We start from the raw sequence: 109,415 nt of genomic DNA on the forward strand, positions 1-109,415 counted from the left end.
AGTCAATTCCAAAAATTCAAAAGTCATAGAGTCACTAAGAAAGCCATATTACAAGATATATACATATAGTTGTGGAGGAATAAAAATAACTTTCTTTTCTGTGTGTTCGAGTTAATTTTTATAAGCACTTCATTCGAAATATCGTATATTTCAGATTTTGCTTACCGACAGAATACAGTTTTAACTCTGGATGCGACACACACATATGTGCATACATATGTCAAATAAATACGTATATTTCAATTATATTAGCAGATCATTAGCATTAAGCTTTTAATTTTCAAAACCTTAAGGTTTTAATTAAGGTATAGAGTGAGTCGCATGGCACATGTCAATAATATCCATTACATTGTAGATCACGAAGAAAACTTATTTCCTAAATAATGTTTTAGTAATAAGAATTTTGTTCATTTTAAAAACTCAGGCACCAAGTTAGATACAATACTAGTTTTGTTTAACTCAATCTTTAAAAAACACATACACAAAACAGAACGAAAACAGGAAGCGTCGTAATACTCTACTAGCCGCTCAAAATAAATTTTTACATTTTGTTGCTGTTGTTATTGCTTATAGAGGGCGCTCATTTGTCATTTGAGGAGCTATTTTTTCAGTGTTAGGAATCTTGTGATAATTGTTTTCCAGTCTGAGCGTTAAAACAGTTAAATACGTGATAATCCAAGAAAATTAATGAAATGTTTGGGAAAAAGAAACCCCAAGAAATCCAGAAACGAAGGCCTGTAGGACATTCTTCTTTAGCCCAGGTACAAAAATGAAGTTAAATAAGAGAAAAGGCATAAAAATTATTCATTCATTCACTGAATTTGCAGTGATAACAGTAAATAAATAATGATTCTGTTGATTGTGTGATTTACTAAATGCGTTTGTGGAAATTCAAATTTAATTATCGTGCTACTTACAGTTATTGTTGAAATTTTAGTCAGATTTATGTCTTAAATAATGTGTAGTGTGTTGTTAACTGTTTATCAAAGATATTATGTTTTACTTGGCTGATAATCGGGATTGGTGCATATAAACCTAAGAAAGCCGCATTGGTGAGTGGCAAATAAAGATTACTAAATTGGTATTGTACAATAGATTAGTTGGATGAGAGAGAGCAAAAAGTGGCTAATAAGAAAGCTCAGCCAAAAATTGAATACTTCCTTCTTTTACTAGTGATGCACCTTAGGCCCATGTGCTAACGCTAATGCTTTGTATTTGTTGTTGTTATTAATGATATTGATAGTATAATAGGGTATAATTAGTTGGTTATTAAAGTTTGCTACTGACACTCAATTCTTTGGTATTTTGAATCATATTGAAGGTGTTGTACTAAAAATTGACTTGAATCAATTCAAGTTAAATAGGTAGTTGGTCAATGATCAGCAGTTATATTAAGTACAATATAATACATTTAATTTTTCATAATTTGGATTATACGTTTCATACAGAGGAGAGTTTACATAATATGAACTTGATGTAGTGGTTGATTGGTCTTAAATCGTCTGATTGATGTACTGTTGTTAGTGAAAAGCAAATAGGTTTGAGGTTGTTTCTACTGAAATACTGAATGCAAAACCAAAGAGGTTATAATTTTATTGTACAGGATACTAGTTAGGCCATGTTTGAATTACTGTGTTCTGTCTTGGATTCCTCATCTTAGGTAGGATATTAAATTGTTGGAAAGGGATCAGAGGCAGGTAAATAGGATGATATCCATGATAGAAATGTTGTCATGTGAGAACAAGCTACATTCACTTATTTTATTCTCTTGAAATAAGGAATTTTACAGGGGAGCTGATCAATGTATATCAGATTGTTCAAGAAATTGATAGTATGACTCATCATCATTATTATTATTTTTGTTAGAATGATAGGATTGTAGGGGACACGTAGATTTTGTTAAGATTAGAGTCACCATAAGCTAAGACATTAACTTTTTTTAACCAGTCTTTGGAATGGATTGACGTCAAATGTGATGGATGAAGTACATTGAAGGGAGTTTAAGAAAATACTTACTAAATATTTGAGGGATAAGAGCTAGCTTTGAGTGTTTTATTTTTATTTTGAAGTTGAGTTACTGAATGAAGTAGTCTAGATGGACCAACAGGTTCCATGTTGTTGTTAAATTTTATCATGTGAATGTCACAGCTGACCAAAAGAATTTTGGTAGAATGATACATAACTTGAGCTATGAAGGTAGTACTCTGCTGCTAGTTGTAAAGCTAATATTTTAAAGTGTATATAGGCATGAATTACAAGTCAAAGGAGATTGTTACTTCTATAGAAATCACTAGTTAATCTCACTTGAAATAATCTGTACAGTTTTAGTCTCCTTATCTAAGAAAGTATATTAAAATACCCTAGATCTATAAAACCAGTAGTATGAAGGCAACCTATTCCAAAGGTCAATGGACTTCTAATAAAATTGCCTAAGCTGAAAATGACTTACCTGACAAAATGTATATTTGTATCACATGTTCCTCTATCAGCTCCCTTAACAGTTTTAAACATCTCGATTAGATTCCATCAAACTCTTCTCTTTTCAAGATAAAACAAGTTTTAGATAACTTGTTCTTCTATGGTAACATTTCTATCCAAGGCATCCTAGTAAGTAGTCCACCTCTGAGCTCTTTCAAACAATTCCTTTTTAAGGTAAGGAACCCAAAACTGAACACACTATTCCATGTGAGTCCTAACCAGTGAGTTGTGCTGTAAAATTATAATCCCTTTAGACTTAATTTCATTATTACTGTAAATACAATTCAAAATCCTATTTGCTGTAAAACTAGCATCAGTGCACTACATAGACATTTTGATAGACAAATCAACCAGAACACCAAGAGCATGTTTCAAATGTTGTTGAGGTTATTCCCACAATGATTATACCTATAATTTGGAGTAGATAATGTATTTGCAATACCCTGCACTTATTGTATAAAAATCATCTATCATTTGTTTACCCAACTTCACGAATAGTTGAAATTGTTTTATAAAACAGCAGCTTCCTCAAGTAATGCTCAAGACCTTAACATCATCAGGAGATCTGTAACTTAACTAAAGGATGCTTAATTTAGGTGTTTATAGTTATTACATGCTTGAATGATATACCTATGAGTGATAATAGGGAACCATCAATAGCCTTGGCACATGAAATTCTTTTAGGTAAGGTTACAGTAAATTAATCTGAGACTCCTCTTCTTTTTTTTTTTTTTACTTTTTATTAGCTATATTTTTGTGCACCAGCAATACCAAGTACAGAGGCAGACATATAAGCATTCAATATTTATTTTAAATTTAGTTAATAATAATAATAATATACAGGGTGGCCTGTAAGTCCCTACCCATCCATATATCTTATGTATCCAGTGTATCTGTGTGCTGTCCCTCATTCTCACTGCATAATATTATGCAACACCATGTTCTGTGAGACATTTTCCTCAACAAAGCAGGGGTTATTGTTCCAAATGCTGCAGTAACAGCTGCCTTCAACTCATCATTAGTATTATAACGTTGTTTAGACACAATGTGGATGGGTAGGGACTTATGGGCCACCCTGTACATTATATTTTAGGTCATAACAGTTTGAATTAAGCACTGACTATGTAAGGATGACCTGAATTATTCTTCAAAATATTTTAAATATATTCGCTCAGTATGTCATGAGAACTTTACAGTACTATACAGTGTTTTCTTTTGTAACAAAATCTATGAGTCATAAGTTCTGCCAAAATTTTGTAAATGTAATAGCAAAAAGTTAGGATTTGTGTATTTATTATGCATGTGTAACTACAGTGACCAGAAATTCAGTTACTTTTATATTATACATAAACTAATGTTTTTTGTTTTTTCATTTTCAAGGAAGTATTGACATTTCACTGCTTGCCACTCTGAGATAAGTTAGGCCAGTAATGAGCTGATAACTTTCATTTGTTCTTTATAATTTGTAAGTTTAGTGAACAGGTGTGAAAACACAATCTTTGCAATTCAAATGAATATCTGTATTGTTGAAACAACACAACTTTAAAAATAAGCTCAGAGTTGATTTTAGTTTGTTTTGCTACAATAAACACAACTACTATAGTGCAACTTACTGTTCACAATGATACTGCTGAATACATTACCTAAACTGACTTTTACACAACTTCACTATTGTTATGCTACTGATCTCGCATTCATTGATGGACTGATGATAGGCTTAACTCAGAAATATTTGGACAGTTTTACTGATAAACAATGCATAAAGTTCTTCCACAAATTTCTATACAGCACACAATACAATAGAAATGTCTAAAACTCTGTTGTGTAGTATTTAGAAACTTGTAGAACATTTTATATAGGTTGACTCACAACATATAATAAATTTTTAGAACTTTACAGAAACGATGAGAAAACAGGTTTACTCGGGACTATTTGAAACATGAATAAAATAATAATTGCAAGTAATATCCAAAATAACATTAAAACTCTTTGAACTTTAACAGAAGGAATCTGTGACATCAAATAAGGGTAGACAATATCCTGCCATATAAATACAAGCACCTCCAAAACTAGTAATTCTAAAAAAACCCACAATACCTATATGCCTGTGCTATACATAACTGCACTAAATAGGAACAATTTTGAACATGAAAAGACAAAGCTCCAAGGTGCTAATGAGTCTGTTTCTACCTAATTTTGTGTCTGTTTTATTGTAGATTGATATTATGACAAGACTGTTAATTTTTTTTGTAGAACATTACACAATCCTGTAGATATATTTCATGGTCTAAGTTAGGCTCATTCTCAGATCTCATTTCCTGTATAAGATGATTCAAGTGAAATGACTGTTGTTTGTTGCTGTGTCCAAAGGTATTCTAGTAAAATGAGTATCAATGAATTGAAGGCCAGTATTCATTATTCAGCTGGCCTGCTTTTCTCTCTCCTGTGGTAATAATGATTTTTTGAATTATCATTTTTGAACATTTTTTTTAAATATTGGTATTTTTATCAATATTGGCAATTTTATCAGGACATCCTTACTTACAGAGATGCTAACCATTATGATTTGAGCATAATCATTACGACTATATGCTCATACAGACAAATATTACCACTTGTTGCAACTCCCAAATTATTATATATTATATAGGCCTATACAATAAAGTGGTAAATTGTTCCCCCAGGGCTTTAAAGGAGTGAAAAGAAAATTTCTAGTGAGATACAAATAAATTTTGATAATAAATAAAAGACATAGTCCAAATGGCTACTTGCGATAATCATGTTTGTGCTTGAAACAATAAAAAATATTTGTATCTCCGACATCTACCAATAGTTTGAGTATGGTGCTTTTCCATACTGGGTACATGGGGGAATCCACTGTTACATCATCCATGCTTGTCAGCCAATGAGCGCTCGCGTAGATGGGTATTTCTCGTTTTCTAAGTGGCATAGAAATCACCAATGCAATCGTTCACAAGATGGAAAAAAAGAGGCCTCATTCACCAGATTGTCTTGTTTCTGGCAAATCTAAAAGGACTAAAACTGTGAATAAAAAATTTAGGAAAGAGTATAGTGCAAAATATCTGGTCATTGCATCAAAAGTCAGTGGCAGTCATGCATTTTGTACAGTTTGTCACATCGATTTTTCTGTGACGCATGGGGGATAAACAATTGTTCCAGACATACAAAATTGGCATCTCACCAACAAAACACTAAGGCGAAGACAAAAATGATGCAGATAACGACATTTATGAGTAAGAATTCAGAATTTGAAACTATAAATGCAGAAGTGATGTTTACGCAATTCATCATTGCTTATAATTTACCCCTAGCTGTAGCTGATCATGCAGGACATCTGTTCAGAAAAATGTTCCCAGACTCTGATATAGCAAAAAAATATGGCTGTGCTAGAACCAAAACTACAGCCATTGTACAACTGTTGGGTTGTGAAGATGACAAAATGATTACAAGCATACTCATTAACAGTGTTTACAGTTTTGCCACAGATGGATCCACAGACATGGATGACTCAAAACTGTATCCAGTCATAAATGAACAGTCTATAGCAGTAATAAATAATAATAGTTATAAAAATAATATATAATAAACAGCTTAGAGACATTGGTCAGGCCTAGTAGCTGCAAATGATAAAGGGCTCTGTCTACAATCATTACGCTCAGTCATTTGAAATAGTTGGCATCTCTGTACTTATATCAGACTAGCAGTGGCATTGTCATTAATGTGTTTTGTGTTTTGCATAATTTCAGGTAATTTGTATTTCTTTTATCATTTGGTAATTTTTATTTTACACTTTATTTATGAAAAATTTCCATTTGTTTTTGTAAAGTTTGGTCTCTTGGATATACCTGACATTAATGACATCAGTGAAATGAATAAAGAAGGAAGTGATGAAGATGATGAGAGTCTTGAAGCAGAGCTAGCAGCTATTGTCTCGGGAAGTGCCCCAGCCAGGCAGACTAGGCAACCAAAGACAGGTACATTGGAAAACAGTCGTACATTATCCAATAGGTATTTTTGTAGTAGTGTATTTCATTCTTGTGTCTTTTATTTCTGAAAGGTTATCACTTTTCTGTGAAGGGTGTCTAGAATGACTTCCATAATGATGTACTTGATTTAAATAATTTGAGCGAGTTGCAAAGCTTCATAAGTAGTACTGTCTTTTACTGGAGTGTGATAAATTTGAAAAGATTCAACTGAGGTTTTCAACAATTTTTTAGGATCAGTTTCAGTTACCCATATTGAGGATAATAAGGCTGATTATGATTTTAGTATTTTGCCTGTCAGAAAGGAATCACTATTTCTGAATGCAACAAAATTTAATAACTGGTTTAAGAGTAATGAACACTACTAGCAGCAAGGGTATCCAATTGATAAACAATGGAAGAGTATTATCAGTAGAAGTTATCTTGTAATTTCCTTGTTATTGATAACTATATTATTATTAATTGTAAGTATTATTGTAAACTTTTGTCAGCTTTTTTTAGTAGAAGTTATTACTAAATTCTACTTTTAGGTAATTTAAAAAAGAGTAAGATTTTTAGCATTGATTAATCTAGACTTGGGTTCATACATTTCACATCAACTATGGTCAACAAAGATTCAGTTGGTCCATCAAGGCTATTTTTGCATACCCTACTTTTAAAACATTTGAAATTTAAATGCACCCTTTACTTTTTCAGAAAATTATCAGTACATATTTTAAACTTATACAAGTGCTGTTCTCCACTACTACCTACAGCAACTCACTCCGTAAGTCGATCACCTCATTGGAAAATGTATCTCAGAATGGTTAACCAGAAGATGACCTAGGTTATTCTGGTGATAGAGCACTGCCTTAGTAGCTTGTGTGATTTATTTGTCACTATGCCAAGGTCCTTTTTGTCTTTAAACTATTGACTTGTTTTCAGTCAGTATTAAATATCTGATAAAAATTATGTTAACCCAAACGTATTATCTTGCACTTGCAATAATTAAGGGTAATTTGCAAAAATATTTTTCTAACTTACTAATTGGTTGAAATAAAACTTCAATATTATTAAAATGGCTAAAATTACTCAAGAGTTTAAAGTTATCAGCAAAGTTTACTAATTTACTATTTATGTTTTTATCAAAAGTATTAATGTAAGTAAGAAAAATTAAAGGCACCTGGGATACTCCACTAGTAACAAGGACCCAGTTTTACTGGACTTCATTGATGATAATATTTTGCTTTCTCCCATCCAACAACTCTACAGTTCAATTAAATAGTCTATTTCTAACTCCTACTTGTATGATTTTCTTACATAATCTCATGTTCAACACTTTACTGGAAAATATTTTCCATGACATCAACACAATGTCTAGATCCTTTCTTTAATCCCAACTACAAGTAACATCCTTGAAACAAAATAACAAGCTAGCGAGACAGATTTTTCTTTTATCAAATCCATGTGGTTTTTGTTTATGGTATTGTATATCATTAAATGATTTTCCAAAGTTTTTGCTTTTACTGGACTCTAAAATGCTTCACAGTACATCAATAAAACTGACTTAACTTCTAGGGCAATGTTTATCACCTACTTTAGACATTTGAGTGATATAAGCAACTCTACAATCATCATGCATCTATCCACTCTCTATTTACATATTCAAAATAAAGAGAAGTTCATGCACCTGATCTTTCATCTCCTTTAAAATCTTATCTGACCAATGTGATTTATCTTTTAAATTAAAAATTTTTTGTGATGCATCTCTCACATACCCTACACCTACAGCAAGCATGGGGCTAAAGTGACTCACAGTCAAACAAAGATTTATATAATTATCCATACTAACATGGTTCCATACAGAGAGCCCTCTTCCTGCAGCTGGCATGGTGTCCGTAGTAGTTGAAAGTAGAAGACGTGAGCACTGGTACTTATCACATGTGCCCTTTTCCCATAGCTGGTTTTGACCTGACCAGTCTGATGATAGAGGAGGTTGCATAAATGTATGGTCTAAGCAAGCCTCTAACTCATTAGGCATATTGAATATTTGATAGCTTGTGTGCGAGAACTTGTGTAGCCATGTAACTCATTAAACCTGTTGAATATCTGACAGCATGTGTGCAAGAATTCATGTGGTAGTGTACTTCTTCCAAACATTGTGAGTTCTCTGTCTCTTCTATTCTCATATAGGGTTGAAGAATACACCCTGGATGAGATGAAATGCAGCCTTTCCATGGGCTTCTTTTGGAAGCTTTCTGAAGGGAGCTCATCTAATTAATCTTTGTACCAGTCCTTCCATCACCTCAACTTGGGATTCTAGCAATTCTTTGTGCAGAGGACAGTATTGATTACAGAAGTTAACATTTTCCATACCTGAAAATGTATTTCTGATAAATACTTGTCGTTATAAATACATTGCACATTTCTTTATTGCTTTAGAAACAAATGAAGATTCTCAAGCATGGACATAGAGGATGTCATCACATATGGACGTTTGTCATATTCCATTGGTTTTGAAACATGATTATATCATCACACAGTAGTTCAAGTTTATGTGGCTTCATGTGAAATTAAGTGAAAGTTTAACTTTTGGAGATTTCATGAACTTGAGAGGAAACAAGCTATTCTGTGTGAAATGGTTAACTTTTCTTTTTGTAATGTAATTTTATTCTAAAATATAGACCAATTGTTTTGTAGTTTCAGCTATTGAAACAATTGACAAGCTAGCTGAAGAATGCATGAAGGATGTAGATAGTGATGAAGATGATGATGAAAACCTTTCTGGTGATGAAGAATTAATGGTAATATTTATAAGAATTTTGAAAGTTACGATAATATAACTATAGATTCCTTGAAACATTGTTTTCATTAATACATTTAATAGTGAACTGAATAATTGAATGTAGATTTTCAGAATGCACTGTAATGGAAAATAGTGTTAAGTTAAAGCAAACAAAATATTAGTTGCTGTTTTTGTTTTTTTAATATTTTGAATTTATTGTAAAGTCATTTATAACATTGATGCTTATAATAAAGCAGTATTTAAAGATTCTGTCATCCCCAGAGAAGGTAACATTTAAGAGACAAGGAGTGTCTTACTCCATTTTTGTTGTGCTATCCACATATAAAATTCCAACTCAGCACCTGTTTCTTACACATTGTGGTTCTAAATTCTACTCATGCAATTCAAATAAAGCCATAATCATCATTGACAGTAAAATGTGCTAGTTTTCTATAAGATTTCTTACTGTCTACAGTGAAGAAACAACAGAAAAATGATCATGAAAAAAACAGTTAATGGCAAGAAACCTAACAGAATAAATTTTATTTATCTTTTTTTTATGTTCATCAGACATGTAACAAGTGAACAAGAACAAACAGTTGTAGGTAATGAAGAGATACATTTAACAAGATTAAATGTTTTCACCTGAATATAAAGAATCAGAAAGGGCCTAATTAATTGGGATTGAAATGTTGCAAAGTTGTTGTACCTGTAGAATGTATAGTAAATTTGTTTATGTTAACATTGTAAGTTGACCTAAAAAGATTTACTGAAAGAAAATTGTGCAAATGCAACAAAAATATTTATAAAAAGGATCCTACCAATATGATACATATTGTATTGATAAATGATATTTTCTAGTTATAATAGGTATGTCATCTGTTACTGCAGTTTCAATTTTATATTTTAATTTTAATACTTTTACTCATTCTTTTATTTTAAATAGAGCAACAAAATTTTTCTTTATATAATTTTTTTTTTAGCTTTAAGCTTTAAAGTTATTCAACATGACATTAAATTGTTTTTTATTGAAACACTTCATTTGTAACATTTGCAAATTTTTTGTGATAAAATAAAATTATATAAATTAAATTGCTTGTTGAACAAGTATTTTGAAATACAAATTAGAATCATATAGTAAACAACAGTAATGCTGCTTTTTGAATTCACTTGACAGTCTGAACTTAGAACTCTATCATCCAGTAAAGAATTGTCTACACAGGCTTCTGACCACACCCATTCTCAGGCTATTCGTGTACCAGCTGTTTCTAAGTTAGACAACTCTCTGATCTCAACCTTGGAGCAGAGATTGTCATCATACAAATCAGCTGAAAGTAATGCTAAAACTTCAGGAGATGGATCACGAGCAAGGAGATATGGACGAGGGGTTAAGGTAGTATTAGCTAATACCTAATTACTGATAACATTAAGTTTCTGCTATTTTTTAATTAAGATGTTAGAACAGGGTGGTTTTACAAAATCAATGTCCTATTGAGAAGTAATTTTTTTGATATTTTTTCTTAATTTTTAAATATCTAAGTTTCTAATAGGATATTTATATTAATTCAGGAATTATTAACTTTTCTAAAATGATGAATTTTAAATATTCAGAATGTCACACTTTTACGTAATTCTTTTAACATAGTTGCATTACCAGAAGTTTTAAAACCTGAACACAAACAACATACTTCTTCTTTTGTAAAAGCAAGTGGTGTGAAAGCAAAGCTGTGGTTGATAATTTATTTGTTATACTTTAATGTTAGTATGCTTGTCCAGGTAGGAAAAACAAATTTAGAAATCAAGCAGATATCAATGTTCAGGAATTAGTTGCACATCTACATATAAAATTTCAAAATTTAAATCAAAATGGTAATTCAAATAATATAATGGATTTTCAAATTCTATTTCAACATCTTATGCTCAGAAATCATGAACCACTATTGTGGTTTATAATAGGGATTACAAGGAACTGGAAAAAAAAAACAATGCAAAAACCTAATACAATGTTTGACAAAAAGCACCATAAACAGTAATGATTAGTTCATAAAACACTTCAAAAGCTTTACTATTAATTGCTAAAACTGTACACATAAAAATGTACAAAACAAACACACTTGTTAGACTTAAGAGAAAAAGAAATTCAGCTCAAAATGGTCCCTCTGTAACTATTAATATTATAATTATTATTATTCTCTTATCAGCTAAAACAAAAACTATGTGGTATATTGCATACAAACATTTTGTAGAACACTAAGTAAGGTCCTGTGGAAGCTGTAGGGTAATATATTAAAAACGTTAATTTGTTTCTTCTACTTTTATTAATTTATTACAATTATTATTATTATTTATTTTATGTAAACTAAAAAATATTATTCCAATGTAAATAATGTCATCATTACCCCTTGAAGTTAGCATTCTTACAAACATTTTAGAAAGCTTAAGTACAAGAAGGAACAAAAATTATCAGCTAATAATAAATGAATATTAGATGGCTGTAATATGTAGATACTCCGTGCTTTGTCCATTGTACAGTTGGTGTCTTTTGGGAGTCAACTCCTATATTGTGTGAGGTAAAGGAATGAAAAGAAATTGATACATATATTATATTTTAATACCCACATTCATAAAATAATTACTTTTAAAAAACATAAAGATTTATTTAAATTGATGCTTTAGACAGATAAGTTTTAGTTGGAAAGACTACTTTTCTGCTGGTTAAATGTCATATGCACTTTGTAGGAGTTGTGTTTTAATCTGATCATATATTCAATCCAATGCATCAAGAAAACTAAAAAAAAAATATTCAAACGTACATTTCTACAAATTTCTGAGGGGTCTTGTCTGTAAACAACACTGATATTTTTAAAGAACATTTCTGCCTATTTCAAGGATAGGCTTACATTTACTAAAAGTATTTTTTCTTGAGAATCAGTTACTAATCTTTTGTATCTTAAATGACTTTCCTTCTGTTTCCTGAATTTTAGTAGCATAACATTTTGATTTCAACTGTTTTATAACATCGTATCAGATGGAGGACCCATCAATAAAATAAACACAACTTTCATAGCAGTTGCAGATAATTTTACTACAATTTACAGCTTTTACGGCAAGTAAGATTTAAAAGCTGTAAAATGTCATAAAATATACTTTATCAGTAAGTAAACTCAAAACAAAACTAATGACACTAGTTAAATATCATTCAAGAGAAAAAGTTATAAACTATTTACATCAATGTAGCACAAATAAAGTTGGGTGAGAAGTAATATGTGGTTTTATGACAAAATGACAAGATGTAATTCATACATAGAAATATATCAGAAGTTAGTGGGAAGTTTAGAAAACTTAGTTTGACTAACTGTTAGTTTAAAAGATTAGTTCACTAATAAATGTTTGTAAATTTCTACTTTTTTTTTTTACACTATAGCTGAAGTGGTGACTACTGCAAATGACCAAACAAGGTATCACAATAAAATATTAATCAAGCTGAAACTATTTGGGCATATAAAATGAAGTTTGCTGACCAACATTTAAAGAAAATTGAAATTCTGAGACAAAGAGAAGGCTGTTTCACAACAAAGTTTTGGAAATTTAACAGCACAAAAATTATAGAAAAAATAAATGACTTGGAATATTTTTAAACCAGAACTGGATAAGTTTATTCTCAATTTCATAAAACCCAGTTATTTCTGTTCTAAGAAAGAAAAAATTATCCTTTTCCTTAGTGTGAAAAAGGTTAGTGATTTTTTAATCCTTTAACAACAGATTAAGAATTTCTGAAATGAACAAGAAGAAACCATCAGTAACAACGATACAGTTATCTATCAGTGAACCTGATCATCTAGAAAAAATGAAAAGGCAAATCTAACATTTATATAAATTTCTAAAAATATTCCATGTGAAAATAAAAGAATAACACATTTTTTTAATTGACAAAGTTCACACATTTCCTACCATATCAAGCATGTACAGTTTATTATTTTTTGTCACATTATCCAATTTAATTTTCTAATTTTGATTAATCAGTTATTTTATCTTGCACTAATTGATGCTTATAAGTGGTTGATTTATACTGGTCAACTAAGTCAAAAAATAAATTTGACTGCTAGTTTCCAATGTGTTCAAGAAATTTCAACATAACATTTCAACCTTTAGCCTATCTCACATGATGTAAGTAAAGGTTATAATGTTCAGAAACTATACGTGTTTAAAACAATTTACAGCAATGCGTCTGTTAATATAATTTGATTTTTGTTCTACAACTTCATAACCACCAATATGAAGGACTAGAACACTTTCTACAGTAACTGCTCCTTTTGAGATATTAAGTACAGCTTCATACTGTAAAGTTTTAAATAAAACTAAGATCTTGAACAAGTTTTAAGATAATATTTTATATGATACAACACATGAGTGTGTATTTTGTTCTTAGGGAGTGGATGTGTATCATTTAATATTCACTAATTTTAAACTGTTTTTTTGCATAACTACATATATATCTGACTGAACTTCCACACAGTTTCCAATCAGGTAATATCTTCAGTTCTTGTATGAAAAAAATTATATCCTTTCTAATACCATTTCTTCTGTTCTTGTTGTAATTGTAACCATTGTGTTTAGACTGGAAGACGTGTAATGTTAATCCTTGTCTTTAGACTCTGGCGGACTTGTTACGTGCAGCTAAAGCTGGAACAGTTGTTAATGAAGAGGACATTCCTCCTGCTATTCAAGTTAAACCTGTTCAACCAGGTGAGTTTTTCAGAATATACATATTGATAATAACAGACACAACCAGATACTTTGCAACAGTTAACAATCAGTTACTATACAATTAAATCCAGGGACTTGGGATAGGTTCTGCTCCTGAGATAAAACCAAGCATGTGTAGTGAACCCTGAGTACTTGGGGGGTTGGAACGCAAAATGTGAAGAAGTCCATTTTTCTTAGTATCACAACCACTGAATCTTTAAAGATTGCTAACCATTAAACATCACAAACTAATGAAGTATTTATCAAAATGATTGAATTACTTGATTCTTTAAAAAAATGTTTCTATACATAAAGTCACAATAAAAGGTGATGAATAAATTAGAATAAAAACCTTTGATTTTTGTTACTGTTACAAATTTCTAACACAAAACAAATTGATGAAAGTATATTCAATTATTTCATCAGTATTCTTGAGTGGTAGCACTTCCACTTCTGTAAAAGTTAATATTTATTTTCATAGCAAAAACCAATCATTTATATACATTTTCAAGTGGTTCCACTAAGTGTAAATTGCAATGGATACATTTCCTGTGTAAATGTATTTAAATAAAAGCATTAAATGGATTTAAATCTCGTAAAAATACATAACTGCAAGTACACAAGTTTTCTTAATCATATTGTTTAATAAAAATTGCCTTTAAATTTCTTAGTTATCCTAACAGAAGAAATTAGGCTTTAGACTACAAGAGTAACAGAGTCCTCCACAGTGGGTGTCCTAACATAAAACCTCCTGTTTTAGGTCAGAGAAGTAATGAATACATGTACTTTGGTTATTCTAACAGAAAAAATTATAGTTTAAGCAATAAGAGTGATAGTGTTGTTTACCTTGACTACCCTAAAATGAAAAAAATTACATTTTACCCTGTAGGAGTAATTGAGCCATGTACGTTCTCTGTCATGACACAAAAATTAAGCTTTAGGCTGTAGAAATAATGAGTTCATGTACTTTGGTTTTGCTGTTGTCAAAATTAGACTTCAGATTGTAAGAGTAACAGGGTTATCTACCTTGGCTCTTTCAACATAAAAACATAGGCTTCAAACAATTGGAGTAGCAGGGTTATTTTCATTGGTTGTTCTAACACAGAAGATTTTGTTGCTTTTGCTTTTGTTTATGAGAGTAACATAGTAATTCACCATGATTGTCCTAGCACAAAATATTACAATTTTTCTGAATTGCATGCCAATGATCTATATCACACCTACTTCTCTGAGACAAAGAAAAAGAAAGAGATGTTTGTAACTAATGTGAAAAGTATGTTACAATTGACTGATTATCATAAACTGGGTGGCTTCTGATCAAAAATGTACAATATCCAAATATTTACTCTATCTATAGGTGGTTCAGTAGTGGAGGTTTTCTATTAGAGAGGGCTAATGAATGTCTCAAAAAGCAAGGAAATAATTTAAATTGTTGTCACTGTCACACTCCTTGTCTATTTGTTGAACCTTAGATGACCTAACAGGCAGGTTTTCATTAGTGAGCTCTCCATGTGTAATTAGTTTCTTGGTAACAACTACAAGATTGTTGGATTCTTCCATGGTGATCTCTTGTGGAATAACAACATCCTCAAGTGGTTTCATACTTGCAACATCCTCAACTTTCTTTTTGAATGGATTGCACATGAATCCACTCCTGCAAAAACTATTCTTGATCATCAACTCTTTAACAATCATAGAAGTTTCAGCAGTAATCCTTACAGTATTCAGTAGATCAACCTTTTTTTTCTTCATGATTTCAATAAAAATTGAGCTTTCTGCATCTGGAGTGTTGATGATATAGTAAAATGGAGAATTATTGCCCTTTATGGTTTTGAAAAATTCCAGTTTGATGCTTTTTGGATGTATATTGGATGTGTTTAAAAATTATTGATTAGTAGACAAATTTTTTGTTTTCTTTGCTGAAGCTCAGTATCCCCCTTTTGCATCTATTGTTTTAAAATAGAACTAGCAATTCATGCATTGATTGAATTGCTGTAGTCAACAGGAAGCTTGAATAGGTCTTTTGGGAAGCATCATGCCTTTCTAGACGTGCCAATTTTTCTAGATGCCAGTCATGTTAGTATGTCTAAAGATAGTGATTTTCTCTTTTAGCTGTTTACCAATAACAACCTTTTTTCTCAGAGAACTCAGTGTAGCCAGGTGAATCCTATTGTTTGTAAATTAGACCTGTTTTGAAGATGTCTTCAGAATCATATGATGTAAAGATGGTAAATAGTTTATGCTTTAATCCATTTTCAGCAGATGAATCATCCATCATTGGGTGTGAATGTATTGTTACTTACTTTCTCAGCCAGCTCAGTTGCTTTGCATTTAATTAACACACTATTGAGAACACCTTGAGCATGTTTTTCTTTGAACCAAAGGAAAAGTGTGTCTTACGGATCTGCATGTTTCCTTTCCCCTGGTACTTTTGTTTCCTTTGTCTGTCCATCTCAAAAATGTAACTTACAGTTCTTCGTAATTCTTTTAAATTTGTGAAGTCATTGCCTTGCTTACTCCCCACTTTTCAGCAATCATATTTTTTGTCACACAAGTTTTTTTTACATTCAACAATAATCTTACACTTTTGCTCTGTCAGTGCCATTGTTTTATTTGCTGTTTCATTTGAAAAGAACAAAAGAAATGTGCTATGTGATAGTATGCAACAAGTTGAAAGGTAGCATTCAATGTTGGTAAGTTTCTTGTAGAATCGAGGAAAAACAAGACAGTTGTACGTTTCAGAAATATATAATTTATTTGAGACCTTGATTTCACCAGTAATGGCATCATTAGGTTGTGAATAAATAGTTGTCTTGTTTTTTCTCAGTTCTGTAAATATGAAGCTTTACTAAGTACCAAGTATTTCAAGTATTAACTATATAAACACAGATTTTTACCCTATGCAAATATTCTCTGGTGTTTGTTTACCATATCCCTTTGTTTACTGCAAGCATGTTCACTATAACCTTTGACAAATGTTTAGTGTACAGAAGTCTTAAGAGTGTTTATTTGTGTTTAGGGCTTAAAAGTGTTCTCAAGAAAATGATGCATTGAGTAGAGGTGTTTCTTGTAGCAGTAAATTAATATTTTTAACCAATTTATAGCTTAGACAGAAACCTAAGTAAATTATAGTGATTTGGGGATATTTATTTCTAATGCCTGATATATTTTTGTGCTCTAAAATGCATGTTTGAAACTATATTAAGGGTTTTCTAAACAACCAACACGGTAAGTGAAAGTTAGGTTATTAAGGTGTAACATCCTAGTGCAAATAGCCTGAAGCAAGTTTTTTTAATTTCTTTTATTGTTACATATTTTCTGACAAAAATTATAAAAAGGAATAGCAAAAAAAATTCTTAGGTTACATAAAAAAAAAAAGTAAAACAACATTTTATGAGCTTAGGAATTTGAACTTGCTCAAGCTCAACCTGTGTGTAACTTGATCAGTTTGTGTGCTTTCTCTGTGTTGGGAAAAGGAAACTGAATTTATTGCTTTTTAAGGAGGAACAAACAACTTTCTGAAAACAAAGCCTAACAATAAAGTAACAAATGAAAGAAAACAGTGTGAAAAGGTTAACATTTTTAATTGGAAAGATAATTAAATTGAAGATCTGGTGACAAATGATGCATTTAAAGAAGAGGAAAATGTATTCATTTTATTTCATATTTTTCAAATTTTCATTTCATTTAACATTAATAAATTTTTTGCAGAAGGTGTTAGAATAGATAAAATATAATGTTTAACTAGGGAAAAATATTTTTAGAAGTTATGCAAATGAAATTTAAAACAGATAAAAACAAGTATTTCTATTATTAACAGAAAAATCACATATCACTCAGATGAACACCTTAAGGGGTTTCTAAATTCACAGAAAGTCTTCAAAGAAAATACTGTATTAAGAAATATGATGTTTTCCAACAGTCTTGTATTGTTTACTATAAACTTGCTAAATATAAAGATAATAGTACATTTAGAGTTATAGTACACATATTTTCATGGTTACTTGGTCATTACAGGGTTGATAAAAATGACCAAGCCCATATACAGACTCAAAAGTAAAGTAAGAAAAAAGCTAGGAGTTAGCTAATAGTTGTAACTTAGTGTTTTTATATCTGATTGAAGTTATCAAGATTTTGATTAGAATTCAAATTCATTAATTAGTCAAACTCTGTTAAACAAATTTGTAAAGGAAAACTTACTTAATTTTGTTTTATTCATTATTTGTTTAGTAAAGACAGAAAGTTCAGCAGTCCCTCCAGTTCAATTATCAAGAGAAGCAGTGTCATCTTTCCACACAAGAGAAATCAATAAGCCCCTTGAAAACAGTGATCTTCCACCACCTTTACCACCCAAGCGTCGCTCTGCACAGTTTGAACAAGGTTCTGGCATTACATCTACAGCTCCTGAATCAAACATTCCACCTTCAACAAAGACTTCTGTTACCAAACAAGGTTCATAAATAGTTAAGAGATTTGTAAAGAAAAAATGAGACTGTGAAAAAAATGCAAAATTGTATTGTTATGAATACTGTCATTGTTTTAATAAAGGGGAAAAAGTCTTAAAAGTTTTTGTAACTGTTAGAACTAAATATACACTTGCAATTGTTTCTGTAACATTATTACTTGCAAGGTTGCTAACTGATTATTATACTATTTCCAGTGAAATACTGAAAAATGGTAATTTGTTAATTGATTTGTTGTTACAGTCAAGATAAAAGCCACGAGTATTGTATTACCAATGAAACTTAGATGCTTTTAGATTACAATTTTTTAGCCAATTTGTTCTTATAGCCAAAGTAAAAGCTACTAGTTACATTACCAATGAACCTCAGGCTGTTAAAAGACAGTAGTTTTTAAATTAATTATTTTCAACAAGCCAAGACAGGTTTTGTTATGAATATTAGTAATGACAGTTTCTTTTCTTAGTTGATACAACTAATAAAATGCTGTGCAGCCGAAGAGATCAGTATAAAATGTCAGCATTAAAAGCCAAAAAAGCTGGAGATATGCCAAGTGCAATGAAGTTCATTAAGATAGCAAAGGTGAGGTTTTAGTTTTATTTAAGGATATTATCCTGTTTTTAACATAGGAATTGATCATAGTTTTCAATAATTTTGTTTTTCTCAGCTTGAGGTTTTACTTTCAAGTATAATGACAGTTTAATTATTATTTGTTCATTTATATTACTATCAGACGTTGAGTAAATGTAATACACACAATAATTCATAATCTAAGGCTTGCTACATGAGATGAAACTGTTAACCAATGAAAGTTATTTAGAACAAATTTTACAGTTTGGTACATGCACAAAGCAATAAATCAAAAGAGAAGTTAAACATTTGTACAACATTTTTAGAAGAAAGCAGATGAAACAAGTAAAATTATCTCATTCATTATAATGATCAAATTTTAATTTAATTATATTACCCTTCTTTCTATTAATAAATTGGCCCCATGCTAGTACAGTGGTATGTCTACGGATTTATAATGCTAAAATCAGGGGTTCGATTTACCTCAGTGGATTCAGCAGATAGCCCGACATGGCTTTGCAATAAGAAAACACAAACATTAATAAATTGTTTGGAAAAAAAAAACGAAAAAGTTCTGAGGCCAGTCTTAGGTTTTGCCAACCTTATATTTAGACTCAAAATATTTTCATCCTTATTTATCTATTAGAATTTTACTTATACTGTATTATATTAACTTTTAGATCAATTATTTTCCTAGCAATTTGATGAAGTGATTGATGCAATGGAGAAAGGAGATGCAGTAGATTTATCCAACATGCCACCTCCTCCTCCTAGTTTTCAAGGTATTCTGTAATATAATAAAATGAAAGTTAAAACAAGATAGTTTTTTCTTTATTAACACTGTTATTTTAAAGTTATATGTATACTGATGATATGAAAACATATTTATTATTAATTAGTTTTAATTTTGTGCAAATCACATTTGCCACTGAAATTGTTCTATTATTTATATGCTAAGGCTACGAACTCATGTACAGTAGTCATGTTTGGGCAGCAAATCTCTGGAAAACAAATACTCAATAGTATCTGACAACATGAAAGTTAGGTACAAGAGTTCACTGTTCATTTCCTAGATTCAAGGCACATGATGTAGTTTAGTTGTGGCTTCAGTTTCTTTAATTATCAAGCTATCTTTGATCCTTAAGTGATATTTACTTTCCATGAGCCTGCAATTGAGAATTCAATCATTTTTGTGTTTTTTCTCACAGCTGTTACATTCATGTTGCGCTGTGATAGAACTTTTCTTGTTTCTGTTGTCTTATCTGCTCGCAAAGATTCCATCTAATGGATCTATTATATGTATTCTTGCATACAGGCACTTGTACCTGTAGGTAATTATGGTTGAACTTGATAACCTTGTCCTTGAAACAAAAATAGTTCTCAAAGTGAATTTCAAAATAATTATGAACTTAATCTCTGAATAAATGCTTTTGATTATATTTTGAAACTGTATGTTTTCAAATGTATACCAGAAAATGGTAATGTAACATTAATCGCCTTTAAAATGGTAACATAATATTAATCACCTTTAAAATGGTAATATAACATTAATTACTTTTAAAATGGTAATATAACTAATCACTTTTAAAATGGTAATATAACTAATCACTTTTAAAATGGTAATATAACATTAATCACCTTTAAAATGGTAATATAACATTAATCACCAAAATGGTAATATAACATTAATCAACTTTTGGAAATTGTTTTGTTTCCAGAGGGGTGAAAGCAGCAGATAGGCAATCACCCAATAATTTTCTTAATAAACTGTTTATGACATAATTTATAGTGAAATATTTTCTTATATTCTTCAAATTATCCTGAAATAAATTCAGTGTCCTTTCAAGTTTACAGGTCCAATATATCAAAACTGTAATCAACTTTCAATATTTCAATAGCAAAAAAGCAAAATCCCATTAAAATCAGATAAAGGCCTGAAAAGTTGGTTTATAATACATACATTAAACTGTTTACCTTTTCCTTATGACCAAAAGTGAAACAGGTTCTTGTTCCATTACAAGAGTAAATTAAAATATTTACACATTTTCTATTTAAATATTCAACAATTTTATTAAAACTACTTTTGAAAAACATGAATGTCATCCACTTATCTATTATATAGAAAAGGTTTAAAACTACCTAGGCATTCATCAAAAACCAGTTATATTTTTCATGATGTCTCATTTGCTATTATCAGTACTGTACTGACCCTGAGATAAAATAAGACTCTTTGGTACTTACTTCCATTAAGTTTTATATAGTATTCTTAGGCAAACCATTTGTAACTCTTCTGTATCATATAACATATTTATACAAATGTCTATGACTTCAACAAAAGGGGAATTTTAGTAAACATTGGATCAACAAGTAAAGTAGCTAAACTGGGTGGAACAACATTCTTATTAAGTTTTTAATAATCTTATAAAATTCCAAACTGTCTTTCAAGACATAACAATTACAAGTAAACATTTAAAAGATTATTCACTGAAACTGATAATCATTGGTTTTAACAACTAGTATTCACATAAGTACAACTGAACAGTTGTCAATATTTATCTTGGGTAAGTTATATTTATATGTAGTACCTGCTTGAGATCCTGCTAGTCATATATTTGTATGTAACTTGGTTAATCTATATGGAATACCTGTGTGAGTTCTGGTTGGTGTTACTTAGGGAAAGTATATATAATGCATGAAATTCTGTTGGTATAATTAATATATTTATAAACTTCACTTATTAGCTTATCTTTTATTAATTTTAACAAAAATCTAATTAGCCCATCAACTGTTGTATTTGTGGGATATTTTTCAATGTCCATGGGTTTTGTTTCATTGTTTAAAATATCTAGAATCTTATTATTTTAGGCACATCTTTTCAAAATTACTACTTTATTACCTTTAATGATAATAACATTAGTATTCTTACCATATAGTTTTTCAATGCCTCAAAGAATCCAAGAATCAATATTAAATATATTGCCCTGTAAACCACTTTAAACCAATGTTATTGATATGGGTACATATGTTATTAAAAGATGTATCTTGTTAACTTGAAAATGACTGAAGAAGGTCGAAACATTGTTATGTACCTTATTTTAATTAAAGTTTTGATAACCATACCAGCTATCTTTAGAATGCAAAATATATATCTGCTGTTGGATACAATTCACCATATTTTGGTTAATTTTTCAATAATTCAAATGGCAAAAGATAATCCTAAAATTAAAGATTTTTGAGGAACTAAACCCAAGGAAAACAGTTTTTTTCCCATGTCATTCAATTCATAGTGAGATTCTGAATAACATCATCAGATTTCTTTCTAGAACTAACTGATTAATGTATTTTGTTAATGAAGTAATTATTAAACTCCCTAATTGATTATATTTAACTAACCGATTATTCTAACATGACTCAGATAGCCAAAATCATCAAACAGTCGTAATAATTGGAAAGACTAATTCTAGTAAGATGATTTTTTTTTAGTTATTTCATTATTTTGTTGAACTGAACAACCTTGAATTAATCTGAAATAATAATAATAATAAGTCCTTATAGCAGTATTTCAATTAAGAAATATTTTTGGCACAACTGTAAATCTTTTTTTCTCTTGAGTGAACCCTTACAAGAAAACATGTATTCAATTTGTTTTAGTGTATAGTTTGTCTTTAAAACAAGAAAAGTGTATTAAGTTCAGCAACTACATGTTATATGAAACCTTACTGCTGTAATGTAGTCTGTTCTAATCAAGTAATGGGATATTCTAAAATCGAAAAAGTATAAGTAAAACATTCCATATGTTAAAAATATTAAATTACAAATTTTGTTGATTATTCCATAATTGCTGAATTTTTCAAAATGCAAAGAATTGTTTTGTTTAATCCTTTCAGCATGGGCATTGGTTCATCATAAGCATAAAAACATTTCACAGTTACATTAAAAAATTAAACTTTATTATCAATGTATATCAGTACATTTGATATCAGAATATACTTTGTAATTTAACTTTTAATGTTATCTAAGCTCGAATTGTTTAATTTTAAAAAGAAATATTTTAAAAACACAGCCTTCACTTGAGTTGTCATATGACATGTATGCACTCTCAGTTCTCCCTTCTATTTTATATAGCTTCAATAGTACAGCTTCCACACACAGTTGTATAGCTTTAACATTCTAACATCTCCATTTGATGAACTATCTATATATTTTCCAATACATGACAAAAGCACTGTTTTTATATTCTAAAACTTCAAGGCTGTTTTCAGAAAACACGTGCTCTTGTATTTATGTTTATAACCAATAAAAAAACCTTTTTTCAATTGCAATCATCCTCTTTAATTTTGTCCCCCAGTGGCACAGCAGTATGTTTGAGAACTTATATTATTAGAAACTATAATCATGATGGGCAGAGCACAAATAGTCCTTTGTGTAGCTTTGTGCTGAATAACAAACATCTTTAACTTTGAGGCATCAGATATTTGTCAAGAAAAAGTGATTGTGTGCATATGTGTGTGTGTGAGCAGATTTCTTACTCATAGAATAAACAGAAATTTTTTACCAATTTTTATAGCTTAGTTAAAAAGCCACTTATGAAAGTAATTTTGGAAAATTTTGTTTTAGTGACTGAAATATGTTTTATGTTATAAAATACAGACTTGAAAGGTACATTAATTTTGTTTAGACAGTGATCTTAGTGAAAAACTAGTTCTATTTAGTAACCTGTTTGAATGTACATTACATTAATTTATGAGAATTTAACTAATGTGTTCAAGCTTTAATGTATTAGCTTTCACAGGTTAATAAACTGCTTTATTGGTATACATCATGCAATAAAAACATACAGTTAAAATAAAATTGATGTGTAAATGTTAATAGTTGAAATAATGTTTAGCTGAAGGTCTGGTAAGAAATGGTACATTCATTTCTTAAGAATGAAAAGGTAATATTTATCATTTTTAAACTAACTTCACAGTACATTGATGGCTTAGCTATAGTTTTTATTAGGTTAGAGAAAATAACAGATCGAATATAAAGTTTTATTTAAAAAAAAAAAAAAACTTGTTCATTTGAGAAATTATAGTTATGTAAATTATATATGAAAACTATAAATGAAAAGGAGTATTTTTATTCCTAGTGTGAAAATCATCTTTTACTCAGATTGACTTAGAAAGGGCCTCACAAATTCACAAACAAATATTTAGTAAAATATTTCATAGAAGTATCTACTTTTATTGTGTATAACATACTTATAAAGTTTGCTAAAACATTGTCAGTTTTTGGTAAGATTTGCTTGGTACATTCAGAATTATAATATATATATTTCCACAATTACATAGTGCTTAGAAGGTCATTCATCTTGGATCTGCAGATATATATATATATATAGTGAAAAGAGAAAACATTTCAAAATTAGCAGAAAATAGTGCTAAAGTTTAACAGTTTAAAGATATCTGTAGTAAATGACATTTTTACTTTTTAGCAATGGTTATTTTATGTTTGAGAAAAAATATCATGGGTAAAAAAAAGAAAGAAAATGTTTTTAAATGAATGTGTCGACAATTCACTCTATTTTTAGTTGTGTATTAATAGGACAGATGGGTTGTATGAGTACATGTGGTTTTCATGACTTACATGTCATGTTATATTTTGTATTCACCATTCATTTGCCTGTAAATATGTATTAAAAAGGGTTAAAGGAGAGTTTTATTGTTAGATGTTCACAGTACGTCATAAGTAAACGTGTCTACAGTTTAAGTCTGTATTGGTGCCTCCCGCTAGTACAGTGGTAAGTCTATGAATTTGCAACTCTGAAATCAGGGGTTCAATTCCCCTCAGTGGTCTCAGCAGATAGCCCAATGTGGCTTTGCTATAAGAAAACGCAGTGTCTGTATTGGTTGGGTCCAAATTAAAATCCATTATCTATATCTATCTTACATCTTTAATATTCTATGTTAATGTATTTAACCTTTGTTGTAATGTTGTGGTTGTGACAGAGTAAAACTATTTTTTCCGTTGGTGATTGACAAGTAGGATTAAAGCTGCACCCTTTAAAACAAAGAGTCACCCTTTCTTTGAAAATGTGTTTGCAGTTAAAGGTTTATATGGATAATAGTTTTAATGTTTATGTATCTCTATTCAGTGGTTTAAAAATTTTGAAAGAATGGTTTGTACTTATTCATTATAGAAACTGTTTTTCTTTTAGAAAAGAATACAACCAATCCTCCATACAGAGCAGCTCCTCAACTTCCTGCAGCATCTCAAGTTCAGCAGTCCTTGGACACCATACAGGATTTGGTTGAAGGTGAAGTAGCTCTTGTTTCTTCACCTTCAGTTTTTTGTTTTTCTCAAGTGCTGATTATTGTGAATTTTGAAAACAGTGTTAGATGCAGATTCTTTAACAATATATGTAAGGGATATCATAAATTTGAGTAAATTATATTAAAACAATTTTGATTATGCAAAATCAGTAAACCACACAAGTATAACAGGTGATAATAAATTTCTGATAGAATTTAAGTACCTATGAACTACATTATTTGATATATCATAGGTATTGTTATGTCCCTGAAAATTGATACTTTTTTGGGAGAGTATGTAACAGTCCTTCTGACACAAAATATTTGCACACCCTTATCATAAAGATGAGTTCAGTTGGAAGTTTAAAATTTAAAACTAAGAACATGTCATTTGTACACAGATTAGTTCCAAAACATATCAGCTCAACTAACATATACCCCAAATAACTGGAGAATAAACTAGATACTTATACTATTCCATACAGGTCAAATTGCTGAAATCAGTGCCTTTTAATTTATATGCAATTGAACTGGTGAAACAGGTACTGGGAACCATCATCTTCATTCATCAGACAGAATATGTAAAAGTTAATAAAGTAATGGTATGCCTTGGACATGAGAACCTTTTTACAATAATTATGCTACAGGGCCATTGTAGAAATGCATATAATAGTCGAATTGCCTGGCTAGACTGTAACTGCATGGTGAGGTTACAAGATGATTTTTAATGTGATTTGTGAAAGTCCTCATTGGAACTGAATATAGCTGGTATAGTGTGGTTGAGATATTATGATGCATTATTCTTTGTTTTCCTTTGTAAGTTCTCAGAAATACCCAACCTTTTTATGTATACAACTCAATTATAAACATACCTTGATTAATAAAACTTTTCTAAATTTGACGTCATATTTCAAATTCTAGACAAGCACAACTTTGAACTTTACTGATTTTTCCCTTAATTCCTTAGGGATACTGACACACAATTACAGGTTTGTGAAAGACACATCTGTTTTGTAACCTAGTAGATTTACTGGGTAATACCTTAAGCTGTTCTTGGCAGATTGTTTTTTTGTTTTCTTTATTAGCTTGTTGGTTTTATGTTAAGATATGAGAGCCAGAAATTGGCTTATCTTTTCTCTTAACCCTTCTGAGTTAGTGAGCACTCTTCAAGTGTTGACTGCATACCTGCAAATCAGACTTCAAAATTGAAGTAAATATAATAATTCTAAATTTATTTTATCAGTTATTTACCCATAAGTAATATTTTAGAATTGTAATTTTATATTTTAATATTTAATTATTGCAATCCTCAAAGAAAAATGACAGTGTTCAAACTTACATTTCTTTGCAACTTTGAGTCTCATCTTTTAGCAATGCACATATTCACTTTTTAGAATTTTTTCTCATCCAAGCACATGTTTATATTTGCTAAGAATCTTTCATCCCTTAATAAAACAATTAACAATGTTTTGTTTCTCCTATGAATTTCTTTTTCTAGTTCACCAATAAATATTTAATTATTGCAATCCTCAAAGAAAAATGACAATGTTCAAACTTACATTTCTTTGCAACTTTGAGTCTCATCTTTTAGCAATGCACATATTCACTTTTTTAGAATTTTTTTCTCATCCTGAAGCACATGTTTATATTTGCTAAGAATCTTTCATCCCTTAATAAAACAATTAACAATGTTTTGTTTCTCCTATGAATTTTTTTTCTAGTTCACCAATAAATTTTTGTCAGTTAAATTTTCTGTGATGGTAGTAATGACTACTGAAGTTGGCAGAATAAAGTGTTAATATAATTGTATTAATAAGTATCTATTAACTTCAAACTGATTGAATGTATAAAATGGAACTTCATGATCAACAGTGAAAAATTGAAATCCTGAGATGAAAGATACAATTTTTAGTGTGTGTTTTTTCAAAACAGTATCTCACAAGAACATTTTGAAAATTTCACAACAATTAAAGTATATAGTAAATCTACATGAAACTATATCAGTTTTACTGAGACAAAAATAAGTATTTTTTATTAAGTCTGCTTGAAGTTACAATTTCATTAAATTGTGATAAGGAAAAAACTCAAGGGATATCATTGATACCCCTCTGTTACTTTAATGATTAACGGTATTAGTTTGATAATGTTAATGACAGAGCATTGTGGTGTTCTACAATGGTTTAAGATTAATTATTACTCTATGTTAATTCTGTTTTCCATCACATTTGTATTAGGGTTTTATGAACTTGTTTACATTTTATTTAGTAGTCGTACAATACAGATAGCCAAACTTGCAAAGTTTCCACTTTGTATGAACTCTATTGCAATGGGGCAAGGTCAAAAGTTCTGTCATCATGTTTGCTGACTTTCATTTAAAATTTTATTGAACTACTATTTTAGTAATTTATGTCAATAAGTTATGTATTGTAGATTGTAATTCAAATTTTAATATGCATTACTTAATTTATTTATTTAAAAGTAAATATTAAAAGAAGAAACCTAAATATTGATTTTTGTGAGTCACATAGTATGTTGAATGCAGCACTGGTTCAAATTAGATGCTTGTGATGTTGAATACTAAGTCTGCAATTTTGTACAAATTAGGAACTCAAATTACTAATGTTGACAAACAATAATATAAAATAAGAACTCATACTTTTTTTGCTGAGACATGGCTTATGTACTGAATCAAACACTGTCCCCATTCACCTCTTTCCATTTTTGGAAATGGTCTCTTATATACACTTCAGTATATGATGTGAACAATCAGTTGACAGATAAGAATGTCAATTAGTGGTTTTCTCAGCCATTTTAATATGTTAAAAGTCATTTTGTTCTCTCAAACAAAGATTTCAAGGAGGTGGGTTATGTCTTTTGTTTGCTCAATAATTTTATATTTTTTTTTAGAACTAAATACAGCTTAGTTACTATGCTTGATAATAATATAGTGGATAATTGATATATTAGTTTATGATTTTTTGGTTATTCAACTGTTTATCTTAAACCTCAAAATAAATTATTTCTTTTCATGTCCACCACGTGCGAAATTTTAAAAAGCTTAACAATCTGTGTTCTGCAGCAACCGAGTAGAAAGGTCATATCTAGAAAAGATAATCGTTTGCTTGACTTTTTTATTTACTGTTCTATATTTTAAGAAAAATAAGATTAACTTATTTCTAAATAATAATCTATATACATGTATAATTCGTAATAATGGAAATGTGACTGTATATTACAAAGTACTAGTTTACTAAAACACAGCTAATTCAAGGTCACATTATAAAAACGAAAAGTCAGTTTATATTATTTGATGCAGTAACATGAGTGCCTGTGTGCTGTCTCTTTGCAAGTGCTGTAATGTTAGCTGGGAAGGACTAGAACTTCAATATAATAAAAAATATATAATGTTAGGAGACAAGCTATTTAGAATAAACATTTGTATTTTTGTGTTATAATCTTTAGTCATTTTGTAAGGGAAAAACATAAGTTTTATTTATTTCATAATTTATATTATGGTGGTTATGAGGTCAGTCAAATTGACAGACCCACATAGAAAAAAAAACAACAGACAAAATATAAAGTCTTGCTGAAACAAACATTTGAAATATGTTTAGGAGGTCTTAAAGATTACATATTTTGTGGATTTTTGTGTTGTATTAAGTATGGCATAAGATTACATATGACACTGATGAAGTAGTTCATGGAATTATAGTAAATGTTATCTCTCTTCTTACACTTTTAATTCAGCATATAACATGTTTGTTTTTCTCATAATAAATATTTTTTTGTTTAACACTATTCCAGTAATGCTATTTTTTATCACAGCACCTGATGATCCCAGCTTATTTAATGCTCCACCTCCACCAGTATCTATTGAAGAAGCTCTAGAACAAAGACTAGAGAAATATCGCAGCACAATGGAGGTTGCCAAAAATGAAGGCCAAAGTAGTAAAGTTCGACGATTAGGAAGAATATGCAAGGTCATAATTTTCCACTCAATATCTGAAAATAAAAAAATGAAATATGTTAACCTTTTACAAATAAGTGTATTTGAATTACATTTTCAATTTGTTTATCCTTCTTTAAGTGTGCTGAGCATTGTCCATCAGTCTAGATTTACTCTTGTCCAAGTGTTTTTAGAATACAGACACTAGAAAGTATGTGACTGCATACAATATTTAAACAAGAAGTGTCTTAACTTTTAATGTACATATTAATTGAAAGTAACTACAACTGTCCAATTAACTCAATTAACTGATCACTTGTATGCATTGATTGTGTTGATTAGTGTCACATAATCAGTTAATTGTTAATTAAGTTACAATTAAATAAATTACTGCCACAGAAATAGTTATTTAGTATTTCTGATTCTTACTGTTTTTAATTATCTCACCTATCAAATAATCATAATTAATGTTTCTAGTTATTACTATTTTGGATTATTCCACCTAATCACTAATAGATATGTCATTATGATTTATTATTATTATTTTCAGTTAATTCAAGATTGCTCAGTTTAATCAATTACTTTTACAACTTGTGAAAATAGTCAAATGAATAAAAATAAAGTTTCCAGTTATTAATATTACTGGATAAATCCAACCGTTCAAGTAACTGAATTATTTGTATTTACAAGATGGCTGGATGAGTATTAGAAGTAAAGAATATAAAATTATCAACGTTTTCAATCAAGACATTGTTTGTAATTCAGTTTCTACCATACAAGACCAATAAATATGGACAGTAGCTATAATTGTGCTAGCCATAATGCAATTTATGTGGTTATATTGATGCTATCATTGCTATGCATGCAAGGTAATGTACATTTTTGCAGCATATTTTCGAGTCTTGGTCACAGCTAGACACATTCTTAATGATAGCTATTAATCATTGGGTTATGGAATTTTGAACCAGACTAGGCATATTGATTTTTCCACTTATGAATAGCTAGATAATTTTTAATTTCATGTTTCAAATATAGCATTAGACCAATAAAATATTGTGAAATATAGAAGTTTGTACTATGCTTAGTATTATCTCTCCTCCAACAATTTCATTACCTACACATATATTGTTAATGGCACAAACATATTCTTTGAAATTCTGTTACAACTGGCTTAAATGTAGTGATTACAATAAAACAATAAATGTACATTCATGTTGCTAGAAAAACATGTAGGTTCAAATGAAAGAAATGAACTAGAAACTTTAAAAACTGAACATTTTGATAAGGTGGACCTTTCTTCCAAGGCAAACTGGGAGTGGTGGTGTAATTGGATGAGTATATATATAGAGGGAGTTTAGTGACTTCATGAAGGTCATCTGGTTTTCCAGGAAATATTTATTTTTCTATGTACAATAAATGCACATTAATTATAGTGGCTGATTGAAAATATGAAAAATGTAGCTGCATGGCTAAGGCCTTTTTGACCCTTGTACTAAAATAGCAATACAAATGGTTCAATAACAATTGTTATGTACATATATCAGAACATGTATGGACAGACCTGTACATTAAATAGTAGTCTTTATATAATCATGTTGTGATAACACAAGGATAGTCATTCCCAGTTAACCTAAAATAGTCACATGAATAAATTCAAATATGTTTTTAAAACATGCATATATGAGTATGAACACAAGTTTTTATAAACCTATAATCAATTCAGTAGGCAGCTATTTTCACTGAAGAATTAAATAATTATTTCTAACAGTTTAACTGTCTGTGGCATCAAACTTGATCATTCGTGCTGAATAATGTGAATGAAACTACATAAGACAAAATATTAACAAGGTATATTAAAGAACACATAAGGCAGATTGTGAATAAGGTATCCAGTAAATTAATGTTCTCTACTTCTTGGATGTTTATAGTGAGTAACTTGATATATTTATTGTGAACCAAATGTGTCACATGAAGGTGTTGCATATTGTTATTTTTCTATATCTTTTTGTAACTTCAATAATCGTATTATATTTGCATATACACACATCTTTAACCTTAAAATGAGATAGTCTCAGTAAGGTTTACAGGTCTTACACTTCTCTGAAGTCTAGGAAATTTCAAGCATTTCTAAGAAGGTATTCAAGTTTTAAGCACCTTAAGTTTTGTTTTTAAACTGTCAACCAAAGTATTAATGATAATGTGCAGCATTTTAGTGTAATATACTTTTTTATTCTGTCCTAAAATATATTTTAAATTCATGAATTTTTCCTGTATCTTTGTGAAAATATTCCAATATTTGTTCTGTATATTTTTGAGAGACTGCGAAGAGGTTCATGCATCTGAAATAATATATGAAGCAAATTTTGAATGATGTATTTAAGAAAAAACAAAGCAGAAAGAATACACGAGACTAAACACAGATGTATATATCTGATAGAACACACAAAGCAAAACATGAATGATAGATCTGATAGAACACACAAGGCAAAACATGAATGATAGATCTAAAAGAATATACAAGGCCGAACATGAATGATGCATCTAAAAGAACACACAAGACATATGAAGGATATGTCTGAAATGCATAAGGCAAATAGATTCTAGTATTATGCATATAATTTATTATTACCTTGTAAAAGTATCTTTTTTTATGTGTCCTGTACTAAACATTCAGTTTTTGTATTAATGAATTTAAAAGTAATTCATTCTTTAAATAATTTTAATTGAAGTAGTAGATTAGTAAGTCATATGTTAAGAAAACAAAAATATTAGTGGAAAATATTAAGCTAAAATAACTATTTAGCCAATAAATGTTTTCCAAGTGATAAATTTAAAACAGTGTTTTTGCCATTTACAGTATATTAATTATAGATAGTTAAAACCTATTATTAAAGGTCTAGACATCTCACTGTCATTGTTAGGATATTTCACTGTTTATATAGTTATATAACTAAACAGTTTTTACCCTTGCATATAAGCTTTGTTGAATACTGCTGTGATTCATCAGTTGTTAAACTATCTTTGCTCATAGGTTTTGATTTCTCGACATTTGGGGTGTATGTCTTTTAAAATCTTAAAGATATTAAATAATGGGTGATATATTCTTACATTAGTTTGCTGCTGATAACACAAAAAACTGTGAATAAACTGTTTTTGGTTTTTTTATGAAACATGCTGTAATAAGATATGACATCATATTTATGGATATTGAAAAACTCAACCCATTTGTTAGGAATGTAGTATCAAAGTTGTAGGATAGAATGGAATATTCATTGTAAATTATCTTCATTTCTACTCTGTAGCAATATGAAGATGCTATTAAAAACCACAAAGGAGGCAAACCTACAAATTATGAAGAACTTCCTGTTCCTCCAGGTAATAATGAATAATTAATTTACTCTGATAAATTGAAATACATTTTATTGTCTTTTTTTTTGGACCTGGCATGACCAGGTGGTTAAGGCACATGATTTGCAATCTGAAGGTCCCAAGTTCAAGCCCCCATTCCACTACACATGCTTGTCCTTTCAAACATGAGGGCATTATTCATTTGTAAAAGAGTAACCTAAAAGTTTGCAGTGGGTGGAAATGACTAGTTTCCTTCGCTCTAGTCTTTTACAACTAAATCAGGGAAGGCTAGTACATATAACCCTCTTGTAGTTATTTGTAATTCATTTGAATTTCATGCCTTTTCAAAACACGTAATTCTGCAGTGTACATGAAAAACTTGTAACATTAATTTTATTTATCAAAAACCTGTTTGTTTTTTTTTACTCATTTTGTAATAGTGTTCCAAATAGTTTAACCCTTTAAAATTAGGTAGGGTCAAATTGCTCATGTCACAAGCTTAGAGGTACATTCAACATTTGACTGAACTTGGCATGGCATAGAAATGTTGATAAGTCAAATTGTAATATTCTTCAAGTTTAGTTTCTCAATTTTCAAAAACAAATATGGAAATAAATTCAGTGTCATCATTTCTGTGTTCATGTAACACTTCTTTACTCCAAATTGTCAATTTTAAATATGTTTACTGTCCCTCTGTGATACCCTGATTTGAACATAAACTACTCATGTATGGAATAAATATTGCTAAGGCAGAAGATCAAACCTGCATGCTCTTCTAAAATATCCTGTTTCATAAACTGTCAGTAACTTTCTTTAATATTTGTTGTATAACTAATAGAACAAAAATATTTAATTTACTACTTTTGTTATAAGGTAATCTCATTCTGGTGACAGGTTTATTGTTATTCCTTGTCAATTTAAAAGTTTGCTATCACAAAGGTGCACTCGACCAGCCAAATGAATTGTTTTAACAAACTTATAGATTAATTAGAAAGCCAATTACGTTCTAATAGTTACAGAATATTATATTATTTTTACACATTATTATTTTGTGCTGTAAGTTGCATATTTGAAATAAATAAAAATTAAGTATTGTACTTACAGTAATCTCATAAAATATTGGGGCTAATGTTTATCAAGACTTTTTGTGAGAGAAAAGTACAAGACCCTTATGTAAATACTAAATTTTATGCTTTTTTCTGTGTATGTTTTATTCAGTGTTATAAAAGTAATTAAGACATAAAAAGTAGAAACTTATTACATTAAATAAGAAAACTTAAGTGAAAAAAAAATTCCTTGCAACAAATGAGCACAAACTGCTAATGCATAATGTAATTTGTTATTTCAAAACATACCTCTTCTCACAATACAGCTATTACTCAGCTGTCAGGGTTTCTTCTTTTGCACATATAAGCTTTAATTGCATGCTCTTTTCTTTTATATACCATTTAACTCTCTTAATAAGGGCTAGGTCTATATGATTGACTACATGACCTCTTTGTATTTGTTTAAATTCTTTTTAGGTAAAATGCTTATAATTTTCAATATAGTGTGTGTACATCTTCACAAAATTTTCCAGTCTTTCAGTTAATATTTATAAGTCTTTCACATACAAAAAATATCTTTTAGTGAATTATTTTTAATAAAATAAAGATTTGTCTGTGGATTGAGCATCTATTGAATAGTCTGTGTGCAAAGTAATTTTCCTGTTAAAATGTAAAATACTTTTCTTCATTTAAAAAATCTCAATTTGTTTAACCTCTAAAACCTTCTAAATCAATTTCAAACATCTTTTTTTATTCAGTAAAAGTTTATAGTTTATTTGTTATTTTTTTACTCAGTATCTCAAAACAGTATCTGTCAATTTGACTGAGCTCATAGCCACCAAAAAAAGAAATTTAATTACCCTGCTTTTCTTTCTAAAATGACTTCTAATTGTAATATGAAGCTACATTTGTTTATCCTAAATGCTTCTACTTTCATAACAGTAACATCTATTTATAATTAATTTGTATTGTTTTATTGTCCTTTTAACCATGTATATCTTCTGTCTTCTCCATTGTAAGTTGTAAATCACTTGGGGTGTGTGCAGCTTGTGTTACTTTAGTGTTTTATAATATCCAAAAGCAACTACAAGTTTTTCATGTGCTTTCCTCGTGAAACAATTTTATTATATTATTATTATTAGTTTTACCTAACTAATTTTAACTAATCTAAAAAAATGCCTATTTGTACATTTTAGTTACTTTTATAATTATACATAAAGAATAAATATGAAAAACAAGAAATAAAATACTTAACCAGTCTTCCTTTTTCTGTTCTCAACTGTTGAAGAGAGTTAACCCTAATTTGTATACTAATCATAGTACTACACTTAATTTTTATTTAATTAAATAATGCACCAAACAATGTAGACTAATAACATGCAAAAAAATAGACAAATTTATTTACCTCTCAAAATTTTTATGGCTTTCTAACTCTGCAACAACTGTCATTACAAATATAGTTGTTAACTTTAGCACAAGACCAATGTTGGTACTCTGAGTGAATTTGACGTTTAATTGTTTGGAAAATAAAATTATACAGTACTTCATTTTATAGATGAAAACCTTGACTTTCTACTGGTCACAAGAGAAAACTAACAAATTATTAAAGAGAGAATGTGACAGGATGTGTCTGAATTTTTGTTTGATAACTCTGTAACCAAATAAAATTGAAGACAATAATAAATATGGTTTGTCTGAGTAATAACAATTTTTGAGTAATTTACCTTTAATTTATACTTTTTCAAGGGGTGATGGGTAAAATAGGGAAGATGACATGCTACGAGAAAATTTGTCACACTAGAGGAAATTTAGGAATTTTTTTAAATATTGCTTTCTTGGATTAAGAAATGAAAACATATACTACTGAAATATGGATTATTAGCTAAGATTGTATGCTATTCTAATTGGTCTAACATACACACTTGTGTCTGTGCATCCTCTATCCTGGTACTGTTTACAGGCAACTTATCCAGATAACATTATCAGTTTTGTATCCATGCATCCTCTATCCTGGTAATGTTTATAAGCAACTTATCCAGATAACATTATCAGTTTTTCTTGACAAAGTATCATTAATTTGTTTCCCAGTGCTATGATTGTTCAGAGATACTTTGAGTGTTTTCCATGTGACCTAGTTGGTTTTTGTATTTAAAAAAAAAGATTCAAATAGGCGTGCTGATTTACAGTATTAACTCCCAGGTTATCATTTCTGGCACAGAGGCAGATCAAATCTTTCTTATCCCACCTATTATATCTAGCATTGCACAACAAATGGGGAGGAAGTCTGTCAGTGATCTTATTCGTAGTGAGATGGAAATATATATTTGGTTCTGAGGTGTTCCTCCAGGGGGCTCTGAGACTGCAATTTAGGCTGGTCCTCAACATTCTGGAGGTAAATTGGATCCACTTTTTTTTCTGTATGTTCTTTTAGTCTGTTGGCTTCTTAGTCCCCTTGTGGAACAATGGTAAGCTAAGGAGCTTACAACACTGGAATCCAGGATTTGACTCCCCATCATGGACACAACATATAGCCCAACATTGCAAAAAACAAAACAAATTTACCTGACTAACTGTTGTTCCAGTTCACAGAAATCAAATGAAATAAAAAAATTGAGACCATTTTAGGATAAGCTGCCTCTGATTTGTTTTATTCAGTTGGCTCGTAAAAAAAAAAAAATGATATATTTGGAGTTTTCCAACTGCTTTTGAGCCTGCTCCTTATTTGATGGCTGAAAGGTCTGGGAGCAGATATATAGTTTTCTTTCCATTTCTGGACATTTTGTTTCACTCAAGGAGGTTTACTTCTCAGTCACATGAAGGGATAGCTATGCCTTATCTAACAGTTGTCAGAACTTTGTGATTTAATCTACTATTTTGAATCTCAAAATAATGGGCATGCTTATCAAAATTAGAGATTCTGAAACAGAATTTGTAGTTAATCTGAATAGATCAGTGTCTTGTGGTGGGATGGTAAGTTTAGCTACTCACAATGTTTGGTTCTCCTTATGCTCAACTTTGTTCAAAGACTCAAGATCAATAACTTCTTTAATAATGAACTAGAACCAGTTAACATGCACAGTGTTTTGATTGTCAGTTTAATCCCTGTTGTCATTAGCATGTGGAATTTCAAGGTGTATGGTAACCTTAACCATATATCCTTGAGCTAGAGGATATTTTGCAGACTGATATGTGGACCTTTCCTAATACTTTTATCTTCCATTATTTGTATCATCTGGCAGGATCTTCATCTGAAGGTATTTGCCTACCCCTTGTAATTAACTTAATCACTTCCACTGGAGTATACAGAGGGGTAAGTCTTTTCATAGCTACCTCTCTGGGTCTCTTACCTTCTTTTTTGGTAGTGAATTTTACCAAGACAGGTGTGTTTTTATTAAACAGTTCTGCACTAGCAAACCACTAATTCAATATACTTTATCTAGGTTAGAACAGGCTCTGTAGAAATGAGGTGTTCCAGAAGATTGCCTTATAGAATTACTGTACTATGCTTGACCACATCTCATGGACTGTCATGAATAAAACATTAGGAGATCCTGTCTGTTCCTGCCAATCATTCTATTGAATAAATTGGTGTCTGGTTTGCTTTTAAAAATTTAAGAGAACTTTGTTTACTTATTGCACTGTTCCTTGGTTCTCTGAAGTGTGCACTACCCCCAAGATTCCACTAGTGGAGCTTGGGAATCCTTACCTCAACATTCCAGTCACTGGTATGGAGGATTGAGCTTTTCTTCCATAGCATTAGAAGAAATTTTTCCACTCTTGGAGAAGAGGGCAAAGGTGGGGCCCTTCTCTCAGGGTACCTGGATGTTTCTCAAATATTAGGTGGAGAGGCACCAGCCTATAAAGGAGCCTACTCATAATACCAGTTCAGATTTGATGCGTGACTATCTGGTTGGATTGCGTGTGGCTTTTTTTTTGATCAATATTAGTTCAGAACATTGTTCATGGAAAAGGGTCTATTGTCTTCTTGTACTTCTGAACACAGGATGATCCCATCTTGGGTCCTTGGTTTAGTAGAGTTTGTTCCACATTCTCCCATAATTTTGGCAGCAAGTGGAATTTACCTTGTCTTCATGATTTGTGGGGGAGGATGAGTGTTTAAGATTCCACACTGAATGAGTTCTGCTTCCTCAGGTTTAGTAAGCCATATAAGATCCTGTCATTCCGAGCTTCAGGCGTTGCCTTTCAGACTTGTTCAGATTGAGGTAAAGTTTTTGTTGTGATTCCAGTGGATTGAAGCACATTTCTGTATGGCTACTGGTTGGAATCCACTCATAAATGTTAGTAAATATATATATATATATATATACACACATCTAATGTTGAATTAGGATAGAGGATGCATTGATGTAGTTGAAGGGTGTCATAAGATAAATATTAGTGGGGTAAAAATATTATAGCAAGCAAGAAAAAAATCAGACCAGTGCTTAGATGGGCAATGGAAGTAACCCTGGCAGTTGAGTAATAGCTATAGTGTGATAGGAGGTAATTATTACTGAAAATACATTTCTGATTTAAGAAAATATTAATCATTGTTTACTGTAACTTAAACTGTGCTCTTGTTCTTTAATTTATTGCTTTGTTACAAGGTTATAGGACTGTAGATTTTGGAATAAATAATTGTAATTGTTTGCTACAACATGCAGAAATTCCAGGTAAAAAATATGTACTTTTGACTAAATATTTTCCAACTTTTGTTACAGATGACTTTCTACATTTAATGTTATGGTAGAGAAAATAAAAGATAGTATTAAATGTTATTCAAAAAATACTTTTGGTATTCATTTAGGAAAGTTTAGAGGTTACATGAATGAAATATGAAAGTTGTAAGATGCAAAAAGTGTTTTTATTCTAACATGAAAATCACCTTGTACTCAGACTAGTTAAACTAACTCCATAAATTTCCAGCCAAATCTAGTACAAATAGTTTATTAGACATTAACTTTAACATGTATAATAGACTTGTAATGTTTAATAAAGCTTGTCAAATTTTGAATGTACAGTTATTACATCTAAAGTTGTAGTAACTATAGTTTCAGAAGTGGTCTATTTTCAAATAATGTGCTATTAACAATATATATTGTTAATTATGCACTGTCATAAAAAAGGTCTACTTCCATAGATTAAAATATTATAGTTTTAGCTGCTTAAACAAATATATTTCCACATTAAAGGTATTCACAACATTAACATTTAATCATCCAATGTTATCCTGATGTCTTAAAACCCAGTAATAAAATGTTTAATAAATAATGTATTCATTTTTGTATACAGGATTTGGTCCAATACCTTTAGAGAAACAAGAAAATGACTCCTCTGCTCAAACAGTTTCCAGTTCTCATCCTGCAGCACCACCTAAAGGACAAAATACTCCTCAAGCAGTAAGCAAACCATTGGTAACTCCAATAAAAAATACACCAAATCCTCAACAAGGTGGGAGATCAGACTTATCCCACAAGAAGGATAAGCATCGTGAGTTTATATGAGTTATAGTTAGTTTAGTTCTGTATGATTTTTTTTTTTTTTCAATTTTGTTTGTCCTTTGAAATGTTTATCATAATCATTCTCACTAGTAGGTATTCTGACTTGTATTATTTCAGAGGTAAGGATACCTGCATTATTTAGAATGAAAATTATTTTAAAATGAGACCATTTGAAATACCTTCCCTCTCACCTCTTTACTACCAAATTTCACCATGATGCACTTTTCAGTAAATTATAAATTAACCAGAAAACAGGACTTTTGTAAGATACTCTTGCAAAATAAATCACTTGAAAGTTGGAGAATATTGTGTAAGTGGCATGCTTTGCAATATGTAAAGTACATTCAGAATGTTTAAGTCGTATGTTTTGTTGGCAGTATGAATGCAAACTCAACGAACAAAACTTTACAGTACCTGTTTGAAATTAAATTTAATTATAAAAATTTATGTAAATAAAAATTTAAATGTTGATTGATACACATTTTTGAACATTTAGATTGAATGTTTTGTTTTATTTAATAAGTAAGTTGTGAGGTTTTGTACTATATTGGAACTGTGGTTTTGCATAACTACCATATATGTTAGCATTTTGTAATTTTTCCCACTCTCATTTGAATGTATTGAAGAAACAATGTTCAAAATGCTGACAGTGCTTGAAGTGCCTTTCTTGATATATCTTTTTATTAGAATTTTAAGCATTATAGACATTTTAAAATTTGAATTTTTTATAGACTGCTTTTATTGTGGATTTTAAGATAATCAACATTTCTTAGCATAAAAGCCAAAATATTATTCATCTAAAGAACAAAGCTATAATCAGAACACGAGATATTCCATATGTGAAAGAATTTGTATATTTGAAGTATCTGTTTGGTTTGTGAAATAGAGATATCTTGAAAGATTGGCTGCTTTAAGAATCAAGTGAGAAGTAACATAAAATGTTCTATCCATAAAAAAATATAAATATTACATTAGAAATGAATGTTTATATCTTAGTTCTTGAGGCAGGCAATGTTTAAGATCTTTCAGGATAGGGTTAATTCTCCACCTCATGTATGATAATAATTTCCAACACTGAAAATATGAAGTGAAAGCTGTTTCTGCTTAAATACTGGTATTCATTTATCATGTGAAAATTGCATTTGAGGTTTTGAAAATCTTCAGTCATAATAATGCATAAATTTTTTAAGTGTCCTATTAGTAATAGCAGTTTTCAAAAATTAATGTTTATAAAGTACATTATGATAACAATTCTCACTCCTAGTTACTATTTTACAGTTACCTTTATCATGTAATCCTAAGGCTGAAACTTTCTTATTTTTCTTTGTAGTTCAAAGAACTCAGTCTTCAGTTCTTGATAAACAAATGAAATTCCTTCTTGATCGACAGCGAATGTTTAAGCAAGCTGCACTTGAAGCCAAGAAACGAGGAGATATACAACAAGCAAAGGAATACTTGAAGATGAGCATGGTGAATAGTTTAGCCTCTCCTAAAATAAAGAAAACATGTTAGAATTTAAAATTAAGAGCAGGTTTAATTTATTTTAAAGTCAGGGCAGGAAAGAGGTAGGAACTTTTGTTCAGATTTCAGCACATTTTATTATTGTATTCACTTCACAACAAGTTTTCCATCTAAGAGAAAGAACTGAAGCATGGGATAGAAATAATTGCCAGTTCTCTCTTTGTGAATTTAGATTGTTTTAATTGTACCTATTGTTGCTTGTATACCCATCCAATAATATATTTCACAGATTACAGTTATGCATGTTTTCCAGTAGATAAACCCCTCAATGTGGATTTCTCTATGTGGTGAGGGGACCTTCCAGAGAAGGTTCTTTACTTTCAATTTATCTCCTCTGGGATCTAAACATCCACCTGCATGTTTGCAGTGCATGGGGAGCCATGAAAGGGAGGAGAGGATCCTGGTGGTTGAGGGGTCCATCTCCAACACACCACTTTGGCCTTGAATTCCTGTAGACGGGTTGTCCCCAAAGATCAGTCAGCTAATTCATTTGGGCCAGGGTCAACTGAGTGCCACCGTAGAACATCCTCAATGGGTGTAGTGGACATTATGTGTGATACTGGTGTTCGGGTATAGTGCTCACGAAACCCTGGCATCGCTGCAGTGACCTTATATAGCACTGTAATGCGTCCCCTCGTAGGGCTCCATGGTGGGTGGGGTCAGTGGGGACCAAAATATTCTTTTTTGTAATAGAAAATCTGCCATTGTTCGTTTTAGTCTTTGTATCCAGGCACAGTCAGAAAAATTGGATCTATCTTTGAATAGCATAGTAGTATCAACAGATAAACCTCTTCCATCATGGCTAATTACTTCCTCAACTGTGACCTGTCTTTGAATCATTTGAGAAGGGCCAGTACTTCTGATTGGAAATATTACTGTTTATTTGCTGAACATCTTTCGAATGATCCATCCATTCCAATATATACAGATGATTCAAAATCAGGTGACTCTGTAGGCTCTGCCATGGTTTGTTACAGTTCAGTTGTAGCATGCAGAATCCCTTCTACAGTTTTTGTGTTCAGTGCTGAATTGTGTGCTATTTCTCTTGCCATGAATCATATTGAAACTATGTAATATACAAATTGTATGATCTATACTGATTCACTCAGCTGTCTGTTGGCCCTGACATCATTGCATGTTAGTTACCACCCTATTCTTATCAATATCTAAAACAAACTGGTCTATCTCTCTCTACCAGTTATTACTGTCCAATTTTTTTGGATACCAGTTTACGTTGGTATTTGTGGGAATGAGCAAGCTGACAGAACAACAAAGTCCAACTGCCCTGGCTCTATCACCACCATACCTGTTCCATACATGGACTATGGTCCAGCTATCAAAACCCAACTGTACATCAGTTGGCAGTCAATCTGGAGTGAGCAACAAAATAATATGCTTTCTCAAATCAAGCCTTTTTTAGCTCTTTGGCCATCTTGTTTCTGTAAAGATCAAAAGGAAGAAGTTGTTTTGGCTAGGCTATACATTGGTCACAGTTTTTTAACTCACCACTTCCTTTCATCTGGTACTGATGCATCAATGTGTGGTCTGTGTGGTACTCAGGTCACAATCATACATATTTTATTATCATGCTACCATTACAACCATAAATGACGACACCATTTTCAACATATTTTTAAGGTAGATTTGCCCTTGACATTAGCCAATGTCATAGGTGATACTGCCTGCCTCAATCATGGTTTTACATTTTTAAGAGCCATTGGTCTTTTTAATGTAATTTAAGTTTGTTTGTTTTTTTGGACTGTATACTGTTTTAGCATGATTTCTTTTATACATTTTAATTTTTATTTTGAATTGAATCCAGGACTGGAAAGGCCAACTTCAGGTGACTGACAGCAAGTTTGAACTTATTGTTTCATTGGGTTATTGCGTTTTAATTTTATATATTTTATGTATTTTTACCTTACTTTCCATATACCATTATAATATACTACATCTTGTTTTGCACAGATAGCCTAGTAGCTTTGTGCCAATAAACATGAAATACCTACCTACCTACCAGTAGATAAGCAGAACCAACTGAAATATCAAGCTGATTCATCATGAAAATACATATAAGTTTATTAGCAAGTGTTTAGTATGGTCAGATAGTTTTATTAGATCAGAAATTTTACCAGAGTGTTTAGTATCTTTTGAATATTAACTATTCAAGGTTTTAATCAAATAAATGGCAGAACAAATATTGAAAAGAAAAACTTGCAACAATGTAATAAAAGAGTATGTTAAAAAGGTATTCAACTAATTGAAATTGTTATTCTTTTGGGGTTTATGTTGGGCTTTTGAAAACATTCAAAGTGCTAGAGTTTGATGTGGCAAGTTCAAGAGGCTGAAAGAACTGGAAAATAATAAATTTTCAGGAAGTTATTTGAAATGCTATAAATTTTGTGTATTTATGAATATTTGGTACTATTTTAGTGACTATTGGAAAAGTCCAAAAATTCTTTGAATTCCTATAATCCCATACTTTTGTGTGTAAAATATTTATATGAAATGTATATTCAGTATATTAAATTCTATTCTGTCATTGGTCATGCTATGAGTGACATTACATAAGTTCTATTAACATGTCTAGCACTATTTTAATTTGAGTATAAAAGGCTGGCTGGTAATAAGAAAACTTAAAGGTATGTGGCAAAATAATTATGCTCTATCTAATAATGTGTAATTATAGAATTAATGTGTGTGTTTATTAACTGTTATCACCTTCATCGTGATATAGTTATAACTTGAAACACCAACTCTAAAGTGACTCAGTTGAGACTGATAGTAACCTTACTCGTAGTTGATGGAGACTGTTATTTGGATCTGTGAGGGCCTCTGAGGTTGCAAATGAGGGTAATCTATGATATACGGGAGAGAATTTAGATTTGTCTTTTGCTGTTCCTTCTTTGAGTCTGTTGGCTTTTCAGTCCCCTATGGAATAGTGGTGAGTTTGCAGACTTTCAGTGCTGGGGTACAAGGTTTGATTCCCTATGGTGGACATGGCAGATGGCATAGCAATACTTTGTTTTAACAAAACAAATGTACCTCATAAAGTGATGCTCCAATTAACAGTAATATACATAGTCTTTAAATGAACTATAAAAAATCAAAATATCAGCCACTTTGGGATAAGCTGTTTGGGTCTTGTCTTCTGTTAATTCTTCAAGCATGTGACATTTTGGGCTTTCTTCCTAGCTGCTTTTAAATTTGTAATTTAGTTTTATAAGGCAATATTTTGAATAAAATATTCAATTTTCTTTATGAGAATTATGACATTTCTTCAACAAGCATCCCCTATTTAATTTATTTACCACCCCTACAAGAAGTACAAAATTGAACATAAATTACTCAAAGCATAATTTCTATAGCCTTCAATATTATTTGGGTACATAGCCATAAACTAGAAAATCAGATTCCTCTTGCCACACCTACATGTTACATCCTGTCTTTTACAAATTGTAAATAGTTCTCTCTGATGTTTAATACTATATTTCAATAACCAATAAAAATACAAGGTCTTAATCTATCAAATAATGTATTATATTACATTGTTTTTTGTACAGAGAATTGTCTATTTTGCTTCTAGTTCAAACTTTATTCCCATGGAAAACATGTCGAAAAGCACAGCGAAATGTTTAGTTTCTTGTCACAAAGTTAGAAAGCCAGGAAAAATTTAAGAGTTATAGGATAGTGTCTGCTTTTTACTTGCTATTGTTCTGTGTTCTTTTGTACATTATTTAATTAAATAGAAATTATTTAGTTGTTGTAGTACAATTAATATAAAATAGTAGGGTTACATTTTGTAATCAGTGAAGAACAACAAAAAAAACCTAGGTAAGTACTGTATTTTTTCATCTGCATTCTTTTTTATTATTATACAAGTAATTACAATATAAAAATTGGGAACTTTTTAGGTTAAATAACATTAATCTGGTAATATAGAAGAAAAGTTTTAAAGGAGTTGTACTTATGAGTGAACAATGTGTTACATAATGTCGTAGTGTAAGGTGAATTATGTTTATTGAGTGATTTACAACTAATATAAAGGGATTATTAGTTAGACACAGTTCAAAGGGCAATAACATATTAAAATCTAAGTAGAAAGAGATGTATGCTGTTATAAATATAAAGGTATTTTGGATAAATGTAGTAAAGTATTAATGAAATATTGAATCATGTAGTTGGGTTCCTTGTCATACAAAATCAAGTAATAAAGTTTTTCTAGTCAATTATCAGTTAGATGTGTTTACTATATCATGGAATGTTTCAGAGAAAGTTCTGTAAATAGGTTTAAAGAAGGTGCAAGGGACACTTAATTGTTGTAAAGGAAAGATGTACTTATTCATTTAATACTTAGTGAAAGTACAAAAAGATAAGAACATGCTCATAGTTTTTTGTATTAAGTATTAAAAAAGGAGTTAAATGCACCTATTAATTTTTGTTTTGAAGTAAATTAGAATACTCGGGTAAATTTTATAAATGGTAGTACAATAAAATTATTGAAAATAAGTATTAAAAAACAAATACTGCTTTTAATTTCAAATTAAAACTAAAAAAGTTTAAGATTGGATATTCATAGAAACCTTGTTTGATATTCTGTTGATAACTGATTTCTATACTTTGATTACAATTATATTTTATATATGTAACAGGGTCTGGATCCTATGATAGAAGCCACCCGTTCTGGCCTTCCTATTGATGCAACTAGTGTAAGTTCATCTGTTGTCTTATTTGGTAACCAAATTTCAGGTTAACAGATACTGCATAATCAACTGTACTAGGACAGAATATCTGGAGTTACATTATAATATGAAAAAGGCTCATATCTGTTGTCAATAACACAGTTTGAACATTTCTGGTAAAATAAATTGTCATTTCTGTGGTTCAGCAACAATCTTGTAAAACAGTGAGTTCTGCTCTTTCTGATTTATGCAGTAGTTGAAATCTTTCAGGGATTGTTTATTTGGTTTCAGTTTGGGACCTTAGGTTAGATGAATCAAATCCCAGAAAGTATTTATCTTAAATCACTGCTAGACATGGTACATAATATAGCATTGTGTTTATTATTATTAACCCTATGACAGCAGTGCCATTTTGAAACCTTTTTCTACACATGTCACTGGTTTACATTCAAAATTTAATTAAAACACTGTATTATTGGTATATTTTAATAAAGTTATCATAATGTATATTTGTTTTTTATTCTTTTATTTTAAAATAAACATTGAAAGCAATGATGAAATCTTTCAGACTTATGTCACATCATACATAGTGTCAAAATTTGAAACATGTGGAGCTTGTTAAATACTTGCAAGTCTGGACAAGAATGTAGATCACTTGTCCTTTTGACACATATGGTTTACAGTACTGTGCTGAATGCAGTTGAAACAAGAAATAAATGTCAACTCGTGACAGGTGTCATGCTCACCTCCTGTGGTTTAACACTAAGCTGTAGAAGCTACATGTACTTCAACATATATGATTTTATAGTCTTTAGAAAGAGCTTATTTTATACTAGAGTCCAAGAACAATCATTTTGAAATTAGTACCATGTTGCCAATAGTACAAGCACTTATTGTTGACAGCTTTGTTCATGACAGCACTTCAGTGGGTTTCTTATCTAAATATGTTATAGTTAGATAGACAGTTAAATTATATTTAAGTTTTACTTCTGTATTAGTTAATTATGCATTTTTTGTTTTAAAACTAATGTCTGTAAAGTTAGCTGGTTAATATTTCTCATAAACTCATTCTGCAAGGTTTTGGTGAGTAGAATTAAAAGTATAATTAGTCCTATTACAATGAGGTGCTACAATGTGTAGCATGTTTTGCAACTCTCTTTAAATTTCATTCCAGTAATAAATCCAGTGGATAAAATTGTTCACAACTTCACAAAAACTTTCATAGAAGTATGCAGTCTGAGAGAAATAAAATATTTAATTTCGTTTCTTTTTTACTATTTCTTGTAAAATTTTATTTTTTCATGTAGTTATTTTCACTAAGTTTACCTACAGGGTTGTTTTCATGTTGAGTGTAAAAGTACTATTCATTATCTTACAGATCTTGCATTTCACTTGCATATAATCTCCAGAACCTAAATGTTTTTTGGAAATATGTTTATATTTTATTTTCCATTTTTTCTACCAAATATTTAAAATTAAGAAACAGGTATGGGTATGTACCTTTTAACTCTTTGTTGAATAATTTTAAAATATCTTGCTTGTGTCATATGCACAATTTCACATCTGTACCTTTTCACTTATAGTTTATTTTTAATGGGATTTTTTTTTTAATATTCTTTACTATTGATTATTTATGTCAACATATACCAGCAGGTATCCTTGAGCAATAGAACAGTATGGACGACAAAGATACCTCAGTCTCAAACAAAATCATTTAGTACACACTTGGTAATGTAAGCCTTGCAAAATGAGGGGAAGATTTGTTTAAAATCTTAAAACTCAAATAATTCATAATAAATTGAAATATAAAAGTAAAACCTAAATACAATTTAACTTTGTTTTTAATATAGTTGGCAAAGAAACAACTGAAGTGCTATCATGAACAGAGCATTCAATGGTAGTGAAAGCACTTGTACCTACTTAAGGATGACAACTTGGTGCAAATTTTAAAATAGCTGTTGTTGGGTTATTGAGTAAAGTGAGGTATTTGTAATGAATATAAACACATTCATGTTAACATTTTGTTTAACTTCTAAAGCTCAATGTTAATTATAGAATACAGCCATATACCTGCTAGTATTTGACAAAATTTCTTGCTGCATCTACATTCAGTAAAGTACTTTGAAACAAACATGTCAGAAGGGCAAGTAAACTACATTCTTATTCAGACTACATGTACATCACTTCACCCTTGTGCTTCAAGCTATACTTCATCAAATTTTGACATTGTTTATAGCTGGGTAATCAAGTGATGCAAACCTGAGAGATTTCTTTATTGCTTTCCATGTTTCTTTTGAAATAATAAGAAATAAGAGAGTATAAAACTTCGAAGTATAACATACTTGCTAAAATACTTTAAAATACAATCAAGTGATTGAGAAAGAGAGTAAAACCAAGTTAATACTTGTAGTAAACATGTTACTTCTTGGTAATTATCAATTAACAATGAATATTTTAATAATACTTGTCTGTTTATATTGACATTCATTTGTTGTACATTAAACCTTTAATCTCAATTTTATTGAATACCTTTTCAAGTGACTGCAACAAGCTGCTGAAATATTTTGTTAAACTTTTTATATATTACACAGTTTGCTATTGAACTATGATCAGAAGGTGTAAAATATTTCTATTAACATTACTTTATCAAACTACTTGGACATGTAGTCAGATGAGAGAAGGGGAGGTACTATTCTAATGTTGCTGTTATAGTTTGATTTTCATAGTTGAAACTTAATAATAATAATAAGGTTTCTTAAAAGTTTCAGTTTTATGATTACAACCAAGCTGGGAGGAATGTTTTATAGAAGCATAGTAACTTAAACACTACAGAATAGTTTTATTTTTGTTCAACAAAAATTTAAATCATCTATTTCAAGAATAGGTAAAAGAAGAAATCACCACAGAAAGAAATACACTGTCTAACATTCACTGGATTTTTATCTCCTTTAATACAAAATATGCAGTTGTAAATTATATGTAGTATACTTGTATGTCTTAATGTGTGACTTTGCAAGCATTATCAAAAAATATTTCCTGATGTTTCAGCCATGCAGTGGGTCAGTAGTAAGTCTGAAGGCACATAATGCTGAAACCTGGTGAACATAGTACATTTAGTCCATTATGTAGCTTAACAACAAAAAAAATTTAATGTTTCTTATAACAGTGAACAAATTTCTTACAAATATTTTTATTTTGTTCACAGTCTGATACTGGATACAACTGGTGAAATGTTGTGAACGAATTAAACAAAAGTTTTACTCTATACAATAGATAAAAACTTGTGCGAATTTTAAAAATATAATTTTCATTTGATATTTTATGAACATATCTATTTTCCCTTCCATAAAATAGATCCCCACACCACCTCAACTTCAAGAAGATTTTGTTATTGTGGAAGCCAAAGACTGTAGCCTTACAGAAGAACCAAGTGATATTGAAGAGATGTACAGAAAATTGGAACGGATTTGTCCCGACAAATACAGGTGACAAATAGGATCTTTAATCAGAGAATATTTCTCTTCATGTTATTTATTATTAATTAAGATTTTTTTTATTCAAAACTTTCAGAGATGAGTTAAGAAAAGCAAGATCAACTGTAAAAGTACATTGTAATAAAATACATTTTGTGAAATTGTTATTATACACCATGTAAAACTGTAAAAATAAATATTAATTCTTAATTGCTGTCAGGTTTCACAAGTTCAATTTTTTTTTTTCTCCACCATTTTTGCAAATTATTGATATACATGTTGATTAACCCTTTCATGTCGGGTCACGAGTCAAAGACTATGTCAACGCATTTGTTAATTTGTATTCAAAATTTTATTGAACTGCTATTTTGTGGTTTTATGTGAATAAGTTTGTCGATTTTAATTTAAACTTTAATATTATGTATGTGATCTAATTTCTTAATTTAAAAGTACATATTAAAATAACACACCTGAAAATAGATTTTAGTGAGTCATGATTAATGATGACTGTTTAAAATTAGATGTTAGTGATTGCAAAATATTAATATCTGTAGTTTAGTATAGATTAGGAACTTGAAATACCAATATTAACAAGCTAGAATGTAAAGTTAGAACCTTATATCTTTTTATTTTAGTGAGGTATGGTTCATATACTGAATCAAATACAGTTACCCATTCACCTCTTTCCATTTTTGGGAAACAGTCCTTTATATACACTTACTTTAATATATGGCATGTGAATAACCAATCAATAGCTTAGAATGTCCTCTTAGTAATTTTCTCAGGCATTTTAATCTGTTAAAAGGCCACATGTTCTTTCTAACTAAGATATCAAGGAGGTAAGTTATGTCTTTAATCTGTTTGAAGTTTCATATTTTTTAAAACCTAATTACAGCTTAGTTTCTAAGGTTAATAAAATTATAGTGGAATTCTATAGTATCAGTACGATTTGTTTTGATTATTAAACTGTGTGTGTATGTATGTGTATATATATATGTAAATCCTAAAAAAAATTTTTGTTATTCTCAATGTATGAAATTTTAAAAGGCTAAGCAAACTATAACCAGCAGCAACTGTGTTTTTATAGGTCATGGCTATAAAAGATAATTGTTTGCTGTACTACTTTATTTATTATTCTGTATTTTAAGAATAATGAGTTTCATAACTTATGAATAGTAATATTCTATATACATATATAATGTATAATAATTGAAATATGACTGAATATTACAAAACACTACTTCACTAAAACACAGCTAAGACAGAATATTAAAGGTCAGTTTTATACTATTGGATAAATAAATATATAACATTGAGACTTAAGCTACTTAGACTAAACATTTGTAATTTTGTGTTATAATATGTAGTCATTCTAACATGAGGAGACGTATAATTTATAGTTTCCTAATTTTTTTATGATGAGTACGAGGTTGGTCAATTGACAGACCCAACCAAATTAGGGTATAGAAAAAAATATATAAAGTCTTGCTGCAAACCAATGTTTGAAATGTATTTAGGAGGTTGTAGAAGTTACACAAAGAATATTTGAAATTTTTGGGATGAAGAAGAGTTTTTTTTAATCATGACATGAAATCATTTTGCATTCAGACTAGTAATAAAACAGACTCTATTTTCAGAAGTGGACATTTAAAAAAATATTTATTAAAAAATCTGAATTTTTGTTTAAAAAAAATTGTAATCTTTACTAAATGTCTACCAAATTTTGTGAAGATGCACATGCTGTATCAAAAGTTATAAATACTTAACGTGTGCCAATGTGTAGATGAACTTGTGTATATTATACAGATCCCATTGCAAAAGGATTGATAGTCAGAGATGCTATTTGTGTTTTCAAATGATAAATAGCAAACTAATTGTTAATGATAATCGTTAATTTGTTTGATAAATTACATATTTGTTAATCATGGAATGACCTAGTGGTGATCCTTTCTTTGTTAATTACATTTCTAAAAATTACCTAGCACAGGACAAGGTTGGTATTTGTGGCCTCTATGCCTTTGTTTCTTAATTTTAGACCTGATGGCATTTAATGAAATATCACTGTAAAATGTCTGAATTTAATTTATAAAATGTGCTCAGTTTAACTTTAAAAAATACTCATTACCATACAGTAATGGAACCTTTGCTTATGTGTGTGATACTGGAAAAATGTTTTTATTTTGCAATGTACAACCCCCAACTTCACAATTTTTTACCCTGTGTGCATGGAAATTTGCAGTAGGGGTCATGATTTTCCCATTTTTGCCTTCGTTTCCTATTACGAAGAACTTTAATTTTTTCCTTTTGAATATACAGAAAGAAAATTGGGCAACTGAATTTTTGCAGTGCGTACTGGAGCAAAATGTAAGTGAAGAGGTCACACACTGATTCAATGTTTACAGAGTTAAAAGTGATGAATAACATCAGAAACAGTTCCATATTATCAGTTTTTCAAGTATCTACTGTGTATTCCAGTGAAAAACTGTCATTTTTGGCCAGAAATTGAGAAGAACTTCAAAAAATGTTCAAGAAGCAGTGCTATTTTTTTACAAACATGCAGAGGTGCAGATATGACATCATGAATATGTTGCACATGGATCTGTTTGTTTTTCATGAATTACAGAGTTACAAACAAGGAAGAGCATCGTTACCATTAATTAGCACGTTGCTTACCAGTGGCATGTTTTTATCTTTAGACAAGAAAAAAAACTTCAACAGAGATTACTATACAAGGTTCCAAATTGCTAATAGCCACCATGCATTGTCATCACTACCAGTTACTGGCACACCAAGTGAGCAATGGAGCCATGAGTAATCAGATATTTAATATTAACTTTCAATCATAGATGGCTCTGAATTAGTGGGAAACTAAAAATCAACAATGAAATCAGTATTGCTAATTGAGTATCCTTTGCCAACATTCCTACTTAAAAATGTTAGATTTTTTTTTTTTCAGGGGGTACCTTCACTTTTAATGATAGTTTTGGTGGTAATCTCAGTAATACCACATGAGGTTCAACCACCATGAGAGATTTCAGTTTTAAATAATTTATCTCAAAATGAAAAACAAATGCTAAAATTAAAGTATAATAATAAAAATTAAAAAGTAATAATATTTGATATATTAAACAATCTAACCAATAATGTTAATGAAAGTAACAATAAATAAATAATATAGTATACTTTACTTAGGGAACACAAAAACAATAACTGTTGGCTTGAACAGCTGGCATACAATTACTTATTTTTGGAAAAAACATAATCATTATAACTTGCTTGATGTTTCTATAATCCTCCCTTACATGTCTTTTGATCAGTGGAAACTCTTTAAGACACTCTGCAATTTAACATTTAGAAGAAAGTGACACCTGAGAATATGAACTTGAAGATAAATATTTGTTTAAACTGTGCTAAGTTGGTAGCAGTAATTTACTTATTGTTCAACAAAAAATTAAAATCCTATATGTATCATCCAACTTTCAAATAAAATATTTGTCACTGTCATTTCAGTAAAAGTGTTAATACCCATACTATCCAGTGTTGGGGGAAAACTAATCAAGAGTGTTGAGTGTCAAACCTCATGAAGATTAAACTTTCCACATGGTATCATTTTCTAAATCAAACACATATTTAACTCTAATGAATAGGATTGCAGAGAAATCTGTTTCACACTTAAAATAGCCTACATTATCTTATTTGTAGTGATGCCCATTTTCCCAGGTTACCAGTTATGTCTGTTTTCCAATGAAAGAAGAAAGAATAACCCATGTCATTGATCCAAGCTTTATGTAGTGCAAAACTGTAAATACTCTTTAGTAGCTTTATGCTAAACAATGAACAAACTTATAATTCATTTTGTAATAACAAGTAACACTTAAAAATATGTTAGTTCTTAAACTAAATAAAATACAAATTTGTTTACTGGGACAGAATATATTTATATATTTAAAGACAAGACTGAAATTTAAATACCTACATCTGATCTGATTATGTTGCTCCACAGCAGAACAGAAGTAAGTCTGAGAATTGTAATGCTATAAACTGAGTCTCGGTATCAGTGATAGGCACAACACAGATAGCCCATTGTTTAGCTTTGTGCTTAACTGACAACAAAATGAACAATTTATCTGTATCTGAATATACTTCTGCCAAAAAGAAAGCATTTTCTCCTCTCACTAACGTATTTCATGAGTTGTCATTAAATTGATTTTAATTTGTACATTGTTTAAACACTTCTCATTATTTCTGAGAGCTATATCCAAAATAACATCAAGTATACTTGACTTTGGACTGGTTTTTATTCTTGATAACTAGTGGAGACTAAATGTTTTACAGATAGATACCTTTTAAAATAATTACTGAGCCTTGTTTTAGAGTATACTTTCATGATATTATTGATAATGAAATCTTTAAAAGTTGTAGTTTTAGAAGTAAACATTCTTCTTTATTCTTCTGAGAAGTTTTTCTGGTATTACTTGTATTTATTTTGCTTTTTAATTTTTATTTTTTCTCTCTTTCTCTCAGATGTGTCTAAGGAACAAAGATCACTTCTTGAAACTGGGAGATGTTGCCTCAGCTTCCAAGTATGTTGGAACATTTTGTTTGAAGCATATGTCCAGTTTTTAATTCTGAAATAGATTTACCTGTGGTGTTTGTACTTTTTAAAACACTTCTTTAAATCTTTTCTTTAATCATATTTCAATTTTATTTTTGAAATAGTTGTTACTAGCAAACTTGATAAAGTGTAACTAAAATTGAGGGTAATTCAGTAACACATTATATAAAAGAAAATTTCCACTAATTCAAGACTGTTAAGAATTGTAATTGATACTTTTACACTGGCACTTGAGATGTAGTCAACAGTGTTGAGTGTCAAACCTCATGAAGATTAAGCTTTCCACTTGGTATCATTTTCTAAATCAAACATGAATGTAGCTCTAATGAATAGGATTGCAGAGAAATCTGTTTCACACTTAAAATAGCCTACATTAGCTTGTTTGTAGTGATGCCCATTTTTCCAGGTTACTTGGAATAACACACATCACTGATCCAAGGGTTATGTAATGCAAAACTGTAAGTAAACAAGTCAAAGACTATCATCCAAAAAATGTAAATGTTTGTTTTACTGTACAAAGAAATCCAAAACTTTCATCCACTTTTCTTAAAGAAGAACCTGTATCATCATTTCAAACTGTATGTTGGGGAAAAATAAAAATGTATGTGTTACTACACAAATAAATTGAAACCTGTCAGCTGCTTTTCCTGAAAACCAGCTAATACAACTGTTTCAAACTCTTTGTAGTGAAAAAAAAGCATACATGTGTTTTACAGAATGAACAAATCCAAAATTATTATTCTTTCCTGCAAAAACAAATCTTGCTTGCTCCAGTCTTTTAAACCTCACTCAACTGCCCTTAACGATATTTATTTCACGGTACTCTTCACTTATGTCAGTCTGCCCTCTGCCTTGGTACTTTAGATAAGCACATCATTCAAATGTCATCAATTTTGCCCTGAAAAATTAGCACAAAGGGTTTTCCAGTGTTGTAAACATTCTGAGGGACTTTGAATATTATCATGTTATCTAGTTGATTTATATTCTTCTAATTGTAAAACCAATTTAAGGTTATAAATTCCTAGATTATTATTTCCAGCATGAAGCAAAATTAGGTCTCTCCTCTCCCACCTGGTGGACTCAGCAGATAGCCCTATGTGGCTTTTCTGTAAGAAAACACACACACACACACACACCTATCCCACCTCTGATGTAAAGACACACACACAAACTGTGGGGAGAGACACTCCACATAGACTGAAAATGACCTCATTTATAGTGAGATGGAGACATTTAATTGGATCAGTGGTGGACTTTTGAGGGGTTCTGAGGCTGCAATTGAGGACAATCTTCAACATTTTTGAGAGAATTTTGATTTGATTTTTCCCCTGCCTTCTTTTAATTTATTGGATTTTCAATCCCCTATGGGATGGCAGTACATTTACAGAGTTGAAGCTCTGGAGTCTGGTGTTTGATTCCCTTGGGTGTCCACAGCAGATGGCCCAGAATTGTTTTGCTCTAACAAAATAACTTTACTTTACAAAATGTTTTGTTGCATAAATACTCTTTGACATAGTCTGTAAGTTACCTATGAAAGATGAAATTGAAGCCATTTTGGGTTAAACTTTGATTTATCGTTCTTCTTATGATTCTTCAAACGTGATGTCTTGGTTTTTTCCTGTTTGCTTTTGAATCTGTACCTTACATGATGGCTGAAAGGTGTAGGAGTGAGTTTTTAGTTTTTCCTCAATGCTCAAATATTGTGGTTCATGCTGGGAGGTATATTTCTTAGTTATGTGAAGGGACAATTATGCCTTATCTGACATGTCAAATCTTTGTGATTTGATCTACCTCTGCCATGTGGATGCATATTCTGGCTCTCAAATAATGCATCTGCTCCTCGATTTAAAGGTTCTAAGCCATGGTTTGTAATTTACCTATACAGGTCTATGTCCCTTGATAGGACAGAGTAAAGCTATGGACTTGGAACTCCAAAATTCAACATATTATTTACTTCCGATTTACTTAAAAGACTCTCAGTATCACCAACTTCACTGATAACAAGATGTATCCATTGTTAACATGCATGCTGGTTCAGTTTTTGACTTGTATGTTCCTCCTCATTGTCATTGGAGTCCCAAATTATACTGGCTCCTATATTGGGTCAGAGTAATGCCCTGTTTGTGAGTCCTGACCCCTGATAACAGCCTCTTGGTTTCCATTACTGATTTGGATCACTAGTGGCATCAGTAATTACTGTATACCTTCAGGGGCTGTGGTGGCTCAGTTCAAAGAATTTATGGATGTGTGGTAATGTTAACCATAGGTACTGCAGCACTGCAGGTCTTTGAGTCACAATTAATAGTTCAGTTCACATCTTCACTACTGTTATTCACCCAAACTGTATGGTTTCCATGTCAGTTCATCAGAACTTGTAACTTTTGTGTGGTTATCTGAGTATGGTTAGTCTGGTAGTTATAAGAGTCATGTTAGTTCTTCAGAGTTTTTATTTCTGTCAGTTGTTGAGTCTATGGAGAGAGGAGATTGGTGTTTAGTCATCAGTTGTCCTTGTCTATATTAATACATAGGTCCTCTAAGGTTCACAAATTATTCATTCCTCAATATGTGTTGATTTTGTTTTACTTCAGTTGTGGATATCTAAGTTTGTTGCAGCCAGCTCTTATCTGTACATTATCTTAGCAGTGTTTTTTAGGGCACAAGAATCAGGTACTGTACTTTCAGGTTTATCCCCTTCAACTGATTTTAGCTTTACATGGATTCTACCATATCATGCAAATTTTTTTCTTGCCCCTTTTGTTTCATTATAGTTTGCATTCCATGAATGACTGTTTACTACTGCCACCATTTCGTCAAGTGTCAGACCATCACATCCTGATTCTATTTTCAGAAACAATTAAGGCAGGCTTCCCTTTCAGGACTGACATCTATTATTTTTCAAATTCAATATATTATCAGCCTGGATACTTTTAATGTTTCATCTCATCCCTCATTCCAGTTCAGCTGACTACTGTCTAGCTCAGTGCAATGGAATAATATGATGCCACACTTGTGCTCACCTCTCTTTATCCCTGTACACAGATGGTTCCTTCTCTTCTTTCAGTAATATTTACCTCATCTTCCACCCTTTTTCCCTACTGAGAGCTGGTGTTAGACCCTGGGATTCAGTCAGTTTCAAAAAGTGATAGTATTATCTGAAGTGCTTATATACAGTACCAAGATAGAGGTGGAAAGTATTACGAGATAAGTATCTTCAAGAGCAGTTAAGTGGGGTATAAAAGACTGGAGAAAGTGAGAAAAAATCAGATTAGTGCTAAGATGGGCACAGGAAGAAACCCTGATGGTCAAAGTAATAGCTATAAGTGTGAGAGGAGATACATTTTTAATTTAGAAAAATGTGAACTTCCAAGTTCTGTGCAGTGAAAACCTTGAGCCATAGAAGTCCAAAACATCAGTGAACTTGAGATATTCTGCAATCAATTTTATTATTTCACCTAGGTGTCTAGAATGACAAGTGTTCACTACAGCTTTAATACTGAAGTTTTCAACAGTTATACTTATGTATCAAGTTACTGTATTTGATTTCTACATTTATAATATATTTATACAATTTCTTTGTGCATTGAATAACTGACAAATCCATATCAGGTGGACTTGTGTTTGTCAAAGATGGGGAGCAATAATGAAATACATTCTGATTTTTTTATTTAATACATGTAGTTGTGTTGTTATAAATTGCATAGTTCTTTATTTTTACCACACTCTGTGCTGTTTTATTACATAGCTATAATACATTTTGATGATAATATTATATTTTTTTATATCTTTACAATTTATTTTATATTTCAATGTAACTGGTCATTCCCTTCTGACAAGTTTTGCATGTTTGCATAATATAAACACCTTCATATTCTGTGACTTTGTTTAACACAAAAGTAAGCAGGTGAAAAGTTCTAAAGCTCTGGTATGTTATGTAACAAATTCTTATATTAAGTTTCATAAATCCTCATCACCTACACCATTATAGTTACTTTCAAAAGCTTTTAAGGTGCAGCATTTTGATGCACTAGAAATAACAGACTGGGGAAACATATTTATGTTATGGTCATTTGTAGGTCTAAATTCAAGGGCTGAAAAGCAGTGGTCTTCTGTTCTTCAGTATAGCCTGTGGAAAACCTTACTTTCCAACTGTTATTAGTTCGTTAACATACAGTTTTATACTGTTCTCTAAGGAACTGTCTGTTAAACAGGGTTTGCAATATGTTATATTCTAGTCAACCTTTGTAATTTGATATATTCACAGCATACGTACATTTCATCAGTAGAGTATGTTATATAAATGGGTATAGCTTCAACAGGCAATCCATTTTTCTTATAATCCCTAGGTAATATGTTGCCCAGAATTTGATGCCAAATTAGAATTACCTCTGTTATTTGCTTTTCAAATAATTTTCTTTTTTAGTATACTTCATATTTATATTGTTTTTACTATTAATTCTGTTCAGTCCTGTTAAAGGTATAAAATTGTAAAACAAGCCATTCTCTTTCAACCAAGGAAATTATTGTATGTTTTTTTTGTTGTTTTTTTAAATAATTATATATTGAAGAAAGATTATGTATATTTTACTTTATATGGTTGCTTTGATAAAGTTTAATGCTATGGATAAATTAACTGCATTTAGCCATAAATACAGTTATCTGTGTCATCCAAACATTTATTTTCATACTGTGAAGCTAATATTTAGTAGTTGCAAAATCATAAGCAATTTACAAAGGTACAAATTTTAGTTTTGTCTCTTCATGAAAGTTCATCCAATGAAACACTGAAAAATTTATTACTGCAGCTTTTAGCTACTGGACACTGTGATAACATTAATCATTTAGTTTTTCAAAGTAAATTGTGAAACATGTTTTAATTGTGTACATACATTTGTGTATTATAATATTATTTTATTAGTCAGTTTTTATAACTTTTTGTTATAACTTCTACTAGTAGGCAAAGAATCTCTGTAGCTGTGTGCTTAACAATAACAAATTTGGAAACAGTATCATTGTTGACTACTTTTTCTACTGCAACTCTCTTGAAAAGAATGTTAAATCAGTGTACTTTTGCAACTGTAAAACCACTGAATTGGGAATGTCAAAAGATTTTTAGCAACATGATTTCCCTTAACACAGAACACAGGTCCAGTATTTTGTTCACCTAGACTTTGTGTGTGATTAAAACAAAATGATAGATGTGGGTAGACTTGAGAGTCATGGGATAAAAAATTTATAATCAGTTTGTGCTCAATTCTGCTTATTTATTTTTAAACATTTCCTTAAGTTTAGGTAACCAGCAAGTGAAATATATATACATGTTATAATTAAATCGAAAATCAGACCATGCAGTAGTTATGCACCACCATAGACAAGCATTTAATTTGTCATCTCTCTCTCTTTGTCTCTCCTTAAGCTTAGTTTTTTAACAAATACAAGTCAAAGTGTCTCCAATTTGTCACACATTTTTATACCATTGCCGCCAATTGCCTCTCCTATGATAAGTCAGTTCAAACAGTGATATGAGAAGTTTTATGAGCACAGTTTTGATAAGCAAAGAACTCAGTACAGGAAGCTTAACAATAAGCTATGTTCCTGTAGTTGTTGAAATTTCTCTTAATGATCATGTCACTGATTTTGTAAAAGTGACCGTGTTGGATATTTTGCTTGATCAAGAATAGGCACATTGCAATCTTTTGCATAAAATACTTTTCTGTTGTTTTGTAAGAATTTTAAGTGGTTTCTATTTCTTTCCCCTCTATTCAGTCTTTTCATAATGTAGGGAAGCTCCTGATTTTTGTAGTTATATAGTAGCTTGAGACATTTTTAAGATCACTAATTAACAGCTGCTTCTTGGCAAAGTTCACCTTGTACATCAGTAGATTGTTCACAAAATTGAAAATTATCATCTTGTTAGCAGTTTCTTTTACTTCTCAGTGCTACTGCCAGAGCATTCTCTTCTTTAAACAAGACTGGAATGTTGTAGACGTCTCTTAGTAGGTGTTAAGTCCAGATGCAGTGTCAACATGTCATCCAGTAACTCTGTAGTTAACTAGGAAACATGTAGCAATTTTTCTGAGGTATCAGTTGAAGTGGAGAAGTAATTGAATGTACTTTGAATCAAGTCAAAGAATGTCACTCTCTGTGTTCAACAGCTGACTATACAGTTCAACCTGAAATTCAGGTAGTGGTCTTTAAACTGTTATTTACTGTATAATAAAGCTTTTGAATTTGGGTTGCTAATTCTTTTCTGAAGAATGTTATTCTTTATTTTGTATAGTTCTCTTGTACTACCCTTGAACTATAAGTTTCCAGAGCTAGTGCCAATTCCTTAAGTGTGCTCATAACTACTTCAGTTGTATAGGTATTAGTGTCTGATGTTTCAATAACTGACAAATCAAATGTCATTGTCAACTGTTTTGTTTGGAGGACAGTAAAACCAAATTGAGTAATACATGACCATTGTATCAGATGTCAACACATTGGTGTGATTCTTGTTAGACAAAGACCTATTCAAAGTGTCCTTTCCAAAGTATACTTCTCGCATGGTAATGCTTCTATATTGTTCTAATTATGAGAATAAAATTATAACATCAACAGTGTAATGCTGACTGACAGTGGTTACCTTATAACTTTTTCAGATATATCAAACTAAAGGTTTTTACACAGAAAACTTGTATGTTTATTATAAAGAATAAAAAACACTTGATATTATTATTTGGATGGGGGGCACTTGAAAATTTCATTTTTTATGTGCTGTAATTGAGCTAAAAGCTTTGACAGGTTTCACATGGTATGAAACTACTGCTGAATTTTGTACAAAAATTACTAAAATCATGATATAGTTTACTATGAGACAAAGATTTAAAGTTAGCATTTATTTTGTTTATGAAATTTTTTTAAATAAACTCAACAATTCTGATCAGTCATGTTTGGGAAGAAGACTACATTAAAACATACTGAATAAAAACAATAACTAGATATCTAATTACTATTTTTCAGTGATTATAATTTCATAATCTGTTGGAATTTTTTTATAGATTTGTCATTTCTCAGTTTATGGTTATATCAAGGCCTTTTTATGGATAATATAAATATATCATTTGTATTGTTCTGAAAGATATTTCTAATTATTATAAATATTTAATGTGCTTCTCTCTAAATTAATTTAATCCATGACATATTCTTGTATGATTATTTATATGGACATTCTTAGAATGTTTGGTTTGTGTTATTGGAACAATTTCTTATGTGGAAGTTGATGTACAATATTTCTAAGATCATGAACCTAACCCTGGGCTTGATTAGTTAACATTAAGTTACCTTATTGCAGGAATTAACCTTGTATTAGGAATAAACTGGTGCAGAGACAAGTGAACAGTGAATATGCCAAGTTTTTTGAGACTTTCACATGAGATCATGTGCATTCTTCATATGTTCTAAGATACTATATAATGATATAAAAAAGAGAAGCTACAACTTATTGGAAAACTTGTATATATTAGTTTAAACATTTAGAGACCAACCGAAACTTAGGCTTTAGGCTTTTCAAGTTTGTTAGTTTATTTATTTGATGTGATATAGTAGACAGAGTTTTCATTATTAGTTTTGTAGTTTATAAATGGTTATTGAACATGTTTATATGGTGAACATGTTAGCATATACTGCATATAGCAAAACAGAAGTTTTTGTTCAAACATAATGCTGATTTCAAGAGATTGAACTCTATGTTTAGTTGGTAAGATTAATTTTTAATTTATTTTGTAGATTAAAAGCTGCAAATAGTAATATTTCTAATTTCAAATAAGTGTCTGTAATAAATAATACTTGAAAGACCAATTCTTCGTCATTCTTATTGTCAGTGAATTGTCAAGTAAATGTAAATATAAGTAGCTGTACGTGTAGTGCCTGCGATTTCTAGGAAAGATGAGCAACTTGGCTTTGGATATTTTTAAACACATCCCCAGTCTTTATTATTTACCAAACTTTCCTTTTCTAATTATAAAGAAGAGTTTCTTACCTTGGAATAATTTGTAAAATAATGATTAAAAACACAAATATTTTAAACATCATTTGAACCTTAACACATGTTCATTGATTGGAAGCTTTTGCAAAAGAATACTTCTGTTGCATGGTTTTAGTGATTTTTGAAATTTATAAATATTTTTTCAATTTTGTGCAGTTCTTTCCTCGAGCTTTGAATGGCATACTGGTATGCTGTCAATTTTATTATCACCTAAAGGCCAAGAAGTAAAAGCCCATTGTTATTTTTTAAATTTGAATTTAAAAGATGCTACATAAAATCATGGCACTATGTATAGTCTTGCAAAGAACCACAATGTATCTTTTGACCCTAAAATTTTCTTGGGGAAAACCTCCCAAACTACTCTTATGAGCAACAGCTTATATGCAATCCTTTTAGAGTGTATGGTTATAATAATTGTATCTTCATGGCAGTTAATGTGCTCAGACTATATATCTAGAAAATGTTCTCTGCACTTCAGAGCCATGGGTGAAATGTAAGAGTGATGTTTCAATTCCATTATTCATTCAAACAAGAGCAGTCCAAAAAATTCATGGTTTATGATGCTCACTACCTGTATACCCTTTAGTCTGTTAGTTCATAATTAATATAACCTTTTTGTAGCTTTGAAAATAAATTCTGAAACAAACTATTCCTTTTTGAGGGCTTGTCTTTTGAGGGCTTGTACAATTTCATTTTTCAGTAATACTGTTCAGTAATTTCATTATTTAATTTATATGAACATTTTGATTCAGATTCTTTTTAGTATGCTTTGTATACTTTAAACATTCATTTTTTCTTTTAGTTTATTATGTTTACTGTATTGCTTATTTGACAAAGAAATTTTATAATTTGTTTTGCTTTGTTTATCAACAAACTTCTTCAAAGTTTTTAAATTTTATACTTAATCTACTACATTAAATACTCTATTTTAATAGTTGTCAAAGTTTTAGGTTTTAGCTAGAGTAACAGCAGTAGAACATTCTAAAGACTATTCTTTGGATCTTTAGCTTTATCTATATTTCTTGCATCTTTCTTCATTTTCAGGTTTGAAACCCAAGCTCAGCATACCCGTAAAGACCTTGATGTCATCCAAACCATGTGGAAGAGATTAGATCCATTACCTCGGTTTCACTATGAAACGCGCATATTTTCTATCATTCAGTAAGTTTGCTTTATCTTGTATCTTGATTCATTGAATTATGATTAGAAATGTTTCATTCTTAGTCTAAAAATATATCAGTGTGAAATGCTATCCTGCCAAATAAAATTGCAGTTTTGAAACATCGGTAAAAACCATTAAAAATAAACCTAAGGATTAGTTAACATTGATCATAATATTGTAATTAGTTTTATCACCTAGATTGTGATGTTATAATGAAATGAATTCACACTGACTGGTTTGATTATTACTGATGCAACAGCTAGCTTTTCATCTTGGATTATAACTTTGTATACTGACCTACAGCAGTAAGAGCAAGCTAACACAACACAGTTAATTATGTTATAAAGTTGGAAATAAAGATGTTCACATTGCTTAGGTGAGTAGTCATTTTTAAGAGTTTATTATTCCTTTCATATTTTTCTTATTTCCAATGGTAATAGAATAAAATGTATTAAAATTCATGAAATGAATTATTTTGGGAATCTAGAATAGTAAATCCCAACCTGATGTCCCTGGACTCTTTGTGGTCCATACACATAATATTAGGGGTTTGTGAGCTATTTTCTTTAATTAAATACTGCATGGAAGATCACAGAATAAAAACATGTAGAAAACTGAGACTGTTGTGTAATTTTCACAATTTTTTTGGCTCACTAAGTATGTGAGAAAAGCCATTAAATATTCAGCTAAGCTCTTTGATACATTTTTGTGAGAAAAATGTTTTTGTGTAAATCCAAAAGGTCAATTATTTGTATAATTGTGAATTGGAGTATATGATTGATAGGTTTAACAGAAGGAATCTGAATCTAAATTTGATTGCTCTTTAAGCATATAAGGTTAAAGAATATAAACGTATTGCTTCACTTAATGTGTGACAAATTTATAAAAAATAGTTTATGCCAGATTTTATAATTCTAAAAAGGGATGGCAGATAACTTATAGGAGAGGTGATAACTATAGAACAAGATGTCATTCTTACAGTAGAGAATGTGGAAGTATTTCATTATAAAATTAAGAACATTAATAATATTAAAATTGATTTATTATCTGTATTAATATATTAAGGTTGTTTGTGTACCATGATAATTAAGTTGTTTAATTAAAATTTGAATGTGACTTACTAAAATGTTGTTACACATGCAGCTTGACTCCATGTAGTGAGAGAGCTAAGTGATTGGTAGCAGTGAACAGTGCTTAAGTATCTGTAAACTCACTTAACTGTACTGCTCATTTGCATCACAATCATAACAAAGTTCTGTTATTTAAAATAAATTTCAAATAATTATGAATCAGCTGTTAAAATCTACATCTTCATTAAAACAAAAAGTAGTTATAACATAGATGAAGGTGCAACATGTTCAAAAGAAAAAAATGAATATATATATATATATATATACATACTTTGAATTTATATGCACAGGTTCTGAATGTGAACAAAAGTCACTGTATGTTCTCTGTTATAAAACATTATCCAATGAAAGAATAAAGCCAGCATCTAGAAACAAACTGTAAGTAACACATCGACAAAACTGCCAAATATTTTCATAGGAGACAGAAATCAGTAGAATAAGTAGCAACTGGCTGTCATAATGAAAATGTTGTATTTGCTTTTCCTATTAATAGCAAATGAACTGGAAAATTGCATACAGAAGAAGAACTAACTGTACCTGCTGCAAAAGCAATTACATTTGGAATGCTGGGAGACAAAGCACAAAACAATTGTTGTTTTTATTATCAAACACCAATGTGAAGTGATGACTTGAAGACCTGTCTAATAACATTAAGAATCAGCTTGTGTAAAAGGTACAATTAGATGAAAGCACAGATGTTTTTAACAGTGCTGGTTTGGTTGTATTTATCAAGTATGAATCTGATAATAACATTAATCAAAATTTTGTGATATTCCAGCCATTGTCTACTGGTAAGGCAATTTTTAACAGTTTGAATGATTTCATATTTGTAGATGAGATTGGGTGGTCAACATGTGTAGAAGTCAGTACTGGTTTGATTCCTTATATATCATGAATGTACAGCTTACTCATAGCAAATATTCTATCTATAATACCAAAATGCATACATAGAGAATCATTGGCAACAAGAAAGGTGGCAGGAAAATTGAAGACTAGTTTGGATGAGGCAGTGAAAGTGGTTAATTTTATTGAAGATCATCCTTTAAATTCACATACATCTAATGTTGATGAGGAAATTGGACTTGTGATCAGAACATCTTCTTAAGAATATGTTTGAATCATTTCCAATACTTGGTGGTTTTCATACAACATCCAGTGATGACCTCTCAAGAAAATAAAAAAACATCATTTAGCACTTCCAGAGTTTGAATATTCCAGTAACAAGTAGATTAGGGATACATTTAATGTAAATGTAAAAAGTGTGAAGTAATTAATTGCAATAAAGAAAATAGCCTTGTTGAACTTTCATGTGACACCTTGTTTGAGGTCAAATGTCATATCAGACTGTTGGTTGCATGTGAAAAAAGAGCATCCTGAAGTGACATCCAAAGAGCTGAAGTATTCAATGCTATTCCCAACCACATATTTATATGAGCAGACTTTCTCCAAGCTGTTTTATATAATCAAAATACAGAAACAAGATGAATGTGGAACCTGATCTGTACTTAAAACTGTCTACAATTGAACCTGAAACTTGTAAGAAAGTAATATCAACCATCTCATTAAACAAACAAGTTTTTAATACTGCAGTTTTTCACTTGTGCACTGAGTTATATGTCTTTTACTGATAGTGAAAAAGTGAGAAAATGAATTAATTATTAGTTAATAAACAGTTTGTTGGGTAGATGGAACATAAGGTGCACAGGGAGAATGAATAATAATAAAAGGTTTCCTTGGTGGTGAAAAGGTTGGAAACTACTGGTCTAGAAGATTGCTTAGTACTTTCCTTTTATATCAGAAAAAAAAGTGTGTTTAGTGATACAGCTTTACCCAACAGAAGAATATTATTAATCTCCTGCTTTAGTAGCAGTAGTGATAGGAATTAAATAAAGGGTCACTCAGTAAGGAATTTACTCACATTTCAAATGTTAATATGACCATAGTAAATGAATCTACAAACCAGCAAAACACCTAATCTATACAAAAATCAATGTATGTCGTGTCGGGCTTGATGGCTTTGCATGGCCAGGTTGTGTTAAGGCACTTGGCTCGTAATCTGAGGATTATGGGTTTGAAACCCCATCACACCCAACACACTCACCCTTTCGGTCATGGGAGCATTATAATGTGATGGTCAGTCCCACTAGTCATTGGTAAAAGAGTTAAGTTAGGAACAGCTAGTGCAGATAGACCTTGTGTAGCTTTGCACAAAATTAAAAAAAAAAAAATCATGCTTTATTTTCCAAAATAGGAAGAGTTATAAAAGCCAAAATTCATTTATCCAAATTGAATAGTTTCAATCACCTGCCCACTATGATTTTAGTGATGGGGATGAAAAGGAGCTGTGAAGGTATGTGTGTGCCATGAAACCTTAAAAGTGTAGTGAGTACTGGTATAATAAACCTAAAATAAAGACATAGTGTGAGATTACAGATTACCAACACTACAGCCAAGTGCACAAAATTTAATCATGAAAGTAAATTTATCAATTCAATTTTAAACTTAAATTGTTTCTGAATTAAACTATTTTCTATTATATCTCCAATATTTTTAATAAAATAAATCTCTTTATCAATGGATATTCTAAATTAAGAAATCAACAAAAATGTTTCCACTCTTGTTGTTCATAAATTTTATTTCATACTTTTAGTATGTGGACTAACAACAATGTTTGGTGCTGTTTTTTATGCAGCAGTTATTGAAAGTGTGTCTGTTCACATGTCTATATATTACACTAGAAATAACCAGTTTAATGCGTGATATAAGGGTGAAGATATGTGCTATTATGTTTTCATGTTCTGAGAAACAATCTTCAGCAGTCTTATTGGATTGCTTTAGGTCTTTGTACTAAAGTGGTTTATACATGAGTGCCATTTTTCCGCTGAAACGCGGATTTCTGTGGTTTTCAAATGGCCAACAATCACCCATGAGATTCGTGTAAATTCGAGGAGAAAATATGAGCGATTTGGGGGCCGGGTAGGTGGGTTTTGAGGAGAAATCATATTTTTTCAATGTTTATTGCAGAAAAAAAAAATCTGACTGCCATCTTGGAGGCAGTCTCGTTGCAGGTCTCATGGTCTGGTATCGTGTGCATACCAGACGATAAAATATTCTCTACGCTCCAAAAAAACAACAGCAATTGAAATGTTTAAAAGGAAAGATGTTCATTTTGATCCTGTAGACAAGAGAATGTGTTAGGACATTAGATCAGCAGCTTCAAAGTATACCTCAAAGCTGAGGGAGAATCAGAAGAAAAGGGCAGAAAGGCTTGAGGCCTATGGTTCTGTGAAATCTGGCCCAGCCACCTTGGCTAAAGAAAAAGTCCAGAAAGCCGCAGAGGCACAGAGAGCTGCCCATTCAGAGAAGGAGAGAAACAAAGCTCGGAAGAAAGCACTGGAAACCCTTGTCTCGAAAAAGAGGAAAGTAGCCAAGATTGATTAAAGGAAATTAAGTGATTTGAAATTTGACTGTAATTTATGCAGCAGAGCAGAAGTTGATATCAGTGACTGAAAAACATTTTATTATTATCTGCAGCATACAGTGCCAGTGGTTTATTTTAAAGCATATCATTAATTTTATTTTGAAGCGATGTCAAACTTTCCTTGATTTGCTGTTTCAGTTTGTATTGTGAAAGAATGAAAAATATACTGATATTGAGGTACCAGTAATTTACTGACAAGATTGTATAGATGAACAAGTTTTACTGTAGGTAGTCATGTAGAGTAATTTTAAGTAATTTGAAATTTTAATGGAATACATGCAGCAGAGCAGTAGTTGTTGATGTCAGTGACTGTACAAAATTTAATTTCTGAGGCATATCACTGATATCAGTAGTTTAATATTGAACCATATCAGTAGTTGAATTTTTAAGCAATGTCATAGCTTTCCTTCATATGCTGTTTCAGTTTGTATTGTTAATTTGTGAAAGAATGGAAAATTCACTGACATTAAGGTACCAGTAGTATAATGATAAGATTGCATAGATTGTAGGTAGTCATGATTAGTCAAAAGAGTAATTTTATGTGATTTGAAAATTGTATGGAATATATGCAGCAGAGAAGTAGTTATTGGCAATGACTGTAAAACATTTAATTGGCAGCATACCAGTAGTTGATGATGATGATGTTATTGATGACAAAAAGGATAATAATAAAATAATTTGTATTTGAAATATTTACTGAGTTATTTTGGCTTTATTAACTCATATTACTAATATATTTTGATTTAGAAAAAAATTAAACTGAATAAATAGCAAATAAACAATCTTAAATTTCATTTATTTACTTTTCATTTTATTTGTTAATTTTAGATATTTTGATATATCTTCTAAAAAATGAATGCAAATTAAAAGAATAAATCAATATGCTAAAAACTGTAAATGTCAGGTGCAGCTGTGGGGCCTCTGGCGCTAGGCTATATATCTTTTCCTCTTTTTTTTTCATAAATGTCATTGGCATGCCTGTTTATAATAAGTTGGACAGATTTGGGAAGAGAACTGATCATAGGCAGGGCATTATTTATTTTAGCTCCAGTGATGGATTTTGACAGGATAGAGTATCTATTAATAAAGGTTAAGAGTTTATGTAGGTACTTAAGCAGTGAATTACCTACAAAGCCTATGTTAGGGAATAAAAGAGTATACTTACCTGAATTGGGATCATGTTCCTCATGTGGTGGTACATTCATGATGTTAGAAAAACATGACATCAAGTGATAGAAATAAAATAAAACTCTGTTATAACCTAAGTACTTTTGAAGGTGGACCTATCTTCTGGAGCAAACTGGGAGCAAACCTTACTGAAACTTTGTCTCTTTTTAAGGTTAAAGAGGTGTATACATGTGAATATAATATGGTTACTGAAGTTACAAAAAGATATATATATTAAAAAAAGATAATATTCAGCATTTTTGCACAACAAAGTGAGGTTCACAATAAATATATCAAGTTAGTTACTATCACAAGAAATAGAGGACATGATTTTACTGGATGCCTGAGATACCTGGATACATCATTCACAATCTGCCTGCCTTCTGTGTTCTTTAATACATGTTGTACACATTTTGTCTTATGTAGTTTCATACACATTATTCAGCACGAATGATCAAGCTTGATGCCACAGACAGTTAAACTGTTTAATTCATCAGTGAAAATAGCTATTTACTGAATTGGTTATAGCTTTATAAAAACATATGTACATATTCATATATGCATGTATTAAAAATGTATTTGTTTGCATGACTACTTTGGTTTAATCTAGAATGGTCTGTCCATACACATTCTGATATCTGTATATAACTATTTTTATTGAACCATTTGTATTGCTATTTTAGTACAAGGGTCAAAAAGGCCTTAGCCATGCAGCTACATTTTTCATATTTTCAATCAGCCACAATAATTAATGTGCATTTATTGTACATAGAAAAATAAACATTTCCTGGTAAATCAGATGACCTTAATGATTGTCACTGAACTCCATCTATATACAGCACCACTCCCGGTTTGCCCTTGAAGAAAGGTCCACCTTATGAAAATGCTCAGGTTATGGGGTTTATATTTCATTTCTATCACTTGAAGCTATGTGTTTTTCTACCTTCATGAAAAATATTCAATTATACATTTGTTACTAAACAACTTGAGATAAAAGTCATTGTTGGAACATAGTGTTACCAACATGCACTGGCTTTTCTGTTATATTAGAAGTTGTTGATCTAAGTGATAAAACCAATGATTATTTTGTACATTTGCCACAAATTTATTTCGTGAATAGTCTTAGTTTTGATTGTCTTACAAAGGAATTTACTGACACTTGACTACCTCAGTTACACTTTCCTGCTTCTTTGTTGGTCAGGCTTAAATTTGCAAAATTTCTTTCAGTTAGCTATTAAATGTAAGGTTAAGGTATATTATAGAGCGTGGGGTGGTAGTACTTGCCCCCATCATTTTTGATTGGCCATATGCTAGTCTTTATTAAATTCCATACAACATATTAACTATACATACCTTACTGCAAATTTGATATGTACAAACTTGGCTCTACCAGCATTCAAACAGTGCTGGTGTGACTGACATGCTGTTACATAATTTTCGTCTCTGGTTTGATAGAAAGCATTTATGACCTGCTGCTTTAATGGTTTTGGGTTTTTAATGTCCTTCAATATTATCTGCAATGAAAGTGAAACTTTTAGAATTGATATACAGAAGTAGAGATACTTGAAGAATTGTTACATTTTTTGGGCTACCCTGTATATTATTATTTAGAAAAGTGATAATTTCTTTGTAAGCTGTAATATTGTTCAGTACTTCCATTTTCCTTTAAAAAAAACGTGATGAAATGTTGAACATTATCTTTCATAGGTGCAACACAGACTTAGCAGACAATGATTTACAAGTTGAAGTTATCAGGGGAGTTAACCTTCCAGGTACTGTAGAAACTTTTTGTGGGAGTACTGCATTCTAGTTGTTTTGTATGTCATGAATAGTTAGGACGAGACCCTGGAATCCAAAGGGTGTCCCCTCAGTGGGGATTACCAGATGAGTTTTTCTATAATCAAAGTATGTAACCTGAGGGTCACGTAAATGTTGCATAATGTATACACCAAAGGGTTTGTAACTGTTACATAATAGCCACCAGAGGGCAGGGATGTCATAATTCATTATACAGCAAGGTGCCACTTCATGGCATATGTTGTCTACTGCCAGACAACAATTCCTAGGAGATTTCACGTTACATCATAGATTGAGTGTTACACAACAGAAAGTATGTTTCTAAGAGTCATAGTTCTACAAATTGGTACCAAGTGGTATGTGTTAGGGGAGGGAATTATATCACAGTTCAATATCAGAGGGTTTGTTACTATAATGTGGATGATGTTACTAAGGCTGGTGGGAAATGTAGAACATGTCATAAACTTTGTAATAACATTAAAAATCTTAAAACTAATATTTTATATAAGTTATATGATTTATTTTACAGTTTTCTGTACTGAAAAGTTTTATCACCATAAATGTTTTCATTTATAAGTAAAACATTTAATACTTTTACACAGGTAGGTGTGTTTCTATAGGCAGGTAGTGTTAATGACAGTGTTTGTATTGGGAGATAGTTCAGAAGATTGATTAACTTATCATAGGATGTCTTAACATGTAATCAATAACTGTATTTTATAAGTAAAACTATTATTTTTTTTAAATTAAATTTCTATATATTGCATGTAACCTCAAATGAGTTCTTGTCAAAACAGTTTGTATGGTAGTGTTACTATAGATGCTATTAAGGACAGTGTTATTGCAGTTCATAGATGATCAGTAGTATTTTACCTATTTTCATAATATACTTTTACAAATATCAGTCCTGAAAAGGATGGGAATTTCTTGATGACATCTCTAAATATCATGCAGTAAGTTAACATACAATCTCACTGTTTTACTTAATAAACATTTCACGAGTTTGGCTTTATTGATTAAATATATTCTTATGCTGTTTCTCTTTCTGTGTAACTATGATGTTTGATAACAGTAAACAAGTTCTTTCAAATTGTACTCATATTGTCAGTTACTTTATAATTTTCATTTGCATATGATGTTTTACAAAGGTTGATAGTACTTTTATGGAAGGATTTGTATTATTACTACAAAGTCTTACTAAGATTCTACAGGTAAACAGTGATACTATGGTTATATACACAGACAGTGTCACCAAGGTCTTATGGGCAAAGTGTTCTATAGGTGGATGCTGTTAGTAGATGTATTGTGTATTTTACAAAGGCAGTTGGTGTTACTAAGGTTCTATATGTAGATGATTTCACTAAGCCTAATACTGCTAGGGTGTATGAACTGATTATTTATGTTTCTAAAAAAAAAGTGTATAAGCTTCTAATACAAGTCCATATGTAAGTAAAATCACAAACTGTAAATAACTGTTGTTCTATAAATGTATAAATCAATAGAGTGCCTCAACATATGATTATATCATCAACATTGTAGTCTAGATTTAATCCTATTGTAGTTGGTCCCATGTCATCTCATTTGTTAACATTCATTGCAAATTTTATTGAACTACTATTCTATGAATTCCTGTCAGTAAGTGTAGTATCAAATTGTGGATTATAATTCAGATTTTAGTATTATATAATAGTTAAAGTAAATATTAAAATAACACATGAATATTTATTTTTTTGAGTCGCATGGTATGTTGGATGCAGTGCTGGGTCAAATTAGCTGTTTGTGGTGCCAAAATACTATGTCTGCAGTTTCATACAAATTAGGAACTAAAATTATTAATATTGAAAAGCTGTAATGTGAAATAAGAACCTCATATCTTTATATTTGGCTGAGATATGGCTTATGTACTGAATCAAACACAGTGGTCCCGTTCATTTCTTTCCATATTTGAAAATGGTCCCTTTTATATACTTACTTCAATATACGATGTGAACAATCAATCCACAGCTTAGAATGTCCGGCTAGTGGTTTTCTTAGCCATTTTAATGTTTTAGGAGGCCATCTGTAATGTTAGCCAAGCATAACTGTAACATCAGTATAATAAATATGTAACGTTATGAGACTTAAGTTATTAAAAGTAAACATTTGTATTTCATGTTATAATTTATGTTCATTCTAAAACATATTTTGATTATTTATTTCCTAATTTTTTTTTATGGTGGTTACAAGGTCAGTCAAATTTTAAGATCCCACACACTTATGGTAGAGAAAACAACAAACAAAATATAAAGCCTTAATGAAAACAAGTATTCGAAATGTATTTAGGAGGTGTTAGAGATTACACAAATAATATCTGAGATTTTGGGGACAAAGAATAGTTTTTAATCATAACATGAAAGTCACTTCACACTCAGGCTAGTAATGAAACAGACTCAATATTTTCAAACAAACAAAACTATCGTGGCAGGGGTTTAGTTTAGAGAGAGAGAAATCAGCAGAGTTCTCTCTCCAACTGGGTTGTTCAGGAACTTTGTAGTTCCTCTTCGTCCCCTTACATGAGAAATGTTTTAAAATATCCGTGGGGTTTTTACTTTATTTTTAACATTTCAAAAAAATGGAGTGGTGTATTTGCGAGTGAGAGGAAGGATGGGAGAACTGGACGAAAGCAGCGAAATTGAAGTGAGCCAGACCTTGGCTCGAGGACGGAGTACACTGGCGGCTGGTGAATTGATTTTGAAATGTACTGTGATTGATTAGATACCCTGTGACTGGGTAAACGGCCCTTTTCAGAATGAGGCTGGGATCTACAGGTCCGATGCCAGAGATTTTGCTGTGGGGGGAAACGGGAGTACCCCGAGAAAACCCACTTTCACGGCCTGGGCGCCGAATAATCTACCCAGACCGTGCCCGGAAGTAGCTGGGAAGAAAGTATTTTCAAACAAATTTTCAGTAAAAATACTTCATTAAAAACTCTGATTTTTGGTGTACAAAAACTCACAATATTTATTAAATATCTACCAAATTATGTGATGATACACGTACTGCATTAAAAGGTTTAGTACAAATCCTTAGCATGTGCAGATACGTATGCAAACTTGTATATTATTCCAAGACCATTTACAAAAGAGTTAATTATATGTTCTAAAAGTTATAAGTAAAACCATTATTTTAGTCAAACAACTATTATAACATAGTGTATTACTTGTGTGTATTTTTCACACATGCTATCTTACTTTATCTATTATTTGAATGAGGCAAATATTATAGTTAATAATTTACTTTACATAATTCTACAGTAATCTGTCTTGAAAGAAATTTATCGTATGTAATGTATTTTTTTTATAAATAGTGAGTGAGACAACTAATTATTTTTAATAATCAGTTTAGTATGCATTTGACGTACTGATTATAGTTTTCGCTTCTATATGAGGCCCAGCATGGCCAGCTGGGTTAAGGTCTTTGACTCATAATCTGAAGGCCTTAGGTTTGAATCCCTGTAGTACCAAACATGCTTGCCCTTTCAACTGTGGGGCATTATAATGTGACAGTCAATCCAACTATTCATTGGTAAAAGAGTAGCCCAAGAGTTGGCAGTGGATGGTGATGACTAGCTGCCTTCCCTCTTGTCTTACACTGCTAAATTAGAAACAGCTAGAACAGATAGCTCTTGTGTAGCTTTGCACAAAATTCATAAACAAAAAAAAAAATTCTATATGTAACTTGCAAAATAATATACAATGATTTTCATGTTTATCTATACAAGTTAATTTGTTCCATTAAAATTTAGTTTTAAAGGATTTATGAACATAACTGTATCTAACCATTACTATTATGTAAAATTATATTCTTATCTGTCTTAGATATTTTCAATTAGGACAGTATATAGGATTTTATTTTGCTTGTCTGAAGTCGTTAACATTGAATTCAAACAGTAGAAAGTTTAACATATGCAATCACAAAATGGTGGTTTACACACATTAACTGTATTGGATGTTTAGGCTGACTTGTCACAGTTGGTGGTATTTTAACCTTTTATTAAATGTGGAGGGTGATAAGATTTAATGTTCAATATTGAAAAAGTTAACTATGATGAATTATACATATGTATATATCACTATTTATTATTGTACATTCATTAGTATGATGTAAATCTTGTATATATTTTTATAATATACTTAATATTGAAAATAACTCTACATAATCGTATCTTCTACATAAATTCAAAACCAGTAGAGCTTAAATTGAATGTACACCTTACTTGTTATATTAAGCTTTTGTAGGTCACTGAATTTAAAAGTCAGTAAACATGGTTTACTGGTTCTTACATAGTGATACAAAACACTAAATTTGTGTTTACAATGTTCTATTTCTCAATATTTGATGGGACATGCTCAGTATGTGCATTTTATTTCGTGTATAATTCTTGTATACTTTTTACTCAATTAAATTTCATGAACTGCTTATTTATGTTTCTAAAAAAAATGTTTAAGCTTTTAATATAAGTCCATATGTAAGTAAAATCACAAACTAGATAGCTGTTCTTTGATAAATTGTTTAGACAGAGTATTCATGATGAAACTTTGTAGAATGGTCAGCACAACAGGCAGTTGCCATCCATTCTACAAAGTTTCATCATAAAAATCTGTTATCACAAATAGTAAAATATTTATTAATAAAAGTACAATAATTGGATACAGTAATATACAAGTTACGTGAACACCTTAGTTTTTAAAACACCAGATTGTCTCATTTGAATTAGCTTTCATACAACTTTTGCACATTATGTCCATATTACTTATCCATTTTAATTCAGTATTTAAGAGTTTTAGTATAGTCTATAAATACAAAGATAATGTACAGTTCTCATATTTTGCTGAGTTCATTGTACTTTACAAGAAAAGCATTTTATGTTCACTACTCAATAAGATTAAACTGCTGAACATAAAAGAATCAGTCAAAAGTTTGGGCACAGTAGCTTGGAAAATATAGCTTATACCAATCTTATAATGATAATTCACTGAGGACTTAATTCTAATCTGTTCACTCTAAAAAAAAAAAAAATTAATCCTTGATAAATTACACCCATGGGCATTAATTTCTAAAAACTATGTTTGGGCATCTGATATGTTTATATTTCTAATATAAAACTCATATTTCATTACTGACCAATATGTTGCCATTAATATATGTAAGTAAAATTACACACTTATCAAGCATATTCTATTTTATAAAGACATCTTAGTTTATAGAATAGTGATGTACAGTCCAGTGTAATAATACTTGTGGTATATATTTGTTCTATTGTCTTATTTCTCAAAAATAGAATAAATCACTGTAAACAAAACATAAGAGGCACTCACAAATTGATTTGAGCTGGTATGATCATAGATTCACCATCATCCAATATGCTATCATTAAAATATGTAAGTAAAATAACTGTCTTGTCAAGTGTTGCATATGATGAAACATTTATTAACCAAACCTCAAGTTATAAAAAAGGCTTTACTTAAGATTTATCACAAATATTGTGCATACATTCTACTTTTAAATCTTTTAAGAACAACATTTACAAAAGGTCTTGACAAATATCTCACTTTTGTTGTTTCGTATGATAAAAGATGTGGTCTACAAGAAAAGATGATTCTTTCATATTTTTAATAGATATGCCACGTTTATGGTTGGAGAATATATTTTACATTCAAACTAAGTTCTATGTAAGTTTAACAATGAAGAACAGGTTGTGTATGTCATGGAACTTAACAGTTAGCAAAAAACAAATCTTATCTAGTCTTCCAATTTACATAATGATACAGCAAGCTAAATGTACATTCATGAACTTCTCAAGATTTGAGAGTAAATTAGGAAGGTATTTTCTGTTTGCAGTCTAGGACTCCCATTTTTGTAGTATAAAACTGCTTTTGTTTACAAATGTAACTTACCAAGATTTATATGTTGTCTGTCTTCTTCAGGGTATATTTGTTTAGACCTGCAAAGAAAAATCAGTATAATCTATCTTACAGTTTGGTTTCTGTTCTTCAAATTTATTTGAAGAGACAAATTCTACCAACAGGTCAATACCTTTTAATATTTAGTAGTAAACTCAAACAGTGTGAATTATAAAATACTGAATTAACAATATTAAGTTGACTTTCATACAAGACTAGTACATTTCAGTTAACATGCAATTACTGTGTACTTTTCACTCAGTTAAACTCTCCTACTGACCTATCTATATTCATTAGTCACATGTCAGACATTCACCAATATGATCAGATTTATCTCCAGAGACTGTTGTTCAAAGATCATGCTTTTTTGTAATTAAGTTAGTATTATTCCTGTCTTATAACATTATTATAGAGGTTTAGTTTTTACATCTTAAACACCAGCAAAACCATTAAAAAATTAGTAAACTTCATTGTAGTAACAGAGACAAGATAGTTATAACATGTTATGTATCTCAGAATAGCTGGTATGGGTATTAACAGTTTTATTGATAAGCAGAGAACAACATTATATTAAGGAGCCAACCATGTCTAGTAGGGACAGGAGAGTGTTTCCACTTTTGAAATAATCTTTACAATAATAAATTTAATGCCCTTTCGATTATAAATGAGTGTACAACATGGAGTCTCTTATCATTCCAATGACTATTTTTGTTGCCAAAAAAAAAAACGATGACCCATGTTTGATGGCAGTCTTAAAATTTTATGCCTGCCAAGACTGTCAGTATGTGACTAAGGAACTGCAAAGCATAGACAAGCACTACTATAATAATAATTTCTCTTGTGTATTACGTATCTTCAAGAACATAAACCAAAACTTACATGCAGTCTATGCTAAACATCTAATGGCTTCCTTAAGTTATGAGAATGTTTAAATACACAGCAATAAGATTGATTATATCTCTTTATTGATACTTTTCTATGAGTTTCCAATGAAAAGAAATATAAAATAGTATGTACAATAAAACTGGCATGAATAATGTGATATGTTATAATAGCTGAATTCTTAAAACATTGGTTTTACTTGTAAGGTTTAGAACATATGATTAAATCTAAACTGTTGATAACAATCGCGTGTTGAGACACCCTATAATGAGCCTATCGTTCTGTTCATCTATCCGTTTACAGAAAAACCATCCACCCTAGCAGTAATATGCTTAATAAAATCATTTGTATATAGAACCTTAGTAACACCATCCAACTAGTAACAGCATCTGCCTATAAAACTTCGTTATCACAATCCACACGTAGAAGCACTGTCAGCCTTTGTATATATATAAGTATAAAGCAACTATTATATTAACATGTGTAAGATGAAATATTTTGTCCAAAATGCATTTAGTGTTATACATGGTAAAAAAATAATAGAAACAGAATAAGAATGTATTTAGTCCTTAAAGCCAAATTCATGAAACAAATATTAAATGAAACATGAAGGCTATATGCTAAATTGCTGCATGATGTTTAGAGATGTTATCATAAAAAGTCCATCCATCTTAGTACTGTTTCTTGTGTGCTATGCAAGTAGGTAAAATGCTATTGATTAACCAGTGATACTGAAAACTTAATAACATCATCTGCCTATAGTAATACAACAGAAAGAAATAGAATCAATAAAAAAATAGTAGTTTTACTGACAAGATATAGTTGTTGATTACCTGTTGAGAGATCTTATGATCAGCTCATTGTTATGTTGAATTATCTCCCTATGCTAATACTATCCTTAGTAACATTGTGCCTATATAAATACTATCTGTCTTTGTAAGAAATCTTGAATGTTTTACTTACAAAACAAAACTGTAATTGGGATAAACAAAACTTTTCAATGTTGATAATTGTAAACAAAGCTTTATATAAATTAGATAAAATATTAATTTTAAGACTTTGATTTTTACTATAAAGTTGTTGACATGCTGATCTACGTCCCCACCAACCTTCATAATACTGTCTGCATATATTAACAAACTCTTTGGTATTGAACTATATCATACCCTCTCCTGACAATACATCCTATGGTACCGCTGTGGAGCTATGACTCTTAACAACACATCTGGTGACATGCTCTTTGACAGTGTATGACACCTGTTGTGAAGAGTGCTGTACTGTATTATGATGTTCTTGTTCTCTGGTGTCCAGTACATAAGAGGTATGTAACTCTAAGGTGGCATCCTTTGATTTCCACTCACCTGGCAACCCTCCATCCTCTAGCCTCCAGGATCTCATCCTGACTACTTGCATGTAACAGTACAACAGATATTTTCTATTAGGAAAGAACTTCTTAAGGTTTATATTTATTTACCAGTCTAGTGGTAAAATATTTTGATATCATTGTAAAGTTTTCTTATGCTTATGCTTGTTTATTATATCAGGCTGTTCTGTGTAGACTTTGAAAAACTTACTACTCCCATGTAGGATCACATGTAAAATATTTCTGTCCAGCATTATATGACCTTACTAGTTAATTTAAGCTGATGGTACTGTTGTGTGTGGTTCTTACTTGTTTCAGAAGTATACAATAATGATAATAAGTTCAAATATTTTTAAGGCTTTTCTTTCATTGTTACCACTGGGGAAACTGTCTTTATATGTCAGTACAATAGAAAGTGGCTATACCTTTTGAATAGTTAAAACACACATGAATGATTTTCTTTACTTTCAGTCTAATGTAACCATATCCCTAAAACATTTAAATACCAGTGTAATGTTTCAACATAAAATAACTATATTTCATAAACATTTGAAAATTGGTGCATCCTTGTTTGTATTTTCAACATGGTAGGAACTAACCATACTTTGTAAATATATAAGTGCTAGTGTAGCTTCATTTATATTTTCAACATGGAATTATGTAACAATACTCTGTAAACATTTAAATACCAGTGTAGCCTTGTTTCTACTCTCAACTTAGAAAGACGTAATTATATCTGTAAAAATTTAAATACCAGTGTAGCATTGTTTGTTATTCTCAACTTAGAAAGACGTAATTATATCTGTAAAAATTTAAATACCAGTGTAGCATTGTTTGTTATTCTCAACTTAGAAAGACGTAATTATATCTGTAAAAATTTAAATACCAGTGTAACATTGTTTCTGCTCTCAACATGGGAAGATGTAACCAAACTCTCTAAATGTTTAAATGTCAGTTTATCCTCATCTGAATTTTCAACATAGTAGGAAGTGATGACACTGTGTAAACATTTAAAACCAGTATAATCTTTACTGTTATATAAATACATTGGAAGTGACCATATTTCTTATACAGTGAAGTAGCACCACCCTTAATTGGATTACTAACACTGGGAAAAGTCATAATTCTTTTTTTGGTTAACACTTAAGTTACTATGAGTGTGAATCATGAATTATACTATAGACAATTTATGATCTGTATACCTTTCACTACAGGTATGGCACAAGTCGTGATCTTTTACAGAGGTAGATTCAAAACTTAATTAAATAACTGTTATCAATGTACAGAAGAAAGTTAACTTCAAATCACATAATAAATCAAGGAGTAATGTCATATAAGATTTAAGTTCTTACTTTATAAGGAAATATTTATAAAATTTATTATGGGAATTGTGACATTTGTTTTCTTTTGTCTCCTGCAATTTATTTAATACACCTCTTTGAAGTATGGTTTTTAATGTATGCAACATTTAATATTTATTTAGGTTTTAAAAGTTACATGAATGAAATGTAAAAATTTTCAGATGAAGAAGTATCTTTATCTTAACATGAAAATAAATTTGTACTTGGAGTAGTCAGCATTTTAATTCTAAATGTTAATGGAGAAATCTTTAGTTAGAATACTTAATTGAAATATTTGATTTTTCATACTTGCAATGTTTACCAAAAGCATGCCAGATTTTGTGAAGATACAAAAAAACATATTAAACATTATAGTAAGGAAACTGTAGTGGTTACTTAGTATCTACAAGTTTGGTAGCATTGTTCAACCCCGTATCAAAGAGTTAATTAGTATACAAACAAGTTTTAAGTGAGCATAAATCTCAAATAAGTCAAGAATTCAAAATCTCATTCACTTGTGTGTTATGAAGAAGAAACGTAACCACATAGATTTGATAGTGTATGGTTATTAATAAGATAATATTTTCCTTCACCATTAAGAATCATTATATCAAAACTGTATACTTATCTTTCAGGTAAACCAGATGATCTAGATTCATATGTGAAAATAGAAGTTCCCTTTCCTTCTGTATGTGGTTTTGAACAATTATCATCATTAATATTTTTGAAATAAAGAATTTCTGAGGGATTGAAGTTTCGTATTTATATACTGATGAGACTAATAACATTGTATTGTAATTGATATTTTATGATATAAAATTTTAATGTACGTTTTCTTTGATCCTAGCATAGTAAGTCTGCAGACTTACAGTGTTAAAATACATGTTTTGATACCTATGGTGAACAATGCACAAATGACCCATTCTATATCTTTGCACTTACCAACAACCAAATCAACCAATCAATCTATGTTTATTTAACTTTTTTTTCTTATGAGCTACTTATCTGGTGTGGATTTTACATGCATGAATAAGTGTTGTCTGTAGTTCTTTGAACACACTAAAACATACAGTTAAAGGAAAGCTTTACAGGAACCCAGAATATAATATATATAATTCATTTACTTGCTATAATTATACATATTTACCTTTTGGGTACACATGTTTAGTTTGTATTAAGAAGTAACTTCAGAAAGTTTTGAAGATTTCTAAAAACTTGCAGCAGAAATTGGTATTTTTTTAGCACTTCACAAAATATTGACTCAATGGTTTTATACTGATACATTCAGAAAAACTACAAATTTTATTTCACACAGGCTGGAAAAAGTATGGCATTTTCTGTACAAAATTAATAGTTGCAAAGTGAAAATTAAACTTTAATATGGCTGAACTTATCAAAACAATGAAAAATAAACAGTAACACGATTGAGTAAATGTTGTTCTCCCACCATCAAAATACTAAAATCAACAGGCAAAAGAAGTTGTTAAGTTAGTCTCTGCCCTGAAGTTAAACTAATGTTCAGTAATAGCAACACAACTGAATCATTGTAATTTTTGTACTCTGCCTTAACTCTACCATAATAGTCAAAACCATTAGAAGCAACTTAAACAAAGCTCATATATTTTTAGATGGAACTGTTAATATAATTTTAAAAATTTTCAGTTATTATACAGGGTGTTCGGTAAGTCACTGTGCACTTATATATTTATTAACAGACATGTTTCAATACAGAATACAGGAGGTAAATATGAATGACAATAATAAACAATGTTGAAAGTGACCCTCGTTGGCATCAATACAGGCTTGGATCCTTCTTATTTTGTTTCTAAACACCGCTATCAGTTGCTGGCTTGAAATAGACTGAATGAATGCTGTTATCGCTGCTTTCAAAACTGCACAGTGACTTTCCAAACACCCTGTATGATAATTGAAAAAGTTTACTTCCAGGTTAATATAATATATAGATGATTAGTTGTTTTAATTATATGGGATTTGAAAGTAGACTTTAAAAATACTAATGATTTAATTATATGTTTTTTATAAAGTGAGTTTAATTTACTAAAATAGTACAATTTGTTTCTTGTCAGGACAATCCCCAGAGAGCTAAATCCCATACATTGAGAGGTACAAATAATCCAGGTAAGAAATGAATGTGGCTTGGAAAGTGATAACTGATATTGTATTTTGTTATTTGCTACAATGAAAGATATTATTTGAGAGAATACCATAAATCATAATCAAAGTCACATAAATCAGTTTTTTAAATGAAATAAACATTTCAATTTTAATGCTGAAAGCAGAAGTAAATTCAATGTACTAATTATGCTATTTATCAAATGATCATTATATTTTGTGTAGAGTTAACATATATATTACCAAAAGTAATGTGACAGAAAGTGTGGTCTCTGGTTGTTTTTTATTTTAGTATCATTATAAATGAAGATAACAACAACTTCAGATAAATACTTTTTTATTCTACCCCATGTTGTGACTTGTGCCTTTTTTGAGGGTCTATGAACATCACAAGTTACAAAACTGAACAAGATTAAACTGCTCTCCACCAAAAGGGGGTGTAACAACCGTGCACATCACTGTCCTTGAGCAGTTTCTGTAAAACAAAAGCTCATTCCTTTGTTTGGCATTACACATTTGTTTAGGTCATCTGTTTAACAAAGAATGTTTTATGCTGCATTCTTGTTTTTAAATGGAAAATACTTTCAGTTAAAGTTTCTAACAAATATCATTATTTTTGTGTAAATACATTTAATTTATTTAGATAAAAAAACAATAAGTTTGAAGAGAAACGTTCAAGAGGGCTGTGGTATAGTTTCATTGATATGACAGACTTATTGTCTTTTGTCATTTACTCTTGATAGGGTTTGAGCAGAATCCAGTATTCTTAGTTTTATCAGCAGAAAAAAAAAGTATTTATTGTAATAATTTCAATTGACTTATTCTCATTTGTCTTATTGAATACATATCTTGTATCTTTCAGAAGCCACCTCAGTTCATTACACTCCTTAACAGGAGTATTATTCTCCTTCAGTGGTAACTGGAGTTACATGAACAGTGAGTACTGTCACCACCTTGGTAAACCAAGTAATTGTATCTAAACTACATTCTTCATCATTATTTTTTTATGTCTCAAGGATTCCGACTGAACCTCTCATGTTTTGGGATGCTTTTGACCAACTCTTCCCATAACCTGTCTTTGCTTCTGGTTCTTCTATCTCAGATGAGGATCTGATAATTCTCTCTTTCTGCTTTGTCAGTTTGATATCACAAGTATATGATATTGTTTCTTTCTTGATGTTTAAAGGTTAAGTATCTCACATGAGCCTCATACCTTGGATCTTCTTGTATACCCTCCCCCCTTAATTGATATTCTCATTCATTCAGATTATTTTCTGTTTTATTGTCTCTCTTCTTTTTCAGAATATGCTTTATGATCTTCACATTTTTCACCATTATACTGGAGAAGTTCACAGCTACTTGCTTTCCTTGCTGGTTTAAATTTCTTCTTTAGCAATTACCCAGTTAACTTGGTTTCTTTATTTCTGTGATATGCTTTGTTATGATTCCTTACTTTCTTGAATTAAACTTTCTAAGTCTTACCACTGAGAGCTCCATTTGGCATTTTTCCTTTAAAAGAAGTTTCAAGATTTCATCATAAATTAGAAGCTTGAACCAAGACAGCTCATAGTCTGTCTTCTCTTCTCACTTTAGTTATCCATTTATTTAGGTCCAGAAAAGGACTAAATATGTTTCCAAATCTCATGAGCTTCACTTGACTCCTCTTTTCCTGTTCTTTATCCTGTGATCCCTTCCCAATAGGCCAACTGTTAAGAGGCTGTGTGAAAGTTTGATTCGTATACCATACACTCTTGAGGATACCATTTACAGAAAAGCCTTAAATCATACAAGTTTTTCCTCAGGAATTACTTTTTTTTTCTTCAGTACTTGAGTCTTGTATGTTTTTACCTCAGTCTTGAGGACTTTACATGGAGGATACACTCATTAACTCTGAGGGCATTTACTTGGAGGATACACTCATTTGCTCTGAGGACTTTTCCATGGAGGATATGCTCATTAGCTCTGTATTTTTACTATTGTATTAATGATTGGTTTCTCTAGCTGTGTCCTAGGTACACATTCTCTTCTGTGACCTTCATTCTTCTTTGAATCTCCTCATTTGGATTGGCTGGTTAAGAAATCAAGTTCAGTATTGATTTCTGATTTATTTTGAGAAACGTGGTTGTTAGGGTGCTTGACATGTTACTGGATTGAAACCAACAACCAAACCTGCTCACTTTTATTATTATTACACTGTTATAGTCAATGTCACTATTTCTTGGTAAAAAGTAGCTTGAGTGTTGATAGTGGGTACTGTTGACTAGTTAGAGGGTTTGACTTTTTTTTTTATTTGTGTCCTCTTGAGTGGAGACTAGAAGATAATTAGCATATGTCCAGACAATCTGTGATATCTCTTCATCTATTCATCTCTCACTGTCATGGTGGCATCTTCATTCTTACTCATTCCCAGGCATCTCTCTTCCTCGCTCATGGATGTTTGTGTTCAGGTTTAGTAAGGTTGTAAACAACATCACTGTTTTCAGTATTTGGTCACTAGAGGAGAAGTCTCTGCCCATCAATGGCTCCAATATTTTAACAGTTGACCAGTCAAGTCTGTTGTGTGTTTTGTATTGGATGGTAGGATGGTATTTGCTCTCAGGGTCTCTGTTATTTGTTTCAGCTTATCTTTTTCTACAAAACTGCTTTACCTGCACATATTTTTTTATTATCTTCTATGCCATAAGGTAACAAAAAGGGAAAAAAAAAGAGACTAAACAACAACTTAACACAATAATTGCTGTAACCAATTGCACAGTCTGTCAGCAAGGAATCTTATAGAAATGAGATACTTCCTGTTTAGGTCACATACTTACCTGGAGATTTCTCTGTGCAGACTCCTTCCTTCCAATCTATTTTAATAGAGTAGGAGAATTCTTGCTCCCCTACTAACAAGCTACTGAGGTGGTAAATATGGAGAATTCTCCTTTGTATTGATGTGCATCAACTGATATGGCAGGGGTGTCAACCTTGAAGAATTAATACAATTTACCCCCAGCACTAAGAACCAGACTAGCCAGATGGTCTTGAGTTCTTTTTGAAATGCTTTCCTGAGCCTGCATAGTTTTGCAAGTCACATACTGTCCTGCCCTAACCACACTGACTTTTTTTTTTGTGTTAATTAAGCGACTTTTATATTCCATCTAATTTTGCAACACTAACAAGAAGATGAAAATTATTTTGAAAGAACCTTAAATAAATAATCAATACTATTCTACAAAGAATATTTTTTTTAAAAGATGGATGAAGTCTTTTGTTCCTGCTCCATTCTATGTTTTTTCTTTTTCTGTCACTATTTACTTGGGAGTTCATTTTCTGTTTTTTAACATTAGAATCTCCATCCTAATTTTTCTGTGACGAGGTGAGTGCTATTACTCTGTAGCTAAAATTTTCATTACTCCAAAATGTTTTTCATAGATACTTACCTTTCAAAAGGTCTACCAACCTTATCTCAATGCTTCTAGTGTGTCTGCTTAACTCAAGTATGAGCTCATGGTTTACACAAAGTACTCAAGGGCATTACTGCTCAAGGAAGTTGTGTTGCTCTCATGTTAACTCTTTACGGCAGACTTATGCAACTCACAGAAATTGAGTCACAAAATTCACTTGTACAATAATGCGTGTGGTAAATATGAGATTTCTTAACGTATCCTCTCAAACACTAGTACGACTTCATAGAAGATTATAAATATCTTGTACATATATAATAATGGTTTTATAATTAAGAGTTTTTACTGAAAATGTTATTTTTATAGTAGTTACTCTTATTTAAACCAGTAATAAATCAAATGCAAGGTGATTTTCATTTTAAGTATAAAAATACTTCTCTTAATTTTAAAGTTTCATGTTTTATTTGCATAATTTCTAGAACCTCTAAAAGGATATCAAAAGTTTTTTTTAAGATGCATATTTATATTTTGTAATTTCCTTTACCATATCACCAACTCTAGCTATTGTCATCATTGTACAATGCAACAAAATAATTGAAATTAAGAAGTAAAAAAAAAATCCATACCTTTAAATATTTTGTAGAATATCTTTAAAGATTTTCTGTTTGTTATATTCATAAATTCAGCTCTTCCTTTTCACATGAAGTTATTTTAATGTTTTCTTTTTTTGTACTTTACTACTTGCCCCCCAGTGGCTCAGCGGTATGTCTGCGGACTTACGACGCTAAAATCCGGGTTTTGATACCCGTGGTGGACAGAGCACAGATAGCCCATTGTGTAGTTTTGTGCTTAATTCAAAGCAACAACAACCTTTACTACTTATTATTCATCTTAATCCAAGTCAATGAGACCCTTGAGGCATATAACTGTTTCTCTGGGAGACATGTGCAGACCTTTGGTAAAACTTTTGTTCCTTGTATAATATCACAAACAGGCTCGGGATGGCCAGATAGGTTAAGGCGTTCAACTCGTAATCTGAGGCTCACAGGTTCGAATCCCTGTTGCACCAAACATGCTCGCCATTTCAACCATAGGGGCATTATAATGTGACAGTCAGTCCCCCTATTTGTGGGTAAAAGAGAAGCCCAAGAGTTGGTGGTAGGTGGTGATGACTAGCTGCCATCCCTCTAGTCTTACACTGCTAAATTAGAGATGGCTAGTGCAGATAGCCCTCGAGTGGCTTTGAGCAAAATTGAAAAATAAAAACAAACAATATCATAAACCTTGGGAATGGATGCAAAGTATGATGTATATTTTAAAAAAAAAAATTAAACTTCTTAATTATGCATTTTAAACCATAACTAGTTACCATAATTACCTAAAATATATAATGATAAGATAAATGCAATTTAAACTCTTTCTCACTGTAACATGAAACAATGGTAAGTACTGTTGTTCATCTAGCAACTAACCACACATTAGTCATTTCATGTAACTTGTGAGGATAACTGTACACCAATTTCTAAGTAGTCATTGTTAATTTATAGCATAAAATGACCCCTTTCTAATAAATATACAAATGAAAGATCTTTACATGGAAGCTCAAAAAAATCTGTTGAAAGTGCATGTGGCAACTCTCAGGGGGTGAAAAAAATTATTTCTTGTTTCAACTATATTATGCTCAGAGAACTTTGAAATGAATGAGTTAAGGTTATCTAAGTATATTATTATTTAACTGTACCTACAATACTGCCATTAAATTATTGAAGGTACAAAATGCCAAAGACAATTTTTATAGCTCGCTGATCATGTGACAATATATCTGAAGTTTAAGTAGGTTTTTAATGGTTTATTTTGAAATAAGGGACTTAAAACTTCAATAAAATAAATTCTCAGATCGTAAGTCTTCATAATTTAATTTACATACATTGATAGTAAAGGTTTATAACTCTCAACACAGGATCGGTGAATTTTACCAACCACATAACTTCATTTTACCTATATAAAACTGTTATAAATCTTGTACTACTAACGTGTAATATAATATGTATATCTTCACAAAATTTGACAGTCTTCACTAAACACTACAAGTCTTTCACATATAAAAAGTTAATATTTTTTAGTAAAGTATTTTAAATAAACTAAAAAAAAAAGATTTGGCCACAAATGTATGAAGTATTTGTTTTGAATAATCCATGTGAAAAGTAATTTTTATGCTAAAAATAAAAATGCTTTCCTTCATCTCAAAAACCTCAAATTCTATTTTAATTATTCTGTAGAATCTCCTAAATACATTTCAAATGTTTATTTTCAGTAAAACTTTATATTTTATCTGTTATTTTCTCTATCTATATATGACATCAGTCAATTTAACTGACCTTGTAACCACTAAAGAAAATCAAGATAAATGTAAATTGTTTTCATTTTCTTTGTAGAATGGCTTCAGATTATGACATGAAACTGTCTTCGTTTATCCTGAGTAGCTTTACGTTCAGAACAGTATTCATGTATTTATAATTACATTTTATTGTTTTTACTGCCCTTTGAACAGTGTCTAAGTTCTATCCATACTGCTGTTAGTTGTAAAGCACTTATGGCACATGCAAATCATGCTATGCTCTCAAATTACATTGCATGAAACATTTTTGTTATATTGTTATTTATTTCACCTTTTGGTTACTTTTATAATAAATAAAAACTAAACATGAAAAGTACTCGCCCAATCTTCTTTATCAAGGACACACAAGCTTGTTATTTTATACTACTTGTAATAATAAACTAAATACTTTTTATTTAATTAAATAATGCACCAAAAACATAGTCAAATAGCATGCAAAAAATACTCATTTAACCTATCTTTCAAAAATGTTCCAGTTTTCCAACTTTGCAACAAGAGATTGCAAATTCATCCAAGCTGGTGTTATCTTTCCCATGGAAATGAAGCTTGTACTAACAGTGAAATTGACTATTCTTCATTGAGAAAACAACATAATAAATATACCATTTAATAGATAAAAACCTTGGCTTTTTCTTGGTTATAAATAATATAGAATTAAACATAAAAGAATAATCTGACAGGTGGGTGTGGAAAGAGGGGTCTTATTTTCTATTTGAAGGCTATAAAAATTGTGATTTGTCTGAGCAATGACAATTTTATAGTGAGTAATTTGCATTGAATTTCATATTTATTGCAGAGCAAGTGCATAAAATAGAAAAAGAAGATGGCAAAACAAATGGTGTCACATTAGAGGAAAATTCAGGATTGTTTATAAATATTACCTTATAAAATTAAAAACTTGGAAAGTATGTACTATTAAAATATGGATTATTACCTAAGAATTTATGCTTTACTAATTGGTATAACATAAGCAGGAAATAAATTAGCAAAATTTTGAATTTAGTTCACTAAAATCTCATGATATGCACTGTAAAGGATGTCTATAGTTATAGGGTTAATTATATTTTGAATGTAACAGTGACTTACTGAAAACTAAATGGACTCCTGTTGTGAAAGAGTAACAGGAGTAGATTTTAATGTGTACTAAAAAACCTGGAATTAAAAAAATATATATTTCTAAAAGTGGAAAAGTCGTGAAATTCCTGTAGTTGTCATGAAGTTTTTGTGATTTGATTTAAAAAGTTCTTCATTGGAATGTTTTTTGCCAACTTTAAGCTCTCTGGGAATTTTGAAAACTTCAGAAGGACTATAGTTTAATGTTCTTGCAACTTAAGTCCAGGGCAGTACACATTATTGCTTGCAAGGCTGAAAGTTCATTTGATGGCTAGCTAATTATTCTGTGGAAAAGTATTTATTTAAAATAAATGTTAGAAGAGGGAAAATGTTAATTACCAAGATTCTGGTTTGGTCAGTACAGATGAAAAAAATTAGAAACAAGAAGAAACAGTTGTTTTTGAGAGGTAAAGAGGCTGATATGATGAGATACAATCATGACTTGACTTGTACAAAGTCCTGATATGAAAATTCTTGAGGCTGTATGAGCTTATATGAAAATATTGAAGGTCGAAAGGCAACCAACTATCTCGGCTGACTTAAGGGGAGTAATACGCATTTAGAACAGTATTCAAACCTGATACAAATTGTATGACTACATGAATCAAAGAGTAATGCTTCATATTAAACAAAGTGTTCACATAAAAAAACGTTCCCTAGTGGGACAGCGGTAAAGCTGCAGATTCACGATTTTCAAATTTAGAGTTTGATTCTCCTTGATGGACACAGCAGATAGCCTAACATGGCGTTGCTATAGCAAGAAACACACACAAATTGAAGTACCTTGGACAATATATTTGCTTTTGTTTTGTATTTTGCTGTGATAATGTTTTGTACTTTTATAAAAAGTACTTTCTTGTTGCCAAATTATTATTGTTTGCGATTTCTGTATCACTTACGTATTTCTATAATAATTTCCATTACTATATTGTTTTCCTCTCCACATTAAAATTGCAAAATTCTTACTGAAACTTTTTCTTTTGTTGTGGAAAGATAAAACACTACCTTTTATAACACATTTACTGAAATGCTTAAAAGAATAAATTTAGAACCAACTTATCAAGAACTTTGTTGGGAAGGTCTTTTAACTTTCTTCATCCATTTCATAAATTACCAATTTACAACACGTCAAAATGAAAATGGGTCAATACTTATAATTCATACCATACCCTATTATGTCTGCCATAAATAAGAAATGAACATATCCAGATTAACATGGTCACCACGATTTTAATTTACACTACCATTTATGTTATGTTGACAAATGTCTGAACACCATCAAAAATAACTTCAAGTAGATCAGCACTTAATAAAAGCAAAGCATTTATACTTTACCATATCAGTCTTGCAAGAAAGTTTGGGTAGGTGAAACTGGAAGTGTTCACATAAGTTTCTGAACATAAAAATAAACTCTAAGTGTGGAAACAAACTGTTATCTTTTTCATACTGGAGATTTTAGCCATCAAAACAAGAATCTTATACTAAAGGGATAATCATATAAAAAAGTATCAAAAGTTGAATGATGAAACTCTGTAGAATGGACAGCAACTATCAAAGAATTATCATTTTAAGTTAAATGGCTTTCTAACCTCCTGTGTTTTTAAAGAAATTCATAATTTTGGGATCAAGTAGGCATTGCTGATCAGTTTTCCTACAAGAAGGCAATGCAATTAATGTGTTGAAACTAATTTGTTTTTATATCAAGACCACTGAGAGTTTGATTATTCCTGATTTCTACTAATCATATAACCACACTATCTACATTATTCCATTATTTTGAAAAAGTTGTTGGGATCTCAATTATACAACAGGTATTACATCCGTATGATAGCATACCATGTACAAATATTGTACGATTTATTTTGGAGTGGCATAGCTCCCTTTCCACAAAATAAATTTTCTCAGGTCAAGTGTGTGTGTGCACTAAGTCAACACTTATAATATGCTATATTATTTAAATATGTGTTACTGTATTATTTAAATATGCATATAAATATGTTATCAGCATTAATTAAAGAAAACTTGAGCAGGCCATATATATATTAACAGGTAAATGTATTTAAAATTTTCTGTGGAAACTCAAGAATCGCTCCATTAAACCATATATATATTAACAGGTAAATGTATTTAAAATTGTCTCTGGAAACTCAAGAACCATTTAAGTACTTTTCAGTTTTTAATCATCAGTAATATATCGTTGTCAAGGGATCAATTCCTTTTTCCTTTTCTTCATTTTGAGTGGCTTGTGCTATTTTTAAATTCATGTAAAACATAGTGTGTGTGAGAGATATTGTTTACATTCTTTTAAACACTTTCGGCACATTTGACGACCTCAGTCAACTTGAAGGCTCAGCGAGGCAGGCGAACTTGCTTCATTCCTGTTATTCTTATGTATTTAATTTAACATATATAGTATTGGGTACAATCACTTAATATTTTTGAGTTATTGCCAAGATATCATGCTTTTAGTACTGATATTGTAATTAGTTAAAGTATCAAACATATATATTCAGTGCCATGCCAAACATTCAGAGTTGTTATTGAGTGCTGAAAGGGTTAAACTAAAGAAGAAAATGGAAAAGGAAATTTATAATGAAATTTAATTTACTTATTTGCTTCATAAAAATTAACTTTTTTGTTTTATGTGTATATAGAGGATGAATGAGATGAATTGATCTTTATTCGAGAACCAGGCCTAAAATAATGGGCATCATACATATCTAGCAAAGACAAATAAAACCAGTATACAGCATACAGAATGAGAACAGTTAATTATTTATATCTTAAAGGCCTATAATAGCTCAGTCGTAGGCTTAAGGGCTAAATAACACCTAAATTCAAGGTCCAGTGGCACAGTAAATGTAGTCCATCGTGCAGACTTGCACTTAAACAGTTAGATAATGCTAAAATTAACATGTGAATTATAAGATTTATAAAGCTCTACCTATTCTCTCGCATAGAAAATTACCTCAAAATATTTTATTTATTTTGACAGAATATAAGGAGTCATTCAAGTTTGAAATAAACCGCAAGTCTAGGGCTTTGGCTCGTATCTTCAAGAGGCATTCTTTAAAGGCAGAAGTTTGGTCTAAAGGGTATGTGTTATTACTTTAGTGATATTGTTGTACAGATTATAACTGGAAGTGTAGATTTTTAATTTTATCTTCACATTCCATTATTTTGTGGCCTGCATAGTCATGTGGTTAAGGCACTTAATTCGTAATCTGAAGGTCGCGAGCTAAAATCTGTATCACACCAAACACACTCATCCTTTCAGCTGTGGAGATGTGATAATGTGACAGTCAGTCGTACTATTCATTGATAAATGAGTGGCCCAAGAGTTGGCAGTGGGTGGTGATGACTAGCTGCCTTCCCACTAGTCTTACACTGCTAAATTGGGAACGGCTAGCATAGATAACTCTCGTTTAGCTTTGCACAAATTCAAAACAAACCAAACCATCTTTTGTATGATGAACACTTTTATATGTGTAATTGGTGCTTAATTTACTTACTAATATTTTGAAGAACAATTATCACCAGTAAGGTGATTTATTACATTTTTGTCTCCCTAACTTGGGTGTGTCAAACAATGAAATGTGAAACAACTTATTTACATAGATATTTAAAAATGCTAATTAAATGTACTAGTTGTCACTGTCTTGATTAAACATTATTTTATTTGTATAAGGAAATGAATCAGACTTTAAACTTTTAAGAAGTTCAAGTGTAATTTCAAAATGGTTTTTGATATCTACAGAGGATTTCTTCGCAGTGATGCTCAAATAGGAACAGTTAGTGTAAAGCTGGTCGACTTAGAGAAAGTTTGTACTCTTCATGAGAGCTATGATGTAAGTTTGTTTGTTTTTTTACAGAAAGTTAATAGTGTTTTTAGTATTTATATGTAATTGTGTGTATTTTACTATTTGTATTTATTATGTTAAAACAAATAAATTTAGCCTGTAGTTTTTATACACAGTATGGTAACAAGTATAAGTAATGGTGAAAGATTTAATACAATATCTGTCATGTCCTATATCTTACTCAAGATGTGTGTTTGTAATAACGTGCAGTTTACAGTTGACTCCTGTGTTGTGTGATTGTGGTTACATTTGGAGTCTATACATCATTCAATAAACAATTCATTCTTACAGAAACTATTTATTTTAAAATCCACAACTTTATGACAAGTACACAGTTATTAATTTTTTTGCATACATACAATGTGCAGCCATAATGAAAAGATCACCCTGAAGAACTAAATGAAAACTTATAAATCTGAAATGTTTAAGTGCAGGCTGGAGATTATAAATGTTTTATAAAAATCATGTCCACAAAATCAAAACAAATACTATACATGTATATAATAACTGGTATTTCTTGAGGGTCAGTTGTCCTCCATTGTCATATCTACAGTTCCAATGATGCATTATATAAAGGAACATTGTACATTAGTAAATATAAATCAATGTGATACAATGTATGAAAGAAAAGATACTTTACAGAAGAAGTTAACTGAGAAGATTCATTTATAATGTATGTGCTGAGAAACTAGGTAAAAATTAAAGCAAGGTGTTTATACTTCATAATAACAAACAAAATCATACTGACTCTTTTGCATTGTGCAGGTTAAAGTGTACATGAGAGAATTTAGAGAATTTCATATAAAATTGAATTCAAATACTTTATTATCAATGTTTACAAATAAACTTTGCATAAAGTGTAACTAATAAATCCAATTTTATATTGTAAGGTCTTAATTTTTTAAGGAAATATTTTTTAAAAAATCCTTAATCTTTCCTAGTATGAAAATTGTGACATTTGCTGTCTAGGTTTGTCTCTTCTCTAATTTATTCACCACTCCTCTGAGAAGTATCGAATTTAGCATATATTACCCATTATAAAGTAGTTATTACTCACCAAAGCATTATTTTTATAGCCTTTAATTGTATTTAGTTACAGAACCATAAACTAGAAGATCAGACCTCTCTTCTTGTGACAGTCTGTCGCCTCCTCTCTTCCACAAATTGCTAGTAATTCTATGACGTTAGTACTATATTATTTATAACCTGTAATGGAAAGCCAAAATATTAATATATCAAGTAATATTTTACATTACATTGTTTTCTGTACAGAAAATTGTATATTTCATTTCCAGTTTAAACTTTGTTCCCACAGGAAACATGTCGAGGAGCTAAATAGCTCTTATTGCATAGTCAGAAAGCCAGAAAATTATGATAATTACTGGACATTGTTTGCTTTTTACGTGTTATTATTATGTGTTCTTAGATTAAGTGTTTAATTAAATAAAGAATAAGTTAGTTTCTTAGTACCATTAGTCTAAAGTAAATGTAAGCTTGTGCTTTTTTAACAATCCACAACAACAACAAAAACAGAAGATCCAGGTGAGTATTATATTTCTTGTTTTTCATGTGTATATTTTATTTATTATTATAAGAGTAACTAAGATGTAAAAATTAGAAATGCATTATGTAAAGTAAAAAAAAAAAAAAAATTAATAATAGAAATTATTCATGCAGTATGTTTGTAACTAGCCTATGCAGTAGGGGATTCAATAGTGTAATACGAGTTATACATTCACCAAGAGATTTACAACATTTGTGATAAGATTATTGATTCACAGGGCTATAAAATAATGCAACTTAAATGGAAAAAGATCTCTATTGTTAGAAGCTTTACACTATTAGGAGTAACATTTGTGGTTTCCTGTTACAATTTGCAGTCTTTACAGAAAGAAAAAAGATAATTTAGACTTATTTCTTAACTATTTTATAGTGGTTATGAGGTCAGTCAAATCAACCCTGTATAGAGTTACAGAAAATACCAAATCAAATATAAAGTTTTTCTGAAAATTATCATATAATTTCTATTTAGAAGGTTTTAGGGATTACACAAATGAATCTTAACGTGAAAAGCGGTTTGTTTTTGAACCAGTTAACACTTTTACATCATGTAATTACAGACTAATTTTTGTAAAAATACTTGATTACAAAGTCTCCATTTTTGTGTACAAAATACTTCTAATTGTACTGAAAGCTTGCTAAGTTTCATAAAGATACAATAATCACTCTTAAAGTATATATAACACCACGGTTACATGTTGGTTACAAGGTCTTGTAAAATGCGCAAGCACATTGTTTTGTTATTAATAAATGTAATCAAAGTAAAAAAATTAAACTAAACAGTAAAGCACCAGAACCAGAATTGTATATATATTACATATATTTTGTTAAGCTCAAAGCTACACATTTGGCTATCTGTGCTCTACCTTCCATGGGTATCAAAACTTGACTTATAGTGTTATAAGCTCTCAGACCTGCCACTGAGCCAATTGGGAGTCTTTTTAGTTATAATTTGGTTGTATTTTTAACCAAAAAGCTTCTGCTGTTGCCCATTGATATTTTTTCTTCTCCTGCTGGAACACTAAACCCAACTTCATGTTAGTTAAAGTAAAATTACTAAATAGTGTCTGTTCTGGTTTTTAAAAATTAATCTGATTTAGTCTGTGAAGTTTTTTCATATTTTATTGTGAGACTTTTTTTAAAGAAAACAAACTATTTCCTTTCATATCAGAATTGCAATTTTTTATTACTGATAATAAAGTTTTATATATCTAATTAGTTCCAACTTGACTGATATTCATTGCCATACTTCTTTTCAAACTATTTTACCTATGAATATCAATTGCAAAAAATGTTATAAATGTACAAAGATTTATTGGTTATCAAGGATTTGACCTTTCAGAATAGCATCATAAATATTTATCAAGTTGAATATCATGATTTTAGTTTACAATATTGTTGGTCAAAATGAATTATATCTAATTAAGTATAATTTTTCTTTTTAATCAATAATAAGTTATTTTATTATTGCTTGTTGTTTGAATACTTTAAACTTAACAAAGTCTGGAGCTGTGCAACAGATACAAATTAACATGACATTTTCAAGAATGAAAACCACATATAGAGGAACTACTAAAAACTTTCAGATCTGTTTTTGTTTCCCTTAAATTTACATAAAATCATATGTTTCTGCTTAAAAAATCCTGTTCTTCACTCATTTGAAGTAAAGAGAATTCAGTTTGCTCTATCCAGTTTAACTTAAACATTGCTTCTAACTGTTTGTAAGGTTTACTACTTCATTAGTAATTATTCAATCCACATGTCGTGACATGATAAAAGAGTGGGAGCAGAAGGCTGTAGTAACCAACCACTAAAAGCAAAAAAAAATCATATTTGAATAAATATTAGTAATTATATTCTGAAGGGTCCATAACTTCTTAACAAATATGAACTTGTCTATTATTTACAGGCAAAGATGCCTTACTTTTATTTGTAGTCAAAATTCTAAAAAAGTTTTCATTATGAATTACAGTATTTAAGTAGAGCAAAATATAAAAGTGTGTTTAGTTGCAAATTATCCAAGTAGTTTTATTTATTATTGTTTTTATTTAAATGCACACAACACCTGAAACACGATGGTCATAATAGGATTAATTTTGACCACCCTATTAGTTCTTTCCCAATAACATGTCTTTTTCCTTCATACATTGTTGCAACATGTTCTGTCCTTCTATATAGGCATATTCTATTGTTGTTTTCAGTAATGTTTTATTAGAATTGTAAATACTTTAGCATTAAATGACTTTTGAGAAAGGTGGAATCCGAAGTATTCAATGTTAATAGCTTTTTTTTCAGGACATCAGGAATTATTGAAATATATTTTGGATTAATATAAATTCTATACTTCTGTAAGTCGCTGTAGTGGTGACATATTGAAAGTACCTTACTGAATTTATGTATTTTCATGTGAAAAACATTTCACTAATTGTAGAATTGGTAAGATCAGTTCATAAAAGAAGTAATTGGTGAATACTTGTAGCAGTTTTATTGTCAATATTTTAGTGTGAGTGTACTAATTTCCGGATTTCTTTGAATCAGCTTATGGATGGCAGGAAGGCTTGTGGTGGAAAATTAGAGCTCAAAATAAGCATACGAGATCCTTTGTTGGCCAAACAAATTGAAGAGGTGAAAGATCGATGGCTTGTGATTGGTTAGTAAACAATATTGAACTCTGTCGTCAAATGTCTCACTATCATGAAATGCTGACAAGTACATTTTCATATGAAGTTTTTTGTGTCAGAAAAAAAAAAAAGGTTCCATATCACTGGCCTGTAAGTATGAGTGTGGGAAAGAAGATAGAATTGTTAAATCATTTCAAAATGTTGTGTATCAATATTAATTATAACTAAAGTGGATATAAAACTGACATATATCAGTTTTTCTCAGAAATCAAACATGGTATAGAAATAAATAGAAAAATATCCTGCAAGGAATGTAGCTAGAGTACATTTTAATAACTAATTTAAATTTCTTTTTAAAGAGTGTTAATTAAGATTCTGTAAAGTTAAATGTGTAAACAGTTATGATGGAAGAAAACCAGTTATTATTTTGTTTGTTTCTTTTATGAGAAAGCTTTCAACTGTATGCTGCAGTCTCAACTAAATAAAGATTCAAAACCTCTTTCTGATCCTGTATTGTTTACCAGCAAAAGTATTTGTAAATCAGTCTAAAGTAATTTGTATTTGATGTGCTTTCAAGAAGCTTTAGAAAGGTTATGGACAACAAAGTTGCTTATAGCAAATTATCCCATATATATTTGTATTAATTCACAGCTTTAGAAACCTGAAGAACTCAGGAGAGTTTTAAACATTGTTAACCTGATAAAACTTTAGACATGAGAAATTCCTTAAAGAAAATTACTTTACCAATTTTTTATTATTGTACAGAGAATAGGGCTTGTAATGTTGTTTTTAAAAAAGCTGCATTTTATATTTCCTAAGTATATCTATCATTCCCAAATATAGTTGGTCACAACTAATTTTGGTTTTTTGCTGCAGCAAAGTTATTTTATTTTATTTTCAATTATTTGTCTTGTTTCAGCAACATAATTCTTAACACAGCAACAAGTTAAACTGTGTTACTTTCTTGGTTTTAAGTTGCACTAAAGTTTTCACTTTGGTCAAATATATTTTGTTTTATACATCTCATGTACTTTTTATTACTACATAAGTTATCTTCATTACTCTAGCAGCTAGAAGAAGGCTGTAACATGCAGTTAGAAATCCACTTAAGAAAAATAATTTTATTTTGTAAATTTTTGTAAATCATTAATATGTAAATTTATCTTATATAAATGTTATATGACTGGTTTTTACTAAAAATATTAAAGTATTTACCGTATACTTGTTTGCCACTAAAGAAGAAGTCCATCTTTTGAAAGTGCTCAGGTTGTAGGATATCGTGTCTTTATGCAATATCTATGATTCGTGATATTTCCTTCTGAGGAAATTGTTGATGTCTAATGTCTACAGCTTTGTGTTTACTAAATCACTGTTCTGTTAGATATATTTAAGTATCTTAATATTACTTACTTTAAGAAAATATAAACAAATGAATAAATTGTTACAAAAATTTGATACTTGACAATTTCATACAGGATTTTAGACCAAGCTTGTAAGGATGTCCATATGAGAAAAACAAGAAACTACCTTTTAAAATTGGGGAAAGAATGGTTAATCCATGTTATATCGTTTTTTGGAAGTTATATGTAATTCAGATTTTCAAAAATAAAACTACTTTAATATTTTATTTTTTATGATATAAATTCAAAATATTAATTTGTACAGGATCGTTTTTGTCAAATGTATTTGATCACTAATTAAATATGTTACATTACCCTTTGCATCTCCTTGTATAGAGCTGTTTAAAGAGCTTCTATGAAACCTCTATCGATCCATTTATTGTTTCAAAATTAACAGTGTAAATTTTAAAATAAAATTAAGAAAACTTGATCCCAGTTTAGTAATCAGATGTAGCTTTTGATTTATACGTAATTTGAATTAGAAATCATATTTTCTCTAATATTTGTCCATAACTTCTTCATGAACAAATTAGTTTAGAACAGAAGAGCAAATTAATTTTAGTATAAAATAGAATAACTTGAGTATTTCAATTTATATGACTAACTTGAATCATTGATTGTAAATATTTAGAGTTGTAATTCCAATTAAGATTTGTAGTCTAAACAAATATTCCACAGTAAGACTTATTTTTGAGGTAGTTTTATGTTGATGAATTAACACTCAGAATAATGAAAGCTGGAATTATTTTACTTGTGTATGGAAAAAATTCAGTTGTATTATTAAACCTTATAAGAGTAAGATTATGCCAACACTAGGCTTATAACAGTTAAGTTGCTGCTGGAGCATGAAGTATATTACATTAATGAATCTGTGTTATGAATAATGGAATATATTTTATTATTTCTATCAGAATAAAAAATTGTATCTTGCTCTGATTGGTTGATATTATAGATTTTGTTTTGTAACAAGACTGAAAGTAAACATGACCTATGAGCAGGTTCAATACTGATCGTAGTAAATACAAACCACTGATCTGACTTAGTGATATTCTTAGTAAACACAAGTTTTTGAATTGGACTTAGTCATGTCATAAATTGTTTATGCAACTGTATTCATAGTAGTAAACTGCATATAGTCCAATTGTCAAATATCTGTCACTTTTGATTCATGAAGAAGTTAATTATTTCAGTTCTTTAAATAAAGTACTAAACTTTACATATACATCTTGAAAAAAGTGACTTTGTTTTTCTTCTTCTTACTTATTTTTCTAAAAATATATAAAAAAACAGAGTATCCTTTACACTCCTATCCATACTTACCCAGATTGTACAAAAACAAAGTATCTTTTAATCTTGTATGGTGGTAAAACTACACAAAAACAAAGAGTATCTTTTGAAATATGATTACCAAGTGATTAAACTACTTCCGTACTTCCTAAAATAATCAAAATAAAGGTAAAAAGATACTTCATGTTCCTTTTGATAAGGTTTTGAAGGTCAACCAAAGAATGACTAGTAATATTACCTGATTGCAATTTGTCATTTAGAGGACTCTGAAGTGAATAAAAATCTTAATTTATACATCATAAGATGATGTTCTAAGCCTTTAGATTGTACGTGCATTAATTAATGTATAATCTATATATGAATATAATACACAATATATAATAGTCATACTCTGTATCTCTTGAATGGAATGGTTAATTATAGAAGAAAAAGAAACTGTTTATCAAAATCCATAGTTTCAAGAATACATTACAGGAAAATTAATTATTCTGTGCAATTCCTAAAAATTTAATACTGATATCAACATGTCTTTGTGCATGACGAACAATAAATCTGAGAAAAAACTTAAGAACAAAAAAAAATGTTTTTTTTTTTTGGGTGGGATTTTACAAAAAGAAAATGGGGTTCTCCTTCATCAATTGATTGAAAGAAATATGATAAAGAAATTGTTTGAGTATATATTTCTTGTTTTTTGTTTATATATTCTTTTTCGCATGTCAGGATTAATGAAAGGCATGATTATATTTTACTATGTAGAATAATTAATTTGAATTAAATTTATCCCCTCTGTAACATTAATTTTTTAAGTTCAATAAAATTATGACAAGAAATGGTGGCATCCAGCACAAAATGTCCCAGTGGCTAGTTACTGAAGCAAAGTATCTTTATGTTCTAAGTGTATCTGTTGCATCAAAAACAAAGGTTTTGGCCAACAGTGCATTATATTCAGTCTCCTTTTCTTGAAACAAATTAGGTGAACTGTCTCAAAGTAAAACTAAGATAAAATAAAGTAAATGATATCAAGATAAAATATAGATATTAAAAAAATATACTGAAGAACTTATAATAAATTAACATTACGTTAATTATTAACTAGAAGCATAGCTCTTGTCCCTCTTGTATCTGCTTACAACATCATCTGTTTGTATTTATTATATTTGATTGCTTTCATCCAATATTAAAAGAGTATATAGCCATGAAGTGTCCAAAGGTTAAACTATGATTTTGTTTTTAAACTACAGGACATTAAAGTAAAATGAGAAAGAATTACCTGTGTGATAATTACCCTAAATTTTCTCTTAACATGATGATCAGTGTAGAAATATAGTTATGTCTCTGCTTTATTCAGTTCTATCCTCTTTGTATTATATTTTTGTTGTTATTGAACCACACTTAGTCTGTACTGCTGTGGTGTATACAAAAGAAACACTGTTATGAAAGAAAATGAAATAAACTTGATATTTAAAATAAAGCCATGTCTGAACAGTGCATGTCAGCAAATCTTATACTGTACATAGTGAAAACAAGAACCTTTTCATTCAAAAAATAAAATAAATATAACTTTTGAGTCCATTTTACTTCACCATATAGCAAATAAGTTTAGGTATGTGAATAATACTGTTATAATTTGTTTAATAGGCAAAACTATAGTCCATGGTGGAGGGTACAGCCAATCAAAAACATGCATTAGACCTCTATAATCATAGATTCTCTTTTCAATTTTCCCTCTGGTGAAAATAAATGTTAATTTGAACATACAAATAAAATATCTGTCACAAGAATATGTTAAGTAATAAAGAACTAAGTTTAAAAAAATCACTGTAAATGGCCTAACTGTTTAAAGAACTAACAGCTTTGTAAACATATGTATATATATATAAGTTTATAATTACAAGTTTTGTACTCACTAAAACATTATGTAATCATTATTTGTTATCGATCTTTCTTCATGAATATGAGATAACAAACCTTGTAAACAATTGTTGATCTGTATAGACATTTTGTTCTTGGTAAGTTGGTGTGTAATTACTTTTAAGTGTTCATGTATTTCTGCTTTTTGTACCTGTGTTAGAAGGCATCCAGGACAACTGTCCATTGTTAAGAATCTGGTAATCTCCTTAGCCAGAGGCCTAATATAACATAGAGTGATGTAATGTAAACTGGTGTGAACTAACCTTACATAAATTCACTAAACATATGTGACATAAAATAATATGTGGTGATATTTTTGTATTCCAGGGAGAGTAGGGTTCAGCTTCTCACACCAATAGACTTGTAGAAAGACGGTAACATGATACAGGTGACACTTAATGAAGATGGGTAACACAACGTTCATTATTATATTTGACACTGAAGATGAAATGCACCTCATTTTTTGAAACTTTTAAACTCTATTAACATATTAAGAACTCTGTGTGTCACAAATAATATTTGTGGAGGTTCATAAATGCTCTATTCTGTTACATATAACTCTTCTTGACACAAACACCTGTAATACCAGGAGTCGACTCTAAATATTGATATACCAAATTAGTAAATATTCAAAACTGATTTAACTTATTAAAGACTCCTTTTGTCACAAATTAAAGCACACAAAGCTACACAATAAACCACCTACCTGGCTTGTGGTGAATTTGTTGTTTAATACTAAACACAAAGTAGTCCATTTTTATTTTATTACAGCGCATCAGTAAAACATGTTTGTTTATGTACAAATGCTCCATTGCACCTGCTGACACAAACTTCCTGTGATGCCAAAATTAATCATTTAATATCATAATAACCTGACATGCCAATACTTGAAGCATTATGTACTTATAAAGTAGTCTTTGTCATACATCATAACACAGGTCTTTAAAGAGTAGTAATCACTCTGTCACATGTAAATATCAAGTGAATTTCGTCAAAACTTGTTCTCCTTTGTTAACCTGAAGATGACCTAGGAAGGCCGAAATGTTGTTCTCTGCTTATCAATAAAAGTGTTAATACCTGTACCAGCCATTCTGAGATACAAAGTTTGTACTTGTATCTGTCCTTTGAGACTCTGTAGTGCTGCCCAGCTCCAGAACACAGAAGTAACTAGTACCCTTCAATGGTAGGTTAGCTGATATACCTATGGCAGAACTTCCCTTTTGAAGTTATAGGACATAGAATTCTACTTCTATAGTGAGAAAGAAAAATTTTACTTAAATTTCAGATAGCTCTTCAAAATTATTTCTAAGACACAATGTGGTAGTAGTCTTTATATTTCCCTTCACAAAATACCATTTATTTCCTGTAAGAATATTTATAAAACGTATTTGCATACCACTATTTTAATGTTCCTTTAAAAAAACTTTCAAAAGAGAGGTAATAGATGAAAGTATTTCTCTAGCTTTCTTTGAGTATTTGTTTGAGATTCTAATCTTATTGATGAATTTATCATAGTCTTTCTCTCTCTAGTGTCAGTAATTTAAAAGAAACTTGCTCATTTATCGTTGGAGTAAATTTCCAAATGTAGAATATCTAGGCTTTTATAGATAGTGGCTGTAATACATCTTTAGAGCCAGCTACCTGTCTACAGGATCTATGATAGAAAAAACAAAAATATTGCAAGCTATCTGCTCTAGCCATCCTTAATTTAGCAGTGAAATATAAGACAGAAGCCAGCCAGTCATCACCACCCACCGCCAACTCTTGGACTACTCTTTTAGCAATGAATTATAATGTTCCCATGGCTGAAAGGCATTCATATTTGGTGTGATGGGGATTTTAATCTGCAACTCTCAGACTGCAAGTTAGATGCCTTAACCACCTGGCCATGCCAGGTCTAGGTGGGTTTGATTTGTTGTGAATTTCATGCAAAGCTACACGAGAGTTAAAAGTAATTGTTTTGTGTGAAGGTTATAGTTGTGATAAGTTTCATTACTTAATTTTGTATGAGTCATACTTTGTGTTTCCAATTATATTGGGCCCGGCATGGCCAAGCGTGTTAAGGCGTGCGACTCGTAATCTGAGGGTCGCGGGTTCGCATCCCGGTCGCGCCAAACATGCTCGCCCTTTCAGCCGTGGGGGAGTTATAATGTACGGTCAATCCCACTATTCGTTGGTAAAAGAGTAGCCCAAGAGATGGCGGTGGATGGTGATAACTAGCTGCCTTCCCTCTAGTCTTACACTACTAAATTAGGGACGGCTAGCACAGATAGCCTTCGAGTAGCTTTGTGCGAAATTAAAAAAAAAAAAAACCAATTATATTGTTATCTAAGTTTTATTAATATTGTTAATGCCATATTACATGAGCCTTCATTACATTAACTGAGTGTTGTTAAATAAGAGCTTTTTGTGTACCTTACAGAAAGTTTGAGGTCTCGGTGATCAATGTATAAACAGAGGCGACCAAGCGAGCTCAAGTTAAGAACTAAAGAAGTAAAGTTAAGTTAACTACAGTGTAGTCAGAAAACTAGGTAGCAAAAGAAAATATGAGACTAGCCATCGTGTGAGTGATTAGCCATAATGGGCGATATTTTAAAGTTAGTTTCACAATTTAATAGAAATAAAAAGAGCAATTTGTCTTGTCAAAAGGTGTTACAAAATAATTGCAACCGTTTGTGTGAACTTTGACAAAAGAGTAGACAGTTATTTGAAGTTCAGGATGCAAATTTGATAATTTGTAGTGTAAGTAAATTATTTACCCATACTGTTGTGATAAGAGTACAGAAAAATAGTTCATCTTGTCAATTGAATTATAAAGTAATTGAATCAGCGTAAGTGGACTTTTGACGAGAAAAAGAGAATTATTTAGAGAGTTAGATATAACTGGTACTCCATAGTGTAAAGAATGTTTATACGTATGTTTGGCTTGTTTTAGATGTATTATTTAAAACAAATGGGTATCGTGCTGTCCGTTTATTGTTGGAATTTATTGCCAACAACTCATACACACCTGCTGTATGACACTCCTGGGTTCCCTCATCTTTTGAAACCCTGTCGTTGCCCACACAACTGGCAAAATATTGATTACATTCAGTTGAATTGCATACAGTAGTAACAAAAGCATAAATCACATTATTGGCTACACACTCTTGTGATTACATTGAATTAAAATCGTAAATGAAAATACCAATCTTAATTTTACGAACATGTGTTAGGTTGCTCAGAAATAAATGTCGGAACTCTCACGATGACATTTAGAAGCTGAATATTAAGCAACTTTGGTTGATTGATTTGTTTAATCAAACGTTTGTTGCGTATAAGGTGTCTTAATTATCTGCTCTTTCAACTCTACTCATAGTAAGTTTCTCAACCCCCAAGACAGCGTGTACAAGAAGGGCTTTGTTTGATTTTCCTCTACGACTTCGAATTTGGACGAAAAACTACAAAGAACATCAACCAGGCATTCAGCTATGGATCTGTTACCAAAAGTGTACAATTCAGCATTGGTTCCAAAGGATTTAGCATGGAGATAAAAGTCTTGAAGACCACGAAGGTCGTTGAAAGAAGACGTCCTTAGATGAAAGCACATTAAGAGAAGCAGTTGAGGTACACCCTCACACAACAGTACATGAGCTTGCAGAAAGGCCAAGTGCAAACAAATCAAACATTGCCAACACGTGAGTGTGATTGGAAAGACGAAAAAACTGGATAAATGGGTTCTCCATGAGTTCACTGAAGATTAACAAAATTGGTGTTATGAAACCTGTCAAGGATGATGCTCCAAAAATTGAACAAATTGGAAATCGAGATTCTGTCTCATCCACCTTATTCCCCAAACCTTTCCCCTACATATTTTCGTGTTTTCAAGCACTTTGACAACTTTTTGAACAATAAAAGCTTTCAAAATCAGACAGCTACAGAATAAGCTTTCAGGGAGTTCATTGATCATAGAAACTTTGATTTCTACATCAGGGACATAAACAGCATCGTTACGCGTTGGTAAAAGTGTGTTGAAGTAAATGGTGCTTACTTTCATTAAAACATGTTTTACAACACTGGTTTATACTTTTCCAAACTTCGCAGTTCAAAAACGACATTCATTTCTGGACATCCTAATATAATTGAGTGCTTGCCGGCTATAATGCTAGAAATCAGATTTTGACACCCGTTGTGAAGCTTTGTGCTGAACTTCAAACAAGAAACAAAAATTATTGATGCTTGCTTTAGGTTTACGTGAATACAGACTGTGTGTTTGGGTAGACCAGTGAGTGAAGAAAGGCGTAGTACATACGTGACTGAGTATTTGAGCAAAGGTAACAGGAGGTAGCTGCCCAGATATGGGTATAGTGAATAGCAGAGCTGGATGATGGGAATGTTTTTGATACAGCTTTTCTGCTGTAAAATGTAGGTGGTAGGAAATTCTATGGATTAGGATGAGGCTTGTTGTGAAGTATATTTACGTAGTTAAATGGTTTGTAGTAATTCTTGAGTTAATCCAATGGACTATCTGTAGTTTGATGTTGAGAATATGTTCAACAGACTTCCTGGTGTCTGCAGACATCAAATTGATTTTAGAAACATGGTGTATAGGTGGAACTAACTCCGTTGGGTACTACAGGTTACTGGTAGAATGAAAGCTTGTGAGGTATGCTGAAAAAATATGCCACCTCTTTTTAAGATTGTAATCCTGGTAGGGTCGATTGCAGCCCTGGGTTTATAGTGAAGGATGAAATCTTTGACCTCACTTGGTGAGCATGTTAGTGGTAAACCATTAAACATCACAGGTGAAATAATTATTGTCGTGGGAGCACTACCAATCATAAATTATATACTACGGTGGAGTGTGACAGGATTTATATATATATATATATGAGTTAAGGATTCTTCTGTAGTAGGTGTCTGTGACTTGTTGACGATAAATTCGAACAATAAATGGACAGCATACACTCAATTTGTTTTCAAATGATACATTTCAAAACAAGTCAAACGTATGTACAAAAATTATTTACATTATAGGAAATCACAGTTTTATCTAAAACTAAATAATGTTTTTCTTGTCAAAAGTCCACTGAAATTGATTTAATTGCTTTAGAATCCGATTGACAAAACATCATTTTTCTTTGCCTTCTTTCCTCCCAAAACAAATCAGTGAATAATTCTTTTACGTTACTTTGTGGCTCAACACAGTTGTATCCTGAATTTTAAACAACTGTCTCCTTTTCGTCAAAGTCCACACAGACGGGTTAGACTACTTTAGAACACACTTGGAGATGACAACTTATTCTCCATAACTATTAAACTGTGCGACTAACTTTAAGATATCGCCCATTACAGCTAACCGCTCACAGGCTACTGACTAAAGCCTCGAGCAGCACTGTAAGATAACAATACTCACTTGAAGTGGTGCAGGTAATATCGAATACTTGAGTAACTTGGCGCCAATTATACAACAGTTAAAACACACACAACGTACGACTCTTTCCGAGTTATGCAACCGAACTTGTCATAACTATCACCTTTAAAATAAGTATTTTTAACTATCTTGTCATGAAAGGTAAATATTAAGTTACCAAATAAACGAACTAACTAATAAATTAAACTAAACAGGGTCAGCATGGCCTAGTGGTTAGGGAATTAACTCGCAGTCTGAGGGTCGCGGGTTTGAATCCCCCGCCAAATCAAACAAGTTCTCCATTTCAGGCGTGGGAACGTTATAATTTGATAGTCAATCTTACTATTCGTTGGTAAAAGAACAGCTCAAGATTTGCTGGTGGTTTGTGATGACTAGCTACCTTCCCTCTAGTTTTTCACTACTAAATTAAGAGTGGCTGTTGCAGGTAGTTCTCGTTAGCTGTGCGCGAAATTAAAAACAAACCAATCCAAACTAATGCACTTCCATAAAGGTTCTTTGGTAGTAACGTTTGATTTGTCAAGTTTTGGAACTATCAAATCCCAGATCTGCTCAACTGGATTGAGATCGGGCTCTGTGGAGACCATTACATCATTTCATTTGAATTACTCTAGCAGTTTATTTCATAGTTAGGTAATTTTTTCATGTGTTGTATCAGCGCTTGAGGTCATTATCTTCTTTGCAGTAGAACCCCTTACCAATAATGGATTGAGGTATCTTTCACCTTTCCTCTACCGCATGTATAACCTATGCTTTGAACCAAATATTTAAAACTTGAAGTTATCCGTCTGTAACATCCTTTCCAGTTCATCAATAGTCTAGTTTTGTCTTTTTTTTTTAGAAAATTTAAGTTTCTTGGCAATATCTGGTGATCGAAGTAAAGGATTTTTAACTGCTACACGACCAAATATTTCTTTCTTTGATTCTGCTTGATAACCTGGACCTAACGCGTTTCTGTGATTTAATACATATCTTTTATTTCAAGCTTGAAACTAGTGTCAGTCTTCTTTATGTCCCAAAGGCTAAATAGATGAAGATACTTAACATTAGTATTAGTGAGTTTAGCATATAACAGTCCCATATGCTAGCTTCTTTCTATGTAGTTAAGACCGATTCCGGGTATCCTGTTCCTAATTAGTGAAACTAGATATTTCACTTACCATTTTATGCCACTCAGTAACAATAAATTACACCGACTGGAATCACTGCAAGGAAATTTAGCTGTCAGGAAACAACTTCGCTGCTTCAAAGTTGATTTAATGGTATCAGGTTATAAAGCATATTCTCTCAGTTATAAAGTTGTTTATTATTCAGAGGAAGCAATGAAATAATTGGTTCAGTGCGTAACGGCGATTAGTTCAGTATGCTGCAGCTTGTCATGACATAGTCGACTGTTTAGTGTAGATATTGGTAATTAGTTTATTTTGTGAATGAATATTTTATTATTGTTTGGTTTTTAATTATATGAGAGTTGAAAGCAGACGATTATTCGAAGTTGTTTTTGTAACTCATAAATGTCAAGAATATAGCGAACAGATTATTAAATAATAAGCTTATGAATAGTGTGAGATAAATGGGAAACAGCAAATAGACACAGACAATAGCAGAAATAATAATTAAAGTCACAGCCGATAACAAGTTTGGCGTAAAATTAACTGCGATAGAAGTGATAGGCCTAACGTTTAATATGTTCAGGCTAACACTAGGAAAGGATAAAAAGAAGAATTTGTAATGTCAAAGCGTGATTTTAAAGTAACTGAATATGCCTGAGTGCACTTTGACAAAGAGAACAGAGGATGTATTCAAAAATGTTTGTTTTGAACTTCGCGCAAAGCTACACGAAAGCTATCCGCCTAATTTAGCACTGTAAGACTAGAGGGAAAGCAGCTAGTCATCATCGCCAACTCATGAGCTACTCTTTTATCGATAAATAGTGGGATTGTCCGTCACATCATAACGCCCCCAAGGCTGAAAGACCGAGCATGTTTGGTGTGAGGGGGATTCGAACCCGCGCCCTTTCGATTATGAGTCGAGCGCCTTAACCACTTGGCCATACCCGAAATTCGTAATGAAATAATTCATTGTATAGGAGAGTATTTTATAAAAACATTAACTGAAAATAATACGTATCTCTTTTATTCCCTTATTTTCGATGAGACACAAGATAGTTCTAATAAAAGATAAATGAGTGTGGTATACAGATATGTTAATGTTTAAAGAAATGAAAAATACTAATCAATTAAACTCGATATTAGACAATCATCTTTATGGATTTGATGAAGATCACACTGTAGAAAATATGACAGATCATACATTGGAAATATTCAAACAAAATTCAATTAATATACATGAACAAACACACAAAAAACGGTGGGTAGAGCTATGATAGGGCTAACGTAATGAGCAGCGTTTATATTTATGTTCAAACAAAAATTAAACGTATTCAATCAAATGCATCACCTATTCGTTACGATAGTCATGACTTGAATCTTGTCATTAATGTTGGTGTTTCTGGTTGTAAATAATAAGAAACGTTTCTGTAGTTTTATGTAACATCAACAGATGGCATTTATTATCACAGACTATTGGTGAATCAGAAATT

At 30.7% G+C, this 109,415-nt stretch overlaps 1 protein-coding gene across 1 annotated transcript; it reads left to right on the forward strand.

Moving 5' to 3' along the window:
- Nucleotides 1-569: 569 nt before the first annotated feature.
- l(2)gd1 (lethal (2) giant discs 1) lies at nucleotides 570-97,304 on the forward strand. Its single transcript, XM_076473336.1, has 23 exons — nucleotides 570-761; nucleotides 6,326-6,473; nucleotides 9,162-9,265; nucleotides 10,424-10,639; nucleotides 13,899-13,992; nucleotides 18,223-18,444; nucleotides 18,919-19,034; nucleotides 19,720-19,804; nucleotides 25,222-25,320; nucleotides 29,141-29,295; nucleotides 32,564-32,636; nucleotides 38,948-39,145; nucleotides 40,487-40,626; nucleotides 45,330-45,386; nucleotides 48,714-48,841; nucleotides 53,353-53,415; nucleotides 62,515-62,631; nucleotides 70,118-70,182; nucleotides 80,370-80,422; nucleotides 81,822-81,873; nucleotides 91,760-91,859; nucleotides 92,522-92,612; nucleotides 96,723-97,304. Exons 1-23 carry the CDS (start codon nucleotides 693-695, stop codon nucleotides 96,837-96,839), a joined length of 2,562 nt encoding a protein of 853 aa, XP_076329451.1. The 5' UTR covers nucleotides 570-692; the 3' UTR covers nucleotides 96,840-97,304.
- The last annotated feature ends 12,111 nt before the right edge of the window (nucleotides 97,305-109,415 follow it).

This window comes from Tachypleus tridentatus, chromosome 12, assembly GCF_004210375.1.
Source record: "Tachypleus tridentatus isolate NWPU-2018 chromosome 12, ASM421037v1, whole genome shotgun sequence".
Lineage (NCBI taxonomy): Eukaryota > Metazoa > Arthropoda > Merostomata > Xiphosura > Limulidae > Tachypleus > Tachypleus tridentatus.